The sequence below is a fragment of the Neofelis nebulosa genome, chromosome 6, assembly GCF_028018385.1.
Source record: "Neofelis nebulosa isolate mNeoNeb1 chromosome 6, mNeoNeb1.pri, whole genome shotgun sequence".
Lineage (NCBI taxonomy): Eukaryota > Metazoa > Chordata > Mammalia > Carnivora > Felidae > Neofelis > Neofelis nebulosa.
Window position 1 is genome coordinate 143,551,405 of NC_080787.1, and position 144,179 is coordinate 143,695,583.

Sequence of the window (144,179 nt, forward strand, 5' to 3'; positions counted from 1 at the left end):
CTAAAAGATTAATCAATACTACTAGAGAAAACTGTAAGATGTGGGGAATACTTTGGGAACATTTTGGGGGGAAAATGGCTGCATGGTAAAAATAGATTGGCTCAATGGGAGTATAAAATTAAGAAGAAATTCCCAGTATATTTGTGGGACAGAAGTTGAGTTGGGGCTTAAGTGTGTCAAGATGATCATAGATCAAAACGTGACAGTAGGGGCCCCTGACTGGCTCAGTTGGTAGAGCATGTGACTCTTGATCTCAGGGTTGTGAGTTCAAGCCCCAGGTTGGGTGTAGAGCTTACTTACAAAAAAAAAAAAAAAAAAGAAAAAAAAAAAAGAAAAAAAAGAAAGAAAAAAGAGAAAGAAAAAAAAAGTCCGCATTAAAAGAGAATCAGAAAGAAATATGGAAGGAAGGAAAGAGAGGCAAATATAGAATTTAATTGTATTGAAAAGCATGGCACACGAGATCTAAAAAAATCACTTTTCCCCCCAATACTAGTCATGTATCTATTAGAATATTATGTCTCATTTTAGGCAACACATTTTAAAAGGATGTGAAGGAATGGAAACGGATTTGAAGAAGAGCACCAAGAATGATTGAAGGACTAGAATATATACCCTAGGCTGAAAGGTTAAGAAGTTAGTATTGTTTGGAGTAGAAAAGGGATAGGTAAGAGATGATTTTATCACTTTCAAGATATAAAGGGTTTTCGTGAAAGGTAACCCCCATTGGTGATTTCTCAGGTCTAAAGAGGATGAAAAGAAAGCACAAAGAAGCTTAAGATTAAGCAGAAAAGATCAGGTTTGGATACAAGGCAGATGTCTCTGCCATCAGGGTGACAGAAATATGAAATAACTTCTAAAGGAGACTCTGAGCCAGGCAGCCATATCAGTCTCCATATTGGCTGCACTGCTGAACATGAAAACGAGTTTGAGAACAATGACGTCTATCAGGGGTCAGCAAACTTACCTCCTGCAGGCCAAACCTGGAACATCATCTGATCTGGGGACAGCCCATGAGCTAAGAATGACTTTTACATTTTTAAATCATTAGAAACAAATCAAAAGAAGGTTCCATGACAAAAGGGACTTACATAAAATTCGACTTCAATGCCCATAAATAAAGTTTTATTGGAACACAGCCATGCCCATACCTTGACGTACTGTTTGTGGCTATTTTGACGCATTAGAATGGCAGAGTAGAGTAGTTGTTACTGAGATCATATGGCCTGTAGGATCTAAAATAATTACTATATGGCCCTTTACAGGAAACATTTCCTGAGCGCTGACCTATGTGATTGTAGCCACGTATGTAATACACGGAATTTTTTCTCCGAAGCCTAGAAGCTTTCTTTGTGGTAATAAAAATGGACCCCCCTGGGGTCGGCTGAGGAATATAAGCGGCACATCCTTTGAAGCGTCTTGGAGAGAGCCTTGGGTCCACAGAAGAACACGCCAATGTTGCTGCTGCAGTAGGGTAAAACAAGGAAAGAGTGTGTTATGCGGAGGCAAGGCTGGCCAGAAACTACGATGGACTGACACAATTAGGGAAGTGGTTGGGGTTGTGACTTTCCTTTTCTCCGCTCACTGACTTTTCCTTAGATCTCTTTCCTACTCTGGGTACCATGCTTCCCCACAGTTTCCAGAATCTTGTTAGACCCTAAGTCACACAGGCTGGAACCAAGAGGCTTTGACGAGCAGGGCCCTGCTGACTGGGGAGAGGGTAGCAATAACAGAGGTGCTGTCTCTTGGATTTCTGGTCAGGTGACCCTGACTGACCTCCTCCTGGATCGGTGGCTGGAATGTGAGGGGCCTGCTCTGCTTCACTCATCACTGTCATCCCAGAGCCTGGAATACTGCTTGGCGTATAGTAGGAAATACACATTTGTTGAGTATTGAGCTCTGTTGATTATCACCTGCACGGTCTTGGGTAAGACCCTGGATTCCAGTCTCTGCATGCGTAAAACAAAGAGGCTAATGGCTACATCACATGTTTTCTTAAGAACAAAATGGGATAGTGCATTCAAAAAGGTTTTAGAAGTGTTAGTTATTATGAATATCTTGTTCAGCCCTGCCTTTTTATACATAATAAGATTTTTGCTAAAGTGATAGCAATTTAGTTTATTTCTGCTGTTAGGATGCCTTTGGTTTTCAAAGAAGGCCAAAGAGAAGAATCGGAAAGGAAGAAGAGACATTGTTTGGGTCACCCAAAAGTCGTCATCTCTAGTCATGGCATTTCAGAAAACTGTGTTGAAGAGGTATTTTGCATATGGTGGCCGTCCCAGGGTTGTTCAAATCCCTTGGAACCATGACTGCCAGCTTTGCTTGTAGACAAACAACCTACCGGTGCAAGGATTCAGGTTGTCTCTGAAAGTCAGGTGCAGACAGTCTCTCTAGGGACTTATGGGCCATGTTTTCCTTTGTCTTCCAATGTTCTACACCTTGTAGCATTTTTCCAGTCTCTGGCACAAGTTGAATTAGTTACTTTAGTCTAAAGCAAAAGTTCTCGTACTTTGCATAAAATCACCTAGGCAGACTGTTAAAACACAGATTCCCAGGTTTGAATCCAAGGAATGCATTTTGAGCAAAGCCCCCCAGATAATACCGAAGCACATGTTCCCATGAGCCACACTTTGAGAAACACTGGCTTGGAGAAATTCCTGGGGCTCTAGGTCCAGCCCAGTGAATACCTCTCCTTCTTCATAGCTGCCTTTTGTTGGGAAGCTCGCCTATAGCCTTGTTCTCCTTAGCTTGTATGTTAACATGCTTCTCTGCCATGTGACCAATCCACATTTTAATTATGCATTCCAGGACCGTAATAACCATGGTAGAAATTGATGGTTCAATTACATTTCAAACTCTAGCTTCAAAGGAACTTATCAAGTGGACTCATTTGTAAATGACAGTATGTTTAAAATATCTAAGTAGTATTTTTGAAGGCATTATTCCCATGGCTACATTTAAGAAAGTGCCTTTTTAGCAAATATTTTCCACTGAGAAATACGAGTTTATGACTTAATGAAGCAACTTTACAGTATTTGTGGGAATTGAAGGCACTGGTTAAGAATGCTCTTGGTTCCACCACTTTGTTGCTGAGGGGACTTGGGCACATTAACTATCTCCTCAAAGCCCATTTCCTGATCTATGAAATGGGGTGCGTTATGATACGTAGCTCCTAGAACCTCGGAGGGGATCAGACAAGACATGGCAGATCCAGCCTTCCACCCCGTGCTTGGCACAAGGTGAACTTCAGCAACAGCTTACGCCGTGACCGTCGTCACTACGGGTGTCTGGGTTGGCTCCGCAGAGCTGAACAGAAGAGGCGATGTGGACTGTTATCCCAACGGCGATGACAGTCTTCCTGGATCGGCACTCCAGCCCTGGGTTGTTTGAATTCCGGAGTGACACGTTTTGAACGATAGATGGGTCAGGCAAAACTCTTTCCGGCGAGGAGTCACAGCTTGGCTTTGTGTCTGATGCCCAGAGGTATCCTTGCATCTAGGTTCAAAGGCTCTGTTATGGGTGGTGATATTTTTCTGTCCATGGAGGCGTCACCAAAGAGATTGCCCACTGGCCCATTCCCAACAGGCTAACATTGCCCTTTCGTTTGCAGCCACAGTGACTGTTTGCAGGTCCCGAGGATACCCTTTGATGCTCTGCCTTTAAGACTCCATTTCAAAGGATTCTGATTGCCAGTGGCCAGGTGTACCACTGGTGTCCCCAGCAGTTCACAGCAATCCTGCCTCTTTTGAAGTTACAGCTATTACTCCGCACAGCTAAGTACACACTCTTCTGCATTCATGGAGCCGTCATGGTTATGCAGTCGCCAAAAAGTCTCACAAAGGCCACTCATTATCTGCCTTCTGCTGAGGCAGAACGGCCAGCCCTTCACTAACACTCTGTGCGTCACTGTCCCCACACATGACAGTCTTGCGCTTGCCGTGCTTACCCTCCTCGGCATTTTGTGGTTTCAAGTATGGGGATTTCTGGTCACGAATGCACACTGTGTGAATCAGAGCCGAGAAGCCGCACAAAGTGGTTCAGGCACAGATGTGGCTGTATTTTTTTTGTTTTTTCTTTTATGAGGCAATGGACAAGTGCAACAGAACCCTAATGGGGTTGGTAAAGAAAAAAATCCTTCTATAAAGTTTAATTACCCACTATTGCTTAGAATTAAAAAAAAAAAAAAAAGGGAGAGAGATTCTCCGTAAAAGAAGTATAAAAACACAAGGCATTATTCTCCAGTTTACAGCCTGCAAGCTGTGGAACTTGCACATGAATGAGGGGTTGGATCCAGGACAACATTAGCGGCATCGATCAGTCTGGGCTGCTGACTTTGATGTGAAAAGGACAAATTTTACACGAGCTGCAAGGATGGTTAACATTAGCAGTATTATTTTTAGCTCTGATAAACAGTAAAGAAAATCCTTCTGTCCCCCTCTTAGTTGCTAAATAACTATTGTGCTCTTTTCTGTGGGGCTGATGCATTTTTCAAAAACAGTTCAGCGACGCCATGCATGAAAGGCATCCAAAATGTCACCCACCAGGAGATTTCTGCTCAGCAGAAATGGGAGAGTGGGTGTGCCTGGGAGTAATCCCACCATCTTGCTGGCTTCTCAGGTTCTGCTGCCTTGAGCCCTCCTCTCTTTAAATTGTATGTTTGTTTTTATGTGTTGGCTTTTATGCTTGGTAAGTTATAACCCTGTAGGGGCAGACCCTAAACCCCATTTAAAAAAAATCAAACTAGTTTATACCCTGAGTGCATTCTGCAAATAAAATCGATAAACAGAAGCTTCCCGTGGATTTATGGAGGCTTAGGAAGAAGACAAGGAAGGGTACAAACTTGGTATCAGACAATGGACACGGCTTCTGGTTAATCTTCCCTCGTGAGTGTTTTTCACTAGAAATTCCTCCAAATGATTCACTGTATAATTATATTTTGTACAACACCTTCTTTTCACAACCACAGATGACAATTGTGTTGGCCAGCTTTTTTGAAAACCCATCTCCCGGTTGGTTTGTAGCAGCCTGCTGTTACTTTTCTCCACATCCTAATTACTCGGTGGTTCATCAGGAGCTACGAAGGTCCCTAACGGTGCTTGCTCACTGCTGAGAACTGACTTGCTGTTCCCACCAGCCCCGTTTTCTTTGGAAAGAGCTAGGAATTCTGTCCCAGCTTCCACAACCTTCTCTTCGTCCCTTCTCTCGCTGATGCTGGCTCCTGTGCTCAGCTCTGCGGAGCACAGATCAAGTTGCTGCCCCTGAGGATGGCCATGGTCAAGTAGAAAGTGAAATAAAAGATAAAAGGAGTCGTCTCGTAGCATTGGATTCCAGGGAAGGGTGGAGCCATTTTTCTGCCAACCCCTGCAGATAAAACACTACAGTATATATACCTTCATCCAGAAATATCCTAATATATTCGTCATATCTAATGATTTTCGAGGCAACGTCATCAAAGACACTTTGCAGAATGACAGATCCACGTGCGCTCACCCCCCTCCCTAATCTTTACTACCTCGAATAGAGTTAAGCCAGTGATTTCCACTGAATCTTCACTTGACTATAAGGCTGGATGTCCTCTGGTGGGAAGGTACGACTGAAATATGCTAACAACATCCCAGTCATAAGTTAATGGTGGCTTTACTCTTCTCATCAAGCTATAATTTATCATGAGTGGGATTTCCACTGAAGCCTCTTCCTTTGGGTATTCTGAACATTTTAGTCGTACAATGAATGTTTAGAATATCCTATTAGATAGAGGGCCCTGTATGCTATAATCAGAATGTTAATTTCTTAAAAATATCATTTAAAAACATTTTGCACATATGCATGTACAAATGAGAATTGGAGAGTGTGCACACAAGCAAATGTGGTTCCAGATGGACACATTTACTCAATTTAGTCTAAAGGTATTTTTACAGTTCTGAAAACAATGGGTGGTCTAAAATACATTTGTGCAATATGGATTAGAATCTCCCAATCATATGGTAAGTCGGCACCTTTCTTTATTTATCGTTGGGTTGGATGGAACAGTTCTAACAAACGGTAGTGCTCTTTTAGTCTTTATTTATTCCTTCCAGATAAGAGAAACACTTCTGCTCAAGTTACGAAGAAATGGCCGAATCTCCAAAGTTTTTATGATGATTAATTCCATAAAGTTCTACATCTCCATGGCACGGGGAGTTATCCGCAGATAAGCCAAAAGTGGCAAACGATAAACACGATGTGAAATGGAAGAGCAAAGAGTGAAGTCTTATGGAAAATCATTTTACCCAATTAATTAAAAAACGAGTGGTCCAGAAACCCAGACGGTTTAGTATGTGCACAATGTGTGTTTATCAAAAAGGTAGCTAGATGCGGCGAAGATATATTTATTTTCATTCTCTGTACCTTCTTGGAAACGATTCCCTGATTTTCGGAATATTTGTTAAAGCTTGGGAACATATTGAGAATGTTTACAAAAATTGACATACAGCTTCCATTTTTGTGAAAGAGACACATTTCTATAGATTACTAAGACATGACTATCAATGCATGTGTTTTTAAAGAAAACTTTTAATGCATTTTACTTATTTTTGAGACAGAGAGAGACAGAGCATGAGCAGGGGAAAGGCAGAGAGAGAGAGAGGGAGACGCAGAATCCGAAGCAGGCTCCAGGTTCTGAGCTGTCAGCACAGAGCCCAACGCGGGGCTCGAACTCACGGACTGTGAGATGGTGACCTGAGCTGAAGTCGGTCGCTTAACTGACTGAGCCACCCAGGCGCCCTTCAATGCACATGTTTAATTAACAAACCATATTTTAGTTGGGAGAACGGTTTTCATTGGTTTGTGGTTGAAGTGCTTTTCTATGCTTGTCCAGCTTAAGCAGTGGACACAAGTGTCACATGCCTATGAGTTTGGGCCCATCGATCAAAGGTTTCCTTTCCATACTTCCACATATTAGTTGTTGCTCTTCTTCTGAAACTATGCTTGTGTTCTGTAATACAGCTGACAAAATTACAAAAATTCATTGCAGGTAAAAAACAATAGAATGCCCTTTCGCATTTTCTACTTTCGGTCTTTGATGTCTTTTTAATTTTTCCTCCCTCTTCCTTATTTGTATTCATTTTGGTGCCCATCAATTTGTTTCTCTATTACTGTTATTTTTGCAATTTTCTGGTTCCTTTGGAGCTTGCACTATTCTCTTTGATCTGCTTCCCTTCAAGCTTTATTTTGGGTGCTGTTTTTCACGTTCTGTAAAAAAATATTTTTGCCCCTCTTCCCTTTCTTCTTTTGATTTAACTCCTTCTTCTTAGAACCAGAATGAACGCCAGCTTTGAGTGAACAGGTAAATGTTTTTAAAAGAGTAAGCCCTAAGAATCCTTGGCTTCGTGCTGATGAATAGAAATGGTTGAGAGCCTACTTCAAAGGCCCTCAAGAACAAAGAACCTTTTCTGAGGCCACTAACAAATCCACCAATTCTTCCTGACCCATCTTTGCCAAAAGATATGAGCTAATGACAGGAAAAGCCTGTCTTGTAAGAGTAGCCAACGAGGCTTGGGAACAAACATATCCTTGACATAATCGAGGAAAAACATACTGTTTATCTCTTTAATAACCATCCTGAAGAAAATTAATGTTACTTTGTCCTTTGTGCAGAACAATAATTGGATTGTGTGTTTCATTTATATCTGGACAAAGGCCAGGATATTGAAATACTTCTCAAAATTAGATTTTCTTGTTTAAAAATTAGATTTTATTGGCATTCTCTTTCTGAGATTTCTTCATTAAAAGCTTCATTAAACATAAATCTTCTTTTACACAGCAGAAAGCAAAATTATTTTAAGGAGGTCATTTTAAAAGCCTTTTGGAAGGAGGGTACTAAGCTCTTTACCGGTGACTTGGACCGAGGAGCTGGCATTCCAGGGAAAAAAATGATCATTGATCTTTGCCTACGTGTGTCTGATATTAATTACATTGACAGTTGAAGCGATATAACAAGTTGTGTTCTAGTGTCTAAGGCTGTTACAAATACACTATTTTTAAAATTTGGGGCTGGGAAGTATGCTGTAGAGGCTTGATTCAGTGACAAGGCCTTAGGTGGCCTCTTTTACTCTGGGGGAGATGAAGTCAACCATCAGGAAGAGTTTACATAGCTCATGTGCTGAAAAGTTCAACTGGGTTTTAAGTACATTTACACACTAAACTTTCATTACAGCTTCTGAAAAGGAACGAGCACTCTCCTCCCAAGGGCAACGAGAGAAGTGCCAAGTACGTGGTTCTCCTGCCTCCATATTGTTTTCTACTCCTCACTCTCTGACACTTGGACAGACTCACTTCCTAGCACTGCCCGCCATAATTGTTTGGGCAGAGTTTGTGCAAATTCAGTTCTGCTCTTGGTCTCCTGGTGCTGTTTCTGGCTCACACCTTTCCGAGGGAAGGGAGATAGTTAAATGGTTTGGTTTGAAAGGCCTTCCCCACTGGGCCACAAACTTCAGGTATAACAAAAATAAAGAAATACAACGTAACAAGTCAATAAGGGGCGATCATAACAAGGAGTGGTCTTATCTATAAGAACTCAAAGCAAAGATACATGTGTCTGTGTCAAAAGCCTGCAAGTAGGAACATTCATCCTATAATTGAAAACAAAGTGTAGAACATTTATCAAATGAATAGATGTTTTTCCCCAAAAGGAGAAAATACCAACCAAAAAAATCTGGTCATGATTGTAACATAGGCTCTTGTAACATTTTGTTAGTTTTCTACTTATAATCTTTTTAAAAACCCACAGATAAAATGATCCAATCTTTGCCTCTGGACAAATACCCAGTGGGTATGAGATGAAAAGTGGTGATTTTCAGGTCTCAGAGGAGGCTGGGGGTCGAGGAGGGGGGACTGGGCATTGAGTAGGCAGCTCAGAGGAATCAGATTCTGAGGCTCCAGAAGCTGGGATGGGTTCAAAGCACCACATTTAGCGAGGATGGAGCACTGGAACTGGATTGTAGGCCAAGTGTCGGGCCACAAGTCAAGGCGAGTAATAAAACGGACCTGGTGGGTTTCAGGAGTGGTGCCCGGAGAGTCCCAAGACCACTTGCTGTGCTGTGGCCTTGTCCAGCTCTCACCGGTCAGCTGAGGCCAAGCCTGAGGGTAGAAGTGATTGCACAGTTGGTCACCTCCCTCTCTCCCTTAGCTCTGAAGTTAAAGGTTAAGCTTTTCCTTGCCTTTCTTGTTGGAAATCTTTTACTCTCAGCACGATTCAAGGTCAGGAGAAGGTTCCCACTGCCTCCTTCCTGGGCTGATGCAGGCGTGGTGTGGTAGGAGTCCAGAGCCTCTGCAGTGACTGCTCTTGGTTTGGGCCTGGGGTTATAGGGCAGGCTGCCATGGCACAGGGTATAGAGGATTGGCTGGAGGTCTCAGAGTTTGAACTGGATGGGTTATGAACCTTGGACATGGTCACCCCTTCCACACACCCCTCCTTATCATACCTTCTTCAAACAGCTGGTCTGGGGGAAGTCTCACAAATTCAGTGACAATTAATAAAAAAAAGAAAATGGAACAGCTCTGACACAAAGAGAGTATAAGAAAGAGCAACCAAACTGACCAAAAGATGAATAATATTCACCAGAAGAGTATTCCAAAGAGCAGAAAACCTTCTAGGGAATTAGAGAAGGTTTCATGAGGCAATGACCCTGATGACAGAAGACCACAACTGCAAGGAGAGATGGAAACAAGGAGTTAGAGAGACGCCAGTAGATTTTAATTTACTCTTCATGGTTCAATACTGATAAAGTGGACAGAAGAAAGGTCAGGGTGTAGAAGATGTAAATGACATGGTTGATCTGATAGCTATGAATAATTTATATTAAACTCTCTGACGTGCACACAGAGAAAATATTGTCCTCTCCTCCAAATATGGCAGTTCCTTGAACTCTGGTCCTTCTGAATTTGCTTCTTTGTCCATCTCGTCCAGTTTCATGGCTCTAACACAGTTCACATCTGACATCTTCCACGTGTGTATCTCCAGCCTGAATTCCTCTGACTCCTGACTCATATTCACCTGCTAACTTGAAATCTCCACTTGGATGTATAATAGGGATCTCACATTAACATGTCACAAAAAGGAACTCTTGATACCCTTTGCTTTCAAAGTTGCTTTTCTTAGTCATCCCCGAATGAGTAAGGGTAACTCTGTTCTAGCTCGGGTCATGCCAGTCTCCCATCGAATCCATCAACAAGCCATGTCAGCTCTACCTTCACAAAATACCAGCATCCAACTGCCTCTCAGCACCTGCTCTGTCCTAATCCAAGCCACTACCTCTGTTTACCTCCTCCCGGGACTCTCCTCTTCTGCCCGAGGGCACTTATAATCTATTCTCTCACAATAGCCAGAAGTGATCTCATTAAACATAAGACAGATCATGTCACTCTTCTGTTGAAACCTTTAAGTGACTTCTCTTCTCAGAATAAAATCCAAAGCCTCACAATGGTCTGTAAAAGTCCCCCAGTTACCTCTCCTATATGCCTTCTGCTACTCTTCTTCTCACCTACTCTATTCCACCCTTACTAGCCTCGTGGATCATGCCAGGAACAGTGCTGCCTCAGGGTCTTGGCACATGCTGTCCTCCTGCTCTTTCCCAGTTAGCTACATGGCATACTCCCTCACTTCCTTGGTCTTTCCTCAAATGTGGAAACTACTCTTTAAACAAAGACAGTTAGAAGACGTACTGACTTTCAAGAGCCATAGATGATGGGGATTCAAAACAAAAACCAACTTACGGGACATAGAATAACAATGATAACTATTTGCATTAGTGCTTTGCATTTTACCAAGCTATATATTTTTTAAATTCTGAAAAAAACACTGTGACTGCATGGTATTGTCCATGGTTTACTAAGGTCATAGAGCCAGTAACTTCTAGAATCAGAAAACAGAGACTTCACTACCATCTTGTGGCCCCAGAGCAAATGCTCGTCCTTGTCTACACTGAAGTTTATTATGTAATGATAATAATATAATATAATATATTATTTATTATAATATATATTATAATATATTATTTATTATAATATATTATAATATATATTATATATTATAATTTATATATTATATTACATTACACTTAATATATTAATATAATATATTAATAATTAATATTAATTATATTATAATTATCATATTTATAATTATATTTATATTATTATAATAATTATAATTATTAATATTATAATATTAATTAATATACATTAATTAATATTAATTAATATATTAATATATATTACATACGATATATTAATATGTATTAATATATTATAATGTATTATATTATATATTAATATAATATAATATAATTAATACAATATATTAATAATATATAATATATAATATATAATATATAATATATAATATATAATATATAATAATATATTAATTAATATTAATTAATTAATATATTGATTAATATTATAATATTATAATTTATAACATAATTCATACTAATATAATTATAATTATATAATAATTATTATATATACTAATATATTTTAGTATATATAATATTCTATATATTATAATATATAGAATAATATATATGTATATAATATAACGATGATGATGATGATGATGATAGCCGCTAACACTGCTGAATTCACTCCTTTAGATGCTGTATATATCTTCACACACTTAACCTTCACGGAAGCCAGGGAGGTAAGGACTGTTAGTAGTTGCAATTTCCGCAGGCGACTAAGTCCGTGGTAGGATAAATAACCCGTCCAACTGAGTAGGTGATAATGGCAGAGCCCGGATTTACACCCAAGATCTCAGGCTCCGGATCCCGAGTCTTTCACCGCCATACTAAATCTCTGCTTGGTCTCATAACATTTTTCGTCTGCTTTGCTAAACATATGAGACACATTTTACAGTTGGACATATGTGAATTCTCCAGTTGGGCAAGATGAGATCAACCGTGTTCACTGGACATTTCTTCGAGATGTAGGTAGTTTAAGAAATACCATCTTTAATTGAGTTTACGTGGGAAAAATTTCAGCGCAATTGCTAATACTTAAATGTCGTAAGCCAGTCAAGCAGAGGTCTGTGGTTCCTGGAAAACCCTATGACCACCATTTCTCAGGTTGATGTTTATCTGTAAACAAGGTGCCCAAGGTGCCCACTACTGTGCCTGAAGCAGCCTGTGCCCTAGACTTTTCCACTTGAGCAGCAACCTCCTGCGAGGCTCCCACAGGCAGAGGAAAGAGAGCGCCTTACCTGGGATGGGTGTAGGCCATCCGCCGGAACTCGTGGTTCCAGTCAGGTCTTCCATAGAACGTTTTCTGCTTTAACCCCGTGATCACATCAGTATTTGCATCCCAATGTAAAGCTATGTGAACAGCCTAAAAGAAAAATTATGCTATCAGGTGACACTTACCGAAACAAACAAACAAACAAAACCAAAAAAAACCAAAAAAACCCCATGGAAACGTGCTACTAAGATGAGGTAATTATGTTCCTTTGCAGATGTAATACTCGAAACATTTCTTCATGGGGCTGGAAATGCTTATCATTATTATCAGAAATCACTGCTTTTGCATTTTGGGATAGGCATCACATCTCATTTATCTTTGTATTCTGCCTGGGGCGCTACTGAAACACAGGGCCTTCGCCATGGTCAATGTGCAATGACGTGAGCCTGGAAAGCTTTTTCTTTGCAAGGCTGAGAGCGATACAGTAAATATGGGTAAAGGAAAGCAAGCGTTAAGCTACTTCCTTTTTTCTGCCAAACTTCTCAAAAATTACTCTCTACCCCTGTCCCCATTCACTTACTTATTAAACCTCAGGATTTGAGAATGGCCCTTCCAGATTAAAATTAAACCCCTTCCTGGATGGGAAATATCCAGGAAGAAGCTGGGTCTGACAATCAGATTCACCTACCGGGTTGAGACAGTTTGAAGGGTACCATCCAGGCTCAATGCTGGGAGGATGCTGAGTCTGGCAGATGGACCTCGATGGCCAAGCACAGCAAGTGCATTGGTTGGAGCTCTGTGCCCAACCGTTTATCTTCAAATTAGATGCACCCAGGCATCGGGTAAGTAGTGGTCGATAAATAAGAGGCTGGGGCACAGGACCGTCTACTGAGGATTTCTCCCCACCAGTTCGGCTAACAAGTGCTAGGCTCAACTCTCACCCCAGGTTCCTGCTGCACACCTGGCCTCCCAGGCTGGCCTCATGAGGCTAGGAAAGCAGCCCGAGATAGGGTGGGTGAGCAGAAAACAATGGAGGCACCCCAATGGGCCAGTAGGTGGATGGCCCACAATGGTAGAATCGCAGAAACCCGGGCTGCAGGAGGTTGCCATCAGGCAAGTCTGACCCCAGATGGCCGGGATCCCATTGGAATCGAGTTTGGGAATAGCCACTCCAGGAGAGGGAGCAATAATGAGAGGATGGTGGGATCCTCTTCTGGGGCAGGTTTATTAAGAGGAGGAGTGAAGCATGAAGTATTAGGGAAGAGCTCAGGAGTGAGAACTGAGGTGGTAGTTGGGGATTGAGCCTCAAAAACTCGCAGAAGCCCTGTTATCAGAACTGGAACTCCAGGTCAGAGGGAGCGGTGTCAGCCTCCGGATTAGAGTGGGAGTATTGCACCCCCCACAGCCCTCTTGCTTAACAGTAGGATTGACTGGAGCCAGATAGTGAGTTGGTTTCAGCTGTGAGCAAATAAGAAGGCAGAGGCAACCAATTTACCTTTGACCAGGTGCCACATCTAAACACCAACCCAGGGCTGAACATCTCCTTGATTTTATATGCATTGTATAATCCTGTTTCTTCTACTTCTCTCCGACTCTTCTTTTTATTCAAAGATGAAATGTTGTATTTGTTTTCCTATGACATTCTCCTGCCTCACAATACAGCTGCCTTCCCAGTCCGTAGTCACTTCTGGGGCACTTCTCTCCAAAGAACTTTCATTTTCATGGTCCCAATTAGCATAGTCTATAAAGATCACTCCAAACTTTCTCCCCCATGCCCTCATCTTCCTGCCTGGGTAGAGTCCTGGGACTTGAACTCCCCAAGCATATTTTTATGTAGAATTTTTTGTGTCCCTTCAAACTGACCATCGTAGCCAAAAATGAATCTTCAGATACTTTGTGACTTCAATTTACTTCCACATACAATTGTTGCGCGATTGCTATAAGCAGGAATGAGTGGGCGGTACAAAAAGAAATAGAGAAGGTCTATGCTCTGTGAGGAGCTAGTCATCAAAGGAAGGGCAAGCCCAAGTGCACAACTACAACGACATAAGTCAGACCACAATCCTGTTTAACTAGAGACAGAAACAAAGTGCTCTGGAGAAGTAAACAAATTACCCTGCTGAAGCCCCGAGTCACTTTGACCAAGACGATTGGGGATGGCCATACAGGGAATGGGGCTTTAAAGAACGATGCCACTCAGTAGGCAGTGGGGAGGACAGAAGACATGAAGTGATTGCCAGGGAGAGGGAACAGAGAGGGAAAACCTGTAGGTATGCAAATATGAGCCATTGTTCAGTGGCTCCCATGCCAGAGGAGCCCAGAGGGGCATGATGGGAATGGAATGGAACAAGTCCTTTGCCATCAGGTCAGGAAGGGCCTTCAAGCAGCTGCTAAGAAGCTTGGGCATTATTTAATAGAAAAAAGGGCCCTTTTCTACTTAGGTTAGTGGTACCGTGGAACTACCAATCAGTGATGTTCAAACATTTGGAATTATATTTGTTCCATATTTCTCAGCCCGACGTTCAATTAATCTCCCAAACCCTGTTGATTTGCCCTTCATAATACCTTTTCCATCTGTCCCTTCTGTTCTTGTCATTCTGCCACTTTGAGGTTGTTGAATTCAGCTTAACAATTGGCTACTTCTAAAACAGCCTTTTGATTCCTTGCTGACAGAATGCACCAATTATTTTTTCCTGGAATTTGAGCATCTAAAGAGTTTCAACATGTCACGACAAAAATTTAGGAACACGTCTATTTTAATTTACTTGTATTCAGAAAAAAGTGTATCTTACAGCACACTTTTAGAGGAGGCAGAGATAGGACGGGGCAGAGTTGTATTGTCACAAAAATCAAACAGAACCTCAGTCTCAAGACTCCCAAATGACTGGAAATTCCTGGATGGACACTTGAAATCAATTCACTTTAGAAGCTGAAAGCAAGCACAGTACTTGAAAGTAAAAAACAAAGGCTGTGTCTGTACTTCATCAAATGGATCATTAGTCAAAAATCCCATTTGAATAAGGAAAATGTTTGTTTGGAAAACATAATTAACACTATTTAATTCATTAAGATGTTTTAGGCCTAGTTCCCAAGGAACCTGTCTTTCAAACTATCCCAGCGGAATAAATATTTAAGACCTCCTGCAAATAAGACCCTAAAAACTCATTTAGCTACTGAATTTCAAGCTCGGTCTTACTGGAATTTCAGAGTCAAATTTCACTGATCTCTTGTGGGGTCTGCATGTTTGTGTGTGAGTGTGTGTGTGTGTGTGTGTGTGTGTGTGACAGAGAGAGAGAGAGAGAGAGAGAGAGAGAGAGAGAAGGAGGGAGAGGGAGGGAGACAGACTGGGAGGCAGAGGGCAGGAGCACCCAACACCCACCCTCAGGAGCACATTCATTTGTAAATTTAGTGATTAATGCAAATCTTGGCTCAAACATACTTTCCTTAAAGTAAATATCAATCCAAGCAGCTATGGAAGTGCTGATTAGAACATAAAGTTTCATAAACCTAGGGATCACTTCATTGTTAGCTTCCATATTTGAGGAGTTAAAAAAAATTTAGAACTTAGTAGTTATCATTCAATATTACTAACACTGAAATACTACCCTAGTGTGATATTTTGATATACATTATTTTTGGGAAGCTCCACCTTAATATTTCATTAATACAATATGCTTCCAAACACCTGCCACAACAGAAGATCATCTTGATCTTAGGTGAATAAACATATGTGCACACGATTTCTAAGAATGCCTTAAGAAAAAGAAGTCTCTAGATAAATCATGTATTCATAATGATGATTTTCTGTAGACATTCACATACTTTACAATACAAAAGGTTGAATGTAAACACTTGTGAGTTTTTTCTATTTAACTCTGAATAGCTGAAAGCATAGAATTAGACCCAATCAGGAGCTGAACGAGACAATACAGTTAATCAATAATATGCGCTTGATGTCCCTGAAATGACAAATGCAACTTTTGGTGACATAATTTTTCTTGGATTTCCACGCTTGGGATTATCTTCCATTAACTAACCTCTTTTCTAATCTGCTTGTCTATTCTTCAGCAAGTTAACTGTAGATTTTTCTATTGCTATGATTTGAATAACTCTTCTAATCTGGTTTTATTTTATCCTTCTTTCCTTTTTAAGAACAGACAAATAAGTCTTTCATGCCACCAGATAACCATACAGCCATTATTGACATGGTTTCTCTTCTCTTTGCTCTATTTTTAAATGACGTATGTAATATTGATCATTTTAAGAGTCTTATCAATACCTGATTTTCGTCCCAGTTGGTAAGAAATATATGATAACTCAGAAAGTGAGCTTTCCCTCGCTCACTCATGAGTGTTTCCAGCGAGAGTAAGAGATCAGCAAACCATTCGAAAGCCGTTGGATCCCGGCAAATCCAGTAGAAATACACCTGTCAAGAGAGAAGACAAGAGAGTGGATCTGTCCCGCTTTTCATAATGTGCTGATAATCACAGACTGCTTTATCTCCATTAAATTATTTGAGCTCAAATGGGCACTTCTGCAAAATGACATGCTTCTCTCTGCCAGGGAACAGTCACACTGTGATTTCTTTTGAAAAAATTCACATTGTGTTTGAAAAAGTCCAGAGTGAATTCAGAGTCAGGAGTCTGTGGGCTGTTGCCAGTTTCACTGGATGAGGACCAATTCACCACATTCCTGGCTGTGCTTCTTTTCAGTGAGGTTAATAATCATAACTAGCTGTGCCTTTCACGGCTCCCCAAGGGGAATAAACCGTTAGACCAACCCCCTTCATCTTTACTCATGACCTAAGCTCAGGATTTGAACTCTCTTCTCCAGAGACCCCAAAGGCTTGTGCACTAATCCACTTCCGCATCGTGACCTCCGGAGGGTGGAGATTATGGTAATTGCAGAAGGAAGCCACACGGGCCAGAAGTTTCCCCTCAGCCAGACATATCAGTGTCCAAGAAAGCTAGTGGGTGGTGGTAATAGTTTGTGTGTCAACTACTATAATGAAATTATGTCTAGGAACATTTTTTTTTTAAACTCTCTGTGTTTAGCAAACGGCATGTGGCAAGGAGTATTATGGGTTTGCTGAAATAAAGGCTTAGTTTTTGTGCTTTGAGTTTTAGATAATTGTGCCTGGAAGAAACCACAGGAGAAAGATCTGGTAATTCTCCTGATTTTTCTCACAGCCCTGTTCCTTGCTACTCATTACTGTTTTCCTGCACCCCCCACCGAAGAGACATCTCTGTTACTTAACAAGATCTACCAAGGGGGCTGGCCTTGACCTCCATCAGCAAACATCTCCTCCTCTGATAGGTGGTGTTCCCTGCCTCCTCTCTCCACCAGCCAGCCTGCAAGCTCACAAACATGATGAAACTTATAGATGAGATTTAATGAACAGATCAAGTTCATGAGGAAACAAAAAAGATCACAGAATGTATTTCAAGGCTAAACATCTTGCCCATGTTCCCCAGGTTTGTTCAGGAATTTCTAATATGAAGTCAGTAAGAGCAAAAAAGCTAGAGGATAAGACCTTTTCTCTTAAGAATTAGAGCCCAGGGGCGCCTGGGTGGCTCAGTTGGTTAAGCGGCCGACTTCAGCTCAGGTCATGATCTCGTGGTCCATGAGTTTGAGCCCCGCGTCGGGCTCTGTGCTGACAGCTCAGAGCCTGGAGCCTGTTTCAGATTCTGTGTCTCCCTCTCTCTGACCCTCCCCCATTCATGCTCTGTCTCTCTCTGTCTCAAAGATAAATAAACGTTAAAAAAAATTAAAAAAAAAAAAGAATTAGAGTCCAATATTTGTCAGACGGTACCACTACAGCTCCGATAATAATCTCTAAGTGCGGTAACCCCCCAACGGAGTGCCTGTTTCTTTGCAGTCGTAAATCTGAGCCATGGTTCCTTCCAGTGAGTGCCCCATGAACCCCCCCCCCCGCCCCCAACACACAAGTACAGTGATTGTGTTCATTCACTCACTTGTTGACTCAACAAATGTGTCCTACATCTCTATGTCGAGACTCTTCTCGGCTCTGGCACTTTAAGAGCAAACAAAAGAGCAAAAATTTGCCATTCTCCTAGAGTTTGCGTTTAGATGGAGAAGAAGACGATAAAGCACAACACGGAATACATCAGAGGGTGATAAGTACTATGGAGAAACACAAGGTGGGCTGGAAAGGGCTGCGATACTACGTCAGATGGTCAAGAGAAGGGGACATTTGAGCAAACACATAAAGGAGGCAGGGGAATCACGGTACTGATGGAGGGAGCAAGGAGTGGGACCTCTGGGGAAGAGCCAGGGGGCTGGTGTGGCTGGAGTTGTGAAGGAGGGGAGGTAGTAAGAGATGAGGTCTGAGGGGGAGGCCGGGAAGCACAGATATGGGGCTTGGGGCCACCTTGACTTTGCGTGAGAGGGGAAAGCACGGGGGAGTGTCTAGCAGGTCTGAGGACAGAACATGAAGCAAGGGAGGCTGATTTGACATCCTGGGTTGGTGATGAATACTGCTATCCTCTTTCTTTTCACTTTGTGTAGTGCCTAATCTGAATTATTCTTTGAGGGGCAGTCAGGTGGCTCAGTCGGTTAAGGGTCCACCTTTTGATTTTGGCTCAGGTCATAGTCTCACGAACCTGAGATTGAGCCCTGTGTTGGGCTCTGGGCTGACAGTGTGAAGCCTCCTTGGGATTCTCTCTCTCTCTCTCTCTCTCTCTCTCTCTCTCTGTCTCTCTCCCTCTGTCCCCGCCCCTCCCACACTTAGGAGCGCTCACTCTCAAAATAAATAAACCTAGAAAAAGTAAATTATTCTTTGAAAACCTTAGCCTTCCTCTTTCCTTGCTTTAGTCGTGGCGGGACAGAAAATCTATTGATTGAATTTAATACTGTTCTTGCTTACGCACCTCCCCTTGCTTCCTGCTCTCAGTAGGTTGTTTTGCCCAGGACCATTCATGGTGGCATTCAGGTTAAAACAAACATCATTGATTTATTTTCTATTATTTCCACTCCTTAAGGAACGTGCTTAGCATGCATTCATGTAGGAAAAATACCCTGTTTACTTTTTTGAAAACCTGTCAATTTCAAATCCAGTCTCAATCATCCTTACTTGAAAAATGCCCACATCTTAGCTTCCTGCACACTCTGACCCTCATCCTTTCAAATAGAAATCATGCCTGTTCTTGCTTTCTTGTGGCTTAGCAGTGTGTCAGCGTTCTTAGGGCTTGCCGGGCCTTTTATACTTTTTACTTCCTTCTAATGGCTTTGTGTGTTTTTCCCTCTGTAATTGACTTACAGGTGACACAGGGCAGCTTTGGTGCAAGAGGCAATGAAGGAAAGCTGAATAGGCTCAGAAGTGCTTCAGGCAGAAAAAGAAGAAAAGAGACTTTGAACGGAGAAAGAGGCTATTTACTTTGACTCTCTTTCATCCTTCTAACGGTGAGGGACACTCACTGTGAAGGGACAGGATAGTTCGACTTCTGCATTTCGTCCAGTAGGAAGGACCCGGTCGCTGGTAGAACAAATATCCCAAACTACAGGCTACACCTCTGTGATCTTTCCCACACTCACCCCTCCTCAGTCTCCAAAAAAAAAAAAAAAAAAAAACACCCCAAATCAGTTACCTGTCTAAAGCGCGGCTTCCAGAATTCTGTAGCTGGTATCGGGGCCCCAAATACTTAAGGCGACTTTGAAAAGTTTTGTTAAGTAGAAAGTCATCCTCAGGAGAGAGATGAAAGTTCAGGACTTTCACAGTAACAAAGTTATTGCTTTTACAGGACTCGTCGTACACATTTCTAGAGATATAATGGATCCGCAGACGTTTCGCAAGGCCACTCCAGCAGCCCACAATGGGTTTAGAGCGCTCTGTGTGCACGTGGCCTGTCACAAGCCTTCATGTCACATCATTCCTGGCACGAACCACCGTACTGGACTCAGCCACCCCCACCTCGGAGGGCCTGGGTCTGAGCGACACACAGAGCTGTATTCTCTTTCGAGCACCACCCACGCTCTCTGAAACTGGGCTCCTCTTCGAATTCTGCAGAATTGCATTGGACCAGGTCAAGGTACTCTGGGGTCAGAAGGAAATGGATCTGCGCTGCTTTTGGAGAAGCAATCTCAGAAAAAGAAATAAGAAAAGCTACCCATCGACTTTCCCAGGGGGGTCCACTGGTGCCCCCCCCCGTGAGAGGCTCCTATCTCATGGCCTGGAGAGTCATCTCTGAACACAGGCAGAGGATACCTCCACAGGTACAACCTCTATTTCTTCAGACCCCACATCGATTCCCCAAGGATGGAATGGGGCCAACAATTTTTTATTTATTTCCTCTTCAAAGAAGGAGATTGTACCTGAGGACAGAGTTTGATGATGTGGTGAGGCAGAGTAGTTGGACACTGTGAGCCCGTGAGTCCTCTAACCTGTTTTAGACTCCTGGCTTCACCATCCCCATGGTGGGTAACTGGGGGCAGGTTATTTACTGTGAGCCTGGATGACCGAGTACATAAAATGGCAGAAAGCCCACCACCCTCTAGAGCAACAACCTACGGGATTATGGTGAGGGTGAGAGAGCCTGTGGTCATGGAAGCACAGTGTCTAACATGTGCATTAAGTGCTCAGACCTGTCAGTTGAGACCCCTGTTCTCTTCCCTGTTGTTTGGAGGAGCTTCCAGAATGCATATCACATGTGTATATTAGAGAGCAAAGGGAATCATTGGCTTTACTTGGGGGGGGGGGGGGGTCTGTGTTCCCATGGGTCACTTGTGAATTATAGAGGCAGTGATCACTGAGAAGAAGTGAAACCATGCTTTATCTCCAGCGCCAGTTTGTGAATATCAGCATTGATTGTAGGATGTGGTCCAAAAAGAGGAACCCCTTCACTGGCCAAGTGCATTCCAGGCTCTGCATGTGCAAAGCCCACAGGAGGCATTTTATGGAGTGCCAGCGTTGACCTTGACCTTGACCAAGGCCTCCACCCAGGAGAAGGCCAGTGGGTTACACTGTGACCTCGCCTCCTTCCGGACAGCGCCCTCTGTTCCCCACTGTTATGAACTGGATGTTTGTGTTGTCTCCAAAAGTATAGGTTGAAACCCAATGTGATGGTATTTGGAGATGGGGCCTTTGAGAGGAGGTTAGATTTCGGTGAGGTCATGAGAATGGGACCTCCAATGATGGGATTGGTGTCCTTCTGAGAAGAGGAAGAGACCAGAGCTCTCTCTGTCTCTGTCATGTGAGGACACAACCAGAAGGTGGCCATCTGTAAGCCAAAGAGGCCTCCTCAGAACCCAATCATGTGGGCTTCCTGATCTCGGACTTCCAGCCTCAAGAACTGTGAAAAAAATAAACATCTGCTGTTTAAGCCACCCACTCTATGGTATTTCTGTTATAGCAGCCTGAACTATATGCTATATGCTCAGATACCCATGTGGTACAAAATACAGGACCGTCGGGGCGCCTGGGTAGCTCCGTCGGTTGAGCGTCCGACTTCAGCTCAGGTCATGATCTCACGGTCCGTGAGTTCGAGCCCCGCGTCGGGCTCTGCGCTGACAGCTCAGAGCCTGGAGCCTGCTTCACATTCTGTGTCTCCCTCTCTCTCTGCTCCTTCCCCATTCATGCTCTGTCTCTCTCTGAATCAAAAATAAATAAACATTAAAAAAAATTTAAAAAAACAAAAACAAAATACAGGACCGTCAGAAACTCTAAACAACTAGGGTGACAGAGACTTGCTACTGAGGGAATCAGTACCATTTTCCAAAAAGAGAGTTTTTCTCTCCAAAAAGATAAAGACTGTGGCTGATTAGAAAACATAAATAAATGTTAGTTATCCTCAAAAAGTGGTAGCTATTATTGTCCCAGCTTTTTATTTTGTTGTCGTTGTTGTTGTTGTCGTGAAGGTCCTCTGGATGAATATAATCACAAACAAATTTTGAAGCAATATTTGTTCTTATTGAGAAACTTCCTTAATGTGGCTTCCATGTTCCATTTTAAGGAAATATAATTACAGAATAATTTTTCTGATTAACCATTATAAGACGGAGGCCAGTCTTTGTCAACCATTTTTAGTCTCCAAGACTTTTTCTTTAAAAGATCTTTAACGTTAATTATCTCATGGCTATGCTACTGCTTTGCCCCATGAGTGAGGACTCTCCTCGTTTGTGCCTCCATTTGTTCTCGTTATAGTTCATATGACTTGTTGGACAGCCAAAATGTTCATTAATAATAAGATCATTATATAAATTGTGAGCTATCCATACTTTGGGATGCTCCGAAGGCACTAAATAAAATGATAGTCAAATATCAGACAAAGGGCTAGTATCCAAAATCTATAAAGAGCTCACCAAACTCCACACCCGAAAAACAAATAACCCAGTGAAGCAATGGGCAGAAAACATGAATAGACACTTCTCTAAAGAAGACATCCAGATGGCCAACAGGCACATGAAAAGATGTTCAACGTCGCTCCTTATCAGGGAAATACAAATCAAAACCACACTCAGATATCACCTCACACCAGTCAGAGTGGCTAAAATGAACAAATCAGGAGACTATAGATGCTGGAGAGGATGTGGAGAGACGGGAACCCTCTTGCACTGTTGGTGGGAATGCAAACTGGTGCAGCCCCTCTGGAAAACAGTGTGGAGGTTCCTCAAAAAAATAAAAATAGACCTACCCTATGACCCAGCAGTAGCACTGCTAGGAATTTACCCAAGGGATACAGGAGTAATGATGCATAGGGGCACTTGTACCCCAATGTTTATAGCAGCACTCTCAACAATAGCCAAATTATGGAAAGAGCCTAAATGTCCATCAACTGATGAATGGATAAAGAAATTGTGGTTTATATACACAATGGAGTACTACGTGGCAATGAGAAAGAATGAAATATGGCCCTTTGTAGCAACGTGGATGGAACTGGAGAGTGTGATGCTAAGTGAAATAAGCCATACAGAGAAAGACAGATACCATATGGTTTCACTCTTATGTGGATCCTGAGAAACTTAACAGAAACCCATGGGGGAGGGGAAGGAAAAAAAAAAAAGAGGTTAGAGTGGGAGAGAGCCAAAGCATAAGAGACTGTTAAAAACTGAGCACAAACTGAAGGTTGATGGGGGGTGGGAGGGCGGGGAGGGTGGGGGATGGGTATTGAGGAGGGCACCTTTTGGGATGAGCACTGGGTGTTGTATGGAAACCAATTTGACAATAAACTTCAGATATTGAAAAAAAATGATAGTCAATCACTAAGTATTGACGCTGAAGGCACGCTGAGCCATGTTATATAAAGGGAAAAAACAACAAAACAAAGTGCACATCTCTGTCTCTCCCTACCCACATCTCTGTTTACGTACGAATAAAATAACACCGTGATATGCACATGGGTGGGTATGCGTGCGCAGATGCATGGAGAAGCAAGGGAATGAGACACACCCCCATGTTTAATGGTGAACCCCTTAGAGAACAAAGTGGTGGTGGTGGTTACTTTGGGGAGGAAGGCCAATGGAGGGAGATTTTTGACTATTTTATTTGAATATTTTACAAGGACATTATACTCTCGTATGGCTTGTGTGGTTAATAAACCACAATATCAAAACTATTAATAGTAGTCACTATCCCACAGGGCAAGGGTGAGTCCTGATAGGGGACTAAAGTCTTTTATGGCTGTCTAGGGAACGATGGGGGGGGGCACGGGTGTTTTCTGGAGAGGTAAACGTGGCCTCGTGTGTCCCAGTTCAATTTATTATAGCACTGTGAGTGGTTAGCAGAGGTGATCAATTCCAGGAGTGGCCAGAGCTCCAGTGTGAGGAAAAGGGAAAGCAAATAATTTCTCAAACTAAACAGATTAAATTAAGTGCATTTTTCATTCATTAGAAAAGAGAGCAGGCCCTCCTTTGTTTTATTAATATATTTAAGTAGAGTATGGATTTTTGCCTTTCTTGGCCGCCTTGCCTGTTCCCACTGGCCCATGCTGTCTTTTTATTTGAATTATCTGTTTATTATATTAGGTTAAGAACCCAAGGCCATCTTGCATGGGACACACTATAAATACCCATTATCATGGTTATGTATTATTGAGGCGATGAAGGAAGACAATTTATGAAGAAATGAGATTATCTCAGTTTTTTGGTAATCTATCTTATTATAGTCTGAAGATTACATATGCAGTTAAGAAAATGAACCAAATCTTCCAGTTGGCCGTGCTCTCAGCCCTGTCTACACGGCCGTGACATTAGGGAAACTAAAATGTATAAGCCAATATATTGATGCCCGCAATCCCCCCTTCCCCATTTGTACACACCTATTTCATTCATCATTTTGACAGTTTGCACAAGCAAACTGTCCTAATTTTTTTCAAAAGCTCTCTTCACAAATCGAGTGCGATGTGGAATTAATCATCCCGTTAGGCAGGCGTTGGAGGACATTCATTGCCAGGGGGTATTTACACGCCCAGCACTCAGCTTCCCTCAAGTTGTATCAGGGACTCCTCAACCACCCACACCTCCTCCCCTCATCCCGAAGATGTGTCCTGTGCCTTCCACCAAGTGAAGTTTGACTCCTACTCCTGTGTTGAAAACACCTCTTTTCACATATTACAGCCTTTCCCCATTTCTTTCCCCCCTGGCAAGCCATCATTCTACTTACTGTTACTTTGCCTTCTTGGGAAATTTCCTCCCAACTCCTTCTCCCCCTCCTCCCCACCATCTTTAAAAATAAAAGATAGTTAGAAAGAAAATTTAAAACCCCGGCTTCAAATAGAAAACGCTACACACGATCCTAAAGAAGCAGCAGGCGTCCTATTGGCTATTCTCCTGCATTTAACTTAGAAGTTTTCTAGAATAACGTGGCAGAGGAGAAGGGTGAAGAGATGACAGTTCGCAATGGTTCACAACCAACAAAACTTTCGGTTTTGTTATTACTGTAGATTTGCAACGTCAGGCTTGCATGTAAAAATGTATGCCTTTATGCCAACCGGTCTTTTATACAGGGAGGAGGAAATCCCATCTCATTGCAGTTAACCATCTAGGCTTAACATTCCAGCTCAGAACCCCTATGCTGCATTTTCCCCTTTCCTTACTACAGAAGAGAACAATCTGAAAACTCTAGTCCAGATCTATAATTGTGAGGACGCTGTTAGATAAATATGTACTGCTGTGCTCCCCTGCACTTAAAAATTATATAGATGCTGACAGTTTCATGGAAAGGGTATTTATACTTCAAAAACATGTAGGCGGCCCTGACAAATATTAGTTACATAAGCCTAATGATAGTTGTACTCAAACAAGCACAGAGTGGCTTTAAAACAGAAAAACTTCTTTAAACTTCTGCTACATGTAGACTCTATCTTAAGCATAAGGATCTTAAGCATAATTTGCAGCCTAAACTTTCAATAGCATGAAATCTCACCTCTTGCATAAAAGAGCCTTGATGTGGAAATTGGAAACACACGGTCCGATCCTGATTCAGCGGTTAACCAGCTGGGGGACTTCAGACAAATCATTTCCTCATTTCCCAGTCTAAGTACAGACTCTGACCTTTCATGGTCATATGCAAAGCTGGGAAGTTAAGACCTCTCAAGTTATTTTGTGATTCTATGCTTTTAGCTTTCTTCTGCCATATACCATTATTCTGACCTTTATTTTTGGTGGACTATTGCCCCAATATTGCCCCCAGTTTCTGTAAGTTATAAAAACATCTTTTTTTATTTCCAATCCTTTGGCTTCTGTTTTTTTTGTTTGTTTGTTTTGGTTTTTTTGGGGTTTTTTTTTTGGATGGAGACCAGTGACCCTGTTTTATAGCTTTGTGGTAACTGCTTAACCCTCCCGCTGAAACAGCCTTGAGAAACCCCAAACACAGAGTCCAGAAATAACAATGAAATAGTGAAGGAGGCGGTGGTGTCAGGATTTTGTGGGTTCTTATAAAAATTTTTCCTATTTGTAGTAAAATAATTGAAACATATTATTTGAATTATAACATTACTGAACAGATAGCTTTTTTGGTTAAATAAACATGACTTAATCTTCGTAAACTAGGATTTTATCAAAAATGGCATAGAAGCCATTTGTTCATTCGTTTTGGCCTGGAGACATTTATTCACTAGGTGATTTATTAAAAAATTATAGCGTGTGTGTGTGTGTGTGTGTGTGTGTGTATCTCATTATGCATATCCAAAGAAGCCGCACTCAAGGAGCTCGGAATCAGGGGAAATGAGATCCTTTGTGAACGTGACATAAAAGCATAAGGCTAATGAATACTGAGAGAAGGGTGGGGTGCTCTAAGTCCGGTGTGAGGAAAGAGAGGCATGTCACATCTGTATCCAAGGGCCTGGCACATAGTAGGTGCTGAGTAGTTGTTCACTGAGCGAATAAGCCCACGAAAGTTAGGCCCGCCATCACCATCTCCATGTGAAACATAACATGACCTTTAGTGTCGGGAAAACCACGAAGGAAGAAGCTGCCTGTATGGGTGAGTTGTACCTGGGAGACAGCAAGAGGAAAGAGAAAGCTTAGGGGATTGAGAAATCCTCATAAACCATAACAAAGCATTGTTGTGAGGCCCAGATAAATAGAAAAGTAGCTGTTTCACTTGTTTTGTACCATAGACTGAATGTCTGCGTCCCCCCAAAATTCATATTTTGAAACCTAATCCCCGAAAGCGATAATATTGGGAAGTTGGGTATTTTGGAGGTGATGTGTTTATCCAGGAGGAACCCTCAGGAGTGAGACCAGTGCCCTTATGAAAAGGACTCCAGACTTCTAGACTTCTGTGTCTATTTTTTTCCTCACTGAGTCGAGAACTGCGAGACAACAAATCGGACTCTCGCTGATGAAAAAAGAAGAAAGGACTACAAAAAGCTCCCTCACCCCCTTCTGCCAGGGAAGCTATAGGCTAGGAGACCGCCATCTGTAAGCCAGAAAGCAGGCTCTCATCAGACACCGCGTCAGCCAGTCCGTTGACCTTGAACTTCCCAGCAGCCGGAACTGTGCGAAATACGTTTCTGTTGGTATCGTGGGATAGGAGCCCCAACAGACTAAGACACTCTGTTGGAACTTACTGTGGCAGAGAGGAGAGGCAATGGGCTTTAGCAAAAGAAGAGTCTGGATTCGGACTCTCCTTCTACTATTTCCCAGCTCTCTGTGCTTTGGGTTCCTCAGGACTAAACTGAGGATGTCACTTATCTGAAAGAGCAATGATGCCAATTTGATAATACAAGCTATCGTTCCTATTAGCTTTGCGATCAGCTTCGATTTTCTCATCTGTAAATGGGAATAAAAATGATAAGTTCCTTAAAAAGATGATGTGAGATAGTATGTGTAAAACGCCTAACTTCCCACCTGCCAGGTAGTCAAGGCTTGATGGGTCTAAGCTATTAGTAGTAGAAGCCACATCTTTGGCAGTGATAATGAACTTTTATATCATTCTGTACACATTTACGTTACATTCTTCACACATTACATTATTTCCTTGTCTTCTTTGGTATTAAAACTCCCCGTTGGAGATGGGCCCTTATTTCTCCATTTCGCAGATCAGGAAACCCAGTCAGAGAGGTGACTTGAGTCACTCAAGGTGATGCATTTAGTGAGGGTGCAGTGAGGCTGGGGCGGATTCTCTGGCCAGGAGTCCCACAGTCTGCCTATAACACAATGGTGGCAGTCATATCTACCATATGTTGGTCATGTCATGGAAAGAGCCAGATGGATCTAATCGGAATCCTGATTCTGCCTTTTACTACCCATGTATTTTTAGGGAACACACTTTGGTTTCTCTAACCTTCAGCTTCCTTATCTGGAAAACAAGCTTGGTATTATCTACTTTATAAAGTTGTTGGGAAGGTTATAACCATCAAATGAGAAAGTGTAGGTCAAGCACCTGTCATTGGAAACTCACGAAATGATAGCGAATTCTATTCTTATTTCTTAGTTGGGAAAGCCCCAACTTTAGAGCTCTTCTAGTCTCATACTGCCCCAGTGCTTTGAAGAATGCTCTTGCTCAATAAATGCTAGGTGGAGAAGGTTTCCATGGCTAACTAAGCTTGACAAAAGTGGGTGAAACAAAACCGAATGAGGTTCTCTTCTATAGAACTTATTTAATAGGGCAAGAAATGATGTGAATCTCCTAGAATGAGATTTGTAGCACTTTAAGTTCTTATGACCACAGAGTTCTCTTTTGTGGGCCATATCATAAGACTAATGTTCATATCCAACTATGTTAGACAGACATGCTAATCGAACTAAGTGAGTTCCTTTGACAGGTGGGAAAGTGTAGCCAAAGTGTGAACCAGACAAGTGACAGAATCAGGACCGGAACCGGGCTCGCTTAATATCCCGAGTCCTCCTGAATTGACACCCCTCGGCGTCAACATGGCTCCCTTTCTCCTGCTGTTCTGGTGTCTACGGCTGGGCCTCGGAGGGTTAAAGTATGGACAGTCTCTGGGCAGGACAAAGGAAGGAAGGTAATCATGGAGGTGTCTAGTCAGAGAACACATCAGACATGACAAAAGAGATTCTGAGCTTGGCGATATCAAGTAAGCAGGCCAGTGAGTTCCAACCGTGGCATTCTTGTTAAGGCTACGAGTGCACGAAAGGAAGATGTTGAATTGCATCCTGCAACCATAGTATCAGGCCAAAGAGACTAAGGGAAAGGCCTCCTGTTAATATCACTAACTGTCGCCCAGTCACAAAGCCATTTGCAGCCTGTCCATATTTTACTGACATGAGCAATTACATGTCCTGTAATGGCAACGAAGCAATAAAATTTATGTCTTGTCATCTTTAACAAGATTAGACATAACCCTTCTCATAAATGTAATACCGAATGGAGATTTTTAAGAACATAAGTATAGTTAAGGATCCTTGAATTTATCCCTCATAGTTAATTAAAATCCTCCCCAGGAATTGGCAGATGATAGATAGAAGGATGTGGAACCTCTTAATCCACGTTAAGTGTGAACTAATGATTTTTTCCATACCTTGCTCAGCTTCAGCTGGGTGTGCGACTCACATTTGTACCATATGGATTTCAGGAGAGAGGCGAAGGGAGTGACCCCTATTCCTGCAGCAACGCACACGCTCACTGGGTAGTGAAACACGTCCGTCAGTGCGGTTCCAAACGGCCCGTCCACCGCCAGCCTGCAATCACAGAATGTGGCCTCGGTGACGTTCAGCCACGACGCTCTCGAAAACAAAGCCATCCTCAAGCACGGCTCTTTGCAGGATGTTTGTAACTGGGTGCAGGGGGGGTTGGCTCTGAGCTTGAGAATGTCCTGTCTGGAGAGCCTAGACTTAACATGAGGAACTGGGGGCCTGGACTCACGGGGGGACGACCAGACAGGCCAGCCCAGGTGCATTCATGGTAAGACAAAGCCTGACTTTTCTGGCTTGAGCCCACTCCTCTTCCACGTGGGCTGCTCTTCTTACAATTTCTAGAAGCTTGTTTTGGCCCTGGTAGAAGAGGCCCTCTCTTCTCCTCGCCTCGCCTCGCCTCGCCTCTCCTTTCCCCTCCCCTTCCCTCCCCTTCCCTTCTCTCCTTTCTTCCACCATCAAAGGAATAAAGCAGAAGGTGGTTTAGAAGTCTTATGTGTCCTTTTACTAACATGCTTCTTCTCTATTTTTACTTATTCAGTCCCACACCTTAGTGCGTTCATATCATTTTCATCTAATAGAAGCCATTCATTTGGAATAAGTATAATTTTGAGATCATTTGTCAGGTATGTGGAACTTCTAAAACTTGTTGTTTCAGATTACGTGAGCTCAAAATCTGTGATGATCAGGCCGGGAACGGCACTGACGTTTTGTCTTTGCTTAGCAAGTTTTTCTTGGTAAGGATGAAGCATATTTATTGAATAAATACGATTGTCTTTAACATGGTCCAGAAGAGACTGGCCCCCGGATTCGACTCCATTTCTCAACACCAGTTCTCCACACTGGCTTTTCTTTCCTTCCCCAAAATACACAGTACCCCCCTCTGCCACAGGGCCTTTGCATGTGATAATCCAAGTAATCACTAGGAATACTGGGTCCCAATTCCTCCCCTCTCCCTGTCTTGGTTCATAGTTACCCTTTCATTAGGTCTTCTCTCAATCATCATTTCCCTGGGGGAGCTTCGTGGATCCTTTGCACTAAGGCTAAATCCCCTCTTATATACTTTATAGCCCCATGTACCCCTCCTCTGTAGTCTGCATCACTGTTGTAGTTTTACAGTTTTTTGGGTGTGTGCGCGTGATTTGATTTGTGTCTCTCTTGATCACGAGACAACAAGTTCTCCAGAGGGAGGGGCCGGGTCTGTCTTTGCTCACCACTGCATCCCAACGCCTGGCATGCTCTGTGGCATGGAGCCGTTCAGTAACAATTTGTTGAATAAATTGTAAAGGGAATGTTTAAAATATTTCAGTCAGCAGAATATATTAAATAACCTCAACTATTCCAAAAGCACACATTTACATATGAACAGAGATATGCTAATTAAAAGGCTTCTAAGTTATTCATAACCATTCCCTAAGGGGTGTCTGTAGAAGGCACCCGAGGTTGGCCCATTTGGGCTTACTTTGTGTTCATGAAAGTTCAATTGGGTTTTATTTTTAAATATTCCATATGCCAGACCTCCTAATAATTCAAATTAACTCTCTTCAAGTTAATCTTAATTAATAAGGCTTTATTACATATTGATTTATGGAAATGGAAGAATAAAAATAAAAGGTCATTAACCAGAAAGGGTTAGTATCTCAGCCCACTGTAGATTATTTTATAAATAATTAGATAAGGGGAATTGAGAGAGAAAAAATGAAACTGTCCAAGGATTAAAATGTCTTACCGTTAATTGTTTTTATAATTAGTTGTATTTGGGACTTCTCTGACACTGATTTGAAAAGATAACAATTAAACCCAAAGAAGAATTGTGCCACACAATCCACAGAAATACACAATAGATAAATTCCTCATAATCAGAATTGTGCATCTAAGCTGGAAGAGGCAGGAGAAAATATTTAGTCCAACTGCCCTGATAATATAGTCATCCTTCCTTCCACCACCCTGACAGCTGATCGCATTCTGCTGTTAACTTGCAGGGGGCGGAGGGGGGCAGTTCAAAGCAATAGACAGTTTTTCGCACGACTCACCGACCTCTGTCTTCTGACCACACTCCCGAGAAACGCGCACCAGCTCTCTTCCCTTTCTTGTCTCAGGTCTTTCAATGGTTGATGGTAGCTATCGTGATGCCCTGATTGTTCTTTTCTGGACAAAAACGTCTCCATTTCTGGAGACCTCTCGAAATCCTGAATCAACTCTCTTTGCCCAAATTCTTGTTCGTCGAGTTCACCCAGCTACTTCCTCTTCGATCTGGATCCAGAGTTTAAGGATGCTGCTTGGAAAACGATGAGCCTTTCCGGCATCCACACCGTGCGGTTCCTTGTTGCTCTGATCCGAGGCACACCCACCTGCCTCATCGACCTCCACCCTCGACTCTCTGAACCCATGGCCTTTGCTCATAGACACGTTCTCCCTGTGGTCATTGCTGTCATGGACATCTCTGCGGTCAGTGACCTTTCATAGTTTGCTAATAATAATAGCCAGCCTTTTTTTTTTTTTTTTTCTATGCGTCATGTTAAGGGCTTTTAAAGGACTGTCACCTTTAAACCTAAACAAACTCTTAGGTACTACGATTATCATCTTTATTTTACAGATGGGGAAACTGAGGCACACAGTGACATGTACTCTCTAAGAGCATATGCAAAACTGGGCTTTGAACCCAGGCTGTCAGAACTGAAATCCTTGGCTCTAGGAAGCAGGTTAGTCACTGAAATCTCTACAATCAACTCTGAGAAATTCCTCCGTTTTACCTCAGAAGGCAAAGTGCTTTAAAATAGCTCCCATTCTCTTCCCTTTTCCTGGGCACAGAATAAAGAAGTTTCCCAGCTCTCTGTCTAGGTTTGCTTCTTGCCTGGGCCTCACAGATTCCTCGGGCTGGTTTAAATCCTTTCTGGGGATGCCTGGGTTGCTCAGTCCGTTAAGCGTCTGACTTTGGCTCAGGTCATGATCTCACGGTTTGTGGGTTCGAGCCCCACGTCGGGCTCTGTGCTGACAGCTCGGAGCCTGGAGCCTGCTTCAGATTCTGTGTCTCCATCTCTCTCTGCCCCTCCTCTGCTCATGCTCTGCCTCTCTCTCTCTCAAAAATAAATAAACATTAAGAAAAAATTTATGGGGCGCCTGGGTGGCTCAGTCGGTTGAGCGCCGACTTGGGCTCAGGTCACGATCTTGCGGTCCGTGAGTTCGAGCCCCGCATCGGGCCCCTGTGCTGACAGCTCAGAGCCCGGAGCCTGTTTCAATTCTGTGTCTCCCTCTCTCTGACCCTCCCCATTCATGCTCTGTCTCTGTCTGTTTCAAAAATAAATAAACGTTAAAAAAAAAAAATTAAAAAAAAAAAAAGAAAAAATTAAAAAAATGTAATGATCAGGTCATGATCTCACAGTTCATGGGTTCCGGCCCCAAGTGGGTTCCATGCTGACAGTGCAGAGCCTGCTTGGGATCCTCTGTCTTTACCTCTCTCTCTATCACTTCCCCACTTTCGTTCTCAGTCTCTCTCTCTCTCAAAATAAATAAGTAAACAAACTTTAAAAAATCCTTCCTGGGTCCAAAGTAGTGAAAAATTATACTTCTCCCTCCCATGTGTTTGATTCAATTCAAAGACAAAATAACGTTAATAGATAAAATCGAACAAGGAAGTCCAGTAAAATTCTGATTCTTCATATATTGAAGAGTTAGACAAATATGCCTACATGTGTATAGAGGCAGAGATCAGTGAGTTTAACAAATGAAGGTTAATTGCACTGTTTCCAACAACTCGTTTTTATTCCTTCAATAAATATTCATTGAGTACCAACTAAGAGTTAGGGCCTATTCTAGGCACTGAATGCAACAAAGTGAGCCAAATGGATAATGTCCCTTTTCTTATGGAATTTCCATTCTAGCGTGGGAAGATACCTGGTAAACAGACAAACGAGCAGATATTTCGTGTGTCAGGTGGTTGATAAGTACCATGTAGAAGAATGAAGCAGGGCACGGGACAAAGTGGTTATTGAGCTTCAGTTGGGGGTCATTGTCTCAGACGGGGCAGGAAGGAAACACCTCACTAGGAGACATTTGAACAAATGCCTGAGGGAAGTAACGGAGCAGCCAAGCAGAGATCTGGGGAAGAGTGCTCCAGATGGAGGGGATAGAAGTGGTAAAGGTGATTAGAAGAGAAAAACAAGAAGGAAGCCTGGAAGAACGGCTGAGTGCAAGGTGGTGGTGGTGGGGGCTGTGGGAGGAGGCAGGAGGTGGGGCCGAGAAGCCCAGGGAGACCTGGGGGGGGGGTGGGGGAGAGGACATATCATGTTGGGCCTTGAGCTGACGATGCACTCCACAGATAGAAGGCATATTGACTACCGAGAAACATGACTGAGTTCTTGTTGGGGTATTGGCTGAAATGCCAGCTGGTGGGCGAAAGGGAAGGTTGGTTGATAGACCAGGCAACTGTATACACTAACAGCAGAGGCCAGGCTAGAGACAGGATGAAAGCATTGATCTGGGCAACACCAAAAGGAGGGCAGGGACGTTCTGTGTGTCTAGTTTTACTCCCGATTTTAGGCCTTTGCACTGCATTCTGAATCTTACAATTCTGCTACATTGCTTCCTTTCCATGATTAAAAAAGAGAAGGTCTTAAATGGAGTAGTAGTTAGGTACTGTCAGCTGATTTGTCTCCAGAGATGATGCTTATACAGTCAAGCCTTGGATGGCGAGTAACTCGTTGGGTGAGTGTTTCACAAGATACGCAAACATTTCTAGTTTGATAAGCTAGTGATGTCTTGCAGTATGAACAGTATGTGACACTGCATGTCACATGATCACAACTGAGCTAATAGGTCTTGTGTCTCTCTCTTTCTCTTCACAACGATTTTGGGTGATCGTCTCCCATGCTCAGGGGCTCGGTCTCAGGCTGTGGTGTTTGGCAGAAATCCTTGATGTTTCAGAACATTGGACAGTGCCCACAACTGGCACTGGGGTATTTTTTGTCAGTTCAGAGTCCCTATGGACAGTCCTTTGCTTTTCCATGCCAGGGTAAGCTTAGGAACGCTTTGCTTCATTGTAGGTCATTGGGTAGGTTCTTTGTTAAAGTTGCGTGAAAAGAAAAGGATCCCATTGAGCCAACAGATAGCAGTGATTCCCTTAGTGATAATGAAAGTCGTCCTACACAACGACCCTCCTCTCTCTTGTCTCCCTCACACCAGCCACGGAGGTTTTCAAAGGTACGTACAGGTTAATCTGTTTATTATTTTTTTTAATATTGCATGTTTTCTTTGTTATTTCGTATTATGTTACAGTATCGGAATCATTTTTACATGAATATTTTTGGGTTGTGGAACCCGAATAATTGGGTTGGATTTCCATCATTTCTTATGGGGAAATTCGCTTTGATATACCCGTGCTTTGGATTATAAGCATGTTCTGGAACGAATTGTGCTCGCAGACCGAGGTTTTACCGTACTTGGTTTGTTATCACACCATTCTTCGGTTCCAGGCTTTGAAATGAAGGCATGTGACTCTTCCTACCTAGTGAACGTGACCAAGCCCAGTGCTACACGGTTACAGTTCAGTGTCTCACGGGGAGGGGGGGAAGAGGGACAATTGGCTAAATAGGTTCTGAGCCTTACGTTTATTCTAGTGCCTAGTTTGCCACCTGTAAATATTTGTTAAAATAAATGAGCTGAAGCATCCCTATTGGGTCCAGGTATTCGTTAATTTCTTCATTACGTATTTACTATGTACCCAACACATATCAGACACTGTGCCAGGCATCGGACATATAGGCAGGGACAGACAATGCCCTGCCCTCCAAAAGTCCCATCCTAAGTGCGTCCTGACAGCATTCGCCACCTAGTTTCTTATGCCGGTGGCTCCTGCTTGGTGGTTCCTGACACCATCCAAGGATGGCGGAGGCAGGAATCTCTCTTTCTCTTTTTTTTCCTTTTTTTTAATTTTAAAAATTTCTTTAATGTTTATTTATTTTTGAGAGAGAGAGAGAGAGAGAGAGAGAGAGAGAGCAGGAGAGGGGCAGAGAGAGGGGGAGACACAGAATCCGAAGCACGCTCCAGGCTCTGAGCGACCGGTCAGCATAGAGCCCGACGCCGGGCTCGAACTCACAAGCCATGAGATGACGGCCTGAGCTGAAGTCAGACACTTGACCTACTGAACTACCCATGAGCCCTGAGAAGAGGGAATCTTTTGATGCGTCTTTTGAAATGTCAAATTCTTCCAACCGTTTTTCTCAACATTTTTTGTGTGTGTCCCTGTTTTTCGGGAGCCTTAAACGTGGGTTTTGCCTACTTATTGGGTAATCCTGCTGTAAGAGTGGGAATCGACTTTAAGCCATTGTTTGCTAACGGAGGCCAAGGCCTGGTAATTTACGGTGGGACTTCGGTCTGGTGCCCAGGCCTGTCTGAATAGGCTGTCATTGTGGGTTGAATTGTGTCTCCCAGCTGATATGTTGAAGTTCTAACCTCGGTGCCTTAGAACGTGACCTTATTTGGAAACAGGGTTGTTGCAGATGTAATTAATCAAGTTAAGATGAGGTCATACAGGAGGAGGGTGGGCCCTTCATCCGATATGACCAGGATTTATAAGAAGAGGCCACGGAGACACAGTCACGGAGGGAAGAACACTGTGTGATGGCAAAGGCAGAGGCTGAACTGCTGAAGGCTGCAAGCCAAGGAATACCTTGCATTGCTGGAAAACCCCCAGAGGCCGGGAGGAGGCAAGGGAAGATTCTTCACAAAGGGTTTCAGACGGAGCTTGGCCCTGCTGTCACTTAGATTCAGCCCCGGAGCCCCGAGAACTGGGAGAGAATACGTTTCTGTTGTTTTAGGCCATCCAGTTTGTGTTCCTTTGTTACCACAACCCTAGGAAATGAATCCACGTGCTACTGGTGTTCTTTACCCTTCTCAAACCCCGCCCCCCGTGCATCTCCCTTGCAGCACAACGAACTCCTCTGCGTGCAGGTTGATGTTGATTCCATCGGCCCCCCCGGGGTCCTAGAAAATGGAAGCAGCGCCTTGGCATCTCCGTATTTCTGACACACGGTGGAGGTTAATTGACACTTGTTGTATACACACACGCAGAACTGACTGAATGAAGGGGCACAACTACCTTTCTTGACTCTCAGATCACTTTGTCCTTCTGTGAACTTCCATCTGTAATTGTTTAGCACCTTCTCCAGTGGATGGGGCCCACCGGATTCATTCTGACCGTGAAGTGTCCTCTTTATGAAGACCAAAATGGCAAATATAATTTAAAGACCTCCGACTGTAAGAGCAGAAAAATTCACAGGGCTTTCTTACTCATCACAGGCTGCATATAATTAGCCAAGGGTGGTTTTGGAGCTGAGGAAGCAAAATGCTCCTTCTTCCTGGATCGCTGCCTGCCTTTGTTGAACGTTTTTTTGTTTTTGTTTTTTTTAAAGAAATGTACTTGCCTCTACTGGAAATCTACTAAATTATACTTTTTCTATAGGTTCCCAAAGTTAAAAAATGGGTTAAAACTTGCCCTTCTAGAATAAAGATATTGCTGGGTTTGGTAAGCACGTCGATGCACTAAAATGCCTTATTTGTTCTACAATTCTAACTTGTGTGTAAAAAAGAAACAGGCTCTGACCTTGGCAAGCTCCAGGACTCCTTCCGGGCCTGTCCCCCTGCCCCAAAGGCCTTACACAGAGCTTCCGTCCAGTCTCCTGCTACCCGGATGTGCACACTGAAGAAGTTCTCCTGAGGGGCCGACGTGAGGGTGAAGGGGTGCCATTCCAGCCACGATATGGACGGGCACTGTATCAAGACGTATTGCCCCGGCGCCATTTTAAAGTTTCGCTTTTTCATGTGAAGTTCTAGAACTCCAGATGGGTGGCTCACCACCTAAATCAGAGCAAGAGAATCATTTGTTTTTTCTTCCCCCCTCAGGTTAAAGAAGAAGAGACTGGCTTTTGCTCCATCAGACGTTTTTAAATTTTGAAATCAGCTCTTTTGAGGTATAATGTACATATGCCATTTGCCGTCAACTTCCAAGGATCTTGGCCATCCCTTTCATATCTGGCTGGGCAACTCTAACAAGCGTGACGTTCGTCTCCTTCGGGGTGCTGTCGGAGATGTGGGTAGCTGCACCCCGGTGCCATGTGGTGTCTGGCCTGTGACTTTAGGTCTCAAATGGCCAAGCTCTGGGTAGCACAGTTGAGCAGACCAAGAGTATAGAAGCTAGCCTATCAGCCATTGCACTTAATTATGCCTTGAGTTCTTAAAATACTTACAGAATTATCTCCGTGTTTTTAAAATGTAGGTCTGAGTTTGTTACTGTTTTCAACAATTTGTACATTTTCTCAATCTCTGGTTGATTAACCCTGTGATTTTTTTCTTTCTTTGCAAAAAAAATTTCTTAATGTTTATTTTTGAGATGTAGGAAGACAGGGCATGAGTGGGGGAGGGGCAGAGAGAGCAGGAGACGCAGAATCCGACGCAGGCTCCAGGCTCTGAGCTGTCTGCATAGAACCTGACACAGGGCTCAAACTTGTCAACCACGAGATCATGACCTGAGCCGAAGTCAGACTCTTAATTGAGCCACCCAGGCGCCCCAACCCTATGAGTTTTTTCATTCTAGGTGGAAACCAATCTTCAAATTCACTGTGAAATGTTTTGTTTTGTTTTGTTTTAGTTGGGTCTTTTCCAATGTCCTGCTTAGGCTCTGAGTTTTAGGTGGACTCCTCTTACTGCTTTTTTTTTTTTTTTAAGTTTATTTATTTATTCTGTGAGAGAGAGGCAGAGAGAGAATCCCAAGCAGGCTCCTCACTGTCAGTGACAATCCCAACGTGGGGCTTGAACTCACAAACCACGAAATCATGACCCCATCCAAAACCAAGAGTCCAATGCTTAACCTACTGAGCCACCCAGGCGCCCCTCTTAATCACTTTTTTAAGAGCCTTGCAGGGCACCTGGGTGGCTCAGTTGGTGAAGCGTCTGACTCTTGGTTTTGGCTCAGGTCGTGATCTCATGGTTTGTGACATTGAGCCCCACATTGGGTTCTGTGCTGACAGATTGGAGCCTGTTTGGGATTCTCTCTCTCTCCACCTCTCTCTCTCTTTCTCTCTCAGAATAAATAAACAACCTTAAACAACAACAAAAAAGAGCTTTGCAACTTGGTGCTTACCGGAAGGAAAGAACTAATTTCCCTTCCTCGATTTCCATCGCTTTCTGAAAAAAAAAAAAAATCTCTCTAGGCCCCCATGGCCTCTTTTGTGGCAGGAGGTGGAGGGAACAAAATCAAACGTCTAGATCCTGTGACAGTATTTTTCCATTCGGAAGAGAATCTCACAGCATTTTAATCATTACTTCTGTTTCCCATCTCCCTACTGATATTTGTTCTGATTCTGCTGTTAAATTGTCTCCCTAGTAACGGCTCTAGTGGATTTCCAGAAGTTTTACTGTCTGGCTTTTGACGTAGCCCGATATCCTTTGGTGCTTAACTTAAAAGCAGCAACACGGAAAGAGCTTAAAACAGAAATATGAAGCAATTTCTATGCATCTGTTTTCATGAAGACAGTTAAGGAGATAGAGGACTCTGTTAATATTGTATTAGCAATATAGGTTTGGTTGGCACAGCATTTCTTCTTGGAGGTTTAAAACACCGGGGGCAGGGTACTTGGTACTTTTCAGTCTCCTAGACAGGTACTTAGTCTAGGTACTCACATCTTCCTCCAGCACCTGGTAAAACTGGAGAGCTGTGCGGAAGGGTGCAAATTTGCAAAAAATCCCAGAGCCCTCACTCACTAGGTGGGGCTCCGTGTTATACTTCCACTTTGAACCTGAGGGTGATTGTTCCCCGATCTTCTGCCAGTAGCCCCAAGTGGGAGGGTGTGCCCTTGAAAATGTAGGTCTATTATTTGTGTGCTTGCAAAATTCCCGACTTCGTGTGCTGAAGGGAGTGATTGTACTGTAAGTTACCATGACCAACGTAAAGCTTAGTTCTCCTGCCGGTCCCGCCCCCCCGCCCCGACCCAAGTCCCCTAGTGAGAAACTGAAAGAAAGAGAAAAAGAGATGATTTCTATGCTGCACCGTAAACCTTTATCAGAATTCTGTGTACCAGTCTGGAGCCCTGATCCCTGTCCCCAGTAAAATTAGTCACACTAAAAGATGCACAGGATACAAGCAATTATTAGAACAGAAGATGGGCCTCTAAATTACAGACGGTTCTGCAATAAAAATGGCAAATTAAAAACTTGGGCTAATAAAAAATTTTCATCTACACTCAGGCTTTTATTCAGACATAAAGCGACATGCATACCTTGGTAATGACAACTTCTTGTCGAAACCGCCAGAACCTAATTATTCTTTCACACGTATATAAGACCACAGGGCCTAAAACCCATTTCCAAGCCTGCAGAGAGTAGCAGAGAGAGAGAGAGAGAGAGAAGAAAAGGAAATGAAAATAGAATCCAAATATTTTCAATTTGAACGAAATCAATACATAACATGATGGGATTCAGACATTTTCCTTTAACTTTGGGCCAGTTATCAACAATAAAGATATCTCCTTGTATTAAATACTATAACATTCAATTATTCCTTGAAGTGTACAAGCTTATTTAAGAGATTAAACTCTTCTGTATTGGTTTTTATGCTTACTTGATCAATGATGCCTTTATGTAATTAGAAATAATTGAATTTGCAAAGAAATAGGAAAGCAGATTGATGTTTACGTTACATATGATAGGGTCATAAATGCTCCCAACTCAGCCAAAGTCAAAGGCTTACAAAGCGATATTCCTGAGCCAACAAAGGACATGGGAAATGAAATAAAAGCATTTTGAACAGTAATTTTTGGGGGCCAGCAGTGCGTCACAACGTGGGGGTCTGCCTGAAGGAGCCCCCAAATCCACAACCATAGCCACACACACCCACACAGGCATGCATATGCAGTGTTATCAGGAATAAAACATAAAAGGAGTGTCTCAGAACTTTAAATCTAGATTTACAGAATCAGAACTTGACAGTTGTGACAGTGAACATTTTAATTCTTAACAGATCCCGTCCTATGTCAACCTCTTATGAGAATCATCTGCCATTATTAACGATCGGTTTGCCAGCAGGCTAGTCTTGCACCAGTGGGTGTGTATAACATACGGCGTCCTCCTCCCTTGGAAGGGACGTAACTTAAAATGGTGGAAGACTTATACTAGGTCGGGTGCCAAACAACCCCACGAGGCATATGGTTATTCTCTGTGTTTGACACCAGAGCAAACTGAGGTCCGGCAAGATCAAACAGATTTTCCAGGGTCGCAAAGGCAATCAGGTGCACCAGAAAAACCTGACCCCAGAGGGGTCTGACCGCCTGGCCTGTGTACTTGCCGTGTAATCATGCTTCTTTCTAATGCTGGCGTTGGTACTGACCCTTGTTTTACCAAACATTAGAGGCTCAGTCTTCATTAAATCTGAGGGTGTCAAGAGTTCTTTGAAGTCTACTCCAATTCTTCATCTAAAGAAGAAAAAACCCCGAGGTTGTGGGAATGGGTACAATTGCCTGAGGAGATAGAACTGGATCCTGGGGAGCCAGGACTGGAACTCAAGTCTTTCCTAATTCCCCTAAATTCCCTGCTTGGGATTCTAAAGGCACCACCACCTTCCTCCTAGCACACGGCCTTGGGAGTGGGAAGGATGCCTCACTCTTTTGAACTCAGGTTCGCTAGACCCTCTCTGGCTGACTCACCGTCTTTCTTGATCGTTACTCTCTTACCCGTTATCCTGCTCTGTCTGTTGCGTTGACAGGTCACAAGCCCTTCAGTGTTTTTTTTTGCTTCTGTTATCTTTCTTGTGTTTCTATTTCTCTTTTGTTTACTGCTGGGTCTGTTTGCATGGCAGCTCTTCTCACCTACATCAGCCCTCCTTGCTTTTTCCCCGGGAACCTCTTGTTTGCCTGATAAAGGCTCAATTTATGCAGGCAACACAAAGCAATTTGACCCACTTATCCTTTTCTGCCTCAGTGGGGTTCAGCAACGTGTTCGGAATAGCAGAGGGAACAACACCTTTTGTCCACCTATGCTGTGGGTGAGGCAATATGATGCACAGAGTAAGGGAGAAGATAGCAAGGGGGTAGACAAGAAGGATGGGGTTGGACCAAAGGAGTGAGTCCTTAGGTCTCTCCTGCTTGAAAGAACCAGAAAGCATTTTGAGAATTGGTGTGGATAGTTACAGAAATAATGGCAAGAATGCAATTCTTTCTGTATAAGCTTAGAGAGAGATTTGCAAAACCACTCACATAGTCTCTGTGTATTTTTACAAATAATCTTGCGTGCCCACTTTGGGACGTTTTAAGCATCACACACTTCGTTTTGGTGCTGTCACATCAGTCTCGGGCTCTGATTTTTCCATGTTGATAAAATGGAGTGGATTGTTTTTCCTCGTACAGTTAGTCAGGAAGGAGAACGTAAGCCATTAATCCTTGGCTCTATCTCTACTCTAGTATATAAAATGCTCCGGGAGGAAAAAGCCCAGTTTGGTTACACGGTGATGGTACTCCTGGAGCCCCTAGAAGTTAAGGAGTGAGGGATGGGGGTGGCCAGAGGTGAACAGGTGGTTACCTACAGCAGTAACCTGGATAGACAAGAATTAGTAAAGACAGAAGGAGGCCATGCCCCAGAGCAGGAGGGGCACGTGTGAGGTAGAACTTCGGTGACCGTTCTTCCCCTATGCCTTGCGGCAAATCCCGGGCCTTTTACAAAAATGTTGATTTATTTTTTGAGAGAGAGAGAGACAGAGCGTGAGCAGGGAAGGAGCAGAGAGAGAGGGAGACGCAGAATCTGAGGCAGACTCCAGGCTCTGAGCTGTCAGTGCAGAGACTGACGTGGGGCTCGAACTCACGAACTGTGAGATCGTGACCAGAGCCAAAGATGGACGCTTAACCGACTGAGCCACCCAGGCGCCCGGAGCCTTGGGCCTTTTGTGTTCAAATCTTTTGTTTTGTAAAATGAGACAGGTGGAGAAAATTATGGGCTGGGTTTCCTCCAGGCTCTTAAATGTTTTAGCTTTATTCACAGAGATAAATACAGCGTCAGGGGTATGTGCACATAGATAGCAGCAGACAGCAGACAAAATGAGGGGTGGGAGAAGGCTGGAGTTTCAGAATGAATGTTGAAGTGTGTAGAGATGCAAGTTCACGGCCACAGAGTTGAAGGTCTGGCTTCTTGATGTGGCTTTCCTGGGGATGGCCTTTGTGACCATAGGTCAGAAGCTAAATCTTGGGCCGCTAGCCCTCCGTCTGCTAAATTAAGGGGCGGGGCTATTAGGTATCTAAGTTTCTTTAATGCTAACATACTCCGTGGCTTCTTTGCTTTACTTTTTCTTTTCCAAAAATACTCAGGAAGTCATGCTACAGTGAATATTTTATGATAGAAATAAAGCTGCATTGATTTAAAAGCTGCAGTAATGAAACTTGTTTCTTCCACTTTCCCTCCTGGTTTTTCATTCCTCCAAGAAAATAAGAACATGCTGCTCTGATTTTATTTTATGTGTGTGTTTAAAAATGGCCTCTTTGTCTAGACAATAAGATTTCCAGGGGCAGGAACCATGTCTCGGAAGCTTCCATACCGTGCAGCGGCACGAATGTAACAGCCTTTTAGAAAACGTTTTGCTGAATTGACTCTACCTCAGGTAAAGCTTCCTCCTGTACGGTTGACATCATTCCCTAATAATTTAAACCAGCGTTAGCCTTATTATTATTGCTGTTGTCGCTGTCACTTGTCGACGTCGTAGGTAAATAAAATAAGGTGCTTCTCCGACTGAGAACGACCAGGCTTCTTTGGAGAATAGATTGCACGAGCAGTTCTAGAGTCTGGAGCCTTGTATGCGTCTGTGAGTCCGAGACAGAAGGGGACCACAGGGGTAATTGGTTCCCTTGATCAGTTCGGTGCCCACGGGGCGGTGTGCAAAGCATTCTGCGTCCTAACCCGGACAGCGGTGCACCGCCAAAGGTGAATTGATAAATGTTCCACTGATAAAACTACCGTGAAAATGCAGTTAGGAGGGGCCAAGAGGAAGCGATGGGTAGATGCGGTGCAGTGAAACGCCGGAACCCTTCCTCGTCCTTGGGATGCCTCCCGGACTCAGTGTCTATGAGACATCAGAGAGAATACTGCACCTTCAGCCAAGCAGTAATTGCACAGCCCACACATGCTTTGAACCAGGATCCATTAAAAATAATGAGAAAGAGTGACAATATGAGTTTGGGTGTGCAAGGCGGTGTAGCAGGGGAGAGTTAACAGACAGATGGGTAAGATTCCCCCCTTTTAATAGTAATTAATGTCAGTGCACACTGCTGGAGAAGGCTCTGGTCTGTATTCATGAGGTGTGGGAGAGTATTGATTTTTTTTTTTTTTTTTTTTTTTTTTTTTTTTATGGAGACGCTGTAGCTGGAAGATTTTAGAGAGGCATTCCTGTTCCTCATTACTATGCAGGCTGGGCAGTGGCTACTGATAGTTGAGTTTAAGACAGAGACAATCTATACTGACCATTAAAAGAACCACAGTCTAACGGGCACATCTATGTCGTTTCTCTCGGTTTTAAACATTCCTCCCAGCAGTTTTCACTTTTAAAATCCAGCGCTTCATTTAATGTATTTGAAGAGTTTAGAAAAAGTCAATCATTAGAGTCGTCATAAGTTGATGACTTAATTTCCTGAATCTCCACCATTTATATACTATTATCCCTATTGGGGCACCCTGTTTCCTTCTTGTTTTAATCTGCTGGCCTCATTTATTTGCTCTCATGCATCACCCAGGTGCCCCAAGGTTTGCATTGTTCTAAGAAACCCGAGGAGACCAAATAGAATCATTATTTCTACGTACCTATGCCACAAAGGCATTAGAGCATGCCCAGGAAATCTTCCTTTTGAGATCTTGTGGACATGATGATCGACTCTAATGAATTAGGTCTCTTTTTGCCTAACATCATTATTTCAGTTATGTAGCTTAATTAGAATAGGCAGTCAGTGCATTTAGTACCCCAAGTTTTTTTTCATCCCCAAAGCTGTAGGAAGCAAGAAGGTAAGCTTAATAAAGAGGGCATCCTTCTCTTTTTTGCCAAACATCATTATTTCAGTTGTGGGAGCTTAATTAGAATAGGAAGTAAATGCATTTAGTACCCCAATTTTTTTTGATCCCCAAAGCTGTAGGAAGCAAGAAGGTAAGCTTTAATAAGGAGGGCATCCTTCTCACGCGGTTGTTGCTTGATGTTCATTGGAGGAGTGCGGCCAGTAATTCCCAGAATGGAGAGGGCAGTTCCGCAGGGGGCCAGGGGGCTGAGTTTGCGGAGCAGAGAGGATGGCAAGCCAGAGACAGGGTCGTTCATGTCTGCAGTGCTGCTCATTCTGCCATATCAGACACCCCCATGGACGTGGGAGCGCAAGAGCACGTTTCGAAACGGACAGACCCCTTTTGGCAGTAAACCTCTTTTTAAAATGATCCATAACTAGGTTTCTCCATTAGCACACTTAATAAAGAGCTGGCTTTGTCTAGTGGTGACATGGGCTGTTCTTTTCTCAAGCACACAAAGCTCTAGTTATTTTAACTGTGGCGACAGCTATTTTTAAAAGCTCTTGGGTTCATTCTTACCGAAGGCTCCTTGCCAGAAAATTGAGGCGTGGGGCACTGGGCAGCAGCCTGCCACTGAGCGTAGTGGTCTTTGCAGAAGGTGACATTGTGGAGCAGTTGACTCTCGGGAGTTTGGCCTCGAACAATCCGACTTGCCATTAAAACAAAACAAAACCAAACCTAAATATTTCAAATTGATTTTGTGCAGTCTTGTGATACAACAGATACATGCTCTGCAACGGGCTCTGAAATAACACTTCAACTGTCTTGAAACTTGGGCTGTCATTCATTTCTCTCAGCATCTTTAAAAATAGGAATTTAAGAAGCTTCAAGTAACTTTGAAGATCCCAGAAAAGAAGTGCCCCTCTGCGGTATCCTGTGTTAAATTGAAAGTGTCTATATTAGAGAATTCATAATGAAGGGAAATTGTTTGAACACACCCTTTTGTAGACTGTTGAATTTAATTAGGTTACATCGCGTCCTGATTGCTGATTCGGCCTAATTGGCTAACTTTGTACTATTTGGGTCTTTTGCAGATTTATTTAACTTCTACCCTTTTTGGTTTGTGTCTGCACACCTAGAAGTTTTCAAGTGAAGTCGCAAGAAGTGTCCTGAATAATGATGCTCTTTTCCCCAGTGACCATGAGCAGGCGTAGTGTTTGACAGGGTCAAAATAGGTCAGTGTGAAGTATGTCTTCAGAACTACCTTGATGAATTTGAGAGAGAAAAGGAAGCCTGCCTTCGTGAATGGAGCACTGGATCAAGAGTCCTGTAATCCTACTATGCTATGTTCGCCCCAAACGTAGTACTGACTGACCTTTGACAAGCCTCTTCGGTACCCCCATTGGTGCACCGGGCCACAAAGTCTAAGAATTGAGGCTATGTAATCTGGAGGTTGTTCAATTCCTAGGTGTTTAGGAAGAAAATATGTTGACTTATTTTTGAGGAACAGGGTGCTGAGAAACTCTAGCATCATACAGGCTCACGTCATGGGCAGTAACATGTGAAGTAATATGTCCCCTTTTGCACCGTAGGGTACAGGAGGAGAGAGAGGCAATGGCCTTAGGGACCTTACACGTCAGCCTAGGGAACTGATGTTTTGGCCTTTGGCCCGGGTTGTTTCATGAAAGTCATCCAAACTTGATAACCTCCCTTTGAGCTAGGAGAGCACAACATCTGTGAATCTCCCGTGATCACATGATGCCCAGACACAGGAAGAGTGAATAATAAATGGGGCCCGAGGAAAAGATTCTGTAAATTTTAACACCATCATTCTCAAGCTCTAGGTAACATTGCCTAGATTACCTAAAGAAACCTCAGAACATTTCACAGATGCAGTATCTTTTTAAAAATTAAAAAATTTTTTATGTCTTCATCTATGCTATCCCATAATAGAAAGATTAGTGGGCTTTAACACATTCCAATAATCCTCCTTTACTTGGCATTTTGTATAGAATTTGCAAATTACTTTTCGCTGTAAACAGTAGCTGTAGAATACTTCAAGCTGAGAGGATTAAATGAGACCCTTATCCCAAAATAAGCCTTTCAACTAAGTTAAAATGACTAAAATATTTCATCTTATGAAATGTATTTGGATATTAAAAAATATCTCCAACGCAACACCACCCATTGAAATCCTCTTGTGTGAAGGCAGGGAGGCAGGATCAGGGGGCTGTGTGTGTAATTTGGGGGACGAGGAATTCTAGACACGTGTGGATTATGAAGAGCCCCTCAAATGTGCTTCGGGGTAACTGCCCCAGCCTCAGGAGGAGAATCCATAGAGAAAGAGAGGGACCGACAGTCGTTGAGGGGGGAGCCCTTTGGGACCATCCATCCTGCTCCCCAAAATACAGAAAGTCAGGGTGAGGGATCACATGTGCAGAAGAGACAACTGCCAAAATTTTAAAGACTAGAAAGCCATTAGCCAGACAGCACGTAAATGTGAACATTGACGACTAGGATTCTAAGGAGGAGCAGAGAGATGGACGGGTTTTCCAGGTAAAAGACATCCCTGGGGGGCGTGCTTCAGCAGCTGCAGTGATGGGAGGAAAAGTTGTATAGGGGAGGGCGTCTGCTGGTGTGGGAAGCAGAGGAAGAGCTCATGGAAAGCCACGCAGGACGTTTGCGACCTCCTCGGCCACATTCCTGCAGGTGTGGAGGGCTGTTTAACGTGAGGAAGTGAAGGGCTCTTCTGCGGGGCTTGTGACCAGAAAAGGTTTTGTTGTCTGAAGCCTGGTGCCCTACATCTGACCCTGGCATTTGTTTGTCCTGGGACCTGGAGGGAATCACTTAACCCTCTGAACCTGCTTCGTCCTTATGAAGTGGGGGATAACATCACCGTCTTTATTGGACAGGACTGTTGTTGGGGTCAAATGGATCGTGCACACGGATGTGTTTTGAAAATTGTGAAATGGAAAAAAAAAAGGCATCAGTGTATGGAATAATTAATGTTGGAAGAAACTAGCTAATAGACATTCATTGGTGGGTTTGTTCAGAGCCATTTTAGGACTATTCAAAGAACTGAAAACATTGTATTTGAGGGTGTCATGATTCACGGTCTGCTCTAGCTTCCTGAGGAGGAAAGTAATAGTTTCAGACAGGCGTTGAATCCCATTGTATGGGATGTTTGGGTGAGAAGGAATCCTAGAAGTCAGATGGCAAAACTGAGGTCCAATGAAGTTTTAAAAAACGTTTATTTACTTTTGAGAGAGAGAAAGAGAGAGAACTAGCGGGGAAGGGGCAGAAAGAGAGGGGAACAGAGAGTCCCAAGCAGGCTCTGTACTGACAGTGGGCAGCCTGATGCGGGGCTCCATCCCACGAACCATGAGATCATGACTTGAGTGGAGATCGAGAGTTGGACACTTAACCGACTGAGCCACTCCGGTACCCTGCGGTCCAGAGAATACAAGGGACTTGCACGTGGCCACCCTGATGACTAGGGGCAGAGCCTGGGTCTGACCGTCATCTCACACACCGTTCCCTCCCCAACACAGGGCTTCCTAGTGGGTGGTTCCGGTTAAGCAGAAGTGGAATCTGGGTGTCCAAAATAGATATCTTGACTAATCGCATGCAATTTGGATCACAGAAATTTGTTCTGAGCGAAACAGGTCTACTGTTTTCCAGCATTCATTAAAATTTCTGCATCTTATAAACATGTCAAGTCTCCGCAACAGAGTTAGCAAGAAAAATAAACATACTTCACCATCTATGTTGCTTCTTTCCAGTTACCAAGAGAAGGCGCTTGCCTTGGTGAATGTTCCTTTAGTCGCTGCCATTTATGATTCCCTATCCAAAGGGCTTTCTAAGACGGTTTTTGAGGTTCACAGAGATAAAATCTTACACTCTGAGCACAGTATGGACTTACCCTGCCCCATGGATAGCCAGACTGATAAAGAAGACGATGAACACATGGTGTGTGTACCAGAACAACTCATAGGAGACCTGTCTGATGAACTCGGTGGAAGAGGTCATGATCAAGATGAAAGCCAGAGAGATGATCAGCCCAGTGACACCAGCAATTGTCGTCAGCAACACGGTGATGGTGTTCTAAGAGAGACAAGCACCGGGACATTGATATCTTGGTTCTATTTTCCATGTTAGGGTCAATACTCGAGAGTCTAAGCAGGGAGTAAATCAAAACATTCGAATCAGGGGCATATTAGCCTCAAAAAGGGTCCCCCTATGACTCAAGAAGGGAGCTTCCCCGTTCTTTTCTTTTGTTCCATTTGACGGCACACATTCGCTTTGCTCAAATTTCATCAAATGCCATTTAATCATTTACATTTTTTCCATCTGTATAAATCAACTTTCAGGTCAAAGTTATTATGGTGAATTGAAATTGAGACAATACGTAACACTTCATTTTAAGATAAAATATTGGCAAATAAATCCAAGTGTCAAGTTTTTGATTTTTAAAATAAAAGTGTGGATTGCCATGCTTAATTGCATGTTAACATTAATAAACACTTTTTTTTTTTTTGAGAGATCCCTCGGGGGCGCTCCTAATAAAGCAGCTGCACATTCTGTTCCCCTGGTAGTTATTCCTTGCTCTTGCTTTTTAATTGGAAGGGCCATGACTTGCCTTTCTTTCATGCCACCTCAGGGAGGCTTGGAATAAGGCTTTGTAAATCCTAGGTGATCAATAAATATACAGCTATTCTACTCTGGGAGACACGGTCAAAAGGCCAGAGTTCTGACCTGTGAGTGCAGAGGGTGGTTACCTAGCTTTTTAGAATATGAATCACAGAGCACTTTGTATTTGCTGTGACTTTTCCATATTCTTGCCAAGTCATTGGGATTCAGATGCTGGGTTACCATCGTTGAGCCGACCATGAGCTCAATAAACTCACACTGTATCTTTTGTCAGTAAAATCTCATTAATTTGGGCTGCTGTGAGATCTCAAGGTAATTTGGATAGGGACTTCTTGTTTTTTTTTACTTCATGGAGCAAATAGTTGAAATAAAATTGAAAGGGTATGTCTAAAACATTGAAAAGATATGTTATTTTTTCAAGTGTACTCAGGCATTTAATTTTAAAAAATTTTTAATGTTTATTTATATTTATGTATTTATTATTTATATATTTATATATAATTATTTATATATAAAAAATAATGTTTATTATTTTTGAAGGAGAGAGAGACAGCGTGTGAGTGGGGGAGGGGGCAGAGACACACACACACACACACACACAGAATCCGAAGCAGGCTCCAGGCTCAGAGCTGTCAGCACAGAGCCTGACGGGGGGCTCGAACCCACAAACCGTGAGATCCTGACCTGAGCCGAAGTCAGACGCCTAACCGACTGAGCCACCCAGTACTCAGGCATTTTAGAAATCCGTTTATATCATAGGCCGTGCTAATTTCAAATCACTCTTCTTTGCTTTTTAAAGCAAATCCCCACTTCCCTTTTCTTGCAACATATTTTTATAGACTGGTTTGGTTTGCCGTGTATCTTTTCAAATAGCCCCGTTGCATCTGTTCGGAAATACTCTATAACGTACACTTTGTGTTATTGATACTTTCTCCAAACGTACCAATTTGTATTATTGATCTTTCTCCAAATACCCCAAGGTAGGTATTATTCACCTTAAGGTATTACTTGAACTTAAGGAGCACTGACATAGTATACTGCTTCTAAAATTTTGAGATGACTATATTGGAGTAACTTGATTATCTTGTTAAATTGCTTTAAAAGCATTCATAATAAGTACTATTCACTGTATGGCCTTTTCAAAATATTAAGGCTTATTCTTGGTTGTCTGTAACAATGAGCTTTTCAGAGGCTTGGCGGGGGAAAAGAGTTAACCCCGGTAAGCGCCAAGATAAATACTGGGGCTCAAATGAGTGACCCCGAAGGCCTTCCCACGGGCTTATGGCCATCGTTGGTTTTAACTTATAACTTTGAAGCTTGTGCTTCTAATTGTTGTCAGCCAGGAAAATGTAGCTCTACTTAATCAATGGCCTGATACGGGAAATCATCTCAGGATAATTAGGGACGTGCCATGGAAGAATTCCCCCCCAAAATTGAATTTCGCTTCTTCAAATAAGGTTCCCTGGGCAAAACGGTCGTGAAAGAGATGCCTCAGATGGTAACAGAGGGTTTTCTGTTGCGGGAGTACATTGTATTAGGGGTCTTCTTGGGCAATACTGATTCGTTAGCCTGGTCACCACGTTGGATACATATTCCAACAGGGCAGTATGTGCTCAAATATTTTGGTCAACCGGGAAGAAAGGGGTAGGTGGTGGATGGAAGGGAGGGGATTGTCTTAATCTCGATAGGTGGGTTTTCACTTTCTTTTTGTTTCTCACATGTGCTGCCACTCTGGGCACACAGGTAATTAGCATTAATGATGTTACTAGCCATGCAGGTCTGATTATGAAATTAGCTGCTTTGCCCAGTATCTGATTTGGCAGACCAGCCAGGCACATGTGTGCCAAAATACGACACAGGAGAAGAGATCCAAAAGCAATTTGCAAGTTGAAGATGAAGACATCCAATTTATAATCCCTGGATTTAGATGGCACTTCACATTCTTTATGATGCTACCATCAACAACAGCAAAATACCTAATCGTGAGCTGCTTTAAAATGTAAAATGTCAGGGTTCTAATAAGTTGCTGCATTTCCTATTTGGGTTTATTTATGTTTTGATATACATTAATTAAGGGGCATCAGTTTTTCTTCCTGCTTATAAACTCTTAGCAACATTTATGAAAAAAAATACCTTTAAAAAAATTATTTATTTTCAAGAGACAGAGACGGAGCGTGAGCGGGGAGGTGCAGAGAGAGAGGGAGACACAGAATCCCAAGCAGACTCCAGGCTCTGAGCTGTCAGCACAGAGCCTGACGTGGGGCTGGAACTCACGAACTGGGAGATTATGACCTGAGCTGCAGTCGGACGCTTAACCGACTGAGCCACCCCGGCGCCTCAAGAGTATCTTTTTTTTTTTTTTTTTAATTTGAGAGAGAAAGAGAGAGAGAGAGAGAGAGAGAGAAAGCACATGCAAGTGGGGGAAGGGGCAGAGGGACAGAGAGAGACAATCTTAAGCAGGCTCCACGTTCAGCATGGAGCCCCATGCAGGGCTCGACCCCACAGCCTTGGGATCATGACCTGAACTGAAATCAAGAGTCAGTCGCTCAAACAACTGAGCCACCGACGTGCCCCTCAAAATAGCTTTGGCAGAAACTTCTCTCCAGCTCTTTGATTAAAGCTTTTGAAACCCAGTGCTTCCGATCAAGGGATCGGAAAAGGAAGGGTGTTTCGGATGAGAAACCCGGGAGCCTGCAAGGACTCACTGTGTGGAAGGTCCGGATGGGGTTGAGGTAGCTCTCATTTGGGGTTTTGCCAAGCTTGGCAAGTGCAGCCAGAAGTCCCTCGGCTTCCGTGGACTGGCTCCACAGATAGTGCTCCAGGTTGCACAAATGTGCCACGATGTGGATGGCTACAGTTGAGGAGAGGACGTCAGACATGCGCCATCTGGCTTTCTTCCTTTGTGGTTACCCAACGACACGATGTCTCTACGGTCAAGTTTCTCTGTTCTGGTGTTTGTAATCTCCAAAGAGTGATTTATTTGTGCATCTTTCACCGTGTCTTGAATGGAGTGGATTGGATATGGTATGATTCACCACATCCATTTTAATGATAGGAAGAAATGAAGTCAATCTTAAGTCACCATAATTTAATTATAAACATGTGCTCATTCTGCAAGTGGAATAGGTATTAGGATATCACAACATAATTACATATATGTTCCATTGTATATATAATTCCATATTTTGTATAGAACATATCCTGTGAGCTATATATATATATACACACACATATGTATTCCATATTTTATATCTTATGTAATATAGTTTCCAAGAAATCACAGAGCATTATCCTAGAATACTGTATATCATATACATGGACATGTGTGCATATGACATCTATGATAGATTCCAGGGAAGAGTTTTTGTTCGCTTTCAGACATTATATTTTCTATTCTTCCTTTACACATTTTAGCATATATGTATATGTACTCCTACACATACGCATATACACAATATATTTGCATGTGTTATTCCTAGAGGATCAAAATAAACTGGTATTTATAGAACTAATCCTCTCTGTGTACTCTTCAGAAGAAAACTCGGTTTTCTAATTCTGAGAATTTGTGATGTTTAAATTTTAAATGAAGAGAACAAGCTTGGGAACACAGCATCATTTAGCCCGAGGAGACGGTGCTCAATGCCACTCTTCCCTGTCTTGTGAAATCTGGGGGGAAGCTAGCAGTCTCAACATCCAGACGAGGATCTCCTGATGCTTTCCCTACAAATGGAAGCCCTACTGGGTGACCTGCTGATACCAGCCACAGGGATCAGATTCAAGTAGATAGCTTCCCAGTTGCTACATTGCCCCCCCGAACCCCCGTCCACCATGCAAAGTAGAATTGGCTAATATATAGTCTCCACACATTGTATGCAAATTCTGGAATCCTTCATGACTACCCATGGTGGGTTGAGGTGTGGGGGAGTGAAGGAGAAAGGAACAGCAGAAACTTCGGAGAATATTGGTAGCATGTTGGTCTCTGTGGTTCTAGCAGCAGATTTATTTAGAAATACCAACTGCTGTTTAGCTTTTCTCCCTGCCCCCTGAATTCCTTCGATCAGAGCCATTCCCTTTTCTGGGCTGCAAAGTTGTATTCACGCTTTAAGACCCAACCCAAAAGTTGTTTTCTATGAAATTGTTCGTCAGGTCCACAGGCACCAATGATACCTTGACTATAACATTTCCCAGGAATTATTGTTATGAATATTCATTTACATCTATGTTGCCCAAGGGACCTGACGCCTCAAGGCTTATTCATCTCGAAACATCAACACTGGGCACGTTGCTTACTACCAGTATGTACTTAATAAGGATTTGCTGAGTGACAATGAGCTAGAAAGAGAGAAAGGGTCAGGAGGCTGTCTGCCGCTGCGGATGGGGTAGTGCTAATACCTGTTTTGTGAACATTTTCCTGCAGCCTTCACGTCAGAACTCAGTTTGAATATGCTTTTGGCTGAAGTTCATCTAAGAAGGCAAAGCACATGATCGTATTTCTGAGTCAATGATGTTGACTCTCTCCTTATGGGTTTTGTGAGAGTGGCACCCAAAAGGCATTGTGTTTCTTCCTTGTGTTCCATTTGTCACTATATGTGGTGTGTCTGTGAAGGAGCTGCCTTGTTTAGTCTCAGCATCCACGAAGCTAGAAAGTTTGTCTAGTAACCATCTCTTCCAATATGCTCAAGATGGAATGGAAACTAGTTGCTAAATTGAACATAAACATGTTCAGCAGTATTCCTAATTGCCGTTTTCTGGTAATTATCTTAAAGTTTAAAAAAAGCAATAGGGGGCGCCTGGGTGGCGCAGTCGGTTAAGCGTCCGACTTCAGCCAGGTCACGATCTCGCGGTCCGTGAGTTCGAGCCCCGCGTCGGGCTCTGGGCTGATGGCTCGGAGCCTGGAGCCTGCTTCCGATTCTGTGTCTCCCTCTCTCTCTGCCCCTCCCCCGTTCATGCTCTGTCTCTCTGTCTCAAAAAAAATAAATAAAACGTTAAAAAAAAATTTAAAAAAAAATAAAAATAAAAAAAGCAATAGGTAATACTTCTCATGGCTAGCAGATATTGAACACTTAGTATACTTCAAACACCATTATAAATGCTTATGCGTATTACCTCATTTAATCCCCAGGTATCAGTTTTATTGCCATTTTACAGACCAGTATTCAAGAAGTTCAGGCAGTTGTAGACCATTAACGGCAAAGGTGGGATAAAACCCTGTTTGCCTGAATCGGGGGCCCATTAAAATTTTTTTCTTTTTTTATATATATATATTTTTAACGTTGATTTATTTTTGAGACAGGGAGAGACAGCATGAACGGGGGAGGGTCAGAGAGAGAGAGGGAGACACAGAATCTGAAACAGGCTCCGGGCTCTGAGCTGTCAGCACGGAGCCCCACGTGGGGCTCGAACTCACGGACCGCGAGATCATGACCTGAGCCGAAGTCAGATGCTTAACCGACTGAGCCACCCAAGAGCCCCTCTTTTTTTTTTTTTTTTTTTTTTAACAGAGCCCACGAGCAGGGAGAGGGGCACAGGGAGAGAGGGAGTATCGTAAGGAGGCTGCACACTCAGTGTGGAGCCCGACTCAGGGCTCAGTCCCACAACCCTGGGATCATGACCTGAGCCAAAATCAAGAGTCAGATGCTCAACTAACTGAGCCACCCAGGTGCCCCAGAGCTCAATCTTTGGCCTTTAAGTTATATTGTGTCTTTTCACTGATTCGTAATTGTTATACTTTATTGTTCACTGAAAACTAATTTCTCCTGCGGGCTTAGCTAAAGCTCTTTGAATGGTTCACTTGGTGTCTTTAATCTAGAGTCAACTAGCTCATAAGAATAATCACAACCTTTGGAGTTCTCCTTGCAGGTGGGTGGAAAATCTCCTTTACCTCTCTCCCCTTTACCCTCTGCCCCTGGCTGTCCTCAGTTCTCCTCCACGGACTAAAGCACACCAGACAGAGAGGAGGTGTCCCCACTTTACAGAAGTAGATACTGAGCTTCAAGCCAAATTAAGTGACAACACTTACAATTCCATAATCCACATGTGACAGTCAGAAGGGAAACACAGGATAGCTTCTGTGTCTTTTATATTCTGCATTCTATAACATCCTTCTCCTGGGTAAGAAGTTGTTGATCACAATCTATTTTCTATTAGATTGATTTCCACATGAGAATCTGACACTGTTAAACTAAATTTAAGTACATTTATTGAATAAGCAAAGATATTGAACTAGTTATTTACTCTTATTGCCAGGTCTCCCATAACAGAGCCGAAGAAACTAATGAAATAGTATGAGAAAACTCAAGATGCTTTTTAAGAGGTAGCTCCTGAGGGAATATGTTGAAAACTACTCTTTCTAGCTTTTTTGTTTTGTTTTCATGTACTTTAAAATTCACGTCTTAAATGCTCCTTTGCTCTAACTACCTCCATCTCGTTTTCTTTTTACACGTAGAAGATAAAAAGTAGGATATCTTTCTTTATTTATCGCAGGAATTCTCAGAGGGAAAATTACCTGTGCCACTTGATTTGTCCGAACGTTTTATTTCCTCTTAGGTCTGACCCTAATTTTATTGTGATCTTGGCTGGGAACTTAAGGTATCCCACTTACCAACTCCATGGCTGCTGGGGCTTGGTAGGTAACCCAGGAGATACTGATTTTGCTGTGTTTTTTTCCAGACATTGTATGTTCTGTTTTCTAGTCTTCCCTTTACACACCTCAGTTATTTTAATGTGGGTAGTCATGTCATCTGCTGGATGCTTCCAGTATGTGATCAAATAGTGATATGGTTCGATTTTCCCCTCTCTTACTCACCAGAATCCTGTCATGTTACTAGATTGGCTACTCAAACTAGATTTGCTACAGCCAGAAGGACACGAGAAGGCTGCCTCTCAGTTACCTCATTTATTTCAGCCTGCTGTCTTATCTGTAAAATGGGTGCATTGATTGAAACCAGGCAATATCTCGGCTTCCCGCCAGCTCTCTGGCTCCCGCGTCTCCTTCGAAGTTGACTGGGACCATTTATCATCCCTAAGGGATCTGTAGTCCAACGTGAATGCAATGCAAACACGAAACGCATGTTTTAATAATTTTTCAAAATCAACACTGGCTTAAAGGGACTTTTTAAGTTTTGTGGCACATTCGATACCATCAGTTATGCCTGTGTGCGCTCGCCCTGGCCCCTCTGAGGACTTTCTGCTGAGCTCATGGGAGAGCCTAAGACACCCATTTCCAGAATCCGCCCAAATGCCAGGCTAACAGATGCTGTCACCGGGTCTTTCCACAATCCTATTTTCTCACCAAAGTACTTCTACAGTTAAAAGAGAGCAGTGGTCTTGGACAAGCCACAAAATGCACATTTAATTGGTGTGTGGACTTCTGAGTTCAAATAAGGAGCTTTCATTGAAGAACGAACAAAAAAAAAAAATCATAAAGGCTACAATTAGAGCCAGTTGCCCTGAGAAAGTTTCTTTTCCTTCTTTCTTTCCTTCTTTTCATTTTTTAGGAGATCAAAGGAAGCATAATTGAGGGAGAATCTTGGAAGGGCGGTCAGTTCTTGCTATCCTTCTGCCTGCCTGTCAGTGATAACAGTCATTTTGGAGTTAGTCACCTCCTAATTAAGCAGCCTTCAGAAGTAAGGACCCAGGGACAAATCCTGGCTGCGCTTTACCAGCCAGAGCCTTGGCCCCCCAAACTTTCAAGCTTGTGGACTGATTTCTGCAGGACTACATAGGTTCCGGCACCCCGTGGATGCTACTCATTTAAATCATGTTAGACAGGGGGCACCTGGGTGGCTCAGTCAGTTAAGCTTCCGACTTCAGCGCAGGTCACGATCTCACAGTTCGTGAGTTCGAGCCCCGCATCGGGCTTTCTGCTGTCAGGGTGGAGCCCACTACAGATCCTCTGTCCCCCTCTCCCTCTGGCACCTCTTATGTTTATTGAGGTTTGTAAACTAATTTTAGCAGCTCATCAGGAGCCGCCCGTGGGTAATTGCACACCCCTGGCACCTACTGGATGTATGCTGCCTGGGTCAGTATTTACACCCCCCCTTTGAAGGAAGCTCAGGCTCACAGTACTACTGTTCAGCTGGAAGGATCTCCAAGGTCTGCTGTGGACCACAGAGTCCAAAAAGATCCACGTTAATAAGAACGAAGAGGCTGTGATACTGGGATTTTTATACCACTGGGGTTACAGATCCCTGAAAATGATTTATTAGCGGTTGGAGAATTGCTCCAACAGCTCTTATCATAGGCAGGCGAGCGGGAAGGCAGGAAGCCAAAAGAAGGGTTCCTGTCACCGCGTTTTCCGTGATGCCCTTGATTATAGATAGTTTGCCTCTCCCCTCCTCCTCCCCAGCCTCCTTCCACCAGCCTCTAATTACATCCTTTAATGATTTGACCAGTTAAAGCCTGCAGTTCAGCTTACAGAAGAACGGGTGAGAAATTAGGGGCTGGCATGCAAACTTCGATGTGGATGCACTTCTTCCAAGGTTACACACCTCTATTAAGCCAGTCGGCTATTTGAAAAGCAGCATAATGGGCGATGCTAATAAAATAAGCACGGGGACATTTTCAGCTGTTCCCAAGTGAATACAGCAGAAGGACAAAATGTGAAAAGCACAGGGATATCTACGAAACCAGGGCTTAGCATGGTTTTTTTTTTTTTTTTCCTTCTAAAAGCGCAGTTGCCAGCCGCATTTCTTAGTTAGTGTGAAATGTAATAATTGCTATGTCAGGGCTTGGGAGAAGCAGAGAGCTTTCTCCCCACCCTCCTGCCTTTGCCGGGGATGGAGACAGCCCCGCGCTGCTGGTTGCCATGGCGGTGGGGGACGAGCCCTTGGCTCTCAGAAGCAGTCTGACCCTGCCGGGGAGTCCCGGGAGGCTGCGGAGCCCCGCAAGGCAGTGGGGGTTCAAGCAGAAGAGGGCCTGAGGGGAATACTTCCTTCTCTCCAGGGATTTGTGAGGGAAGGAGGGAGAAAGAGAGTCCCGATTCTTCTGGTTGCGGCAGAATGTGAATTTATCTGGGATGAGCCCACCGGCATCATTTTGAATCTCTTCCCTGCCCACATGCTGTGCTTCCTCCACCCCAGCTGCTGCTGGGTCCTGGAGCCCCTGCACTGTCGCGGCTTGTACCTTTCTCACGAATCCCTCTCATCCCTTTTGCCTGCTGGCCGACTCCAGCTCATCCTCGGGTCTGACCCAACTTGGTGGGGACCTATTACGTGCCAGGGGCCGGGAAAGCCAAGACGCAGAAGACACATCTCAGCCCCCCAGGCCGTCGGAGTCTGAGAAATTTTCCTAGGTGGCAGGGAGGCATCACTGAGGTCTGCAGGAAAGGTGGCCCAGAGGGAGGCAGGCCGGGCGAGGAGTCCCAGATATGGCAACGTCTTCGCCATTGAGGGAGGAAAGGAAGAGCATTTAACAGGGACAAAGGCACCCACCACTCAGGGACACAGTGGCTGTGTATTGCCAATGGGAAGAAGCGAGGGGGTGTGGAGAGAAAGGAGAGAGGAGGAGGAGGCAGCGCTCACTGAACGGAGCATGCGGGCCATCCTACCCTTGGGTTTGACTCTCTGTGCAAGAGTGGCCAGTGAATGACCTTGTAGTGGGTAGGTTTCCAAGAGGGCCTACCTGGCAACCAGTCTGCACATCTCTTGATGGATCGATTGTGTTATTGTTCTTTTAATTCCAGCGAGGAAAAGGCACACAAAAACTTAGATCACAGGACCAGTCAGCAGCAGGGGTATGAAATAATGTGGTCATCTGATTCCAGTCAACTGCTCCCCTTGCTAAGTTGCACTCCATTCTTGGGGCCCCTGGGTGGCTCCGTCGGTTAAGCGTCTGACCGCGGCTCAGGTCATGATCTCACGGTTTGTGAGTTCGAGCCCCGCGTCGGGCTCTGGGCTGACAGCTCGGAGCCTGGAGCCTGCTTCCCATTCTGTGTCTCCCTCTCTCTCTGCCCCTCCTCTGCTCACACTCTGTCTGTCTCTCCCACAAATAAATAAACATTAACAAATTAAAAAAAAATAAATTATACTCCATTCTGAAAACAGTACTGACCACCCTCGTTTCAGGTGACAGCTTCTCTTAGTGCATCTTGAACACGGGACGTATTCGACATACATCACTGATGCATCTATTCCACTGACACCTGATTACATGGAAAGAAATATACATGCCCAAGGGTTTAAGGCGAGAACTATTGCATAACATATTTTCTTTTATTTTTTGCTTCCTTTTCTGATGTGTTTTGATGCTGTAGGTTTTTTGGTTCCTTCTCTCTTTCTCTTAGAGTCCAGTTCTGCCTTAAACCTATTGCGTAGTGATAATATTCTTCCCGCCATTTTACTGTGTTTTATCTCCTCTTTTAATGCAGGGATTAAATATTCTTAAGATTATATGTATATATTTAAGTTTATTCGTTTATTTTGAGAAAGAGAGAGAGCAAGCGGGGGAGGAGCAAAGGGAGAGGGAGAGAGAGAATCCCAAGCAGGCTCTACGCCGTCAGCACAGAGCCTGATGCGGGGCTTGAACTCACAAACGGTAAGATCATGACCTGAGCTGAAATCAAGTCTCAAGTGCTTAACTGACTGAGCCACCCAGGCACCCCAATATTCTTAGGAATATTTTAAAGGAAGCCTTCCCAATTTTAAAGGAAGCCTTGAGAATCCTTGAATTCTTTCTCTGAAGAGCCTTGCAAGGAGCAATCTGGACTCCACTCTGACACCACCCATGACGGGGAACTCTATTCTCACGGATGCTCATTCTAATTTTAGATAATTTGGAAGGTCCGGAAAAGACTTCCATATCTGAGCTGAAATCTGCTTCCCTGAGTCTTCACTGCTTCATGCGTCAACTCATTTGTCGGGCGTTTTTGACCCCTCTCTGGACTCAGCCCTATGGTAGCCTTGGGACATAAAAGACGCATTAACTTGTTTTTTTGCTCTCCTTTCCTTGCCTGGTTTCTCTCTAGGACACAATGTCTTTTTACCCTTATTTCTTAACAAACCACAAAGACCTTTCGCAGATGTTTCGCGGGTTGGTTTAATCTGGCACCAAAGACAATCGATGGGGAAATCTCCCCACAACTTCTCCGCACACCCGAAGTTGTGTTAATTGGCCCTCGGGCACTGTCTGTCATGTCTTGCTGCTTAATTAAATCCACGTTTGTGTTGAGTGTTCTTTTTACTCTGCTATTTTTTATGCATGAGAGGATGAAAACAAATGAGGAAAACATTTTATAGTTAAATTAGTTTGAGAGAAACAGTCCTGAACCATAACTCTTAATTGTGCAGATAGCCTTTTATTTCAGTGTGTTTGTCGTCCAACAAAACCACAAACGAGTCGGTTATCGTTCGGCCTCTTTTCTTCCTCACCAGGGTTTAACCCTGGCCTTGGATGCTAATGTTTATTGCCTTTCTCTTGAATTCTCTTGTTTTCTTATTCAAGAAATAACAATAACACTTTATATGCTGTAAAGCTTCATATCTTTTCAAGGTCCTTTTATATCCACTAGCTCAGTGCTATTCAGAACCTTATTCACTTGATCTTGCTTTTCTCTTTGCTTTTACTGCCTATGATGCCACTTGATAGTCATTTTGCTATGACTGTGAATGAGTTTTTGAGTACAGGTCAGTTTTCTTTCCAGTGTGGATTATATTGAATAGCACAGTATTCATTTTGCAAGCAGGTTCTTGTTGTATTATCAACAAGCTTAATTCTTTACAAATGAAAATGAAGTTTCATAAACTTTTCCTTGCCAAATTGAAGGCTTGGTAGGGAAAACTGCGTGAGTATAAATTAGAAATCAAAAAAATCCTTTTATGTAAGTTTTATTGGTCAAATGGAATGCAAAGATTTATTTAAGGGGGAGCCTTTGGCGGAGGGGGAAATTAAAACAAAGCTATCGAGTTAAGCATTAGGTTTGGTAACATCGACCGGGCAAAGAAGAATAAGAAACACTTACTTGCATTAATGCCTATCCCATAGGCGACCAGTTTGTGGAATTTGAGGTTTTTGTCTAATTGCCTCCTCCACGGTCCTCTGCAGCACTAGAGTGACATAAAGTAAAAGTCTCATTTTAAGGAAAAATCATAGCGATGGCAGCATCCTGAGTGGTAAGAGAGCCGGACTCAGGCTCTGCCTCTAAATTCCTGAAGGTGGGGCTATGGGGTACAGAAGGGAGCGGCCATTAATCAGCCCAAAGGACAAACCAGATGGTTATTACCGGCTTTGCTGAAATCTCAACCCAGTAAAGTGAGTAAGTAAGTATAGTTCCCTGGCTATAAGTCAAAATTCTAGAATAAACCTGCTAATATGCATGTGGCCACTAGTTTACAAAATGAAGATGGAAACCAACCTCCTCATAGATGTGGTTTAAGTAGTCTATAAAGTATTCCTTATCACACAAAGAAAAGCATTATGTTCATCTATATCTAAATATTCATAAAATTATGATGATGATTGTATAATCATTTCATCTAGTCGGAGTTATTGAAATTCTCATTTTTCTGTACAGCGCATTACGCTGTTTAGCAGGAAACACAGTATCCAAAACAGTGAAGCTAATATAATTAGGAAATTATTAAATCTACATACGAAATTCTGTGTACTATGATTTAAGTACTAGATTTAAGTCCCATTATATCTACCTACGAAATTCTGTGTACTATGATTGTGTATTCCTGGGCCGAGAGCTCAGAGAGATGTGTCCTTAGTGGCATTTGACTCCACTGCTCATTTGGTTGCTTTCAATTAGACATGGTGGTAGTTCAAACTGTTATAATACATCCATCTTAGTGAGTCAGGTCAATTTTATCAGCCGTCTTTTTCTGACGGAGCAAATGTATCGGAGAAAGGCGGAGCAAAGACTCCAATGTCAAGCAGGGAGTGAATGGCAAGAACGAAAGTCACATCAAATGTACAGATTTCTGAGTTTTGGTTTTTGCCATTGGGTCCTCTCTTACGAAGAAGCAAACTTCAGTCCCCACGTGAATTATCAGGACTTTCACAGTAAAGTCCATCTTTGTCTTTCATGGCACTTACACCGGTAAATCACAACAATTGAAATTATTTTAAGTAGTTTAGTACTTACAGTACTTGTCCCTCTCATGAATGAAATAAGGTTTCGACTGATCGGTAAGAGAATTAGCATGCAGTTAAAATTGAGGCACACTGCAGACGCTCGCGCCCAGGCCAGTGTTGACTGTCCACATAGAAAGACACAAGAGAGATGCAGTGAGAGTAAGGACGCCGGGGAAGATGGAATGTTTTCCGAAATGATAATGTGTAGTCCCCAGCTCTACTTACGCCCAGAATAACTCGTGTGTAAAGGAAAGACTCTTCCTCTTCATACCAAGAGAATGTGTCGATAAACAGATATAAATTCACTCCCAGCCACGAGAGCTAGTGTTGAATGAAAAGAGACCAATCAATACTATCTTCAATCTTTTCTTCCGTTCAAAATCACTTGGGGTTCTTCTTTTAGAGGGTGAAATGAAGAGCTTCTCAATATTAATCAGGCTTACTCTATACTTATTTCCCATATATTCGTTTTAACAGTTGATTACAATAGTAATAAATTGTTAACTTTATAAAAAAAATTCTAAACACATATGGGTATATTTAAGGCATTTAATGAAAATTACAAAGCCTTCCTAATCAACATTGCTCTAATGTTTTAAGTCAATGATGGCGAAAGGAGGAAATCTTTAAAAACAACTCAGAAAGTACTCCAGAAAAATTCCAATTTCATAGTCTAATTCAAAGACTTCATTTGATTTAAGAAACAGTTCATACATTATGCAAAAACTAACTACTTGACTTCAAAAATAATTAAAAATGAACTCAATCGAGAAACAACTTTACATGATTCTGTAAGGGTAAATTGAATATATCTACTGAATGTTTTCTAACAAGGTTTAGTCTTTTACCAAAGTAATACTTCAAGCTATTTAGCATTCCTATACAATTATCTTAAAAATCAAAGACTAGTTAATATATGTATTTTAACTTCAATAACAAAAATGATACTTACTCCTAATAGGATGGAGAGACTTTCATTCAAAATCCAGAACGCCATCACGACAGCTTTGCTCTTTTGCTGTCAGCAAATTATTTCTTTCATTCACCTGAGCCTGGATGTTGTATCCCGAGTAAGGGCTTCCCTGGTAGACTATTTTGTCTTTTTGTCTTAGGAAGCACCTAGTGGGAGCTGCTCTCGAGGAATTTCTAATTAAGGACTTCTTGCCAAAGGCACATCATCAGGCTGACATGCCTCCTGACCTGGGTGAATACAAGGCAAGTCTCTGTCTAATGATTCTCTTCCTCAAAGATTTCATAAGAAAAGAAAGCTCGTTTTATGAAATTATCCTCATGTACTTTATACCCCATTCATTTTCTACATGATTGCAGCCAATACGATAATGAGTCTTTATGTAAATTTGAGAAATAACCTCATTGCCAAGGGTTGGATACAGCAAAACACTTCACTTGAACTTTCTCTATTTTGTTTTCCCTACTTTGCTTCTTCCCCCCGCCCCCTGAAAAAAAATTCTTTTATAGAAGATAGAGAATGGTGGGAAACAAATACAAATTAAAGAGTCTTTCAGAAGATGGAGAAGAAAAGAGAAAAGATCTTTGGGTGTGATTGTGAAGAGTGAACTGGACGACATTTGTGGGGTTGATGGAATAAATCCTATGTTTCCCCCAATCCCCCTGGGCCCACCCATGAGATAGATGAGAACGTCCTTTTATACTTAGTGATTCCAGGCGGGGCTGTGCATGAACCTGGCCATTCCACGGTTTTGTGGTAAATACATAGTTAAATACAATAACTATGACTACTTTGGTAGACAAAGTTGTTCCAATGGAAGCAATTTTCTGGTTAGTCCTGGCCCAAGTATTTCATTAAAAAATTTCAGACAATTCAGATGAAATAAGAGGAGACAATTGCCTAAGCTTCTGTGTCTTTCTGTGGTGAATCTGTTTAGGGGTGCCACAAGAATTAAAAAAAAAATTAGGCCTGGTAGAAACAATAGTTTGGTATTCATTGACTTAAGTCCTCCTCCTCCCCCTCCTCCTCCTCCCCCTCCCCCTCCTCCTCCTCCTTCTTCTCCTCCTCCCCCTCTTCCTCCTCCTCCCCCTAAATCCTAAATAAATAATCCAGGCACTAAGTTAAGAACTATCCCAGTATTGCCCAATTAAATCATACATGAACTCTATGGGGTACTTATTAAAAGCTCCATTACACAAATGTGGAAACTGGCCCAGTGAAGTTTCTTGCAATAGGAACCATTGGGACTTGAATTTGGTTCTCTCTGACTTGAGCAACTTTATTATTAGCCATTCCCTTATATGGTGCTTTTTAAAAATTAAATACTAATATATATTAAATACTAATATATGTTCATCAAGCATACTTAAATACAGATATTAATTTCATCCCTATGAATTGGGCACATTTAAGTTCTAGGAATTAGTTTAATTTATTAATTACAAATAACAAGTTATTATATGTGATTATGTATGTTGTCTATTTCTTTTTTTTTTTTTTTTTTTTTTTTTTTTTTAATTTTTTTTCAACGTTTTTTATTTTTATTTTTGGGACAGAGAGAGACAGAGCATGAACAGGGGAGGTGCAGAGAGAGGGAGACACAGAATCGGAAACAGGCTCCAGGCTCCGAGCCATCAGCCCAGAGCCTGACGCGGGGCTCAAACTCACGGACCGCGAGATCGTGACCTGGCTGAAGTCGGACGCTTAACCGACTGCGCCACCCAGGCGCCCCAATATGTTGTCTATTTCAACATAATGATAATGAGTTCTAGAAAATCAAAATGACCCATACGATCCAGTAATTCTACTGCTGGGTATTTGCCCCAAGGAAATGAGAACACTAATTCAAAAGGATATATGCACCCCTATGATTACTGCAACATTATTTACAATAGCCAAGATATAGAAGCAATGTATGAGATGAAAGTCTTATTTCAAGGCAGGTGTCTCCATGTCTGCTAGCTTACCATACTAGATTGGAACAAATCCCACGTACATTTTCAAACACCTGTATTTCTAGACATCTTGAACTTGGTATTGCAGGTTAAGCGTTTTGACGAATGGTTGCATTTTCTATTTGTCATCCAGCCCTGACTACGTTACGTCTTTTGAGCCTGTTTCTCTGTTTGTTTGCTCAGGCTCATTATCATATCTACCTCATAGAGCTGATCCTCACCCTCACTTCCCCTAACCAACACTTACACACCCACGCTCACAAACACACACACTCACACTCATGGGAGATGTTGCCTTGTTTAGGAGAAGTGTTAGATTTACCAGTAAAAATCTAGCAACGTTGCTGCTCTTTAGAAAAAGACCTCATTCTTGAGGAATTTCCCCCTCTAGAAATGGATAAAAATACAGGCATTTTGGCAGCATTAACCTGAGGTTAGAGTGCACTGAGTGAAAAAATTTTCAGGAGCCTGTTTAATAGTGAGCAGTATAAAGATGTAAAGTCTTCATGTTCATTTCCTTAAGCCAATAATCATCCATGATGAAATGATTTGTTATTTCTGAAGTGTTTAGGATTTACATATCTTAGAGGCCTTATTCAGTTGGGTTATAAAAATTAATTCAGAGAGAATACATCTAGAATTTTATACTATCTCGTCTATTTTAGATTCACTAAGTGTGACGAAGGCTGGAACTTTCCAGCCTTCTGTACTCTTCACACAGCGTTACAAATGAGAGGCATGTATTGTTGAATAATAATGTGTAGTCTCATTTCTTTTTGTTAATTGCTCAGACTATTGCTAATGCTACAGTAAAAATAAAATGTAAAGGCTTAGGTTTAAAAACACATTTTGTCATGCTCCTTCCTTATTTCTAAAATGCCATGTGTTTTATTCCTCATTTGAATATGTAAAGGCACGTTGTGTTCAAGTGTATAGCTATTATTCATTTAGAGCCCACAAAAATGGTTCATGGTTGCATTATAAGAGTATAACTCATGACTTTACTTCAGCGTTTTTCCTCAGACATTTTATTTTTGTAGAACTTGCAGTGATATTTAGTTTACTCATATGAAAAATATGTGAACTTCAAATTATATTCAAATTCATTCAGAGCTCAACACTTTTGTGCAGTGGATGTACATATCTTTTCATTTCAACCTTTCTATTTTCACATTTAAGAATAATCGGATGATACCACTGGTTGGTTTACAATATTGGAATCAGATCTCATAAGACTCAAGCTATCTTATACCACACGCCTACATCCAATTCCATTCAGCCTCTGGGCTCCTTCTTGGAAGCTTTCTGTTTGGATACATAAGATGTGGTTCCTCTCATTAGTTTAAATTTACCTGGGGAAAGTTTGGGGATGCCTATGATCCCCAAACTGCCTCCGTTTTTACTTCAGTGAAGTACAGATTACAATTTAAATCAAGGCTATCTGAATCATTTCCCTAGAATCAGGGCCAGGTTAATGGGATTGCAAATAAAGAGACAGAAAATTGTAAAAAATCTACTAAAATGATATAAATGCTCAGAATTAGTTTCACCTAGTTGTTTTCATTCCTGAACAGAAGTGCCCATTTCATCTGAGAATTTCCTCAAAACAAACAAAATGAAATTTGCATTGTTTGTTTCCAAAGCAGATTACAGTCTTTCTAATTAAATGAACGCACTCACTGGCTTTTCCAGTTCATCACAAAAGATGATGTGGGTTTTTTCCTTTGTGAAGATCACTGATAACAAACTATTTTTAATGGTAAAAGTAGGAGGGAAACAGAACAAATATATTTATAAAGGTAGGTTAATTGCTTGTGTGTCTGAACACAAATTCCACTCTGTCTAGATGACATTCCAGGACAGGATTTGCTCTACTATATTTTGGTCCTTATTGGTTTCTTAGTTGAACAGTTGACCCAACAAAGAAACACTTTGATCTTCCAGGGCAAGACTGATGATCGTAACTTTTGCTACTTTTTTGCATACTAAAATCTAAGCTCCCTGTAGATATAGCAGAGTACTTAACAGTATAAAAATAGCATTGCCAAATTTTCCTCTTCTAAGTGCTAAACATATTTTTGCCTTTTCCCCAAAGCAATGTAAACATGTAAGTATTAATTTAAAAAGATGAAAAAAATAAAAAAATAAGACATAAACACATATCATCTCAAATCCTTACATGGTTATTTTGAGGAGCATTTGTTGTGATAATTATGTAATTATATTAGACAAATTACATGTTATATAAATTCCATTTTTTAAAGGGAAAGCAGAACAAAAGAAAAACCAAGCCCATACATTAAAATATATCTGATATTGGGGAGCCTGGGTGGCTCAGTTGGTTAAGTGTCTGACTTCGGCTCAAGTCATGATCTCACAGTTTGTGGGTTTGAGCCCCGCTGAAAGTGGAGAGCTCACTTTGAACCTCTGTCTCCCTCTCTCTCTGCCCCTCCCCCACAAAAGAAAATTAACATTAAAAAATAAACAATAAATATATCTGATCATAGAATGAATTTTAATTAAATGTATCATCAATCCCCTACCTTTTGCTGCATTAAATATATCATATTTTTATTTCCGGAAACATTGTGCGCTCTTAACATCCATTTAAAATGATGCCGGGTCACAAATGTAGTTAACCTTATCCAGTTTGAGCTTTTTTCCCCTACTGATGGCATAATTCTTTCATTTTTAAAAAAATTAAAAAAAATTTTTTTTAATTTATTTTTGAGACAGAGACAGAGCATGAATGGGGGAGGAGCAGAGAGAGAGGGAGACACAGAGTCTGAAGCAGGCTCCAGGCTCTGAGCTGTCAGCACAGAGCCCGACGCGGGGCTCGAACTCACAGACCGTGAGATCATGACCTGAGCTGAAGTCGGAAGCTCAACCGACTGAGCCCTAATTTATACACAACTTTCATAATTTCAAGTGAATAGTTACTGAAACCAGCGCATGTATCACTTGGTGCTGGACGCAGTGGGCAGAAGAGGTCTGGATTCCATTATTGAGAAGCTTCCAATGTAGTAGGGAGGCTGCAGGTGCACGTGCGATAAGCCAAGAACCATGAAACGTGAGCGCATCCTCGAGTGGTTGGGACTGCACACCTGGGACCCACCGAAGCACAAAGACCTAGATGAGGATTTAGTCTAGACAGAATTCTCTCTAAAGGTGGATCAAGTCCAAACTTACATGGTGTGAAGACGAGAGGGAGGCAAACAAGTTTAAGTTTCTGTGTCTCCTAGAAGATGAGTTTAATAAGTCTCCCGCGTCACCTTTGGATAATGGTTCAAAAGACAGCAGAACGAATATTTCGTTTCTTACCCCAGACTAAGTGGCAACAAAATGTCCAGTTTTGCCGGTTTAAACTTTGTGTTTTAGGAATCTGGTGAAAGCCAGAGTTATCATGCGCTTTACACGTTTTATATTGTGTCTACCATATATTGGAACTTAGTAGAAGTTAAATAAACACGGAAGCACATTCATTCTTCCGTTTTTTTAACACATAAGAGAATTCTGTACAAATCCCTCTGCAGATACAGTCCCCGGATTTTCAAGCAGTCAGGATTTTCCCTTAAAGTTGAAAAGCGAGAAGGCAGTTTTCCTGTCTAGGCAGTGAATCATTTAACTTCGGAGTTCACGAAAATTTAAAGTTTAAGAAGGCTAGTCTAGAAATCCGTTCTTTGCATATTCAAGCTGTTCCTCTCTCAAAAGTCAAAGTGGATGCCAGAATTCCATAGATTTCATTTTTCGAGATGAACATTCATATTTGAACATATTTCAAGGCAGATGGTTTACAGTTCATGTATTTGTTGCCGTTTTTCTGCCACAACAACTAAATATTGAAGCCACATATTTGTGATGAGGAGAGCAGTTCTAAACCATCTCCCTGCTGCTCTCTCAAGCTGCGTGCCCACTGATCCCTGGTGTGCTGTAGGGGTGGGTTCTGGGGAGTCACGCGATGAATTACATCCATTTGATTTAATAGACGGGGGGGGGGGCAGAGTAACATAAAACAAGCTTCCTATAAATAAATATTTCTTGTAACAGCCATGAATTTTCTGGGAGCAGATAAGGAAGCGAATGAACACCTACTGAAATATTCTGTTTCCACGATCCATTTAGACAAGCTGGAAAGTTTACTTTTCAGCTCCTAGTACCTTAGAAGGTAGTGTGCCAAACTGCGGGACTATTTGATCAGAGTTCAGAAAAGAACAAGAAGATCAAATAAAGGTTTGGTATTTAAAAAAAAATAAAACCATCAGATATGAAGTGGAGGCTGGGGAAGGCATTGCACTTTTGCCAATGTCATTCAACAGTTTCGGTGGTGTCTCTCTGCTGGGATGAAATGGTTTGCTGTTCATTTCTCATTGGCAATTTGTTATCATTCTGCCTAACTGTCAATAGTTGCATTATTGCAACTTTGAAGACTCATCGTGTTGATAAAGGACCATTAGGAAGCTCAACTAAACACAAAATTAAAAAAAAAATAGGAAATGAAAGAGAGGAGGTAGGTTTGCTTCGTACCATAACGAGGTTTCTCTTGAGTATTCAATAAGCACCAAACAACAAACTGACAAACTGGGACAAACGCATCCACCGTCATGATGGCAACCATCGTCCAACACACTGGACACGCACACACAGAGAGACTGAGTGATCTTTTTCAGAGATGGTTTGCAGAGCCCCATACGATCGATCAAAGTTTCTTAGAATCATAATACTTAGGGACCGAGGGAAATCTTAGGGATAATTTCGAGCGATATTCTCATTTTACAAAGGAGAAAACAGAGATGGGGAGGTTAAGGACTAGTCTAAAGGCATATCGCTGGTTAACGGAGAAACAGGTCTAGAGCCTGGGATATCCCAGGCCACTGGCTGTTTTGTTACATCTCTACTATGCCTCTGTTTCCATCTTTGTAGTTTATGGGGTAAAGGAATTACCAAAACCCATCTCCTAAGCTCTCTCCTTAGGATGTTCGATGCTAGAGGCTGGGGCCTGGAAGTGCTATCAAGGAGGGTTTAATCACTCTCTAGAAGCCTAGGGAATGGATATTTCCAGAGGGCCTCCCGGGTGCCAGACATTTCATACTTTGTGATACATAATCCACACAGAGACCTCTGTGGAAGGTCTGATAAGATGCATTTCACGGGGAGGAGGGTGTGGTGAGGCAGAGACTTAGCAACTATGCTAAGATCTCCTACTTAGTACATCTCACAGCTGAGCTGCAAGCCCACTATATCTGTCCCATGTTGCCTTTTTTTCTTTTAAGTTTATTTATTTTGAGAGAGAGGTAGAGAGAGAGAGAGAAAGAGGGCGAGCAAGTGAGTACGAGCAGAGCAGGGGAGGGGCAGAAAGAGGGAAAGAGAAGATCCCAAGCAGGCTCTGCACCATCAGCATGGAGCCCGATGCGGGGCTCAAACCCACGAACCATGAGATCATGACCTGAGCCGAAACCAAGAGTCGGATGCTTAACCACCTGAGCCACCCAAGTGCCCAAGACCATGTTGCTTTTAAGACAGATGCACAGAGGAATTTCCCACAGCACCGATGACAACTTCCCCTATGTGTGTGAATGCTTCTGTTTTGATTGGTCTTCAGAGCTGGGGGCATTTCATGATTGCCTGGCTGATTAACTTGAACCAATAAAGAAAAAAAATGTTATTCAGGAAGATGGGCGCCATTAAGCTGTTTCTGGCACATGTAAAGACAGGATCAGTCGTCTAGTGCTAGTCTGCCCTACCCCACTGACAGCATAACGTTTGGGAGAGCGTACCTTTGATGTCGAAGTTTAAAAGTCGATACTTAACAAAGTAGTTTTCCCAGTGGAAGAATGCCATTTGATAGGATAATTGTCCCGAAGATGCCTTGTGGATCATTTAAAACTAAGGTGTAGTTTTCCCACTGCAATATTTTAGGAGTTCTTTTGGCCATGGAGAGAAAGCAAAATAACGGCAGAATCTACCTTAGAGTGCTCGTCAAGCACGGTGACCTCCTGTAAGCCAGCTGAGGATCAGTACATCCGTCTCTTGTTGCTTTTGAGGCTGGTTTGAGTCCCACATGCCTCTCCACCCACCCTCCCAGCCAGTGGAGGTGTTATTTGAGGCTGCAAGTGCGAGCTACAACAGCTACAGTCTCTGCCACTCTTCTAGTTTTCAGTTCAGAGTCCCTTCCACGAGGTGACTGGATCCAATGGATCCAATGGATCGCAAATCACGGGTGCACATTATTTGATTGATACCGGTTGTGAATAAAACCCATCTGTCCTTCGGACTTTACCTCTTGTGTCCATAACTTCAATTTTCCCTCCTTGTCTCACTCTGGGTTAGTGGCACAAACCCCTTTCAGATACCACCCCCCACCCCCCACCCCCCATTTCCTTAGGCGGAGCTGTCTTAGCCATATACTGTTCGGCTTATAATTAGTATAAGGTGTTTCTTGATATGCTATTATTGGCATAAGAAAGATGACGTGTTGTCAAGGTGACGAAGGTGGTACAGCGTGCAATTTGGCCTTTCTCAAAACCGCGTGGCCAAACTCCTACCGGGTTCGGATGGTTTTGTCGGATGACTGCAAAACGCCCTGTGGTGCCTTGGCATCTTCTTCATTTTCCGCCTCTCCCCCTTGTGTAGGTAGGTCTCGTGTTCTGACTGTGTCTGTGTCTGAAATGACTCCAGTGGCCCTGGAGCCCCCACGTCGGCTTTGTCTCCTTGCATGTCTCGGGCACGTGCGAACTCAGAAGCACATCTGTATTTTGTCCCGGCTTTCTGGAATGCTCTTCCCTCTCGTTTGTGCCTTGAATCAGTCGGGGGCACACCCATGAGTCAGGGACACATACTCGCACACGTTTATTTATTTTAAGCAGCTCTCTCATGTGACTGTGGGGGCCGGCAAGTTTGAAATGTGTTGAGTAGGCGGGGGGGGCTGGAAAATCAGGAGAGAGCTGATGTTAGTCTTGAGTCCAAGTTACACGGGGCAGCAGGCTCGAAACTCAAGTAGGGTTTCTACACTGACGTCTTGGGGAGAATTCTTTCTGCGGTGAGGACCCTCCGGCTTTGCTCTTAGTGCCTTCAGCTGACTGAATGAGCTCTACCCACATGATGGAGAGTGATATGCTCTACTCAAAGTTTACTGGTTTAAATATTAAATTATTTTTTTGATGTTTATTTATTTTTGAGACAGGGGGAGAGAGAGAGAGAGAGAGAGAGAAAACGCAAGTGGGGGAGAGGCAGAGAGAAAAAGGGGAACAGAGACTCTGAAGCAGGCTCTGTGCTGACAGCAGAGACCCCAAAGTGGGGCTTGAACTCGAGAACCATGAGCTCATAACCTGAGCCAAAGTCACATGCTTAACCAACCGAGACACCCAGGTGCCCCACTAGTTTAAATATTAAATACATTTTGGGGCACCTGGGTGGCCCAGTCGGTTGAGCATCTGACTTTTGATTTTGGCTCAGTCATGATCCCAGGGTCGTGGGATCAAACCCCACATCAGGCTCCACGCTGAGCATGAAGCCCGCTTGAGATTCTCTCTCTCCCTCTCTCTCTCTCTCTCCCTCTCCCTCTGCCCCTCTCCTCTACTCTCACGTTCTCTCTCTGGAAGTTAAAAAAAATATATTAAATACATTAAAAAAAATGCCTTCACAGTAACATCCAACTGGTTTGTGACCACACAACTGGGCACCACAGCTTAGTCAAGTTGGCCCATGAAATTAACCAGCACATCCCTCATGACCTTAACCCCTGTCAATGGTGAGTTCAAATATGAGCTCCTCTGGAAGGTTTCTTATCCGGGAATAATTTCAGCTTGTGTGGTAAGTGGCAGAAGGAGGAGCTGTACGGCAAGGTGCCCTATCGCCAGCAGGAGGCAGCGATGTGCTCCGTTAGGGGGATGCGGGGGAGGAGTTCTATAAGGAGCGTGTCCTGTGTTATGAGCCTCGAACAACAAATTGGAATTCAACCAGGCAGAAAGAGATGTAAGAGTCTTCCAAGGCAGGCATGGAGGGAGGCAGGTGTCAAACACAGTCTCAAAGCCACATGGATGTGAGGGCAGTGTGCATGCGCACAGAGGTAAAGAAGACAGAATGGGCCGGAGAGGGGAGTGGGGGGTGTAGGCCGGGGCCAGATCCCTGAAGGCCCTTATCAGTTTCTTAGGACGGCCTTCACAAAGTACTACAATGTTGGCAGCTTCAAATCACAGAAATGTGTTGTCTCACAGCTCTGGAGATCAGAAGTTCGAAGTCCAAACCTGTTGCAGGATAGATTTCCTCTGGAAGCTCTGAGGGGGGATCCCTTCTGTGCCTCTCCCGTGGCTGCTGGTAGTTGTGGGGACCCTTCATGGTCCTCAGCATGGGGCTGCATAATCCCAACCTCTGTCTCCGCCTTCGTGTGAACTTCTTTCCCCTGGGTGTCTCTGTGTCTTCTCCTTTTCTGTCTCTTATAAGAACACTGGTCATCATATTCAAGGCCCATCCTCATCCAGAATGACCTCATCCTGAGACATTTACCTTTATTGTATTACTTACCATATTGTACCTGCAAAGACACTTATTCCAAATAAAAATCTCATTTCGACATTCCAGGTGGACATATCCTTTGGGGGCCACAATACAACCTACTCCTGTCTTGTAGGAAGAATAATAGATTTGGATCTAAGTGCGCATTCAGAGATCACTGACTCAGATCGCAGGGAGCTGATGTCAGTGAGTCCGGGGCCCCAGGTGCCTCTGCTTAGCTCCAGAAGCAGTGTGGGCCAACATTATCAGATTTTTTTTTTTTAATTTTTGAAGAATAGTTAGGTTTTTAGAATTTTATATGAAATCTCATTATTTTATAAATTAAAAAAATTTAATGTTTATTTATTTTTGAGAGACAGAGACAGAGCACAAGCGGGGAAGAGCAGAGAGAGGGAGACACAGAATCCGAAGCAGGCTCCAGACTCCGAGCTGTCAGCACAGAGCCCGACGCGGGGCTGGAACTCATGATCCACGAGATCAAGACCCGAGCCGAAGTCGGACGCTCAACCAACTGAGCCACCCAGGTGCCCCTGAAATCTCCTTATTTTAAAATTTGGAAACAAGTTTAAATGAAAACAAAAAACAGGGGGAACCTGGGTGGCTCAGTCGGCTGAGGGTCCGACTTCGGCTCAGGTCATGATCTGGCGGTTGGTGAGTTCGAGTCCCACGTCGGGCTCTGTGCTGACAGCTCAGAGCCTGAAGCCTGCTTAGGATTCTGTGTCTCCCTCTCTCTCTGCCCCTCCCCTGCTCATGCTCTGTCTCTCCCTCTCTCTCAAAAATAAATAAACATAAAAAACATTAAAAACAAAAAACAAAAAACAGGACTTACATCACAGTATGAGGCCAAGAAACACATCCATTGGCTGGAAGTGACTCAGACTGTTAGCCTAGAACTGCCACTGTAGGCGATGACAAACCATGTCAAAGCATGAACCAGAGGGGTACGGGCCCCAGATTGCTATAGCGGAAGCTGACCCTGGTGTCTGGGTGGAGGGTGGATGAGCCTGGAGACCAGAAGGTAAAGTAGCAGGCTGTTGCAATGGCCCAGGAGAGTGTGCTTGAAAGTTCAACCAAGGAGGGAAGCCCTTAACACATTGCCAAGACCCATATGAACATTTACTGAAGGAATACGGGAATTAATGGTTATCTACAAATTCTAGGACATATGAAATAAAACCTAAGGAAGCAGAAATGTTTTCCTATGCACTTAAAATATCTAAGATTTCTGTTGCTTTTAGAAACCAGATCTATCAACTAACATTCTGCTTTCATTTTCAAATGAAAAATATAACTGTACATACAACTAATTAAATTAATATAGCTTATTATGACAAAAATAATTTCTTTTAACTCTGTGGACAGCACCACATTTTATATTAAGCTGCTAATACTCATAACCATATGATTTCAAAATCAGCCAAGCTTGGAAAATTATTGTCTCCAACATTCCCCATGATCAAAGCAACCCCAATTATAATATTATATTAACCAATCTAAAAAATAGTATTACAATTTCTAACCTTCCTGAACTGTAATTAGCCATCTAACTATGTATCCAAATTTATTTGATATATTTGCATAGTTAATTAATTATGATTTATTTAAAAGTATTCCATTTGTAAAACTTTGCTCTCCTTAGCCTACAAATCAAATTGCCAAGGGATAAATTTAATTTTTTTAAAGAAGTTTTTTTTCCTATCATTATTTTTTTAAGTTTATTTATTTATTTTGAGAGAGAGAGAGAGAGAGAGAGAGAGAGAGAGAATGGACAGGGGAGGGATGGGGAGAGAGGAAGAGAGAGAATTCCAAGCAGGCTTCATGCTGTCCGCACCAAACCTGATGTGGGGTTCAAACCCATGAACCATGAGATCATGACCTGAGCCAAAACCAAAAGTTGGATGTTAACCTACTGAGCCACCCAGGCACCCTGATAAATTTAATTTTTAAATATTTTTTTTAAATTGTGTTAAGATGTGTTTAAGACATAGAAAAAGGAAGTGCTGAAACATATGACTCTTTCTCCTTTAAGAAATAGAACTTTTAGGATGAGATGGGCGTTAAGTTTGAGGAACCTGATAACATAAAGGAAAATGATGCATCTGAGGAGCTGTGAAGTCTCCATCAGACAATTGACTAAATAATGAACTGGAAAAGATAGCGCCCCTAAAAACCACTTAATGTACACCCAGAGAAAAAGCTTTGAAACCTGTAGGATCTATTAGGTTTTCTTCGGTGCATTTACACCTCAGTTCAAGTCACATGATCCAGAATGCAATAGAGCATCCTCATTGAGTGCCTCAGTGCTTAAGTATCACGCTCAAGGTCAAAATATTACAGGACATAGAGTAAACGTTTAAAAACCTTTTGAAATAAACACCAGAAATTAAACTGAATGTTTATCTGCTTGAACTCAAGTGTCCAGGTAAAAAAAATTCAGTCAGTGATTCAGCTGTTTGCAAATATCAAAACATCTGGATGAAGAAAGCTTCCAAACTTCATCTGGATTTTATGGATTGTGTGAATATGTACCTGTATGACTTTAATTTCTGGGACTTCTGGTCAAGGCGGTGACCTTGCTAGATGCAGGGGATTCCATCACTTCTTCTTCTTTTGTTTTTTAAGTTTATTTATTTGTCTTGAGAGAGAGAGCACAAGTGGGGGAGGAACAGAGAGAGAGGGAGAGAGAGAAACTCCCAAGCAGGTCCCATGCTGACTCTGGAGCCCAACTCGGAGTTCCAACTCATGAACTGTGAAGTCATGACCTGAGCAGGAATCAAGAGCTGAATGCTTCACCAGCTGAGCCACCCAGGTCTCCCAGGACACTATTTCTAAACACTCCTGGTGCACCTGGGGGGCTCAGTCTGAATTATTAAGATGAAAGAACAATAGCTATGCAAAGAGGGATTGTTCCAAGTTATTTTTAGAAGATAACTGGACTACATTTGGAGGTGTACACCATAAAGACAAAAATAACTAAAATACACATTTAGTGGTAATATCATTCTGAGACTGTGGTGTGTAATGAGGGATAAAGAAAATGAATATTTATATTGACGTCATTGAAAACCAAGGCTTTCAATGGTGAGGAAAAACTGAGACTGGAGTGAGACCAATGGGGCTAAGAAGAAACCCTATAATTATAGAGTTGAACCAGAGGCATTCGTATAAAGTCAAGCTATGTATTCATCTAAAAGGTTATCTTCTCATTTGTTAATTAAGAAGGCTTAAGAGGAGGAAAAAAGAACAATGACATGACAATGGACAATGAGCATCTGTTGGCTCAGGTTGTGCTTTCTAAATACCATTTACCAATAAGAGAAACCACAAATCCATGGAGAAGTGCTGAATCCAGGTCCTGGAGCAGGAAACTTATGAGAGCCTAGAATATCTTGTCATATCAGAAATCAAAGGAGCTGTCGATTCAAAGACTCCCAGTGACGTGTCAGGAAGACGTAAGAGCCAAATTGAAAATTCCCACTGGCCGGAGATGAGACCATTTGAGGATCAATAAAAATAGCAAATATATGTTTCAATGCATGACTTCATAAAAGATATTTAAAAAGAAGCACCTTTTGGTCACCTCTGGAAGCTGTTGGAACACCAGTTCATTTATTTGAAAAGTGATAAATAGAGGGAAAAAATCAAACATTTTTACATTAAAAAAAATTTTTTTTAAGTTTATTTATTTTGAGAGAGACAGAGATAGCATGAGTGAGGGTGGGAGGGCAGAGAGAGAGAGGCAGACAGAGAATCCCAAGCAGGCCCCGCACTGCCAGTACAGAGCCTGACGTGGGGCTCGATCCCACAAACTGAGATCATGACCTGAGCCAAAACCAAGAGTTGGATGCTTAACCGACTGAGCCACTCAGGCGCCCAAACAGTTTTACATTTTAAGTTTATATTTCTGTTTAAATTGTACCGAGGGGAACCAAACAATTGATGAAGAAAAATTCCTCTTTTTCAGAAAAGTTTTCTGAAAGTTTATGGTTCCAAAGGAAATAATAACATTTTTAAATTATCGTTTTGCACCCTGACTGTAACTCTAACACTAATTCCAACTAAGAATGGATTTAGGCAAATTTTGCCATTAGCTGGTAACATTAAAAAAAAAAAAAAGTGAGAGAGAGAGAGAGAAAGAAAAAAGAAATTCAACCAGACATTACAAATCTCTTTATGGTACATAACATTATGAAGTACTTACCAAACCAAATATTAAGCTTTTATTTGGTTAGATTTCTGTACATAACCACCAATTTTCAGGAAATATGGGCTATAAAAGGAGGACTATTTAAACTCATATCTGGTTGTATTTAGCAAATTCCAGACTAAGAGATGCTCTGTAGGATAACCTACTTGGTTTCTTCACACACCAATGTAAAAGTTGGAGGAAATCCATGCATCAAAAGAGAGTTAAGAGACATTAACCATTTGCAGTATATGGACCTTAATAAAAATCTGACAGAAAAATAAAATTATAAAACTTATGAGCCAGTAAGGAAAATTGAACACTGAATGGATCTGGTGGCATTAATTACATACATTTTAATCTTTAGGTATGACCATGCTACTGTGGTTATATTTTCAAAGAGTCCTTACTGTTAGAGATACATACTGAAATATATATGGATGCAATGATATAATATCTGAGGTTTGTTTCAAACTAACCAAGGGGTAAGAGAAGATGGAATGGGGCAACAAATGAATAAAGATTGGCCAAGAGTTGCATTATCTTTGAGTCTGAGACAGGGACATGGGGGGTTCATAATATTATCCTCTCTGATCTGTAACACAGTAAAGAGTTCTAGACAAAGAAGTAATAAAGGGATGATGAGCACTAATAGGATGAAATGATAAAAGGTAAGTATAGCAAAATGACAAAGATAAAACTGAAGCCACTAACCAAACAAAATGGAGATTTTTTTAAAGCATCAGAGTTATTACGAACAAATGTAGAATTTTGAAAAAATAGATAAAATATATGATTTCCAAGAAAACATAAATTAGTGCAATATACACGAGGAAGATAAAAGACCCAAGTAGAACAATAATGATTCATAAAATGAATAGTCAAAATCCTACCCTCTCCTTTTCCCAAACAACGATGAGACAATAGGCCCAAGAAGTTTTAGAAGACAGTTTAAAAAAAATTTTTTTAAATGTGTATTTATTTTTATTTTTGAGAGAGAGAGAGAGTCAGAGTGTGAGCAGGGGAAGGGCAAAGAGAGAGAGGGAGACACAGAATCTGAAGCAGGCTCCAGGCTCCGAGCTGTCAGCACAGAGCCCGACGCGGGGCTCAAACTCGTGAGCCGTGAGATCATGACCTGAGCCAACGTCGGATGCTTAACCGACTGAGTCACCCAGATGCCCCTAGAAGAAAGTTTTATGGAAACTTTAAAAGAGATCTCTATCTTATAAAAACAACCCCATTCTAGTATAAGACTGGCAATCAAATTAGATAAGGGAAGTAAAAGAAAAGAAAATTATTGGCGTTTGTTTTGAAACATGATGTATAATTCATAAGCAAAATACTAGCAAATTGAATATAAGATTGTACAGAATATTTTGTTAGGACCAACTAGTGTTTATTTAAGAAATTCAACTATTTTTTTTAAAGATCTGGAAATCTCTAAATATTACTCACTACATTAACAAATTCAGATCAAATTCCATATAATCATTTCAGTGATTGGAGAAAAATCATTCTATAAAAGTAAATATTCACTTATGATAAAACTCTTATTAAACTAGGAGTAGAAGGGGTTTTCAAGCTAAAGCAGGGCATCTAACAGAAAGTATATTAATCTCATACTTAAAGTTACAATTTTAAAGCATTTCCATTAATATACTTTATAAGGCACAGGTGTTCATTATAATCATGCAACCTTGTTCTCATGAACCCAGCTACCAAGATAAGAAATAGAATTACAATTTATAGAGAAATTGCAAAGAAAAAGGCAGACAACAAATGATCATGTACAAACATACTCTGGGAGAATCAACTGACAAAACAGTATAGCTACTAAAAGATTTCAGGAAAGTTTATATATATAAGATTAACAAATGCAAATTAATATATTTCCGATTTCTAAGACATAATCAATTGGAAAATCCCATCCACAATGGCAAAATCATTTGTAAGGTAGCCAGGAGCAAATTTAACAAAAGGTATGGAGAAGATTACAAAACTTTGTTGAAGAACATTGAAGGAGTCTTGGCATAACAAAAAACTATATACATTTTCGTGAATGGGAAGATTCACAATAATGAAGATGCCATTGTCCTTCCAAATCAGTTTTTAAGTGCAATGCACTTGCAATTAAAATCCTGTCACTAAGTTTTTAGAATTTGAGTGATGTTCAAAAATTAAAATGGAAAATAGTTCCCCCCAAATATTTAAGACGATCCTAAAAACAAAATAAACAGAAGAAACAGGTGCAAACAAAGATAAGACAATTACTGTATCAGGTAACAAGACAATATAAAGCTCAATTTAAAACCTATGATATAATATAAAGCAATATATAAAGAAGGGGTTAAGAATAAGAACAATTGTTGAACGGTACAGAATATAATGTCTAGAAGCATATTCGTCTTGTATGAAAACTTATATGAGAGGTACCTTCTGCGAATGGGCAGGAGATGGGCTATTTAATACATGATAAGAAGATAATATGGCTTTCAAGATAGGAAAAATATAATCGGTTCCCTTATCTCACATCACACACACATCACTTCTGTATGGATTAAGTGCTTAAAGGTGAAAAACAAAATTTTGAAACCATTAGAAGAAAATACAGGAGATAAATTTATCATCTGGGAAAGAAAAGGACATCTTCAGCAAGGTACAAAAAATACAACTCTAAAGAAGATTTATACGTGTGACTACATCGAAATTAAAGTTCTAATTGATATGATAATGCATGAAATATGTACTCAAAGAAATGTAAACATTAAGAAAAAAATTTTAACATATATAACTGATATAGAATTAGTATCTTTAACATAAGGAAGATATAAGAAAATTCTTATTTAAAAAAACCCACCAGAAAACTAAGCAAATGAAACTGGACAATGAGTTTCAGTGAGGATGTGAAAAGGAAATCGAATTGGCCAATACACATGTAAAAGGAAATTGAACTGTATTAATAATTAGAGATACACAAACTGAAGAAACAAAGTATCCTTTTATACTTGCTTGATTGGCAAGTATTAAAATGCCAGACTCTACGGAGTTGGCAAGGATAAGGGGAAAGGAACTGTCCCAAACTGTGGGTGGGTGTGTTCATTGTTACAACAACCTTGGAAAGCCATTTGGTTATGGCTGTCCCCAATATCTGCACACCCTGCCACCCAGCAAGTCTGCTAGGTACCCGCTTTAGAGAAACTTGCACACATGTATCGGAGGAGATACATGCAAGACGTTTGTTGCAGCTTTTCAAAAAAAGTAATACGCTTTAAGCCCCCTTGGTGTCCAGGGATAGGAGAATGTACAAAACACACTTGATTTTGAGCTACCTTTGTTGTTATGATTCTGAGTATTACCCTCATGATTCTTTTTTTAAAAGTTTATTTATTTATTTATTTATTTATTTATTTATTTAGAGAGAGACCACACAAGCAGGGGAGGGGTAGAGAGAGAGGGAGAGGGAGAGAATCCCAAGCAGGCTCCTCACCATTAGCACAGAGCCCACTGGAGGACTCGATCTCAACGAACCGTGAGATCATGACTCCAGCCGAAATCAAGAGTCAGATGTTGAACCGACTGAGCCACCCGGACACCCCTGCCTTTATGATTCTTAATCAAATTCATCTCTTGACCTGCATTTTGCCACTGATTTGGTATATAAAATTATGGCCTCCTCTTTCCTCAGTGATTTTCTGTGATTACATTTCTTTATGTTCTGATAGATCTTTAAGTAGGAAAACAAATGACCAGAAACTAAAAATAACAAAGACTTGTTTTGGAGGATAGTCCTGAAGAGTAACCCAGGACTCAAGAGAAAGAAGAAATTTATGGGGTGGAGCGAGCATTTGAAATGAACAGTGATCAGAACTCCGTGGCTGCTGGGGACTGTGGAAGGGTGTGTGAACTGATTTAAGAACCAGAGGCAGTCGCCTTTCAATACTGTTCCAGGTCAAGCGCTTTATTTTCTGTTTGAAATAAAAGAATTATTGAGCAAACATTTTATTAAAAAACCATGGTATCTCCATTAAAAATATTTCTAAAAGCATATATAGCCTTTTAAATACAGTCCTGTTGTTGACTTTGGGGCACACATGCTATGAGACTATTTTCTTCTTTTATGATTACATGTTAATTAAATATTCTGATTACATTACATAGTGATTACATATTCCCTTGCTTCAGTCTTTCCAAAGGCAGGCATTTTAGACGATCTTGAAGTAGTCTTTCATAAATTATCACTTAATAAAAGAAAAGAAGCGTAGCCAATTATAATTAAGTGTTCGAGAGCTAACAGTTTTTTTTTTTTTTTCTTTTCAAAAATAAGTTCTGGGAAATTTGTGCAGCCTTGTATTCTGAGAGGTTAAAAAACCCTATAGCAAGTGAAAAACAACGTTGTTAAATAAATGAGGTGCAAAATTTGATTTACCTTAATATTGTTACAGTCTGCTGGGGAAACTCTACAATATTCTTCATTCTGTCACTTGCAAATTAAAAAAGTATCCATTGTTTATTTAGATCCGGTAATGCTGTGGCTGCCGGTGCAACGGCAGACGCTGTGATTGATCTAAGCTCTTCCATGTTAAGGAACATGCTTCATCCACACACACACGAACATATTTATGTCTGCTCCTTGAGGACAGGCATGATTTATCTGTGTGTGCACTGAAATGAATTTTAGTTCCAATGAGTTCCAATTTAAGGCAGCTGGTGATACTCTTCTGCTCACCTGTCTTGAGTAATTTACAAACTTTCACTTTTGTGCAAAGTTAGTACTCTTTATCACGCAGATAATTTGGGGAAAAAATTTAAATGTTTGGTAATTGCTCTACTAAATCATTATTTAAGTTTATGTCATTGTATCCATTCGGTTTTTGGGTCACTTAGGACGGTAGAATAGAAATGCCATTCAGGTTCAGTGTTAGGTTTAAGCAAAATTAATTATCTGTCTAGCGGTTTATCTGGATTGTGCTGGATCTGCTAATTAAATTTGCTCCGTACATAGTCAGCCAAGTAACTGATGTAAGGATAACTTTGGAAACTGACAACATGACATTCCTGAATATTCTAGTAGAACCTATAATAGAGTTCATTTTGCGTTAGTCCTAAATGTCCACTTCTGGCTTTTTCCCTTGGTCTGTGTACCTGCGGGCATTAATGATTTGGTTGTTCTGCATTGCCAGCCTTGGCACTTTGGTGGGGCGATTGGTAATTTGAACACGACCGGCAGCGGATTGAGGCACACAGCTCGGGCTCCTGTGACTCCTGGCTCTGCTCCTACCAGCTGGCTGACTTTGGCTGAACTACCAACCTTCCTGACCCTCAGTTTCCACAGCCATGTAAGCGGGATGATGAATACTTATAGGGTGACAGTAAAGGTACATCAGGATGTGCCCATCAGTTCCTGGGTACAGTGCACCATCCACGCACACAACATGTTAGTTATTTTTACTGATAGTCCCTGCCGTGCAACAGGAATCTACGAATTTCTTCCACGAGCCAGCAGGGAGGCTTTGTACTTGCTCCCTTCCCTGTCACCTATGACAATACTCCTCAATCTGGGCTGCAAATTCAAACTACTTTTGAAGCTTTAATATATTTTTTTCAAGTAGGCTCCAAGCCCAGTGTGGAGCCCAGTGCAGGGCTTAAACTTAAGACCCTGCGATCAAGAGTCAGACACTTAGCTGACTGAACCACCCAGGTGCCCCTCACTTTTGAAGCTTTAAAACCACATAGATGTCAGCGGTATTTCAAAATCAGTTGGGTACAAATTTTCGCATTTGGCCTGGGCGTCATTATCTCTTAAAGTTTCCTGAAGCGGTTCTACTAAGCAGCCTGGGTTGAAAACTGCTGGCCGGAGAAAATTCAGCCTTTGGCTGAATGGGGATACAGGGGTGGGAGTGGAGAGATCTCTCTCTTTCACTTCACCAAAAAGGACCTAAAAATATAGCCCATTGTCGTTTTGTTTTGTTTTGTTCTGTTGTTGTTACATATCTAGAATACTTCCTGGCACATAGGAGGGGCTTCTTTATTTTTAAAATTAATCTACCAATGAATCGAATCAGAAAACGGATTCAAAAGGGAGCAGAATTTGGTATCATTAAGTGAGTGGTGAGGGAGCCTGGGTGGTTCAGTCGGTTTAACGTCTGACTTTGGCTCAGGTCATGATCTCACAGTTCGTGGGTTCGAGCCCTGCGTCGGGCTCTCTGCTGACAGCTCAGAGCCTGGATCCTGTTTCAGATTCTGTGTCTCCCTCTCTCCCTGCCCCTCCCCTGTTCATGCTCTGTCTCTGTCTCAAAAAGAAGTAAACATTAAAAAAAATTAAATTATCTGCTTCTTGACAGATCTCATCATTCTGCATAAACTTGCACTCACGTGTTTGAACTTACCATCCTCTGCCTTCCCCTTTATATCATCACATTTTCCTTCTATTTATTCAAATAATATACATCCTGTCGACACTTCAAGACTTGTATCTTAAGTTTTATCTTTTCCATGAAACTTTTTTTTTATTAAAAAAATTTTTTTTACATTTATTTATTTATTTAGTGAGATTTATTGTCAACTTGGTTTCCATACAACACCCAGTGCTCATCCCAACAGGTGCCCTTCTCAATACCCATCACCCACCCCCCACCCCCAGCATTTATTTATATTTGAGAGACAGAGAGAGACAGAGCACACTAGTCGGGAGGGATAGAGAGAGAGGGAGACCCAGAATCCAAAGCAGGCTCCAGGCTCTGAGCTGTCAGCACAGAGCCCGACCGATACGGAGCTTGAACGCACAAACCGTGAGATCAGGACCTGAGCTAAAGTCAGACGCTTCACTGACTGAGCCACCCAGGAGCCCGTCTTCCATGAAACTTTTTTAAGAACAATAACTTTAGCCCATACAGAGTACCTATTCACTAGAATATATTATCTACAACCCAAACTTTAGGCAGCTGATCAGAGGTTGTAGTGTATGATGTTTAAGTACATGAACTTTGGAGCCAGAAAGACAATCGAGTAGCTGAAGACTTTGGCAAATTATTTAACTGCTTGGAGCTGAGCTTTCTCAGCCGCAAAATGTGGATTTCAATGACAATGGGTATATAACACAGTGAGAAATAAATAAAATAGTGCGTGTACAGAGCTTAGCATGCTGACACATAGCAAGTACTTCCTAAATGTTGGCTAATGCTACCTTTGCTACTAGATGCTTATATTTATCTCAGTGATCTCATAGTGTTCTATTTTACATGCTCTGGCTTCCCAGGAACATTGTAATTATCTCAAGGGCAGAGAAAGTGTTAGCACATCTGGCAAATTACTAAATACTCAATAAATGCTGAATGAATAGATGATTGCACAATTTCTTTTGCTTTTCCTTCAGTGGCTAGCATAATATCGGACCCTTACCAGACACTTAATACACACTACTGGAGTGTTTTAAAATTATTATTAAAAAACAATGATCAGTATGATCTCATGCTTGATTAACCTAATTGAATGGAACTCCAAGTACATTGTAACCAGAGGAATTTTCTCTAAAAACAAGCAGCAGAACACTGGGTTGATGCTTTTTCTTGGCATCATTAGTATCTGCATGAATATCTTCATCTGGAAATTCCTATTTCCTTCACATTTATGCCATTGCTAGGACTTCAAGGGTGGGGTCTCTCAGTTTATGAAGGGGATGGAACAGAATTTCTTCCTCTCTCTTCCCTTCCTCCCTCCTTTCTTTCCTTCCTTTGCCCTTCCCATTCCTTTACATCCTGTCTCCTTTCCCTCCTTCTCTCTGCTTTTTCTTCCTTCCTTCCTTCCTTCCTTCCTTCCTTCCTTCCTTCCTTCCTTCCTTCCTTTTTTCTCTCCTTTTATCCCTCCTTTATCAATTCAACAAATGCATATCACATGTCTATTGTGTCCCAGCACTGGGGATCCAAAGAGGAACGTGAAGATTCAGTGAGGAAGAAGTTATAATCAACCATCTCAAGGAGCTTATAAGTTAGGGTAGGGGAGAGACCAGTAAACAGACAACTACAGAGCAAGAAGACAGAACAAAACACATGGTGTCATGGGGAAAGCTTGAGGATCACTAACTCAAGATTCATGACATCGTTTTCTGTTGTCCTGGAGTCATCCAAGATGTATTTCTTTGAACAGACTAAGTTACTGTGTAAACACATCACTGTGACCTTCAACCTGGAAAATGGAGAGTAAAATTAGGCTGGGGCATCTTTTTCTCTTCTGACATTATACATCTGATTTCACTGATATATAGTACACAATTACTTGGAAGAAGTGACTATAAAAGTCCATAAAACCAAGTGACCTTTCACGATATAACAAAGGTAAAAGATTACTGTCATCACTCTCTATGAATCATCTCATTATTAATATTTTAGACTTGGAAGTAAAATAATGGAAAGCTTACTCAAAGCAGTGACATCAGATAATTTAGTCATTCTTTGGTATTTGGTAGCGATATTTCAGAAATAGGACTCCAAGGTATTTCTACACGTGCTTATGTATGCTGACTGATTGTAGGCTTACCATTTCATTTATAACTACATTGATACGATTGGTTTTCTTCACATGGGATGTGATTGTGGTGACATCTGTCACCCTGAGATTAACCAAAAACATGGCACAAATGGATAAATGTAGAGGTAACCAGGCAAATATAATAAAACACACAAAAACATTTTATTTGTATGCTGCATTTCATTGTCTATCATATTTACTTCTTATTTAATGTTTTAATTGGTTCCATTAAGTAAATGCTCCTGCACATTCATAAATAGATTTCGTAATGTTATTGCTAGAGTATACTCATCAATGTATCTGACTTATTAAAACAAACAGCTATATATGTACTTGTGCTGTCACCCATGTGACAGGCTACAAACTTGGGATCACTACAGTAGCTGTTTACAGGGAATAGAAGACTATGTCACTGCTGTAAATTACAAGATTTCTCATTGGAACCATAGACTGTTAATAAGGGTTGCATTCATTACAGATTTATCAGGTTTGTGTTTCTGCTGTGAGTTGGCATTTACATATCTGTAAGTTCATTTGCATAAGGAATCAAAAGCAATTGATTGAGGCTACTGGAAAAAAGAGCTTTCAAATCTTGTGAAGTTGTTATCTGCACAGTTGAGGATGGAAAGGTCCTAAATCTGCTCTAGTGAATTGCCTTTGGACCCCTTCAGTGAAACCATGTTTTTGTTTGCTGATTATGCTATTTTTGGAGTCAGATTTGCCCAGCACGCTATTTTGACCAAGTTTGGGTTGTCAATTACCCGCAACAGAATCTAGGACAGGAAGGATGCCATAGCAGTTAGATCACAGTGGTCAATAGCAAAGCTTCTGGAATCAGATTGCAAAGATCAGAATCTCATTCTGTCTTTGGCCAGCAGTATGATCTTGACCAAGTTCTCTCCAAACTTCTTTTTCTTCAACGGAGCACAGGAACATTAATGCTATTCACCTTACAGTTTTTATTCTAGAAATCAAATGGAAAAAGATATAGAAGACACTGGCAAGGGGATGGCACACAGTAAGTGCTCAGTGCATTTTGGCTATTGCAAAACATACACAGTTCAATGTTTAAAAACTGAGATAATTGACATGCAACATTGTATTAGTTTTAAGTGTATAACCTGATGATGTGATAGATGTACATATTGTGAAATGATCACTGCAATAAGTTAAATTAACATCTGTGATGTCACAGTTACGAATTTTTCTTGTGATAAGAACTTTTACCTTCTACTCTCTTAGCAACTTCCAAATATACAATACAGTATAATTAACTGTAGCGATCATGCTGTACATTATGGCCCCAGGACTTAATTATGCTACGACTGGAAGTTTGTACCTTTTGACCACCTTCTCTCATTTTGGCCACTCCCAACCCCTGCCTCTGGCAACCACCAATCTGGTCTCTGTGTCTCTGAGTTGAGTTTTCATAAGATTCTATGTGTAAGTGAGATCATACCATGATTGGTCTTTCTCTGTCTGACTTATTTCCCTTAGCATAACGCCCTCAGAGTGCATCCATGTGGCCACAAATGGCAGGATTTTCTTTTTCTTACAGCTGAATAATATTTCATGTATTTATTTATTTATTTTATGGTATATTACATATACGATATATGATTACATGTATATTTTATGTATTAATACATTTACACAAATCTATAATATAAAGTATGTAATTATATATGTATCATATTTTATTTATCCATGTATCCATTGGTGGACACTTAGTTTATTTCTGTGTCTTGGCTATTGTAAGTAATGCTACAGGGGACATGAAGGTGCAGATATCTATTTGAAATAGTGATTCTGTTTCCTTTAGATAAATACTCAGAAGTAGAATTGATGGATCCTATGGTAGCTCTATTTTTAATTTTTGAGGAATTGCCATACTATTTTCCATAGTGGCTGCACCAGTTCACATCCCCACTAACAGTGCAACATTCCCATTTTTAATGTTGATATGAGCACGGCAGCTTATAAACATTACATTTGTCCCTTCAGACCCTTATTCTGATGACCTTAATTACATTCTTAGGCTTAGCATGAAAACATAGCCATGTTTTTGGCTACGTAATTGGTGGTAGAGATGTGACAGCTCTTCATAGCCTTATCAGAATGATACCGATATTCCTTTCCAAATCTTAAAATAGTATTCGCAATTACTACACCCTAGGCCAAAATGATAGACAAAGATCAGAAAGCATCAACTTCTTAAAGACGGTTTCAAGAAAGAAATACCATATGATCTCACTCACATGTGGCATTTAAGAAACAAAACAAATGAGCAAAGGGAGAGAGAGAGAGAGAGAGCGACCAAGAAACAGACTTTTAATTACAGAGAACAAACTGATGGTTACCGGGGTGGGGGGAATGGCTTAAATAGATGATGAATGCCGATTGATGAATTGTTGAATCACTATATTGTACGCTAACGTAACACTGCATATTGTGACGCTAACATAACACTGTATGTTACCTAACTGGAATTAAAACAAAAACTTCCAAAAAAAAAAAAAAAGGAGGGTTTCAAGGTTAGAGAAACAGTAAAAATAAGTTCCATGCACCATCAATAAAAACGAAAAGAACAAAAATAGAAAAAAGTGTTTCGTATGGTTTTGTATGGTGACGGACAAAAACAATTTGCTTATCACTTGGTTTCATTTTGAAACAATATTAACATGAGATTCCCTGGTGGTGACCATGGGATCCTTCAGATTGTCATTCAGGGATGGCAGAGCAGGTCGTGCGCACACAACTGCCTTGGTTTTCTAAGGTCATGTAGATCTAGTACGGTCTGGTGGAAAGAACATTGTAGGAGACAGAGCCCTGTATTCTTACCCAACCTCTTCCTCTAAACCGCTGTGTGGTAATGCAGTTAGCTACTCAGGTTTGTCTGCTACGAAATAAAGGCGCCGGTCTCCAGCATCTTTTAAGGGTCCCTTGTACTGCCGATGTCCTGTAAGCTGGGACATTGGTTAGAAAGTCAGTGCAGATTTGCAGTTGCCAAGTTCCCCATGTCTGCTCCGGCTCTCTCTCCTACAGTGTAACGGTGTGTTTATACTGACTGGTGCTTGCTCTCTCACATTTGCAGCATCGCCTATCTGAGACAGGTTGGGAAAATCTGTCATCCTAGAAATACTCAAAATTACAATCTATTTAAACCAATTAAATCAGAGCTCTGTTTTTTGCCACTGTGTTTGCATTTAGAGTAAAATAGCTATTTAATCTGTATAACAATTTGAAACTAATGATGGTGAAATCACCTAATACTCCTTGATATCAAGGCAAATTAATCTGAAATTTAACTCCATTTGTTGGAACCTTGCAATCTCCAGGCGCTTGCATTAGATCTCCTCTAGGAAATGATTTAAAAACGCTCTGACATCAAATCCTTCTTGACTTTGGGGACTGCATTTCAAAGTACAGGAGTTTTTCGTATTGGATCATAAATCTGCTCCACAGGAGTTTGGTCTCTGTAGGTTCCAGCTTTTGCTTTATGCTTCCAAAAACAATTATACTAATAAAAATGTCTAAGCAGGGGATAAACAGAAGTAGCAAGCACTTTAGAAACAAAAGCAAAAAAAAATTTTAACAGAGAGGGAGAGACACCTCTTTGGCATCCACCATTATAAAACACAAGATTAATGCAGTTCTCAATAAGAAGGCTTAAGTACATAAAATGAAAGAGCACAACCATTATCCATCTCAATGGATATGCCTCCAACTCACCAATCCCAACAATACATAAAAAATACATGATGTTATTAGGTGGTGGAAGCTGGCAATATATTGTCCATAACTTATTTATATAAGGCTGTCCTGAGAAGCAGTGTTTAACTCTGCCGCCTAGGCAGATAAGAGTTGGGACCCGGGTCGTTGCTTACTGAGAGTCAGAGGGTGACTGACAAACACTTTTTTGAAAGCCAAGGGAGTGGGGGGCATCTTAACACCTCTGTCATTATCTTCCGGACAAGTTCTCAGTTTACCTCCAAGATTCTGCTGATCTCACAGATCAGCAAGAGTCAACTCATTGTTCTGTCTAAACTTACTGGTAAATATATTAAATGAATAAATGTCACAAAAATTAGGAACTAACGGTTGCAGTCAGTCATAGAGGCATTTGGAAGTCCCGCCTCTGTCTCGGACTAAAACACTGGAGCCTGATTTGGGCTTCCAGGGGTCTAGGGCTGCTTGGGAGGTCAGGGGTCTCTAAAGATGGGGATTTTCAGCAATAAGTTGTATAGCATTTAGAGAGGTCCATCGCCATCGGTGAGAAATAGAATGGAAATAAGGTTCAGTCACTAGAAAGCGACTCTTGAATCTGGATATTCAGGGATCCTGGGCCCCTGACAGAAAGAACACAGGGTCAGGCTAGGGCCACTCATGGGAGGTGTATTCACTGGATAGGTATGACAATTCATGGTGATAGCTACTATGTTTTGTATCTACACTCTGAAAATTTCATTTCTGTGACTACCTCTCGTGTTTGCCTATGTACAAATGACTTTCATCTTTTTTAGAAAAGAAAATGTATTGCTTTTAAAATAAAGATTTTGGGTGTCTGGGTGGCTCAGTCGGTTCAGCATCTGACTCTTGATTTCGGCTCAGGTCATGATCTCACAATCTGTGACATCGAGATGGAGCCCCGCGTCGGGCTCTGCACTGGCAGCACGGAGCCTGCTTGAGATTCTCTCTCTCCCTCTCTCTCTGCCCCTCTCCTGCTAACACATATGGGCACTCTTCCTCTCTCTCAAAATAAATAAGTAATAAATACATAAATATTTTTAAAAAATACAATAAAGGTTTCAATACAGAAAGTACTTTATAGGAAGCAAACTGATGGTTCCCAGAGGGGACGGGAGAGGGAGCATGGGTGAATAAGTGATGGATGTTAAGGAGTGCACTTGTGATGAGATGAGCACCGGGTGATGTATAGGGAGTGTTGAATCACTATATTGTACATCTGAAACTAATATTACAGTATATGTTAACTCACTGGAATTAAAATAAAAACATATAAAAAGTGACTTTAACTTTTTTACATTTTTTAAATGCTTACTTTTGAGAAACAGAGAGAGAATGCAAGCAGGGGAAGGACAGGGAGAGAGGCAGACACAGCATCCGAAGCAGGCTCCAGGCTCTGAGCTGTCAGCAGAGAGCCCCATGTGGGGCCCGAAATCACGGACCACAAGATCATGACCTGAGCTGAAATCGGACACTTAATGACTGAGCCACCCAAGTGCCCCAAAAGTGACTTTAATTTTTATTCAAGTAGTCAAAACAATGAGTGGGTAAGGCGAAAATAAGTACTTAAGAAAATTGCTCAGTATTTCTGCCAACTACCAAATTCAGAGCTGTCCATCCCTTTGCTCTTTCTTTTTGTGGGGACTCAAAGTTTCCCATCAGGACGTAATAGGCTGTCATCAAAATCTAACTGTGAAAAGTGCTCTCCCATATTTGGTAGGGACAACTCATGTCTCTTAAGGTCATCAGTTCATAGGGAAGTTAGATCATCTATTTTCCTGGGATACTATCCAATTGATTTCTCAAAGGTCACCAATGAACTCCTTCAAGTGAATTCAATTTAAAATTTGGTTTAGCCTTAAAGGGCATTGCAGTTCAATGGTCTAAATCAAGGATTAACAATTAAAATTCTGAATGCTGTTTTTCGGGCATATTGGTGATAGGAGAGATTTCATGGATGCTTACTGTTAGCAAAGGCTCCAGGCTCTTCTCCTGCTCGTGTGTATTTTGCCAGCTCAGGAGGTGGGGTATATTTGTTCCTTTATAAAAATGTAAATGTCTTGAGGACTTAAGGTTTTTGGATTTCACAGCTTAACGTAACTTGTTCTAACCCGCTAATTAGAACTCTGCCTCTCTGCTGAATTCAATAGCAGGAAGCAGGCAATCTTAACCAAGAGTGCTCATATCAATCATCTCTTTGTAATCCATAGTGTAGACCCTATGTAGAGATATCCTGATTTGGTAGTTTAGGATCAAGACCGTGGAAAGTATATTTTGACAAATGATTAAAACAAAATAAACAACAGCAATGCATATGTGCATACACGAACACAGATAAATGAATATTTTTCACTTAAAAATATTCTCTGGAAGCCTTATAGCATGAATATACATGGAAAGCTCATTCTTTTTAATAGCTGCAATGACTCATTAACTTGATGAACATTTTATTTAACAGCAAGTTTCTTTATTTCTCTGTGCTTCATTTTTTTTTTTTTCATTTGTTAAGTGGGGATAATAACAGCGCCTGTATAATCATATTGCCATGAGGATTAAAGGTGTTCGTATAGGTAAAGGGCTTAGAAATGTGTCCGGAAGGTAGTACGTGTCATAAACAGGTTGGATATCATCATCATCGTCGTCATTATCTTTAACCACAATCCACCACTCTTCCAAGAGATATTCACATATGTACACAGTGTTTGGATTTGCCTGTAGTGGCAACTTCATGAGAGTCAGATGATTGTTTTCAAACTTTTGTATGCAACGACACTGGTAATTTAATTTTAAATGAACTGGAGAATGAATTCAGTGGCGTGAGGGAGGATCACAAACCCCCTAGGAGGCAGGAGAACTTGGGGCTCAATTTCAATCTGTCACTGAAGAATACAGCTTTGGACAAGTCATAGATAAATCCTGGGACTACAGACAAAGCCTGGGAACATTTGCGTTCTCTATGCACCAAATGACGGTGTTGGAAGAAATGGTCTCTAAGTTCCCGATAGCTCTGACTGTGACTTGGCATATGATGGAAAAAAAGAGAAGGTACACATATAATATAAAGCTTCCCCCAGCAGATAAGCTTTATGTCTAATCGGTCAACATCAGAAAAAATGTACATCGACATAGTTTTATTCTTAGCACATCAATGGATATCTTTTTCTACTGTCATATTAAAATACTCTAATGGAACCACTTCGACAGTTGCAAAATGCTCTGCCTAGAGTACCTGGTCAACGTCAAGGAGCTGGTGGGTGCGTGAAGAATTCCGTCTGTACTTGGCATGTGGAGACGGAACATCGTTGGAGATGTCTGGCTCCTCTTGGGGAAAACATTTATTTTTTTTTTTTTCTTTTTTTTTTTTTTTTTTTTTTTAAATTTTTTTTCAACGTTTTTTATTTATTTTTGGGACAGAGAGAGACAGAGCATGAACGGGGGAGGGGCAGAGAGAGAGGGAGACACAGAATCGGAAACAGGCTCCAGGCTCCGAGCCGTCAGCCCAGAGCCTGACGCGGGGCTCGAACTCACGGACCGCGAGATCGTGACCTGGCTGAAGTCGGACGCTTAACCGACTGCGCCACCCAGGCGCCCCTTGGGGAAAACATTTAAATGCAGTGGTGCAGTTGGAAGGACCTTCTGGATTATTAATCAGAGTGATCCTTTTTCACATTGATCAATGAGGAGGAATTTTTACAGACCAGCTCAACGAGACACAGTTATATTGTGCTTTGATAACATTGGCATTTGTTATGTGGTGGCAGAACCCAGAGATGTTGGAAGGCGAAAGGGTAGGCCCCTTAAATTCTTTAGTCTCACCCTCCACTGGATGGTTCGAAGCCACCTCTTCTAGGGATGCTGAGGCATCTATGCGTCCTTCCTGTAAATAGAATTCACGTTTCCATGCTGGAGTATGGATTTTTTTAAAATGCCAAGTTTCATTTAATTGAACAATGAAACCCAAAACACTTCTTCTTAGTCAGAAATATCGTGCGTGTGTGTGTGGGGGAAAGTTTGGAAAGCTGAGGGATTATAATAAATAATAGCGAGTCTTAATATAAAACTCACTGAAAGATGCAACAGGTCAACCAATCTATGAACCTCTGGAGGGTAGCAAGACAGTAAACTTGACATTGCACAGTATTTGACATACTGTGGTATTTGACATACAGTGAATCATTATTTACATTTTATCCAAAAACATTTACCTGAGAAAAGGTCATGACGTTAAATTTGGAGACATTTACAGCAATTGCCAAATGTTTACTATCTACATGAATGTCATGCTTCTCAGTCAAAAGCAGGTTGATGTGCTAAATGTCAATTATTTCGACTTGTTTGATGGTGCACAGATTGCCAAGCAACATAAAAAGAGGTTTAATAAATATTATATACACTGCTAACCATCAATCTTGCCTAGCAGAGGCTTGGGTTTTACATATGGAGGATTTATGACCAGCAACGGCTCAGGACATTAAAACTCAATTATTGCCTCCTGGATGGCGGCACTGTCATTAGCTTCTGGAAGCCGCACCTTGTTTCTTCTGCTTCTGCTGTCACTTTTGAGAAGGCACTGGGGAGAACAAAATTATTTCAGGAAATAGCACTTGGATGTTTTCTTGGCGCTTTCCGGTCCTTTTCAGAATTAGCGGCAAAGGGGGATTACCCAGGTACGTTGGTAGGAAATTGAATCGTCCCATTTTTCTCAGGATGACAAGACAAAATGAGATTCTGCAACAACTCCAAAGGCTTTAAGGGAAAGACCCAGATATGTTAGGAGGAATGCAGGCAAGAGGCATTGCAGTGGAATAAAAGCTGTCAAGGAGCCAGCGGTGAATGAAATGCAAAGCAGCCTCCAGGATGGTTCATCAGGACCTGAGCTTGATGAGAGCAACTTAGGAGCTTTTTTTTTTTTTTTTCATTTTCTTCTAACAGCAACAGACGTACAAAACAAAAGACTGGGTGATAATCACCCACATGTCTTGGATCAAGTGCCCAAGGTCAGCATTCTAAAACGCTGGCCTTGGGCCTAAAATGAACGTGTATGGATGCGATGTATATATCCGTTCTCTCTTGGTTTCCTCTTCAGTGGCATGTGAGTTGACGAGTAAACTTGTTCCTGGCCTAGGTGTGATGCCATCTGATAAACACTGAGGGGCGCGGGAGTCGAACACAGTACGAGGCTCTGGCATAGGACATTCCGAGGGGCGGGGAGGAAGATGAGAACACAGTACGTGTTAGACTACAACTGCCACAAGAGAGCAATCACACCAGTTCCCAGAGAGTTAGGAAGCAGGGGTGATGAGCAGTTTCAAAGAAATCTCCACGGCGGCGCCGGTGTTAGGCTCTGAAGGAAGGTAGGACCTATTCATTTGGAAACGGCAGTGGACCCAGCGGACGTCAACGCTGGTATGAAAAGGTTTCTGTGTGTTTGCAGAGGCGGGTACAATGCGTAGCTTTGCCTTGCTCAGAGGGTTTATGGAAGAAATGTGGGCGGTCAGCCCAGAAAAGGAGGAGTCAGGTGGCTCATGAAGAACCTGGATTCCCAGTTTAGAGTTGGGCTTTCATTCTGGAAGCACATGTGGCCACTGGAGTTCTTTAAGCAGATGGGTGCTGGCTTGACAGTTCCTGTAGAGTGAAAGTGTCATTTCTGGAACAACAGAAAAAGGCGGGGAGACTCAGGGGGTTTGGAATCAGGGTGAGAAGGGCGGGGGGATGTGCCTTATTTTTCAATAATATTTATTTAATAATGATATGTTAAATAATGTCTTCGGCCGCATTGGCGAAAATAACCACAGGATACAGTGGCATTTCCTTGCTGAGAGACCTCTAACTTCTCATCAGTCAGGAAGGGTTTAGGAGTTCTGCCCTGATAGACAGCTGAGCTAACGGGCCTCTCCATCCATAGAATGAAGGGATTTCTAGAAATGAGGGTAAAGAATTTTCTTCCCTTGAATATATGAGTAATCACAGGAGAACGCTTATGGTAAGCCTCTTACTTCCCAGATGCAAATGCAGTTCAGCTGAGCTGATTTGCAGCTTATGCCAGAAGTGTTGAGTCATCTCCCAAAACAAATTGCATAAGCGATTCTTTCAACATTGAAATGTAGGTTTGCTCTAGAATCCGAGACATATTACTATTAATCTCCAGCACTGGGCCCTAGGCTAGACAAAGAAAGTTTACTTTAAAAGGATCAAAAGCACTTTCCAGATCTTAAGGTCTTACTCCTTTCAGACTGCTAGGTCATCTGATGTTTGCAACATCATGTGCTTAGTCACGTTATATCTTGGTGGTCTCTGGAACATGTAATGATGTGGCCAGAAAAGGCTAAGTCCTCTGCCCAGTTCACTTTTGGTCTGAATTCACATGTTAGAGTTTTCACCAATCCCCTAGTGGGATCTTAGGGAAAATATAGGTGAATATTGGGGAAATGTGTAAAGTAAGGGCTCTTCTGGAGGAAGAAGCAAGGCAGAGACAGAAAAAGGCATGGGTGGGATGGAAATTCAGGAAATAGCACTTCGATGCTTTCTTTGTGTTCTCTGGTCAAGCTGATGAGCAGGTAGGGAAACAAATTACTTGATTCATAATTCAACATAATGTATACCCTAACTCCCTGACTGTAGCTAGAGGCTTAGAGATTTCAGTGGACTTGAAAGTGATTTTCACTATTTGGTCAGCTTCATATGTGAAAACTAAATATCTGTTTTGCTCTGAGAACCCAGAACAACAGTTGGAAGCCACAGATTTTTTTTTTTTTTTTTTTGCCACTAGAACAAAAGTAACAGCAATGACAAACCCCAAGAAAATAGATTCCTTCCGTTGTGCAAATAAAGAAAAGATTGACTCATAAGATTCTGAGTCACCTACAGGCTGAATAGCTTTTCGGGGTTCTTTTTATTGGTCTGCTGGAACAGGGTTTAGATATTAATTACGTGGCTGGACTGAGGTGATCTTTAAAATTCCTCCACATTTTTGAGATCTTTTGCCAGCAGAGTGCTGGGGACGATAAAGAGATCATATTAAGGGCTTAAGCCTGAAGAAGGTGGCTAAAATAACTCAATATGCTTTATATGTCTTAGCTAAGTGATGAATTGGAGAGACACAATAACTCTTGACTGCCATCTGAAGGGTAAAAAGAAGGGTAGGATTATATATAGTGCCAAGAGGAAGTATAACGAGAAATAATACCATGAAATTTACTAAAGGAAACTGTAGGATCTGAATTAGAAACATTTTTTCAAATTAGAGCTTCACAATCTAATGTGTTTTGGCACTATCTCCCAAGGGCAGCCATAGAAGCCCCTTTGAAGAGCTCTGCACAGTCTTGGTTGGAACAATTTAAGCATCGTGCCCTTTAGGAAAAAAAAAAAAAGCCTTTTCTGAAAGATAGGGAGGGAAGGATTGTACAATTTCTTTTTGACATAAGGTATTCAGATGTGAGGATTTCTCCTTAGGTCTTGTCCCCCCACAGACCACTTCTTCTGTAAACAGGCTACAGGCAGACCCAGGCTGACTTGTGCCTAACATGTGCCTGTGAAGGCTGCACATTAAGAAACATCAGCCGGGGAGCACCTGGGTGGCTCAGTCGGTTAAGCGACGGCCTCTTGGCTTCGGCTCAGGTTCATGATCTCATGGTTCGGGGGTTTGAGCACCAGGTCAAGCCTGGAGCTGACGGTGCAGAGCCGGCTTGGGATTCTCTCTCCTCCTTTCTCTGCCCCTCCCCTGCTCGTGCTCTCTCACTCTCTCTCTCTAAATTAATAAATAAACTTAAAAAATTTTTAAAAAAAGAAACATTAGCTGGGCATGTCTGAAATAGCTCTCCTAGTCTGCTCTCCTGTAGTCATGCAGACAGCTACCTCTTGGGCTAGTCTTCTGTCATCTTTCCTCTCAGGGAATGGTTCTGGGGAGCCCAGGCAGCTCTATATATCTTCTCCCCCACCTTTTGTTCTAAGCTAGTATGTCAGACTTTTGTCTGGTGGCCATCAACCTAGCAGATGTGGAGGGAGGAGAACAGCACTTGTCCCTCTCATGATTGAGGTTTGGTGCTTCCTGAACATTTCAGCCTACTTACCTTACTTACCTTCTCTCCCTTCTCCAAGGACTGAATCTTCAGTGAGTCTATCCTCCACCCTCACTTCCTTTATCCCGATTAGCAATGCCACACCCTCACTGTCATTTAAAATAAGGAGGCCACAGTTTACACTCTGTGGGCAACATCAGGACCCAATAACCCCAAATCGGAGTCAGAGCTCTGCATCTTTCCGGTTGTGTAACCTAGCTGCATATCCTAGGGCAAAATCACTGAAATTCTCTAAAGCTCAGCTTTCACATTGGTATATGGGGGAGGTCCGATTTACTAGTTCTCATGGCTACCATGGGGATTATGAAAAACTGACATGAATGGAGCCATTTTAAAATGGCGGAGGGGCCACTGCAGAAAACCTGCCCTGCCCTACCCTGCCCTCCTTTGAACTGGGCCAAAGTCTTCGGACTGGGCCAAGTGGCAACTTTTTAAGCCACTGCTTGAGAAGTCAGCAGGAGAACAGACATTCTGATCATAGTCTGATAGTTGTGGACTTTCTGAAGATAAAATCAGCAGCCAATCAATGTATAACTGAGTAGCTTAACTTGTTAACACCCATAGAGAACTTTTTTCCTTTTCTTCAACTCAGGTGATTGTTCCCACCCTTTCCTCATAAAACTCCTTGCTTTTACCTACAAGTAAGACACTACCTGGGTTTCGACCTGAGTCTGTGTTCCCTGAATTATAATTCTTTTTTTTTAAAGTTTATTTATTTATTTTGAGAGAGACAGAGACAGCATGAGTAGGGGAGGGGCAGAAAGAGACAGAGAATCCCAAGTGGGCTCTGTACCGTCAGAGCAGAGCCCGAAATGGGTGGAACTCATAAAACCATGAGGTCACGACCTGAGCTGAAACCTAGAGTCTGATGCTTAACCGACTGAGCCACCCAGCCACCCCAAGAATCACAATTCTTTAATCCCAAAGAAATGCTTATTTATCTCTCACTGTTGCTTTCAAGTTTTAGGTTGACAGGATCAATAGTGATGCTACATATATACTTTGGTGGTAAAGTTCTACGTTAATGTGAATTACTGTCATTAGCAGTAAAATAGGCAACTCTTTCTTTGGTCCATTATATATAGAATGACCTCTCTTGGTATGACTGTATCTATCCTAACAAGATTTAAGTTGTGGAAGAGGGAAAGAGCATTTATTACCTGCTACTTTAAACCTTTAAAAATCTTCAGATGGCCTTAAGTGTGCTTTATGGGCTAGAGAAATCAGAGGGAAGCTGGCAGGGTGTATCTGTACTTTGGCAGAGTAGAGTAGGAGGAAATCACGATTCTACACAGCTGGTGGTGGCCATGGAAAGGGACATGGGATGTATAGGTCCAGGGACAGGTGAAACAAAAGTAAAAAGGGAACTTAGGAACGGGCTTTAGATTTCAGCATTTCTGAGTGGTCTCTAAGAGAAGGCTATTATAGGCTGAATTGTGCCAGCTCCAAATTCACATATTGAAGTGCTAACCCCAAGTATCTCAGAATGTGACTGTATTTGGGGATAGCGTCTTTGAAAATGTGCTGATTAAATCAGCACGAAGTCATTAGCATGGGCCCTAATCCAATACGACTAGTGTCATTCTAAGAAGAGGAAATTGTGAGACAGACACGCCCAGAGGGAAAACCATGTAAAGTCCCGGGGAGAAAACGGTCATCTACGAGCCAAGGAGAGATGCCTCAGAAGAAACAGACACCGCTTTGATCACCTTGATCACCCTGATCTTGGTCACCTTGATCTTGAACTTCCAAAATTGTGAGAAAACAAATTTCTGTTGTTTCAGCCCGCAGCCTGTGGCACTTTGTGAGGACCACCCTCACAGACTAATCTGCGCTTGAAAAGACGTGACTCCTGTTTCTCTGGTCGCATGAACCTGCTCCCCTCTCAGGAGCTGGTCATCACCAAACGTATAGGGTTGGCAGTGTGTCTTCCTCTTGGTCTGCTGGATGCCTGGTGGACAGGTGCTTCTAATACTCTGTGTTGTAAGAATGAAACAGTTTTTTTTTTTCTTTCCTGAAACACCACCCCTGCACGTGGCATTTAGTTCTACAGGTCAATAAGCACCGTAGGGTGTTATAGGCACATCCTGAAGAGACCAGGTTGACTAACTACGTTCTGTGGCCCAAATCGGCTCTGTTGCCTGTTTTCATAGATAAAGTTTTATTGGAATACAGGCACACTCATTTACTTATATATTGTCTATGGCTGCTTTTGTGCCATATATAATGGCAGAGTTGAGTAATTGTAACAGAGAACTGATAGCCACAGTGTCTCTAAAATATTTGCTATCTGAAAACGAAAATGCTGGTCACTGTTGTTGACTGAAGGGCCTTGTTGTGACTAAGCCCGTGACTGTCATGGATATGCATGTTGCTGGAAGGGAAAAAGAGATTTATACACTAAAGAACTTGCTATACAGCCAAAGGTCATTTGTAAGTCAGGGACTGCAGATTTTACATCTTCCACAGCCATTTGTGGGGTGACTTTCCCCCATATCTCTTGGCATATTATCTTAATTTCCATGTTCACAGTCATTCAGTTCCTGCAATTTATAATAAATTAACCTTCAGTAAAAATTATTCATTCAGCACTTACAAATTAGCTTCCTGTAGAGTACCTTTTACTTTGCATACTGTGAGAGAGAGAGACTCAAAGTCAATAGAAAAGAAAATTCTTGTCCCTAAAGAGCTTTTATATATAACACTTCAAACTACCTGGCTAGTTGGCATAGTGGCAGTTAATTTACAGGACTGATGATTTAAAAGGCTATTACACGAAATAATAAATAACTTAAAAATGATTAGGGAAATTAAAGTAAGGCAAATTAACAGAAAAAGTGCAAAAGTTGTGCACTGAAGACCACAAAACACTGCTGAAAGAAATTGAAGAAGATCTAAATGAATGAAGAAAGATATCCCATATTCATGGATTGGAAGACTTAATATTGTTAAAATGTCAATACTCTCCAAACTGATCTGTCGATTCAATGTAATCTCTATCAAAAATCTATCAAAAACCCCTTTTTATTTTCTAGAAGTTGACAAGGTGATCCCAAAACCCATATGGAATCTCAAGGAACTCAGAATAGCAGAAGGTATAGACAGTTTTCCAAAGAAGATATATCATGGCTAATTAGCACATGAAGAGATGATCAACGTAATTATTAACTTCAAAAATGCCAATTAAACCCACAATGAGATACCATTTCCTTTTGACCAACATAGCTATAATAAAAAAAAAAAAGATAAAGCAGGTGTGATAAAAATGTGTAGGACATTGCTGATGGGAATGTCACATCATGCAACCACTTTAGAAAACAGTGTGGTAGTCCTCAACATGTTAGCCATACCGTATGATCTATTATTTCACTCCTAGTATATACCTAAGAGGAATGAAAACATATGTCTAACAAAACTTGTACATGAACGATTGCAGCTGTATTATTCATAATGATCAAAAAAGGAAATTACCCCAAATGCCCATCGATTCGATAAATGGTAAATAAAAGGTAGCATATTTATATAATAGAATGTGATGCAGCTGTAAAAATGAAATGTGGTACCGATACGTACCACAACACAGATGCACCTTGATACATTAGGCTAAGTGAAAAAAAATGATAAAAGGCCACATCTTGTGTGATTTCATATGTTTATCAAGTATCCAAAATAAACAAGTGTATAGATACAGAAAGCAGATGGATTGTTGCCCGGGGCTAGGGGGAGGGAAGAATGATGGAATGACAGTTAATGTGTTTCTTTCTGGAGCGATGATTATGGGTGATGGTTATACAACCCTGAATATACTAAAACCACTTTAAAAACACTTGAAATGGGTGAATTTTTGGTATATGAATTACAGTTCAATAAAGTTGTGAAAATAAAGGAAAGAGAGAATGAGACCATGGTAGTTACTTAATAAATATTTATTGCATGACTTTTCAAGAAGCAGCAGACTTCAACCGAGGAGTTAAATATGCAAATAAAAATTCTGAAAATGCCATATTGATATACAGGTTGTCATAGGACACTGAAATTCCTCTTTCTGGAGGGCTGTTTCAAACAGGAAAAGTTTTTATCTTCCTGAGATGGTGTCGGTGTTGTTGAGAAGAGGAAGGATTACATGCCTTCGGTCCGTAAGCTCCCCTTTGAGTTTGCCCTTTACTGATGTCCACGTGAAATTTTAGAAATAATTGACTCAATATGAAAATTTCCCTCTAAATTTCTCTGATATTCCTTTACTGGATTTCATTGCAGGGGTGCAATTCTCGCTAGCGAGTTCTGCTATCGCAGGATGTTCTCTAGGGAGGTACCAGCACTTTCCCTATTCTATCTTGGTGGTTGTTGATATCAAACGACTGCAAGTGGGCTGAATCTCCTTGCCTCTGAAATATTTACCTTAAGAAGGAGGGAATTGGTATTTGTTGCTATTAGCCACTCTACCTTAATATTGAATCAAAGCCTGGGGATAAGCCATGTGAAAAGCTAAGACCTTGTTAATGATCCAGAAATTCATTCCCTCCTCTGGAGTATTCACTCAGTTACCAAATAAATAAATGTGATCTTTCCAAATCATCCACTGCACCCCAGAGACACCCCTCCTCTCTTTGCAGTTCTTTAGTATTATTCTTGTAGTATGTTAATAAAGATAATCTTGCTGTGAGTTAACTAATGATCAGTTATATTATCATCTCTCCACAGTGCAGATGACAATACTCCAATCTTGTGGCTGTTTAGATTGTCAAAGAATTTTATTCTCAAGGTAAAGTTAGCTTCCTTAGCTCAAAGTAACAGGATCCTTTTATTTTATTTTATTATTAAAAATTTTTAATGTTTTATTTTATTTTTTGAGAGACAGAGAGAGATTGAGTGCAAGCAGGGGAGGGGCAGAGAGAGAGGGAGACACAGAATCCAAAGCAGGGTCCAGGTTCTGAGCTGTCACACAGAGCTTGATGCGGGGCTCAAACCCACAAATGCGAGATCATGACCTGAGCCGAAGTCGGGCGCTCAAATGACTAAGCCACCCAGGCACCCCCACGGGATCCTTTTAGAAGGATGAGGTCATTTGCTGGACAAGATGCAAATACTAACTTATGTGCTCCCCTAACCTACAATGACCTCATGTTCAATGCCGACAAGAGTAATTCAAATGAAGTTTCCAATCTTCACTACCAGTGCAGTAGCCTTGACATTGTATGGTCACAGTGTAAGAGTTAAATAAATTCAGGAGAGAAATATTTATTTAAACTCTCTGGCAGTGATACTCTTATTCTCCTTTGTTATTGAATAATTGAAAAGGTATCAAATAGCAAAGTTTCAATTATTCATCAAGTTATTTCATTTACTATACAAATGTCTGTAGGCAAATAAATGACACTGGAATTAAAAACTGGCAACATCTCTATAGGTTTGCTTATCGGGTCATCACTGCTTAAACCCTCAAATATGAAAGCCTCATACAAATTGTGTACCAGCGGTTGTAGAGGGAGTTCTTGTATTTGGTATTTGTATTCGTTTCTACTGCTGCCATAACAAGTTCCCGCAAATCTAGCACTTAAAACAACACACATTTATTAACGAACAGTTCTGTGGGTCAGAAGTCCCAGTGCAGCTTAGTGTAGCTGGGTCCTCTGCTTCGAGTACTATAAAGCAGAAATCAACATGATGGCAGGGTTATACTCTTTTCTGGAGACTCTGGGGATGAGTCCGCTTCTGAACTTGTTTCACTCATGGCTAAATTCAGCTCCATGTGGTTGTGGGACTGAGGTCTCTATTTTCTTGCTGACTTTCAGCAAAGTCTTTACTCCTAGCCAGACTTTGCTCCTAGAGGCTGCCCTCATTGTTTCTTGAGTGTTCCATGCGGTGCCTTTCCAGCAACAATGAATGAAATCCCTTCCGTGCTTCAAATCTCCTTCACTTCTCCTCTGTGGCATCTTTCCTGCCTCTAGCTAAAAAAGTTCTCTGCTTTTAGGGGCTGGTGCAATTAGATAGGTCCCCCAAATAATCCAGAATAATCTCCCCATTTAACAGTTTGAAACCTTGGGGTGCTTGGGTGGCTCAGCTGGTTAAGCATCCGACTTTGGCTCAGGGCATGAACTCACGGTTCATGAGTGAGTTCAAGCCCCACATCAGGATAGCTGCTGTCAGCACAAAGCCTGCTTTGGATCCTCTGTGCCTACCCCCCCCCCCCCCCCACCGCCGCCACCCCTCCCCTGCTCACGTTCTTTCTCTCTCAAAAATAAACATTAAAAATTTTTTTTTTTTAATTTGAAACCTTGAGTATATTAGCAAGTCTCTTTTGCCATGAATTACGGCTTTTATATAGGTTCTGGGGATTAAGGCATGGCATGTATAAGGGGTTATTATTCTGCCTATTAGAGTATTGAGTACAAGACAAGGAGTTTCATAATCCAAAATCTTGGTATTTTTTTTTTTTTTGTCCTAAAAGAACAAAATGAACACACGATATAGGGACACCCTGTTAGGTGCTAATCATGAGGGTAGACAGTGCAACTTATTTTTCCAATTCCACAGCATTTATTTTTCTGGAATATTGTGCTTTACAGTTTGTCCCTACAAAGGTACCTTTCTAATCCTTTCTTCCATTCTTGAATTGCAAGCATGCAATATATATTCTGATCATGCCAGGACAACCAAAATAAAAAAGAGGTTATGGTTTACATGTAGAACTACTTTAGATATATCTATATCTACATCTATATCTATATCTACATCTATATCTATATCTATCTATATGTCCTGGCATGATCAGAATATATACTGCATGCTTGCAATTTAAAAATGGGAGAAAGGACTAGAAAGGTATTGACATTGTATGGTCACAGTGTGTGTGTGTGTGTGTGTGTGTGTGTGTATATATATATATATATATATTTGTTTGTTTGTGTTTTTTTGCAGACTTATAAAATATACTTGTCCCAACGCTCCCTAATTCTGGCTCCCTGCCAACCCTTTCTGTTTGTGAACTCCATAAACTGTGTGGAGGGTATGGACCATGAAAACAAAATCACTGTGTTCTGAAATTCTGCCTCTATCATATTCTTTCTTTGTCATTGTATCTTACATTGACAGTCCCTAGAAACCAATGCTATGAATTTGGTCCCTTCAAAAAGACTAAGCCTCTACATCCCTTCTCCATTTGTGTCATTCAATCCTCCACTGACACCTTCAAACCTTTCCTGCTATTACATGGGAAGATATTTATCTGAAGGTGTCACCTCACTGTAAATGTTACAGCTGCCAAGAACTATGAAAAGTCTGAGATCTTATCCTATTTGCAAGCTAATAAGTTAGCCTGTTACAGTTTTATGGATGCTTGCAGAAGATATGAGACTCCTGGGTCAGAGACAGAGGATGTTATTACTCATGGCACAGCAAGAAGCATGAACTTTATGCTTATGATATTTCTTTGTACCCTGAGACCCATGGGTATGATGCGGATGAGTGGGTTTGTCTCATGGCTGAGAAACCCTGAACTTTTGTTTTATTTTATTCTTTTTTTAAAGTCTATGTATTTATTTTGAGAGAGACCCAGACAGCGTGAGTGGGGGAGGAGCAAAGAGAGAGGGAGAGGGAGAGCATCCCAAGCAGGCTCTGTGCTGCCAACACAGAACCCGATACAGGGCTCGAACTCAAGAAACCGTGAAATCATGAGCTGAACGGAAACCAAGAGTTGGACACTCAATCGACTGAGCCACCTTAGCGCTCTGAGAAGCCCTGAACTTTTAAAGGTAGCTCAGGAACTATTCTTTCAAGGGGGCTTAAAGGGAGCTGGTAACAAACCTGTACAACCTTTGTCTGGAGCCCTGTGCTCCAGAGGGAGGCTCTGTATCTTCTGAGGCTGTTTACAAATGTCATTCAAAGGCGGTCCTGAAAAAAAAGCTGCTGCAAGCACTTTGCTGACCGTAAGGCATGCAAAAATGTAAGAGACCCATGGAGAATTGCTTTCTAACAACTGCTTCTTGTTTTAAAAGTGTCCCTTTGGAGATAAGTGGGTATGCCTATCTGATATAAACCAGTCTAGCTTTGCCTAGGTTTGGAAAATAAGTTAGAGCCATTTATAATGATCAAAATTATATACATTCACTTCATAATTATTTACTTATTGAAAATAAATGCAGAAATATACACACTTACACAAAAAACACTTTCCAAGAGATTATTTAAAACAAGGAACAAACTAATTATTTCTGACATTTACTAAGCAGAACAAATGAAGCAACATACCTATTAAAAGATTAAGTGAGATGTGGTTTAGGGAACTATCTAGGCTCACATATTTAAGAAAGGATTCCTCTGGGAAAATAAATACCACTTTAAGACAGCTTTCCCAAAGTTTGTTTTTCAAACATAAATTTCAGTAGCTCCTCCTTAATAAAATGATTTATGGCCAAATCATTTGGGGAGCCTGTATCTTTCTCCAACGTGATTCACAGTGCCGATTAGCATATTAAAGGTTCTGAGAAGTCCTGAAACTGGCTTTTGTTTAATTCAATATTATTGTACTTGATTTGATAATGAATTCATGGTGTGAGTGTGTGTGTGTGTGGTGTGTGTGTGTGTGTGGGGTGTGTGTGTGTGTGTGTGTGTGTGTTCAACACTTACCCCTTCAGCAGAGGGCATTCAAGATGCTGCCAGTTTAAGGTGATCAGGGCTTATCAGGTTGCTCTTTTCTTATTCAGCACAGGGTATTTAAAGTCTTAGGATGCACCTTAGAATTTGATTTATTCTGCACATTGCACATTTAAACACAACATTTTTATTGGGCTTGATTATCTGGAAATGTCGTTAGCTTATTCTCAATGTCCTTCTGCTTTCTCTGATCTATTTATAAGGTCAGTCCCTGAAGTTTAATTTTCATATTGATGAGGAAATGTGCCTAATGTTACAGGATTGATTACAATGAATTTGAAAGCCAAGCAGGGAAAATCTATTCCCATCAATGAATTTGTTTTTCAAATTTTGACAAAAGAGTCTAGGAGTGAAACTGCAAAAGGGTAAACATGATATTATCCTGATGCTTTTTTATTATGATTGTATGTAAGGAGCACTGACTTATTGTTATAACAATCAGAATGCTCTAAATGGAGCTATAATTCAAACGAGGTACCGAAAGTCGTAAATAACGACATTTGTGTAGATACCTCAAACTACTTAATAAGTCACAATGAAGATAAGAATCCATGTGTCTTCTTTGTACTCTAAAATATATCTTAAAAAACTACCAGTTACTACAAATTTCGCTAATTTTAGTATAAATTCATTCATACCGTTTGATGATCTCTCCACATAGTCAACTTCAGTTTTAAGTAGCTTGATTTCTCCCTGCTCATTAGAAGATACAACACACATCAGGATGCTGAATGATTGGAAGCCAGAGCAATTTCTTTCAATGCAGGATTTCTAATAAATGATGATGGTTTCTTTTTATATATTTACTTCTAATCTTTTTAAAAGATAATCTTAATAGATGTATACTTTTACATGTAAATTAACCAATTTTAATGCATAGTTTTGACAAATGGATGCAGCTAAGTAAGCATCACCACAATCAAAGTATAAAGTGTTTTTATCAGCCCTAAAAATTCTCCTGTGACCCTTTGCATTTAGTTTTCCTTTCCTTTGCCTGACCCCTGGCAACTACTGATCTTTCCACTATCATAGTTTTGTCTTTGTCATATAGTATGTAGTTCTTTGTGTCTGGCTTCTTTCATTTATAAAATTCATTTGAGAATCATCTATGCTTTGAGACTATCAGGAGTGCATTTCCTTTTATGACCGAGTAGTGTTCCCTTGTAGGGCTATGCCATTTGTTTATTCATTCACTACCTGAGGCACATTTGGTTTGTTTTCAGTTTGGGGCTATTAGGAATAAAACTCTGCATGGCATATTTTCAGTTCTCTTAAGAAAATATGTAGGAGTGGGAGAGAGAGAATCTTAAGCAGGCTCCATGCCTAGTGTGGAGCCCCATGTGGGGCTCAATCCCACGACCCTGGGATCCTGACCTGAGCTGAAGTCAAGAGTCAGATGCTTAATGGACTGAGCCACACGGGCGCCCCATTTTTTAATTTTATGTATACAGTGAAGTGATGTATGAAAGGTCGGTTAATCCCTATCTCCATCCATACTTTGTAGAGTTCCTCTTTTTAATTCTAGCCAATTGAGCGGGTGTCATAGTATTTGTATTTCCTGAGTGACTAATGATATTGAATACCCATTTGTGTACTTACATGCCATTGGTATATATACATTTTTAAGAAGTGCCCACATGTTTTCCCCAGCCTTTTTTGAGTTGTTTGACTTAGTATGAATTCTGAGTTCTTTGGAGGCCTTGGGTAGAAGTCCTTTATCAGATATATGTTTTGGAAATATTTACTCCAAGTCCATAGTTTATCTTTTAATTTTCTTAACAGTGTCTTTTGATGAGCAATGTTTGTGTGTTGAACATTGTGAAGTCCAATTGACATATTTCTTGTGGTTTGTATTTTTTGTGTCTTAAGAAATCTTTGCCTAGCCCAGGGTCACAGATTTCCTTCTGTGCTTTAGTGCAGAAGTTCATATGGGATTATCATTCACGTTGAGTCATTTTTTGTCTGTGGTGTAAAGTAAAAGATTTTTTTTTTTTTTTTGGCATATGGATATCCAGTTGTAGCACTATTTGTTGAAAAGTATGTCATTTCCTTATTGAATTACCCTGGCATTAATGTTGAGAAGCAATTGGCTATCTATATGGTCTATTTCTGGACTCTCTAGTTCAACTGTGCTATACGTCTATCCTTTTACCCACACCTCACTGTCACAACAACTTTTGGAATCAGTAAGTTTTCTAAGTTTGTTATTCTTTTTAAAAATTGGTTTGACTCTTCTAAAGATTTTGCAATTCCATATACACTGTAGAAGCAGCTTGTCAATTTCTGTCGAAAAGCCTCCGTGGATCTTGATTTTTACTGTGTTGAATCCATGGCTCTGCTTTGGGAATATTAAGTCTTTCTTTTAATCCACTCACTTGATGTACCTCTTCCGTAATCTAAGTTTTCTTTAATTTCTCTCAGCAACGTTTTGTAGTTTTCAGTGTATAGGTCTTATATAAATTATGTTAAATTTATCCTCGAATGTTTAAATTTTAATGGTATTACAGTGGTAGTGTTTCTTTCTTTTGAAAAATCAATTTTCAATAGTCTCTTGTTCATACAAAGGAATACAATTGGTGTTTTCATACTGATTTTTCCTCTTGTAACCTTGCTAAGACCATTTCTTAGCTTTCTTAGGTTCCTTCGAATTTTCTAAATTGATGATCATGTCAGAAAATAAAAACAATTTTATTTTTTTTTCCTTTTCCTATCTGTATGCATTTTATTTCCTTTTACTTGCCTTATTGGACCAACGAGGAATCCAGTATAATGTTGAGTAGGAGTGGTAAGGGAAGATATCTTTGTCTTATTCTCAATCTTAAGAGTAAATTATTTCATTTTTCACTATTGATTATGGTAGTAGTTGTAGATTTTTTTTTTTGGTATGTGTCTTTTATCAAGTTGAGGAAGTTTCTTTCTTTTGGTAGTTCACTGAGTTTTTATTATGAGTAGGTACTGAAATTTTTCAGATACTTTTTCTACATCTGTTGCAATAATTACGATGATTTTCTTTTTGCCTCCTCGTATGGTGAAATATACTGATTTTTGAATGTTGCATTCCTGAGATGAATCCCGCTTGGTCATGATGCATTGTCTTTTTATATATGGCTGAGTGTAATTTGCTAACATTTTGTTAAGGCTTTTGCCTTTATGTTTATAAAAGATCTTCAACTGTAGTTTTCTTATAATACTTTTTGTCTTATTTCAGATCAGAATAATTCTGGTTTTTCGCTTCTATTTTCTGGAAGCTTTGGTGTTTTTTTCACCTTATATATTTGGTCCTACCAATAGGACCATGGAAGCTTGGGATTTTCTTTATGGGATGATTTTTAAACCACGAATTCAGTTTCTTCTGTAGATACAGATCTTTAAGCGTATTTCTTTTTGAGTGGACTTTTTTTGTTTTGTATTTTTTTTTTGTCTTTCATGGAATTTTTCCATTTTATCTAAGCTGTCAAATTAAATGATATAAATATGTTTGTAATATTTTCTTATTCTTTTAGTGTGTATGGAATCAGTAGTGATTTTGCTTCTTTTATTCCTGATATTGGTAATTTATATCTTCCTTTTTTTCAGATAACCAGTTTTTGGTGACCTTGATTTTTCTCTATTGTTTATCCAATTTCTATTTTGTAGTCCCTTTTCTTATTATTTCCTTCCTTCTGCTAACTTTGGGTTTAATTTCTTAGATAATTATTTTTAGACTATTTTCCTTTCTTTCTCTTTTTTCTTTTAGAGATGGGGGTGGGCAGAGGGAAAGAGAGAGAGAAAGAGAGGGAGAATCTCAAGCGGGCTTCATGCTCAGTGGGGAGCTCGATACCAGGCTGGATCCCATGACCCTAGGATCATGACTTGTGCCAAAATCAAGAGTCAGATGCTCAACTGACTGAGCCGCCCAGGTGCCCCATGCTTTGCTTTCTTATTGTAAGTATTTAAAGCTATAAATTTCCCTCTAGGCACTATTTTGGCCACATCGCACAAATATTGATATGTTATATTTTCATTTTCATTTAGTTTAAAATATTTTCTCATTTCCTTTGGATTTTTTTGACCTATGGCTTATTTAGAGTATGTTATTAAATTTTCAAATAGGGATTTTCTGGATTATATATATGTATGTATATATATTTAAGATTTTTAGTTAATCCTACTGTGATAAAAGAACATACTTTGTATGATTTCAGTCTATTTCAATTTATTGAGACATGATTGATATATGGTCTGTCTTGATGAATGCTCCATATACACTTGAAAAGAATACATATTCTTCTGTTTTGGGGTGGAGTGTTCTATAAATGTCAATTTGGTCAAGTTGATCGATCATGTTGTTCCTCAGGCCTTCAATATTTTAGTGATTTTTCTCTCTACTTATTTTTTCAATTACTGAGAAAATATTATTGACATATCTAACAGTAATTTTGGATTTATCTATATCTCTCTTCAGTTCCATCAATATTTGCTTCATATATTTTGAAAGTCTGTTATCAAGTACATACACCTTTATCATGATGCAATGTCCCTCTTAATTCCTGGTAATATTCATTGTTCTGACGTCTAGTCTTCCTGGTGTAAATACAGTCAGTCTGGCTTTCTTCTGATTATTTTTCATGATATCTCTTTTCTCATTCTTCTACCTTTAATCTACCTAAGTCTTTATGTTTAAAATTGCCTTCCTGGAGACAGCATATTGCTGGGTTTTGCATTTTTATTAAATCTGACAATTGGTTTCTTAATTAGTCTTTAGACTACCTCTATTCAACATAATTATCCATATGTTTGGGGTTACATCTACCATTTTGCGAATTGTTATCTATTTGTCTCATCTTTTTTTTTTTTTCCTCCTGCTTTCCCTGCCTTTTCTCAGTTTTTTATCCTATGGCTTTCTGGTTCTTTCCCAGGCATTCAGGAGTTTAACCTTACACAGGTACACATAAATGTTCAGGCAACAATTTGAGTGCATACATCTGCAGATCGCGGAGCTGTTTCTGAGTAGCTCCCTCTTGTCCACTACCCTGTCCTACAAATGTGAGACACTCTGGCTTCTCCCAACTATAAACTCTGTTTCTTCAACTCAGAAACTCCTATCTCTCTTTGTTTTCTGTCTTGCTGCTGGGTAATTGTAGGATTTACTTCAATTTCCCCTTTCTCTGAAGAACCCCTGACATTCATCTCCTGTTTTTCACTGTCTGGAAACATTTTTTTTCCTATATTTTTTCTGTTTTTTTTTCCAGTTATGTATAGCAAGTGGCAATTCCCATAGCAGTTAATCCCTCATGAGGGAAACTTTGATGATGCTTTCTTTATTATGCAGCTATAGAAGTTGTCCATATAAATTTTTAGTGCCATTTTGTACATGAGTGAATGAATGATGTCCCCTTAGAAATTAGTCTCCACAGTGGAAGAATGACTTTCTCTTCCTTTCTTAAACTTCATTCTCCAAACCTTAATTATTTCTCATGAAAGAATTTTCAGACTAGAAAGTTGAATCTGTATTTTTCTTAGCTAGAGCTGTTTAAGGAACTTGAAAAAGGTTTTCTGAAATCTCATTAATTTATTCTTCATTTTAGTATCTTGAAGGGATTTTATTTTTATGTTCCTGCCAACTGTAGAGAAGACTTTAAAACCATTTTCTTTCCCATTTACAAAATGAAGTTAAAAAGCAAAAAGTGCTCACTTAGTCCTTTATTGGGACCGGAAAATTCATAAAGTAGAGTGGAGTTTAAAATGGGTAAAACTGTTGAATTATCAAAGTCACCATTTCATATAAACAGATTACTCTTCTCTTTGGCCTTAGAAATGAATCTATGGCATGTTTTGTGAAAAAAGAGAATGGTCAATCCAAATAGGATAGGGACAGGAAAATCACTGCTAGAGAAATCTAGAACAGACAAAAGGGTTTGTCCTCATCTCCATTAGAGGACAGAAACCCTGGATGAAATGACTGGCCATGGGACACCTTGTTCCTTCAGAGTCAAAAGCCAACACCGCCAAGACCACAGGGAGAAGTGGAGAGCTGCACCAGCTTCGTGCAGACTTCTAGAGGTCTCTTCTCTGAGGCCAGAAGAAGGAAGGCTCAAGAGAATTGAATTTTCCTTCCTTTTCACTTAGTGAGGAGATTCTCCCTGATGGGAGAAAGTAGTTTCCTACAGGGCAGTACAAGCTCAACAGGTTGGAGATAGCATTTTCTCTGGAAGAATAACCAACAGACATAATCGAATTCCTTCTTCCAAGGGTATAAGGAGCTTTTTCAAAGTTGCCTTCACAACGACTTGCACTTTATAAATCAAAATTTGTAGTTTTGCTTGAGGAAGCAAGCTGCTTAAGCAGGCCCACTTTAGAAAAACCTTTTCTGAGACTCTCTCTTTTCACTCAATCGTTTCAAGTATGAAACCTAGTGATTTGGGCATCAAGGGTATTTATTCAATTTGTTTTCATATGGTACTGTAAGAAATGAGAGTAATTGTGTTCATTTTTCTGTTTATACGAGGTGATATACGAGGCTATTCTCATTTCAACATCTCACAGAGATGCACTCAGATTGCCCTTAGGCATTGTGTGTAGAGCTGTACCAGCTTCCCTGCTAAAAATCTTCCATTTAGGCTTTCTCTTCCGTCACCAGAGAACCAAGGAGTCTTATGAGCTGCGGCCAAGGGGTTGGTTATGCTTCTAACCAAATGAGAAAAAATGAGAAAAAATGTGGGAGACTATCAGTCATTGGAAATAGAAAGTGAACATGGCCAAATGCCTGGTCACTATTCAGTGTAACTAGTCAACACATGTTGTATGAACTTCTACGTGACATTCACTGTTGCTTGAGGTTGGGGACACCGAGATGAATAATAGAAAACTCCTACTTTTGTGGAGCTTATTCTCCATTCTCACGGTAGTCAGATGATATCAACCCTGGGGGGCTATGTGCCAGGATAGAGCTAGAGCATGAAGGAGGGACATATTCTCACAGAGCAGAGATGCCCCAGATAGCTACACAATATCCATAAAAGTAATCCTCCTCTGCTTTGATATCGCCGCGACCAAGTGAAAGCTGTGAAATTCAGAAGGAGAATGTATCACTTATTTCTGCAAGCCTCCAGTGGAAGAACTGTGGTGTTTAAAGAAGGTGTGCAGGAATGGATTTGCTGTAGCAATGTCACCGCAGAGTAAAAGGTAGACAAATAGCAAGCCACAGGAGAGTCTCTGAAGGATATTGGATCAGATATTTGTAAACCAAGACTTTATGTTTTTGTTTCTATTTAACAAATTTATACTCCCTTCACCCAGATCTTCCTCCTACCCGCCCCTCCCTCCCCCCGCCAACCTCTGGCAACCACCAATCCGTTCTTTGTATCTATGAGCTTGGTTTTTCTTGGAGTCCACATATAAGAGAGATCATATAGTATTTGTACTTCTCTGTCTGACTTATTTCACTGAGCATTATACCCTTGAGGTCCGTCAATGTTGTTGCAAACGGCAAAATTTCGTTCTTTTTAATTGCTGAATAATATTCTGTTGTGTGTATGTGTGTCTCTGTGGGGTGTGTGTGTGTGTGTGTGTGTGTATACCACAATTTATTCATCCATTTATTCTTCAATGGCGCTTAGGTTGTTTCCATTTTTTGGCTATTGTAAATAGTGCTGCAATGAAAACAGAGGTGAATGTATCTTTTCAGTTAGTGTTTTGTTTTTTTCAGATAAATGCTCAAAAGTGGAATAGCTATCATATGGTAGTTCTATTTTTAATTCTTTGAGGAACCTTTATACTTTATGCATAGTGTCAATACCCATTTCCGTTCTCACCAACAGTGTACAAGGGTTCCCTTTTATCCACATCCTTGCCAACACTTATTTCTTGTCTTTTTTATAGTAGCCATTCTAACAGATGTCGAGTGATGTCCTGTGGTGGTCCTGATTTGCATTTCTCTGATGGGTAATGATGAGCATTTTTTCATGTACTTGCTGGTCCTCTGTATGTCGTCTTTGGAAGAATGTCTATTCAAATGTTGGTTGGTTGGTTGGTTGGTTGGTTGGTTTCACTAGTAAGTTTTTTGAATTCTTCACGTATTTTGGACATTTGCCCCTCATCAGATAGATGATTTGCAAATATTTTCTTCCCTTCCCTTCCCTACTTTCTCATTTTGTTGATGGTCTCCTCCGCTGGGCAGAATCTTTCTAGTTTGATGTAGTCCCACCTGTTTATTTTTGCTTTTGTTGCTTTTGCTTTTGGTGTCAGATTAAAAAAATCATTGCCAACACTGAAACTGAGGAGCTGATTGCCTATGCTTTCTTCTAGTTTTATAGCTTCAAGTACATTTAAGTCTTTAATATATTTTGAGTTAATTTCTGTGTGTGGTTTAAGATGGTGATGCCTCTAGGTTTATTCCTCTTTCTCAGGATTGCTTTGCTCTTCAAGGCTATTTCTTTTGTTGTTGTCCCATACAAATTTTAGAATTTTTTTTTTTTTTGAAAACTGTTTTTTGGAATTTTGCTAGGGGTTGCATTGAATTTGCAGATGGCTTTGGGTAGTGTGAGCATTTTAACAACACCAAGTCTTCTAATCTGTGAGCCCTTAAAAAGAATTATGATCACATTCTTCTTTAAAAATGATAAAACTACTATGATTTGGTTGCAATACACACATACTTGAACACGTTCCCTTGATTTTTGCATCAAATATAACGAATGGTTCAACTGCCGAATCACATTACAACCGATTTTTATCAAGTTATTTGTGACAATAGATAACTTCCTTCTGCTAAAAACACCCAAAAGTTTGGACGCAGTGGCAAAAGAAGTGTGAGTAGTCACATTCCCAAGGCACTCTCCTCCAGGCTTCAGATCCGTAGCAATTTTTTTGTCATTTTCCTAAAAAAAGCAGCTGGAAGTCGCATGTATTGTTACATCTGCGGGGCAGGTGATCTAACGACGGAGGGAGTCTAGCTGACCACCCTAAATCTGCATACTGCTTTGCTTTTCTCCACTGGTTTTCATATTCAAGATAACTCTCTTTGCAGGGATTGAGGATGCCATTTGAATTGATTTTTTCACAGAAAACCCATTTCATCACGTTGAGGAATTTAAAAGCTACAGTGCTGTTATGTTGATTTGTGGAGACACAAATGTTGGGATTTAGCTCTCCCTGAATGTCAAGAGTTACTACGTTTTTAAAAATATTTTTTAATGTTTATTTTTGAGAGAGACAGAGAGAGAGAAAGTGTGAGTGGGGAGGGGCAGAGACAGAGGAAAACACAGAATCTGAAGCAGGCGCCAGGCTCTGAGTTGTCGGCACAGAACCCGATGGGAGACTCGAACCCACTAACCGGGGCTCGAACCCACGAACGGCTCATGATCTGAGCCAAAGTCGGAGGCTTAACTGACTGGGCCACCCAGGTGCCCCGGGAATTACTATATTACTAAGGGCAATTTGATTTTTCAGCATCAAATAGCCAGGTGTTTGACTTTTTAAATGGTCTCCGCTTCAAGTTTCTTGGCCCCATGGTTGGGTTTCCCTGAGGAGCGAGTGTTGATATCAACTCCACGCATGTGGGTGACGGTGGCGGAGCATCAGGGGTACCCTAAAATCCCGGGCACGCAGCATGCGTGTTAGAGCATGAGGGGAGTACTGGCTGGAAGCTGGTCAGGCAAGCCTTCAAAATATGTAACGGTAAATCCCAGAGAAACGTCAGGTGGGAAATGGGAGGGGGGTGATCTGGATAATCTTGCAGGTTAACCCAGAAATTCATGAGCTTGGTACATATTTTCCCCAGCGTTTTCAGGCTTGGTGCTGTCGTTACAAGGCTGCAGATCACGCAGCAAACACGTCCGTTTGCCACCAGGGCAGGTATGTTGCCGAAGCAGGTGCTTCCTATTAATTCTTTAGCGTTCTTTCCATCTCGGTAGGGTATCTGTCAGGGCTCAGACTGCGGGCCGGGCCGGGGTTTATCTGTGTTATTCCTATTTGTGAAATAATAATTACAAAAACAACAAGGGTTGCCGGCAGGAGAAGAGAGGTTTCTCTCGAGGGTGCCTTGTGACGTGTATATAACAATGTCTATGCCTCCAAAATGGAGCATGCATGTGGAAGTTAGGTCTTTGATGTAGGGCATTCTTCCTCCTTAAACCGTCTACAAGGTCGGTGGGAAACAGCGCGCTCCGGCACGTGAATTTTGACATTCCCACAGATGCTCAGCTACCCTGTAGTGTGGCATTCTGGAAATCGAATGTGCCAGCCGGCGGTCACTTACATGTTCCAAAAGCTAATGCATTTAGTAGGAGCTGTTTTCTACCAGAGATGGCTTTAAGTTATGGGACCAGACTCCCCACACCAGTGTCTAATCTATCTTGCGGTTAAGTTTATAGCAACAAGATGATAGTGCCGAGCTCTATATGCTAAATTCCTTGCATAGGTGGTGTTACAGTTCTCCTCTAAATAAAGCAATCAATCAATATTTCTTCTCTGCTTACACTCCAATCTTCAGAACTGCTTGTTACGCTAGCTAGATGGATTTACTTAGAGCAGCGAAAGACATTCAGCAAGTCCATCCAATTTCTTGATTTATTTGCTATTGATGCATAAAATAAGCTTGTCTGTGAAATAGCCAGGTTGAAATTGCTGTTCTCATGCATTTTCATTGTTATTATTTGGCTAGATTGACTCTTGAGGGTCAAATTAAAACTCATTCATCCAGAGCTACATGAGTGACAATAGATAGCTTCTTCAGTTAAAATCAGTGCTAGTATTTGAATAAAACTGTGGGAGAATCATAAATCAGATCTGGGTTTACCAAATATTCTAAAAGCTAAGGAGAAAGACCATTCCCACGAATTGTTCGTCTTAGAAACTTGCCTACGATTTCACGTCTAGATTTTATCATCACTAAAAATGAAAAGGAGTAAGCCATAAGCCTAAGAACGCAATGGCGGCATGTGTGGAATTTTCTAACACTGACACTAATAACAATGGCGATATTTATATTTTGTATCGCCTTACAGTTGAAAGAAAGATCTTCGTGGGTATTCTGTCTTCAGATAGCACATCTCGAGATATTTTTAAGATAAGCTACTACCGGCATTTTGTTTGAAAACTAGATAATTAAAAACAAATTTCTTAGAGATAGTCATTACGCAGAAAAGTCACACCTGCCTTTCCAACTTTAATAACACAAGAATCTTTTCAAAAAAGAAATCCTAAGTGTCTTATATTTCATAAAGGTGATTTTTGCAAAATATCAAAAACATTTTCAAAGAAAGCAACATTTAGTCAATGTGTTACTTCTTCCAAAATGTATACTTAAAATCTTTTGGCATTTAATACTTCAAAAACTTGTTTCTTGTGATGTAGAACTTAGAAGTAATTCCAGTCCAAGGGTTTCATTGAATAGATGAAGAAATTAAAATAAAATTAAAAAAAACAGATGAGGAAATTAAGACATAAAAAACTGAGTGACAGGGTCACACATTCAGTTTCAGCTAACATTACAAAGTTTATCTTACCTTGCTGTTAATCCACTATGCGTTTTCGTAGGACTGATTCTCCCGAGGATAGGCCATGGCTTCAAACAGGATTTTACAGTGCACAGCCAGTCTTAGAGGGTAAGACAACCCCAGGCCGAAGATTCCATGTACCTCATTGCTACCTTTCTCCAGTGGTGATTCGTGTTTCTTACTCTTCTTTTCCTCTGTTCTTCTCCTTGTAATCATTTGTATCCCTGAACAATGTGTTGTGCTGGTTACGCTACCCAGTGACAAATTCTTTGAAGATAGGGAAAATATTCTGGGAAGTCAGCTGAGTTCGGTTTTGTACATACAAAAATTTCTGGAACAGATCTTTAGACTTTTCTCCTAACCGCTGAATAAAGGCGATCTTACCACGTTCCGCTCTTCTGAACTCTTTTAGATTGGGGTTCCCCCGATGTCTCTAGTACTACAGTAGAAGCAAAAAAGGAAATAATACATTGACTTAAAAAAAAGAAATTTGGATCTTCAAATACTTGTATATATTTTTCATGCACCGGTTTGGGGCACTTTGGTCTTCTAGGTTTAAATGATATGATCTACAAGAGTAGAAATATTCCCAACTGCCTCCTGTCTCTACTTCGGTACAAGAATTTAAATACGGAATAAGGCGAGGGCCATCACTCAAAATAAGTTGCAGCATTAGGCGATGAGTTTGGGCTTTCCTGGTTGGAGGCCAAGTGGAAGATGGTATTCTTGGCTCCAAGAAAACCGAGTCAATCCTAAGAAGCTTAAGGATTCTGGTGAATGGCAGTGCAAGATCTGGTCTGCTTTTTCTTATCGTTAGACATGTATAGGCTAAAGGTACTTTGTCTAGGATAAAATAACGATTTGGTCATTAACAGTTCATTTGACTGCGTAGAAAACCCCTCTCCGTTTCCATGTGCTGACTAATGCACCTTACTTATCCATAGGAATCAAATGAACTTCACTTCATAATGAGACAGAAGGAATTGTACTATGATAGCCCTTCACTGTTGTGCCACTGCTCAGGCCACCAGACAGAAAGAGACCAGGTGACAAAGAGAGCCACCTGGGTCCGTAAGACTTTTCTTTTGGAATTTTTCTTATCATTCCTTCCATTTAATGTAAATATTCTTCCTCTCTCTCCAAAGAGCATTCCCGTGCTACATCTGAATCACCCTTACAAATTTATTTTCTTGTACTGGTACTATTTCCAGGGGGAAAAAAATTCCTGTCCTTTTATTTAAGGATTTTGAACACTATTATATTTTATCTAGGTTTTTTTGGTGTGGTTTTTTTTTTTGTTTTTGTTTTTAATTCTAGAGTTTTGATCAGGAACTTGAAACATTCTACATATTCTGTTTCTTTGGGCAATAAAATTAAGTTTGGGTGGGAGAATTAAGTAACCTCCAGCATATCCATTTGTCACTGCACTGTCCTGAGTAGCACACTTTAAACTTTTAAGCATATACATTTTTAAAAGATTTCCCTATAAATAGCTAATGGCGAACATTGTAATGTGTGAAAGCTCTGAGTCATCTGTCTCACCCACTGCTACTGTCATGAGAAAAGGAACAAAATTTGTCATCAGGGGTTCATTTCGCGGGGCATTCCCTTTCTGGATTTGAAACTGGTGGCCGCTGTGTTTCAAACATGCTGTAGGTGCTTTAAGTAATTTGTGTGTCAGAAATAGGACTCTTTGTTACAACTTAGAAATAATACTTAAGTAATTAAAATAATAAGTCTTGTCAGCAGGCATCATCATTGAAAATTTTGAGAACTCTGGATATGTAATTTTTGGTCAAGCCATTTAATCCTGTCACATGAGTGGCGTAGGCCAAGGTCATGCTGCTGTCATCTAGTGGGCAGTTAGGGAACTCTGTTCTTTGAGATGCGAATGAAATGAGCTTGAACAACCACACGGGCTGTGTAGAATTCCAAGGACTGCATCCAGATTTCTGTGACTCTCTACTGGGTGGAGGCAGGAGAATGAGTGGGACATGTGTTTTGGTCAACTTGGCCCCTATTTTTGCCTCTGCTGAACTATTGTTCTCCATTCTTTACCTCATGGCTGTTCCCACGTGGCAATCCTGGTGTTGACACCAAGAGAGAACAACACAAATCCTTCTCCTTGATCCCTACTCTGTTCTAGAGCAACATTAACGTAGATTGATCGCATACAGTAGGACTTTTACTAATGATTTGTAGTTTGCCTTGATGAGAGGGTTCATCATCATATTATTACAGTAAATAATGTAAAATTGTCTTTTAGGTAGTCCTGAGCTCTTAGAACCAAAATTATTTTCCTCAACTTATTTCTATATAAACTTAAACTAATTAGTGCATGTGTCAATTTTTTTAAATAGCATGGAAGGGTATACTATGGAAAATATTCTCATACCAGATCCCCAGTTGCCCTCCTCAGAAGTAACTACTGTTAGCAATTTATTGTAACCTTCTAGAACATTTTAATATATATACAGGCCTATGTATGTATGTGAATGCTTTTTTTTTTTTAAATGTTTGTTTATTTCTGAGACAGAGAGAGACAGACCATGACCGGGAGAGGGTCAGAGAGAGAGGGAGACACAGAACCTGAAACAGGCTCCAGGCTCCAGGCTGTCAGCACAGAGCCCGATGCGGGGCTCGAACTCACGGACTACGAGATCGTGACCTGAGCCGAAGTCGGTCGCTCAACCGACTGAGCCACCCAGGTGCCCCTGAATGCTTTTTTATAAAGAAAGTAATGTATCTCTGCTTTCATCCTTTCTCTTTTAACCTACATATGCCATTGAGTTTGAAGTAAATTTCCTGTAAACAGTATGTAGTTGGATTATTTATTTTTGTTTTTTAAACTGTCTATTTCTGACTTCCAGTTGGCATATTTAAACCATTTAACCCTTAAAGTAATTACTGATACATTGGAGCTTAAATCTAACATTGTAATATTATTTTATGCTTATTTCTTCTGTTTCATGTTCTTCGTTTTTTCTTTCATTGCTTTTCTGTGGGTTGGTTGAACATTTTTTAAGGACTCTTCCTTGATATATTTATAGCATATTTGAGAGTATCACAGTGTATATTTCCTAGTGGTTGCTCTGGGTGTTAACAGTATCCATATATGCTTTATCACAGACTACTGGTGTCAACATTTCATCACTTCGAGTTAAATGTGGAAACCTCACTTCTACTTCCCTTTGCCTCTCTAACTTTTAAATATCATTGTCTTAAGTATTAGATGGTATTATAATTTTATTTCTATCATAGCATGTATTTTCAAAAACTCATGAGGAAAAGGACTGTCTGTTGTATTGCTTTCCTTACTATTTTTTTCTTCCTTCTTCATGGCATGGATATGTGCTTTTTTCACTTTATTTATATTTGAAGAACCTCCTTTAACCATTTTTTTTTTTCAACGTTTTTAATTTATTTTTGGGACAAAGAGAGACAGAGCATGAACGGGGGAGGGGCAGAGAGAGAGGGAGACACAGAATCGGAAACAGGCTCCGGGCTCCAAGCCGTCGGCCCAGAGCCGGACGCGGGGCTCGAACTCACGGACCGCGAGATCGTGACCTGGCTGAAGTCGGACGCTTAACTGACTGCACCCCCCAGGCGCCCCCCATTTTTTTTTTTTTTTTTTTTTTAAGGTAGACTGCTGGTCTCCAACCATTCCCTTCTGGTGCTGCTTGAAGAGTTGGGAAAAATGACACCGGGCTGTCACCTCATGTAATCCTCTAGGTGAGGGAACAGAGTCTCTGGCCATGGGGACAGAAAGCCCTCCCTGTGCAGGTGCTTTTTGTGGCAAAGTCCTCCTTGTAGGTGTTCAATGTCCCCACAAGGTCGTGTCTTTGTGTAGAAGGGGAGAGTCTCAGGATCCACAGAGAAGGAGAGTTTCCCCTGGTGGCTTATTCTCACCCGGACTTCAGAGCCATCCCCTGTGGTAGTTCTGTGGACAGAACTCCCGTTAGATCTCATTGTTATTATGACTACTGGGTCATGTTCTGTTGTTAGTTTTGGGGTCTGGGAAGTGCCAGGCCTGAATTGCCTTATTCCATTAGGCCTTCAGTAGTTTGCAAGAAGGTCCCAACATTATATTGTTTCTCTAGCCTGGCTCCTTAATCAACTTGCCTCCCTCTTACCACTTCTCAGAGTTCTCTTTGACTTTCTCCTGCATTATTGTTGGGATTAATATTGTACTTAGCAGGGGGGGGGAACAGGGCAAGATGAGTCCATACCAGCTAGTTTATTTGGACAGAAGTCTCTCTTGTTAGATTTTTTAAAGCTAGATTGTCAGATTCTTAGATATTTTTTAGCTAGCACAGAACAAGGGATTTCTCCCTGGCTATGCGGTGTCTGGACTCTTGCCTTCATTTTTCCGTCTCTATTCCACCCCCATTTTCACCCAGGTTTTCTAGAGAATAAGACATTGTCAGTTAATTATGCAGAGAACTCTGCTCTCTCTGGCCCCTAACCTATAACTCTGCTCTAAGTTTCTATGTTTCTCTCAAGCCCATCAATTGACGCAGTTGAACAAAAGATTCTTCTGTTCTCTTGGGCAGCTCAAAAGATAGGCAGAGACCCAGGGCAACGGATCTTCCCTTTCACAGTAGGCTTTGTCCTTTGAAGACATTCACTGTTTTAAATAGCATCTTCTATCACCCCTATATGTTAACACTTATGTAGATGGAACATTTTTGTTCCCCCTTTTGGCCAAAGACTGTGATCTCCTTCGAGAGTGGGTATTACCTTCCTAGCACCAAGCAGAGTGCCAAGCACAGAGAGGGTTGTAATAAATGTGTGTTAAGTGTAGGAATAAAAGGCAAGCTGTTACTATTTTTTCCACCATGTGAATGGGTTCGGCATGACAATAATAGATCTGGAGGAACTCTAAAAGGTCAATTAGTTCATTTTTCTGCTTCTGTCCAAGAACACATACCAGATAACTAGGTAGCTAGTCTGATTTTAAGTATATAAAAGGAAGGGAAATTACAGTTTCCTTTGGTAATCCATTTCAGTGTTTAACAACTCTCATTGTCAGCAAGATTTTCTTTATATCTAGCCTGAAGCTCCCACACTGAATTCTTAAACCTTAGCAGGTAGAAACGTGCGGCCAGGATTTAAATGGTCTTTATTTCTTTAATTACTTTTGAGCAAGTATTTACAGGCTCAATATTTCCTTTCTATGTGTTTGTCCACAGGTTTTTCTTTATCAGAAGGTATATGCACTTAATGTGTTCTTGTCACTTAGCTGCAAACTACCAATGCCCTGATTTGGGCTCCTTACTGTGGTATGCTGATTGCATTAGTGGTTTCAATTTGCACCATTTTTTTGGTCGGACTCTCCCATACTGGCTCTGGGCTTAACCATGTGACTTGCCTTGACCAATGGGAAACAGTCATCTAGATGTGAGCAAAGACTTAAAAAATTGCTTGCATATCTTCTTTTTTGGTATCTCACCATAAGAACATACCCAGCTTAACCTGCTGGAGAGATAAGACTATCTGGACAGATAAGGTAACCTATCTGGAGGAGAGATGAGTCTTCTGAGGTGAGGCCATCCAAGAAACAGCCAACCCTCAGAGAACACATCAGCTGGCCACAGACACATGAGGGAGCTCAGCCAAGATCGACTGAGCCTGGTTCAGATCATCAGAAATGACTGCCCAATGGGCCTGTATACTCAATGGATAGTGCCTGAAACCAGGAATTTTTAATGTGTTTTTTTGCAGCAAAAATTGACATGGTCCCTAGGAGTAACTTCCTAGCTCTGGTGGAACCCCACTTCAGCCATAGATTCTCCTTGCTACTTATGAAGCCTGTAAACGTCTCTCTTATTGTCTTCCTTTCTGGCTGCACATTTTCCTTGTTGTTTTGCTTTGAGTGATCAGCCAGCCCAAACCACCTTGACCTATTCACTTGAATTCTGACCCTCAGCTCTTTGTCTACTAGTGTGGGGGAGGAAAAAATTTACCATACCCATTCAAGTTCTTCTAGCTGGTCTGAGAATTAAATTGACATGAGGTAGACTGAGAGGAGAAAATCACACAAGTTTAGTAACATGTCTACTTCCTGTATCCATGGAAGATACTGGATAACTCCTCAAAACAGGCGAAGCCATCACCTTAAATACCATCTCTAGCTAAAGGAAAAATAAGATGTTGGGGGTATGGGACGAGTTATGGGAGGTTACCGGGAAAAGTGTGGTCAGCACAGGTCATGCGGATTTAAGTTTAGGCCTTCTCCACTGATAACAGGTTCTAGAGATTTAGAGTCATCACCCTCTGGTGATGGTACTGAGGCAGACAACCTTACAAATAGAGATTTCCCTCATACATGTAAATGTCTCTTACAAAAAGATGACTTCTCCTCAGTTTTCAGGGCTTCTCCTGTGTCTGCACTTTCCTAAAAATGACCAGTGCAGCATGATCAATATGCCAAAGAGACCTATCTTGGAGTGGCAAAATTTGCTTCCCTAGGGATTCTCAGGACGGAGATGAGGAACTTAAAGTCATCAAAGAGATGGGCAGTGGTTTTTTAAAAAGTGAATTTTGAGATCAGCGTAGTGCTAAAATGTGCCAACTTTACACGTGCTTATGTTTTTCTCTGAAGTCTTTGTGTTCTGCTCATGTTACCTCCCCAACCGTTTCAGAACAAGCGCACTCTTGTAGAGCTTCAGTTCCACTTACCCTTCTCAGAAAAGACACTGCCAACATCTACTCTGGGTAGGACACTGACGCCCAGGCATGGATCCCCCGTGTTATGTCGATGTGAGTGTCTTCTCTCTATCCTGCTGCTTTTAATCTTTTTTCATATGAGGTGAAACTCCTCTGTTTCCATTTACTTTATCCTGTAAATTTAACACTTTCTAACCTCATCTTCGTTGGCTTTAACACTTTCTAATCTCGTCTTCATTGGCTATGCTATACCCAAGGTAAAACAATGATCAGCTACAGGCGAAATCCAGTGACTTTTGTCAGCGCTCATACTTTTTGAACTTTGTCCCACGTTTAATGACGTTGGATACCTCCATCCCTGTCCTGAGCCATTCTCTTGTCGTTGGCCAACACATTCAACTGTGACTCCTTTAATAGAGCTTTCATGGCTCTTCTCTCTCTACCTGTCTCTAAGTGTAAAATTTCTCCATGGTTGAGTCATTGGCTCTCTGTCTTCCTTTCCTTATACTTTCTTCCATAGCTACAGCCCTTAGGCTCGCAATCTCACACCTATTTGACTCTAATACCAATATGGCTCAACCCATCATAATGTGCCCATCTTGCCTGCCAAACGTGTGCTTCAATATTCAGGCAAGTCACACTGACCTTGACACCTGTTGAGTAAAGAATAAGTCATTTTTTCTCCTTAGTATTCAATTTGATGTGTCATAGCCAAAATCATTTTGTCTAGAGCTCTGACATTATGAGGCACATAAATTATGTTTTGTTATTTAAACAAGTGAGTCAGACCATGGAACTGCCAAATTCAAAGGTCTGTGAGTCTTCTCTTTGCTGTAGGTGGATGAATCTGCTATTTCTGAATATACTCCCAACTACTCCAACTTCTATTTCTGTTCAGTTAGGAAAATGACTCTCCGACTTTGCTTTGTTTCTGGATGCGGCACAACAGGGTATCCCAGAGAACTCTGTAGGGAAGGTTCAAAAGTAAATGAATTTTATTCACATACTGAATGGTCTTATTTGGAATTTCCACTCTGGCTCTTTCATATAACGTCTCCTTTCTTTTGTTCCATGTTGTTAATGCCTAGCCTCTGACGCCGAACGTTCCCTGGAGAGAGCTGTGGATGCTTACAATGGCCCAGCATGGTTTCTTGGCACTGGTGCTAGGAGGAGGCAGGGGGACTACAGAGACTGAGGAGACAAGTAAGCAGCAAGCTGCTGTCCTCCAAGTGATGCAGAGCATCTCCAGGTCTTTCTACATGCCTCATCACTCTTTAGAGCTTTTCCTAAAGTTCAAGGCTAAGTAAAGAAACCTTGAGTAAAGAAACCTTGTCCGCAGATGAACATTTAAAAAAAAATTTAATGTTTTATTTTATTTTTGAGATATTTTTGAGACAGAGAGAGACAGAGCATAAACTAGGGAGGGTCAGAGACAGAGGGAGACACAGAATCCGAAGCAGGTTTGAGCTGTTGTCACAGAGCCCGACGCGGGACTCAAACCCATGAGTGGAAGATCATGACCTGAGTCGAAGGCGGACGCGCAACTGACTGAGCCACCCAGGAGCCCCTACAGATGAACTTTTAACAGAGCTTTTATTGAATCTCGGCTTCTCCCTATTTATGTCAATCATTCCAATCACTGAGGTTGATACAGTGTTGCCATATATGATTCTGTTTCATTTCTTACAAATGTGGGAAGTGTTTAAGACAAGACTCATCCTGTAGCTCTTGAATTCAAGCAGTAAAGACTCACGGCAACAACCGCAGGGTACGCATCAATGATTCACACCGTGGGATGAAGAGAACTTGAGTTACAGCACACTAATAAAATAATGATCCCTTCCCATAATGTGATCATGATCCCATCAGTGAACTAACAATGATTCAAGAGCCTTCTAAAATCACTTTTGGCATTTACTTACATTGTGTGGATGGCTTCTTTATCAATTTGAGGAGCTAGGCTTTTGGTTAGCATGTTTGAAAGTGCTGTTACTCAGTGTGGACTGAGGACCAGCGGCTTCAGCATCCCCTTGGACTTGTTGAAAATGCGGAATCTTGATCGCAGTCCAGAACTCATGAAAAAAAGCTTGCATTTTAAACAGGATTCTCAGGTGATATGTACACACTTTAATTTTGAAAACAATATTCTAAGGCATTAAGTCTATTTTTCCAAATTTCACTCATTAATACTTCAATCTAGTAACCTGTTTTCTCTCCTTACGTATATATTTTTTCTTTCTGGGTCTTTGAGGGAATATCACCCAACCACATACATTTAGTTGAGTTCAGGACTTCTTGGTCACACTGATTAGAGTATCAGTCAGACCATGTTGAAAATATCTGAAAGCAAACCAAAGAGAATCTATTTCTAAATTCTTAGTTGACTATTTGGTAAACCAATTCTAAGCACTCTGTCTCTCTCCCTGTCTCTGTCTACCATACACCCCCCCCCCACACACACACACACCCACACACACTGCCATTGAGTATGTGAAAATCCAGTTTTCCTAAAGTACAGGCTCCAAGTACAGGTCTGGTTAAACATTTTGTTTGAGGCACACTGTAATTGACACAGTAATTTTAGGAACCTGGATGCAAGATTAGAAGTGGCTCTAATAAAATTTTATTGCTAGATTACCTGGCTTAGGAAAAGTGTTTACCAATAGGCCATTGTTCTTACAATGATATGTCATCCAAAGAGAGAAATGTTTGCTCAAACGCATAACTACAGCTCAACACAGTTAAGTGAAACCATGAAGATAAGTCTCAGGGTAACCTTATTTATATAGAAAGAGCCAAATATTATTGATGACCCTTGTGTGCCTCCATCTGTGAGAAGGGTGCGTTAGATGGGTTTGAAAATACTCACTGTGTCTTAGACTCACTCGGCCTCTAATGCTAATGCTCTGAGTTTTTACACTGCCATGAAGGATGAGCTGGAGCGAGGTCTCTTTTCCAGGGGAGAAGAGAAACGGAGTTTACAGCATCGGAAGAGCCACCTGTACTCATTGTAGAGCCAAACGTCAGAGGGCAAATGACAACTTCCATTACTAGGGAGTGACTGGTCTCCTGACCCCATTTCAAGGACCCTGGTTGGAAGTGAAGAAAGGCCTCGAAAAATAAATAGGACATTTGGACAGAACTCGGGGGGACCATATGGAAATTCCTTCAATTTGACAACTTCATTTAGTCCTTAGCTCATTTATGTATTTATTCAATAAATAGGTATTCAGGACCTGCTATCTGTTTGGCATTATTCTATGTACTGGGTCTACAGCAGTGATCAGAATGGCCAGAAATAACTGCCATCTATGGCTTAAAAGCTTTTAGTAGGAAGCCATGGGAGGGTTTGAGTGGAGGTGTGGCATGATTTAGCTTATGGTTTAGGAAAAACCATTACTTGAATTTATTTTGAGTAGTAGACTTCTCTTCATGTAGGGTAATTCAGTTTGAACGTTTGGTGCAAATTACTGTAGAAAATCCTAAAAATTAGGGTAGTTTCTGAAGGTCTCCTGGAACTTCCCATCAGACTTCTGTTAAAAATTCAGGTCTTGATCTCTCCATATATTAAGTTGCATGAGAAATAAATTTGGGGATTAAGGGAAAAGAAGCTAACATTTGTTGATAGCCTATTATGTGCCAGGCATTTTATGTACATCCTTTCATTTAATCCTCATGCCAATAATGTGCAGTGCAGTAGATATTGTTATTCCTGATTCACAAATGTGGAAAACGAGCTCGGAGCGGTTAAGTATTTTCCCATTATTCACAATGTGATATCGGCAGGAGCAAGATTGGGAAACAAAACTGTCTTCTTTTGATGGCACGATACTGCATCAGCGAAGACTACAGCTACATACTGTGGGGACTGCTATTGGATTCCTCGCTATTATTACATTTCTCATTAATTAAACATAAAGATGTAAGGATGTTGCAACCCTTACAATCCTGTGACTCACGTCATCCAAGCAACCCTCCATCTTGAGTTGCTTGCTATAAAGATTCCTGTTAAAAGCCTGGCTGTCACAGTTGCATTCAATGAGGCGACATGTAAGCGATCATTGTCTATTAGGATGGCTATTATCAAAAGAAAATGTCCGGTGTGGATGAAGAGGTGAAGGAATTTAAGCCCTTGTGCACTGTTGGTGGGAATGTAAAATGGTGGAGCCATTATGGAAAACAGAAGGGAGGATCCTCAAAAATTTTAAACTAGGTAAATTAAAAATTACCATATGACCTAGCACTCCTACTCCTGAGTGTATATTCAAAGTAACTCAAAGCAGGATTTGAAAGAGGCATTTGCACACTCGTGTTAATTATGGCATTACTCACAAGAGCCAAGAGGTTGAAGCAGCTCAAATGCCCATCGATGGGTGAATGGATAAAGAAAATGTGGTATATACATACGGTGGAATATTATTCAATCTCAAAGAAGCAGGAAATCCTGTCATAAACTACAACATGGGTGAAACTTGAGGACATTATGCTAAGTGAAGCAAGCCAGTCACAGAAGGACAAGTGATTCCACTCGTATGAAATATCTAAAGTAGTCGAAGTCATAGAAACAGAAAGTAGAAAGGTGGCTGTCAAGGATTGAAGGGAGGGAGGAGAATTAGTGTTCATTGCGTATAACATTTTAGTTTTGCAAGATCAAAAAGCTCTAGAAATTTGTTGCACAATGAGAATATACTTGACATTTCTGAACTCAACACTTAAAATGGTTAAGATGGGAAGTTTACTGTTACGTTTTCTTTTACTGCAATAAAAAAAAATCCAGAGAAAAGTCATCCACTGATTGGTATGTAATCGCCATTACCAACTGAATATCTAAGACAAGAATTAACAAGGTATTTCCACTCTTAGTTTACAACAGGCTCGTGGATAAATAATATTTGTTGGTTGTTTCTTTTGAGGGATACACATCATTTCTGTAGATGCTTCTTTTATGTCGCTTCTGCTTTAAACAACTGATATTTAAGGATATGTCTGAACTCCCTTCTTTTAGTATAATATAGCTTTTGTATGGAATTGGCGTTCTGTTGCTATGCAAGATAAGAAAATAAAGCATGTACTACTGAGAAAAGAAGTGATCGCTGAAGACATTCATTTGTCCATATTCTCTAAGATCTACCTTGTAGCAAGTTAGGTCACTTAAATGCTACATAACTAGAAAATATTGGTGTTTAGCCTTCTGTAAAAGCGGTTTGACAAATTTCCAGAACAGCAACATGTTTTTCATCTTGATCCAAGGTCAACCTAAGAAATGACTTTATGAAGAGTACTTTTCCATCATTCGTTAAATTGCTATTGAACGCAATGTTTGTTATATAAGCCCAATGTTCCTGATTAAAACAAACAAACAAACAAACAAACAAAAAGTTTGCATTCTATCCCTCTGATTTTTCTAAATTTGGATCGGTTTGCCTTCTTTGCTTATACAATATTTCCTTCATTTATTATAAAATGAGAAGGATACCACTCATTCTACTTACTTTTACTTCACCTTTAGGGATCTCAGATTATACACTTTTATAAAACTTCATTATATTTCTTAGTTCAGTTTTCTGATATAATTACCATCATCGCCACTATTAAGCATTCCACTTTTAATTTGTATTTTATTGTGAACTAACTTTAACCCTAGCACAGATTTCACCAATGACATTTCTGGACTTAACAGACCTTATCAACTCATGATCAGGTCTCCAAACTTGTCACATTGGAAGGCTTTCACTCATGTGCAGTTGCCTATGGAAGCTTCTCTCAAATACATAAAAACTGTCCTTAAAGGCAGAAAGAATGAATGAGAATCCTTCAGGGATTTGGGAGTGTATCTCAAATAGCCCACTCCAGGCATCACATTCCTTTGTAGCTTCATGTTTTATCTCTCCCATAGTATCTGCATTTTTTAAAGATAAAAAGATAATTTTTAAATCACTTGCCAGCCAAACTATTAAACACTTTCTCCTCAATTCTTTGAATACAATTAATACTCAAGGTAGATGTTCTGTCTTTATCTCGTGACTTTGAAACCCCTTTAATTCTTAATACGAAATGTGTTACAAAAGAGAAATTTAGAACTGAAAGCAAACTTGGATATGACCTTTCCCAATCCTTCGTTTTCCTTGTAATGCAAGTTAGGTAAAGAAAAGTTCAACCAAGATCACCCAGAATCAAATTTGTTTCAGGTTTTCTGCACTAGGGGACTGCCTGTTATACAGCTTGTCTCATCCTTTGGTCCTGTGTCCTGTTAAATCACACAAGGAGGCTGGACCAGATGATCTCCAGGTTCCTTTCCAGTTCAACTACTTTTGTTTTTGTATTTCTGAAAGCCATGACCACACTGGGCTTCAATGATGTAAGTAGAGTTTAAAAAAAAAAAAAAAGAAAAGAAAAGAAAAGAAAAGAAAAGAAAAGAAAAGAAGATGCTAATGGCTGCTCTGAGGATGTCCAAAATTTTACACTCTAAACACATGGTCGTCATGTGAACATTTTAGAGGATGCAGTAATATTCCCAGTTTACATCGTACACAAATGAGTGTGAAAGTCTGCATTTTAATCCCAATTTTCGATTCCCCTTTATTTCCATTTCAGAATGTCAGCCTCGCAGAGAAAGGCACTGACAAGGGATACAATTTGTATATATCAATTTCTGGAAGTACATGCATATCTTTGAGCCATTATCCCTCAGGCAGGGCTCTCGAGTAGAACTTTCTGTGGCGACGGCAACGCTTTCTATCTGCCTTGTGCAATATGGCCGCCACTAGCCTCATGCGACTATTGAACCCATAGAATACGGCAGGTGCAATTGAGAGCTGGATTTTAAATTTTAGTTAACTTTAATTAATTTAAATTTCAATTGCACACGTGGCTACTAGTAACTGCTGTACTTCACTGCACAGTATCAGCATCTGAAAGTAGAAGTTTGAGATAGAGAAATTTGAGGAATGAGGCGATCAACTTTATAAACACTGACCCAAAGAATAAGATGTAAGCAGGCACTTTTCTATTATTTGAAGCATTTTCAGAGATATCAAATTGATTGTTACTAATCATATTAAAGAATATTTCAGAAGAAGAGATATCTTTATCTTTTTCTTAAAAAAAAAAACCCAGAGGGGCGCCTGGGTGGCGCAGTCGGTTAAGCGTCCGACTTCAGCCAGGTCACGATCTCGCGGTCCGTGAGTTCGAGCCCCGCGTCAGGCTCTGGGCTGATGGCTCGGAGCCTGGAGCCTGTTTCCGATTCTGTGTCTCCCTCTCTCTCTGCCCCTCCCCCGTTCATGCTCTGTCTCTCTCTGTCCCAAAAATAAATAAAAAAAAAAGTTGGAAAAAAAAAAAATTAAAAAAAAAAAAAAAAAAAAAAAAAAAACCCAGATAAGTGAGTCATAAAATTAATTTCTTAGAGAGGAAAACAAAAAGTGACCGCTACTGCCATCTTGTGGATTCTGGATGACGGGACATGTTCAGGCTCAGACTGCGTGCTCATTAACAAGCTGTGAGGTTGAGGCCATGTTCACAATAGCCTTTCAAATACATCTTTTGAATGTGGGAGGATGAATTGGAGTCACAGGGCCTCAAAGAATACTCACCTGTCAAAAATCAATTTTAGAAAAAATAAATCATCTTTTAACTTCGAATGACTGATATAGAGTGGGCAGCTACCTGAATTCAGTAACAATGAGATTGCACAGAATGAACATTGGCCCCTGTTCTGCTTCATTTCCACAACAACAAACCATTACAACATTTACCCAATGTCCTCTGTTACCTCTCTGAAGTGTCCTGGCAAAGGAGATACAAGAAGGTATTTAGAAAGTTTTCAGGATTCTTGAATCAAAATAAAATGTATTTTTATACATTTTTTTTTTTAGTTTCAAGTTTTAATTTAAGTTCCAGTTAGTTAACATATAGTGTGATATTAGTTGCAGGCATAGAATTTAGCAATTCATCACATATAACACCCAGCGCTCATCACAGCAAGTGCCCTCCTTAATACCCATCGCCTGTCTAGCCCTTCCCCTCACCCACCTCCCCTCCAGTAACCCTCAGTTTGCTGTCTATAGTTAAAAGTCTGTTTTATGGTTTGCATCTCTCTTTTCCCCCCATGTTAATCTGTTTCATTTCTTAAATTCCACATATGAGTGAAATCATATGGTGTTCGTCTTATGCACCTTATTTTAAATTTCTGAAAATGTTTCTGATTGCCATTCATGGTGCTATTTGTTTAAATACACACACACATGCACGCATGTGCACACACACACCTGCAGTAATTCATTGTCCTGTCTCTCATGCCATATTCCTTTCATTATAAGAATTGTAGGACCCTTTAGGGTAGGAATTCTACCCTAGGTAGCATGGTGCTGGCCAAATATTAATTATAATTTATACTTATTAATTGATTTGTCTTCTGAATCTCCTTTTATTAAGGCTCTCAGAAATACTCCCTTGATACAACTAAGGATATGGAGATTGCTTTTATTCTAGACAATGCTTATCTGATAAAATAAAGATAATAAAAATAATTTTATACATATGGCAGGGATAAAGAGGACGGGGATATGTAATTATGATAGGGTATAGGGAAGAAGAGATGATCATAGTTATTCCTTCCCATTTAGCTCTGGAATGGTGCTAATGATTGATATTGGTGACACTTTCCAATAAAAAAAGTTTTTTTATTTGGCAACCTCAAAATAACCATCGTGTTAAGGTATTCTATAAGCCTGAATTTGAAGGGAGGGGAAAAAGAGGGAAAGGAAGAAGTTGTAATTGGGAAATCTTGAGTTCAGAATTCTGGAAATTTAATCTAGAAAGTTGTAATCATACACATTGGTACACACATGAGGCAGAGATTGAAGAGAGAAGAGAGTGGGGATCTCAGGACCTTAAGCATCCAAAGACTCTGTCTCCAAAAGACAATTTATTGGTACCCTAGAATGGTTGCTACTATTCTGTAGAAAGAAATAGCAGGATTTTAAACATATGGTGATGAACAAAAAGTGCAATGGGTCCTGTAAAAAGTCAAAAATATTGAGTCTGAGGCAGTAAGTCCATTAGGAACGGATTAGGAAGAGACAAGGTCATTTAGGTACATGAGAGGGATCAGGAGAGGAAAAGAGCTTCCTGGATCATTGACTCAAAAAGAAACCAGAAGGTCTAACTTTCAGTGGGATAGGTAAGAATAAGGGAGCATATAGGTACAGGAGAAGCTCTCTAACAAATAGGAGACGAATCAAGTACAATTCCCAAGGAATAGAAAAGACAGCAATATCAAAGAGATTAAAGTTGACAATAATAAAGATGAACATATGAAAGCCAGGAACATATCAAGTGAAAGACAGTGCTCCCCTTGCCTAATTGCTTTCTTCAGGAATAAATTTATTGGCCAAATGTAGGTCAATGAAATAGCAGTAGGAGATTTTGAAGGTTTGCACACAGGAATTTCAGAGGAACATAACTTATCCTGAGAGACATTCATGAAAGAAGACTCAAATGTTAGTATGAATAAATTCATTTTTCTTCTGCTGGAATTTGAGTAAAAGTGGTAAAAGGTGATGAGGAACATTGATGTCACGTGAGGTTTAAAAGAAAAAAAGAATCAGTGCTTCCGTTTGTGGCAATACGGTAAACCAGGCGATCCGAAAGCTCGCTTGCAACTAACAACTAGGAATGTGGGATGAAATATACAAATTATGTGAAATGTAGAGCTGAACTGCAATGGGACCATATGGTATGGGAGACAAAAAGGAACAGTGAAATGAAAACCACTGTGGTAAGTGTGTAAGCCAAGACCCTCAAAGGGCTACATGTGCACTGAACGGGCATCTTGGGGAGTTTCTGCACACCAGTTGGGAAAGATGACAATGATGATTGTGTGTCTCAGCCTGGATTCTGAGAATTGATAAATACAGACATAGCCCTACCTTAATTTGGGGACTGAACTTACGTTTTCTGAATTACCTGGGAATTCTTAAATTGAGAAATTCACATGAAATGGTTCTGGGCTAGTGATAGCCCTGAGGCTCCTCGCAGGAAGAAAAAAAAAATCACTAGAAATACTTTTATAACCCAGACCATAAGAAGTTTTATTGACAGAGGCCCCATCTGCCAAATAATGAGCGCACAATCCAGTATTTCAAAACTCGAGATCCAACAGTCCCCGATGGGAGAAAACCAGTGTATAAGGTAAACAAGAATGTTAAACATCAAAAACTTGAGATAATGAGGTTGTAACATATAAAATGAAATATAAAGCAAATATGTTTGGTGGGTATAAAGGATAGTCCTGTTAGAAAAGGGAACTAATACATTTTCATGAAATTAAAAACACAATCTTTAAAGTAAAAAGTCTAGGAGACAGGTTAAATAGCTGGACATAGACTTAGTGAAGTAAAAGATATATTTGAAGGAACTGTGCAATGTTCAGAGCAAAGAGATAAAAAGATGGAAATATGAGGAGCAGTTAAGAGATATGGAGATCAGAATGACAAATTTCAACACATGAAATAGCAGATGCAGAAAAACAGACTAGTGAGACTGGGAGAAAGGTAATATTCAACGGTACCACATGAAAGAGTTACCAGACTTTTTTAGATTCAAGGAGCACAATGAATCCATGGCAGAATAAAGGAAGTTTCAGATCTAGAAAAACAATAACACCAAAAGAGAATACTTCCAAATTAATAGCAACTAAGTTGTCTGCACGCTTTCCAATCGCAACAAAAGCAAGGAGAAAACAAAGTACTAAGATTTCAAAGAGGTTTGAGAAATAATCTTCAACTATAGTTCTATACCCAGCTCAATTATGATTTAGGAATGAGGGTTAGATAAAGACATTTTTGGACAAAAAAAGATTGGGAAAATCTACCACTCATGGAACAAAATTGAAAGAATTATCAAAGGACGAAGTATGGAAAGAATTGCATGCTCCCTCTTGTGTGGGATACAAGAAGCGGTGATAAACCCGCAAAATGTAAACATGTGGGAAACCAATGATGATGATGACGGTAATTGATTTAGTAGGGTATAAAACACAGAGTTTAACTAAAAATACAGAGCAACAGTAGCATGTAAGATCCAAGGGCTACGATTAGTGTAAAGCTTCTGCTAGAGTAAGAGTTGTAGATAAACTAACTTTAGACTTTGTTATGTTTATTTATTTAATACATTTTATTGTGAATATTAAAACGTTAAGAACTAATAATAGAAAAGAAACAGATGTGTGTGTATATATTTGCATAATCATTTTTTCCCCTAAAGAACTGTAAGTTACTCTTGTAGCAAAACAGACTGATATGACAGAAATTTAAGACATGATGGATATCTTGCATTTCATTTACACAGTCATCATTTTATTATTTTTTATACTTCTTAAAAAGTGGTAACATTTCTCTATATATCCAAATAACATTATCTCACATGGTAATGATTCCTTAATATCTCTTGATACTCATTCTGGTTACTTGTTACAAAAAGTCCTTTAGAGTTGTTTTTTATTTTTCCCTTATAGAATCTGATGTTTTTCTTTGTGACTGTCTCATGTTCCTTTGGCATCAAAAAACAAAACAAAACAAAACAACAAACGTTCTATTTCCGGCCAAACATTTACTTAATGCTAACAACAATCGATAATCTTGTTTTGAATAAATTAAAGTTGTAAAGGGATGAATTCCTAATTCCATCATTTCTTCTAAATATATTATCTGGCATTCTTCTACCAAAGAGTGTTTTTCGCTTCCTCAACTGAGACTATTTGGTTATCCTAAAGTAAAGCTCTTGCTTGAGCTTCTTCCCTTTATTTAACACTTCTGAAAACAAGGAGCTGCTTGAAGAGTGATCTCAATGGGTAACAAATGGTTTTTTTTCTTTTCTCTTTTTTTAGAGTTATTTTAGATACATGGATTTTCATAGATGCTAAGTGCTTCAATCAACCACAGTCATTATTCTTTTTGATGTTCCAATTGACGTAATTCTGGCCACTGAACAGCCCCTTCAAGTTGGCTCCTGTGTCCTTCTGACAGATGCCATTAATCTTGAAAATGCTTTTGCTTTTTGGAAGAACAAGATATTCTAGGCTCACATTGTACCTTCTTTACTCTGGCTTGCGCTCAGCCATTTCCTCAAGGGTCCTTGTTTCTCTTAGTCATGAATTATATTAAAGATGAGAATCCTTATATTAAAGGAAACTCATTACTGCTGGGGCAACCATCCTTCTAGGTCCTCTGAGTGGACAATAGGAGGCAGTCAGCAAACTTATTTTACCTCTTCACCTTTCCCCCCATTGTCCTCCTATTCCCCCCCCCTTCATTCTGCTACGTCTACATTGTTATATAAAATCTATGTTCCTTAGCTACCCGTATCCCTTACTGTATCAGCAGTCTTCAGTAAATGTACACAGACAAAACGTGCCAGTTAGAACATAGAGATTCTCTCAAAAAGTCACAGATATGCTGCTTACAAGCAGCATATTTAAGATGTCACTACAAAGAATGAGAGTGAAAGGAAATTAGAAAATACATGCAGGGAAACACTAAGAAGAATAAAGGTAGAGTGACTAGGTTAATATCAGAACAATACAGACTTTAAGGCAAAAACTTTATCAGGAATAATGATGAGTGTTCCAGAACGGTAAGAGGGAAATTCTTGTACAAAATATATAACGATCCTGCAATTGTACGTAGCTGGCCACACAGCCTCCAATTTTATGATGTAAAATTGTCAGAAGTTCCAGAGGGACATATCCATAATCATACTGGAATGAATGCATCAGAGGTGTTTTAACGCATAAAGCAAAAACTTAATAAGGCCATAGAACTTGAAACAGAACCAATGGACAAGCTACATGTAACGGATGTGTGTAGAACCTTAGGCATCTTACGGTTACAGAATATACCTCCAAACATACATGAAACTTGTGTGAAACCATCACTCATCGGACCACATGACAGTATCATCCAATTCTAAAGAATCAGTATCATGTGGGCCATATTCTCTGACTGATCAAGTTGGAACTCAAAAAGGCTAGATAGTAAAACGTGCCCTTCTAAATAACTAAAATAAACAAACAACACCCCCTCCCCCAAAAAAAAACCACTAAAAAATTAATGGAAATGCCACATATCAAAACTTGTGGAATACAAGTCAATCAGCTCTTAGAAGGAAATGTACAAGTTCCAAATACGCCTCTTAGAAAGACTGAATATTAAAGGGCCAAGCAGGAAACCCAACAAGTCCGACAAAGGAACAGCAGGGCACATGCAGAGAAAGCAGAAGGAAAAAAAAAGTATGACATTTACAATTAATAAAAGGGAAAAAAGGCAAATAGACAGCATTGATGGAACTAAAAACTGTTCCTTTTAAAAGACTAACAACATAGAAAAAACCTTGGCAAGGAAGATCAAGAGAAAAGAAAGAGAAGGCGAAAAACAAAACCAGAGAGTATTTGGAATGACGAGATGTGTGTAGGAATAGCTTCGGCAGAAGATCAGCTTCGTGAATCTTGCTCAGGGCTGTGTTTTCGATGAGCAGCAAGATCCCTGGCAGAATGGACGCTACAGTAACATTTCTCGAAAAACTGCATGAACCGGGCAAACGTCCTTGATGGTTGTGACAGATTAATAACTAACATATGGAACAAATGAATTTATTAGATAATTTTTTCCGTGATGAGAGAGAGCTGAGAGAGAGAGGAATTTTCTAAGGAATAAGGTGGTAGTTTTGGGGGGACAGGACAAGAATAAGGGGTGATGACATAAAAAGTATAATTTAGGTACTGCATGCGTTATTTATGAGGATGCATATGTTTTGGGGGGGTTCCCACCACAAAATGGAATGATGGTAAAGAGTTTCCAGGGGTTTCAACCATGCGTTTAAGGCAGTAGGTGCACAGCGTTCTTTAAAAAAAAACAATGAACAATTCACAAGACAGAAGGATATTTTAAATGATAGGGCGATACACAAACATAGAGATCTATCTCTGCAGCTTTGAGCACTGTGTCCTGCAGAGGTTTTAAGAAGGGAAGCCAAGGGGCGCCTGGGTGGCTCAGTCGGTTGAGCGAACGACTCACGATCTCGTGGTCTGTGAGTTCAAGCCCCGCGTCAGGATCTGTGCTGACCGCCCAGAGCCTGGAGCCTGCTTCAGATTCTGTGTCTCCCTCTCTCTGACCCTCCCCCGTCCATGCTCTGTCTCTCTCTGTCTCAAAAATAAATACACGTTAAAAAAATTTTTTTTTAAAAAGAAGGGAAGCCATGTCACACGAATTGCATGTGCCTCAAACAAAATAGTATTGAAGGATATTCCCTAAAGAGTTTTTTTTTTCCTTTCCCTAATTGTTTGAAGTGTTGCCAAGCTCGGGCAAAAGCAACAAGCAACAGAAATACCAGATAACGCATAGAGTATACATATTTATAACACTTCCAGATATGTACACACTCATTTTGGGCTCCGACAAATTAACACTCAATGCCTCCTTTTAATGTTTATTGCTGGGAACAAATGTGATATTAAAGAGTATCGATTTGGCTATGATCTTATTGTCCATCGTGGATTTTACATTTGAAAGTCAAACCATCTTGGATTGTACTCTGAGGAGGCTGATCCTTATCTGGATTTGATTAAGACAAATCTGGTTACGTGGCTTTTGCCAAGTGGTCCTAAAGGTAAACCTTATGTGGAAAATACCCTGCTTTATTTCTTAGGTCCCAGAGATAATATAGAACAGGAAAAAGTATGCCTGTCACAAACTAGTAAAAAAAAAAAAAAAAAAAAAAAAAAAAGCCTTCCGACATAAAAAAAAAAACAAAAAAAACCATGTATTCTCTGATGTCCTGACATCAGCTGTCAAGTGATTAGCTCCTGGTGTTACCGGCAGAAGGATTGAGATAAGTAAGTCAAAAGTCATCGCTGTGCTAAACTCTCTCAAAAGATGTAATTGGAGGTGGGATTTTGTGGTGGGAGGACCATAAGTGAAGCCCAACAATTAAAATTTCACAGAGTTTCTTCCAGTTAAATAAAATTTGCATCTTGCACAAATTAATTGGAATTTTATAACAGATGGAGCCGGATCTAGGGTCAGCAGAAAGAAAGTTTCAGTTGATTGATGAGACTTGGTGAAAATTTCCGGCTCCTTTATATAATAAAAGAACTTCACAAAGATAACTCGGGTATATCCATGCAGTTCTGGCCTTCACAATGGGCACAGGCATCAAGGTAAAAATGTATGAGGGCCATGTCAATGTCTTTTCTGAATCAGCACATCTGACACTTCTCTCCCAGGAAGGTGTTTTTCTCTCAATTGTGTTGGCTAAGTGACAACACAATGGAGGTGAATTTCTCTCAGTGTCTCACTAAGCATCGCTGATGCATTGTACCATTTAAGGACATTTACTTCAGCTTTGTGAAAGAAGAATCTCAGAGTGGCATCTGTGAATAGACTTTCTTGATTTGTATTGAAAAACATCACACCCAACCAACCACCACATTAGGTAGCATAAAAATCTTGCCTCTGTCTGTCATCTGAATGAGTTAAATTTGTATAAAGTTTTACTAGAAATGTCTTCGGCAATCCAGATACTCCTTTTTAAAAGAGGCAGGATTTTTCTTTGGGTATAAGGCTTAGAAATAAAACAACTTTACATGCTTCTGGAAGATTGAAAAGATTGAAGGTAAGGCAATTGCAGATGCCTATGGAGATATTTTTCTGAACATTTCTCTGACATACCTACTCAGTTTGTTGTCCTTTGGTGACCTGCATTGAGGGCTGCTGCTCACAGCAGTGCTTGAATATACATTTGTCATTGAAGGGACTAAAAATCCCCAAAGTGTTACTGGCCTGGGTGTAATAAAACAGACAGCTGAACTCGAACTGATTGAAATGCAGTCTAGCCTACAGCTACAGGCAAAGTTAAAGACACAGGCATGGCGGTGCTTATAAATTGACTTAGGTTTTAACACTGGCTGCATGCAGGGTCTACTATCCTTGTATGTCTGCGGCTTGCTGAACTTGAGGTTATCCTGAGAATGATAGTCACCAGGAAGAGCTTAACAACCAAAAGGATCATCAACATCGAGTATGCATTTATATACGTTCTGAGTACGTGTGTGTGTGTGTGTATGTACATACACACACAGACATAATGACCTCGGAAAATGGACATCCAAGGGCAAACACGAAAAATAACAACAGTTATTTTAATTGTCTCGTTGAACACAAGCTTTATCCAGTTGTGGTGCATGTGAAGCATATATAATGTAGGATAAGGGTTAGGTTTCTCTATTTGCATCTGAGATTAGAAGTTAGGCTTTGCCAAGAACACATCAGACACCTTCAATTTCTCATCTGCAGAAGTGCATTGGGTGTGCTAACAGTCTCTCCAGTGCCATCTCTTCTGACTCCCTTCTGGTAGGGCACTCCCCTGAGAGACAGGCAAAGGAGTTGCTTTTATTACAATAGGAGATTTCCAAGGTTTGACCACAGTCCCTGGAGCTTGTTTCCCAGGGGCATTTGTAGACGTGGCCATGGAGTAATGCAATCAGAGACCAGTTTGATTTCAGAAAGCATCGTCTCATCATAGATCTGCCTCCAACGCCATATGGACAATGCTCCACGATTCCAAGTCTCTTGCATTTATGTTCACATAAAAGCTGCACTAACAATTAAATAAGGAATGCATATGGATATGTATTCCAGACTGGGTACCGTTCCTACCTGTCCTGGCTTGGAAAAAGGGGGAAGGCTCCTTCGGAAGCAGATAGATCAGGAAAGATAAATGAGCAAATAACTGAGTGGAGGGCTCAGCTGGTTAATTTCAGGCAGTTTTCATGGTACCTTATCGGTTGGCTCGCAAGTTGTCCTTGTCCTTGTCCAAGAGCATCGCGTAAGGTCTGAGACGGTGCCTAATGTCAAAGGGGAGACACGGGACCAGCAGCTCAGGTGGAGGAAAAGAGAAGATCTCAAGCTCATAAGATACAGCGTTTTGCCTGTGGCCATACTTTTCAGAGTGTGTGTTCAAGGCTAAAATAATGTTTCTAGCACATTTCATAAACCTGAATGATAATTGATGCAGAGAATTAGAAACTGGATAAAAGTCATATGTGATTCTATCTTGAAATACAGTTTCTGAGGATGTTTTCAAATAAGAATATGTGTTTAACCTTGCGCCACTGGCTCTTTTCCCGTTATCTTTTCCTTAAATCAGAGGAAGGGGGGAGTAGAGACTTTTTACAACATTAAGCATTGTTTACTTCTATAGTTACCTTTCTAATTAGACATTAGCACAGTTTACATGCAAATAAAGCAACTATACAGGTTTATGTGTGAACCTGCTTGCACTTGTCCCTGTAAGTGATTACAGCTAATTTTGGTAAATAATTTATATTGCACTTGGAGGCATAAAATGAATTTACAAATGAGAAAAAATTAGAACAATTGTTTCACACCCTCTGACATTTCTTCACATCTTGAATCTGAAGGTTTTTATCTCCCTGGTTGGCCTTAATTATCTTTGCATTACAGTAATTCTCTTAGAAGCGATTATCAGAAAATCATCTTAATTTTTTTCATCATATTGATGACACCAAAAATATTTTTTACTAATATGCTTTTAGGCTACATTATAAAAGTTGCTTTTGAAAATGTCCTATTATTACACATGCAACTTGGTAATTGAATTTATCATTAGCAAGTATAATTTAGCCATTTGCATTGATTTTGAAGATATAAGTGACCAAATACTTCTCTGTTCATCTCAATTACCCCACGTGAAATGCAAGTCTTTTAGAATATGTAGGGTATCTTTTCTGGGATTCTTAACAGAGATCCAGACACAGGCTTTACTTACGACAACTGATTGATTAATTAGTGATTTAACAAATATTTAGGGAGTGCCTAACATTTACTAAGTCTAAACGAGTTCTTAGCGATAGGCATATGGGTAAGAGCCCATACTTTTCGGAACCTCAAAATCTAGAGGAAAAACCAGCATGTAAACAAATACTTAATGTATGATTAGATTCCTGCTATAGTAGAGATCATCACAAGAGGCACTGTCAGTGGAGTAGAAAAATAAGTAAGCAGACAGCTAAGCAGACAGGCTAAGAACAAGGACTCCAGAGCCAGTCTGCCGGGCTTTGAATCTCAGCTCAACCATTTACCTATAATGGTGCCATTTACCTACCATTTACCCTATAAATGAGGCACAAAATATAGCACATAGCTTGTAGAGTGGTTGTTGTAAGGAAAAAGTGAGATAATATTTGAAAAGCACTTCAGACAGAAATCGTAAAACGCCGGTGATAGTAGACGCATTTAAAGTGTCTGTTTAATTAATTCTGCAGGAGTTGGGGGTTAGGTAGGGAAAGCTTCACAGAGGTGATGTGTTAATTGAATCTTGAAGGATGGGTGGAGATTTGTCATTGTACATAAGGGGGTTGATCAGATGGGTAGCTTTCGAGGGTGCCACTCTATATGGGGTGCTAAAACATCACTTGACAATTAAAAGATGGTGAGATTGTATTTATTAGAGCTCCTCCCAGGGAGAACACTGATTGTGGTTGTAAGAAACCCTATGAAAGCTGATTGGAGTGGAGGAGAGGGACTCCCAAGGGCGATGCTCGTGTAACAACAGATGGTCACTAAGTGGCTTCCTAGGAGAATGTCTGCGTCACGGCTAGACGGTTATTAGGATGAGCTCTTACCCCACAAAACTTTCAATCTTTTCTCCAGATTAATATCAATTTGACACAGTGCTAATTGCTAGCTTGCCTTGAAGCAAGCTTATATGGTTATCCTAGGCAGTGAGGAGCCTGGGTATAGCCAGGAAGCACAAGCCAGTGAGTTTGAGGGGATAAAACCAGGAGGAGGTGATAATGGAAAGACTGACAGAGCCATGCGGGAAGGGCCTCAGACACATGTTGGAGAGTCCTGGCTTAATCCTTTAGGCGAGGGATGGCCATCGGTGGAATACAAGCTCAGGATGACGTAAATAGATTAAGGGGACTGGAGGCAAGGAAGTTCTATAGCAGGCTTTTGAAATAGCTGGGGAGCTGGAAGATGAGAATCTGAAAGGTGTCAGTGGCTGGGGAGTCAGAAGGCTTGGACCCAGGGATGGAGAGAGGGCAGCAGTTCTAGAACTTGGTGACCAGCTAGATGCAAGAGGTGTTTATCGCATGATTGTTATTATTTATGTGCGATAAAAGAGTAAAAACTCCTAAGCGCGGCATGAGGCCCTGCTAAATCAGATTTGAGTCTGTGAATTGGCACCAGGAGGAGTTTCAGCAGCATCAGAATGGCCTCGGCACTTGGGCGTCCTAAGGGATGCAGGGCTCCTAAAAGAGTTCCAATCAAATAATCGACTATTGCCATTCAGAAATGTAATGATTCATAGCTTCTCAAACCTAAACAGCACTACTAT

At 40.9% G+C, this 144,179-nt stretch overlaps 1 protein-coding gene across 1 annotated transcript; it reads right to left on the reverse strand.

The window, feature by feature from the left end:
- Positions 1-369: 369 nt before the first annotated feature.
- NOX3 (NADPH oxidase 3) lies at positions 370-62,995 on the reverse strand. The gene is made up of 13 exons (XM_058735757.1): positions 62,951-62,995; positions 62,224-62,319; positions 62,009-62,119; positions 60,881-60,965; positions 51,630-51,775; positions 48,197-48,378; positions 44,854-44,983; positions 39,534-39,626; positions 36,863-37,116; positions 29,151-29,310; positions 16,490-16,636; positions 12,236-12,360; positions 370-1,461 (listed from the first exon to the last, which is right to left on the reverse strand). The coding sequence occupies exons 1-13, from the start codon at positions 62,993-62,995 to the stop codon at positions 1,335-1,337; spliced, it is 1,701 nt and encodes a 566-aa protein (XP_058591740.1). The 3' UTR covers positions 370-1,334.
- Between the last annotated feature and the right edge of the window lie 81,184 nt (positions 62,996-144,179).

What these genes read in the sequence shown, in the direction of transcription:
- NOX3 (XM_058735757.1), bottom strand. Translation starts at nt 62,995, where the DNA reads ATGGCGTTCTGGATTTTGAATGAAAGTCTCTCCATCCTATTAGGA. An exon ending in TGGGATAGGCATTAATGCAA is followed by an intron (nt 51,776 to 60,880) that starts GTAAGTGTTTCT and finishes CCTCAACTGTAG; the next exon opens with CCATCCACATCGTGGCACAT. An exon ending in CTGGCTATCCATGGGGCAGG is followed by an intron (nt 44,984 to 48,196) that starts GTAAGTCCATAC and finishes TTTAATGGCAAG; the next exon opens with TCGGATTGTTCGAGGCCAAA.